The following is a 121,896-nucleotide window of genomic DNA, read 5'->3' on the forward strand; positions in this document are numbered from 1 at the left end:
TGATTTTTTTTGTCTGAAAATTTAATTATTCCCTCATTTTTGAAGGACAATTTTGCTTTATATAGAATTCTTGGTTGGCAGTTTTTCTCTTTTAGTAATTTAAATATATCATCCCACTGTCTTCTCGCCTCCATGGTTTCTACTGAGAGATCTACACACAGTCTTATTGGGCTTCCCTTGTATATGATGGATTACTTTTCTCTTGCTGCTTTCAAGATTCCCTCTTTCTCTTTGACTTATGACATTCTGATTAGTAAATGTCTTGGAGTATGTCTATTTGGATCTATTCTCTTTGGGGTGTGCTGCTCTTCTTGGATCTGCAATTTTAAGTCTTTCATAAGAGTTGGGAAATTTTCAGTGATAATTTCCTCCATTAGTTTTTCTCCACCTTTTCCCTTCTCTTCTCCTTCTGGGACACCCACAAGTATATTCGTGCGCTTCATATTGTCATTGAATTCCCTGAGTCCCTGCTCATATTTTTCTATTTTTTTCCTATATTTTCTTTTTCTTACCGGATTTCAGGTGTTCCGTTCTCCAGTTCACTAATCCTATGTTCTATCTCTCGAAACATTGTAGGTTTCCATTGTTTTTTTCATCTCTTCTACCTTGCCTTTCATTCCCATAAGTTCTATGATTTGTTTTTTCAGACTTTCCATTTCTTCTTTTTGTTCATTCCTTGCCTTCTTCATATCCTCCCTCAATTCATTGATTTGGTTTTTGATGAGGTTTTCCATGTCTGCTCATATATTCTGAATTAATTGTTTCAGCTCCTGTATGTCATTTGAATTGTTAGTTTGTTCCTTTGACTGGGCCATATCTTCAATTTTCCTAGTGTGATTTGTTATTTTTTGCTGGCATCTAGACATTTAATTACCTTAATTCATTTATTCTGGAGATTGCTTTCACTTCTTTTACCTAGGGTTTTCTTGCTGGATGAATTTGTTGTCTATCTGTTCTTTGACATTCAGTTCAGCTTTATCTGGACCTCTAGCTTAGGTTTTGTTTGACAGAGGAGAATTTTTCAGTTCTTGTTTTCTTGTTTCTTGCCCTGTTTGTATGGTGCCTTTCCCCCACACACTTAGGAGGGCCTAATTAGGTATTATAGACCCCAGCCAGATTTTCCCAGCCCAAATTGGCCTCCTATCAGGAGGAAAGAGTCACCTGCATCGGTTTTCCCTGAGGATGAGACCCAGCAGGTTGAAAGACTTTCCTGTGAAGTCTCTGGACTCGGTTTTTCTTATCCTGCCCAGTATGTGGTGCCTGTCTGCCTGCTGGTCCCACGAGCATAAGATGATGTGGTACCTTTAACTTTGGCAGACTCTCCCTGCTAGAGCTGTGGTGGAGACAGAGGAGAAATGTAGGCTGGTTTTAATGGCTTCAAATGACCAAGCCCTGGTGTCTGAATTCCTTGAGGGAGGGATTCTACCTGAGTTGGGCTTCACCCCTCCCCTGGGGAAGGCACAGGCTCCAGGCAAGCCCCCAAACGAGCTTCTTTCTGCCTATGCCTGGGGCAGTTGCAGCCTGAGAAGCCCTGCCACTGGATCCAAAGGCAGTCAGGCCTCTGTAGAAACACAGCTACAAAAACCTCTGTTTTCTTCTTTTTCCTTCAGCCCTGTCCCCTTGGCGCCGGAGCAAAAATGAGCGACCTCTGCTTTGACCAGGTTTACCTCAGCTGGGGGCCTATTTTTAGTAGTCAGAATTTGTTAATTAATTCCACAATTGGCATTTGGTTGGGCTCAGCCCCTGCTGCTGGTAAAACTCTCTTTCCTTTCCCCTCTGGGAAGCAGCCTGTGGGGGAGGGATGCCGGCCATGGTGGCTTGGGAGCTCACGGTTCTGGGGGAGACTCACAGCTGGTCCAGACTGGAGTACGCTGTGTGTCCGGTCACTGATGTGGCCCCAGGAGCTGTTCTGTACTGTTTCTGATAGTAATTGTTCTGGAGGACAAACTAAAATGCGTACATTGTTAAGCCACCATCTTTGCCCGGAAGTGGGGGTTTCCTTTTTACATGACTTTTTTCTCCTTTCACTTATCAAAATCATATGAAATCTCTTAAGTCTTCATAAAAGTTCAACCATTCTTAATCCCATTCAGAGAACATGGAAAATTTCTATTTTTGAAGTTAAAATTTCTAAATAATGATTGTTGGGTCTAATAACAATTGTGTCCTTGGTTCATCTCACACACAAAATGCAACAAATTAGGTGAAGCAGAGTGAAGAGATTCAAGCCGGGGTTTCACCAAAACCATGGGTGCTCAACCAGATTCTCTTCAGGGCTTGCTCTTTAGTTTGTTTAAAGATTCTGTGAGTGCTCTCGACCAGTGAGGGTCCAGAAACAGATTTTCAGATCCCCAACTCTTCAGAAGGCTCTTCAGGTCGGGGCTTGGTTTGCCTACTGAGGGCTGCCCGAGTGGATTGTGTGGCATCTGGCCTCCCTAGCAAGAGGCTTCCTTCCTTTTCACCAACCTGGGGAGGAGTGAACCTTTGAAATCAGTGTGGGGAGGGGAGCAAATATTATATGGGCAAACCCCCTTCTAAAACATTTGCATACACAACTAGAGAATCACAAAGATGTACAAGAATTAAAGCATTTTTATGGAACATACCATGAATCCCCTCCCTTACTCCTGACCTGTATAAGTTAACTGTCTACATGCCTAGAGTGGACAAGCAGCTAATGTTAAAAAAAAAAAAAAAAGACAGAGGTGTACTAGGGCAGGGTGGGGACTGTGGCAAAGAGAATGTGTGCTCCATCTACATGGAAAGAAGGCCCTGTGGAGTATCCAATTCTGCAAAAGTGGCAACCTGGTTTTTTATGTGAAACTTAGATTTTTAAAATATCTCTAGCTAATTCTAATTTTTAAGACATTATCCAGGCAAACTTGTTTAGAGCCATCATCTGAACAGCAGGCTGCTGGCTCCTGAATACTGAGTTAAATTGTTTTTTATGTTATTCACCCTTCTCTTTTCCCACCTCCCTCTGCAATCTGGGTTGGGCCTTTTTTTTTCCCCCCAAATTCAAGTTCAACTCCTGTATATTTCAGCTGTCTCTAGCTGAGGCATCTTGGGGGAATTGCCAGGCTGAGGGAAGCACAATTTGAAGCTTTTTATTTCCTTTTCATTTCTATTTATTTCGATGAGGTTGGATTCAGAGGAGCAATTACGTTGTTAACAGTAACAGCCAGTTGTCTCGCAGGGTAAAGAAAAGAGCAAAGGAGGAGAGTCTGACCAGAGGCAAAAGAGGAGCAGCCTGATAGCTGTAATCACAGCATCAGTGGTTTGAGCAAGGAGAACAGACTTGCTCTTAAAGACTCTCACGGTCTTAAAATTAGCCACAAGAACTTATATGTGAGCACCCGAGAATGGAATGAAACCTAGAATGTTTCCACTTACTAGCAGTGAAGAGTTTTTGAAATCATTATGCTGATAGGAGCAGGGCTGTGTGAAGGAAATGAACTTCATGCTTGTGGCCGATGCTGCTGGATGTCTGCCCCAGACCCACTCCATCCTCCTCCCCACCAAGAGAGCCTCCCTGGTGCTTAAGTACCTGCTCCCCCCAACCCCCATGACTCAGTGGTGAATCCTGATCAGGTGAGGCCAATCTTAGAGGTGTGAGTCTCTGCATTAGTGATTAGTATAAGGGCAGGTATGTGATCCAGCTAGTCACTGAGCTGTGAGAAACTTAGAGCCTCTGGGAAAGGATGTATTTTCTATTAAGAAGGAGACACCTTTTAAAAAGAGATGGTCCCTCTTCTGAATGCTGTCATAGCTGATGTGATACCTGGAGCTCCAGCAGGTATCTTGTGACCATAAGAGAAGTTAGTTTAAGGACAAATCTGACATACTGGTGGCAGAGTGGAAAGATGGAAAGACTCTCATCCCTGACAATGTATAGGAGTCGCTGAATTAAATGGACCTAAACAATCCTGGATGTCCTCTCCTTCTGGAGTTCTTGTAAATGAAACATTAAATCTCTCTCTCTCTTTTTGTGCCAATTTGAGTTGAGAGTTTTCTGTTTCTAGCAGAATGAACTGTCTATTGTTGCTCAACTGATTATGAAAATATTTCTCCTCATGTGGATGCAGGCTCTGCTTTAATAGTTTGAAAACAGATAAAAACAGCGCTTGAGCCCTCTCCTTCAGCTGATTTGCAAATCCTGATAGTGCTATAAAAATGAATCTTTGCCATTCCATTGAGCACTCTGGCCTTTGCTTCAAGAACAGAGCAAAGATGGAGACAGGTATGAAAAAGATGCGCTCTTCTGAATTTTGTACCTTGCTTGATGGTTTTAACTGAACCCATGTGACCTCAGTTTCCCCGTGTGCTCAGCCCACCCCATCCACGATGATAATTCCCATTCTGGGTTTGGTATCACCAAATATGCTGAATGGAGAATTCTCCAGAATAATTTGTAGAAAAGAACAACCATCCAAATGGCAACTTCAAATATCAGTAGGTGTGTGTGTGTGCGCATGCACAGCGTGCCCCTGCGCGCTACCTAATGGCACCATCACTTCAGCGAAAAAGCGGCACCTGCCCTCCCAGGAGCAAGGGTGCATGCAACCTGATCCAAGAGGAGAGCCTTCCCCACCCTGGAGGTCTCAGGAAATGAGCTGGGAGGGGGCCACTGAGTAGAAAAGCCAGAGCTGGGAGCTGCCTGGGAAGGGCAGGGTCTGATGGCAGTGTCACTGACAGAGAGGGAGTAGATGGAAGGACTAAAAGCTTTCTCTTTGGGTTTCCTTTTGGACTCGGATGCATCCTTAGGCATTGACCGGGTGGTTCTCTCCATCTACCCATGGTTAGATCTGTCGATTTTGTACGTGGACCTGAAAGAACAGAATGAAAAGCAAGGGCGTATAGAGAGAGGTTTCCATTTTATATGGGTCTAATTTAAGGTGACTAACTGGAAGACACAAAGCCCTGAGGGGTGAAGCTGTGCTAGGAGCACTTCCCTGGGCTTGGCCATCTCCCGCTCTGGAGTGGTGATCATTGGTGTGGGTTTCCCTCAAACTAATATGTCCTGGTTTTCTGATTGAAGCAGCCAGTGGCTGAGGAAGTGAATAATGTTATTTGCATATTTTACTTAGATTACTCCCCACACATCCAAGCTGGGCTAACATGCACTGTGAGAATGAAATCCTCCCAGAGGAACTGCAAGGTGGGCACTGGGAGGCTGGAATTGTACTGCACATCGTGAAATGCCTGTTTCGTGTGCCAGAGCAATCCACCACGTAGCACTTACAAGACGAGACTGTTTTTAAAAGAACAAATTTCAAAGGCCATTTATTGCTTTCTTCCCTTTGGATGCTTTCTCCTGATAATCCTTTGCTGCAAGCATTTCTAAATATTGTCACCTCTAAAAACCAATCTCCTTCTCTTCCTTGAATGCATGCTCCTGGCCTGTGTGCTATGGAGAACAGTCGCCAACTCCTGCTTTTTCAGAATCCCAGGCTGGGTGCTAATTGGTCTCTGGAGTGGGAATGGGCAGAAATGAGAAGAAATTCTTATGGGGTCACAGAGAGGAGGGTGTACCTGTTATATGTAGCTGATGACATCTTCTGAACACCATCTCTTCTTTTTAGATAAAGTTCCACAATTTTAGTCCCACTTTCCCAAAGTAAAAACTACATTTCCCAGCTTCCCCTGAAGCTAGATAAAGGCACGTGATCTAGGTTCCCCCAGTCAGACACACCCATCGAGACTGAATTGGAAGTCAGCTGCAGGTGATGAAAAGTCTTTGGGGGGAGTTGGCACAGGTGGTGACTGGGGCAGGGCAGACCCAGGTAGTTCTGAGTGCTCCTGGCTAGTGACGAATGCAATCACCAACTCAACTTGGGGAGGGCTGTGACTTTGGGCAGTGAAAAGTTCAGGGTGAGCCTTGAGCCTGTTTCTCTGGCCTTTCCTACCTGACACCATTGCAGAAGTTCCTCCTTTTCTGCTGCACATGGTGGAGCCTGCTATCTTCAGTTAGGAACTACCTGACTCAGTAAAGCCACACGGAGGTGGGACGTTGCCTCCACTTGCAAACCCGGATTCAAGACAGCTCCCAGTGTAGGGGAAAGTATGTCAAATAAAGACTCCACCAATGGCCTGGGCTTCGTCCAGTGGAGCCCTGCAAGGCCAGGAGAGCTGAGCAAGCTGTTCTGTCTCTCAGTCTGAACTCTTTGAGAAACAAAGATGGCTGCTCAAACACAAGGTCACGTCTGTCTCACGAGAGAACCGAGTAAGTGGCAGGCTCAGAGGGATTAGGAGCACTAATTGCCCCCTGTCCCTGGAACCTTTCTCTCCTTGCCTGAAATGCTACCGTCACGGACAGCTTCCCTGGGGTCGCCAAGATATTTTTCAGTTTTTTGAGTGTCATCTTGAAGGGCACGTCCCTCCCTTCACCATTAGCTGCATGGCAGGCTTCAGTCAGCCCAGCTCAGGGTCACATACCAGAAAGGAGACCCAGGAGGGCTTCAAGATAGGGCATTTGGCTCTGATCAGTAAGGAAGTAGGAATCTGAGAACATATTTCCCATATTTTCTCAGGGCTGGCACAGTGTAGTTATCATTTAAAAATATTTCTTGTGTCCCAATGCTGGGAAGTGTTTGAATCCCAGTTCCCTTTACTGTGTGACTTTGGACAAGTCACCTGACCTTGCTAATCCTGCAGAACAAAATGCCTGGTGCATGGTAAAGACTGAAGAATTGGGAGTTGAGTGATAACTAAGGTCAACCCCCATCTGATGGTTATAACAGAAGGAGTGTGCAGGCCTAGCAGCCTTTAGGGAGCACTGAATCACTGTAAGGAAGCAATAAGGGGCTGTCAGAAGAGAAAGCCAAAAATTCATCCTGACTTAAGGAGAATGCAAGTATAATATCAATCTGTTTATTAAGCTCGGCCATACTGTCCTTTCACTTGGAATTGGAGTAAGAGAGCTACCTGCCCTTTGGAAAAGTATTTAAGCTTTTCTTGTAAATGGTTACAGGTCAGGGGCTTGAATCTCATTCACAAATAGCCTAGATGTAGGAATGGTAAAAGGCATTAATTGGAAGACTGTTTTTGGCAATTGTTCCCAGCAAACAAATTCAACAAGAAGATGCTGCTTGAAAATCATGAATTTAGTCAAGGTTCAAAGGTACAAGAATAGTTAAGTATTCTGCGCAAAGGAAATCTTGACGATCCAACAGAATTGATGTTTGTAGAACGCAGTCTCTTTGGGGTTTTGTTCTGCTCCTTTGAGAGGGGCGATCACCATCCATTCAGCTGAGGGTGCTTTCCTTCAGGGCGAGAGCCTGGAGCAGCGAGTCCACCAACTTGAAAAAAAAAATTAGAGTTAAGCAAACATAGTTAGTAATGCTGAAATCTAACACTAGAAATAAATCCACTCCCGACCAACCATCAGCATCTTTTGGGAACTTGTTAGAAATGGAAATTCTTGGGTCAGCCCCAGACCTGGAAAATTGGAAAATCTGAGGGTAGGGCCCAGCCTTCTATACTTTAACCAGTTCTCCAGGCCATTCTGATGCATGGTATGTTTGTAAATCTACCATGGTATGTTCCTGAACCACTGCTGCCACCTGAGAGAGGAATTAACTTCTACTTGTTTTTTTTATTTTTTGAGCCACTGTGTTTTGGGGTCTTGAGCTAGATCACTCCAACTTGTACCCTGATAGGATTACTGTTTTGATCAATTTTGGAAATGAAATGCATTATCTTGAGGAGTTTATTACTAAAGTAACAGCTGGAAAGGAGGAATGTGAAGTTTTAATTCTTATTTGGCTTACTTTGGCAGTACCTCATTACACAAATCAAAGCTAGTTTCTGAATTACCCAATTACACATTGTAAACCTCTGACTGTAAATGGTAGTAGAGTGGGCAACTTGGGAAGAAGAGTTAATTTGGAATTCTACCAATTCTAAATTTATTGTGCTTTGCTTGTAGTGGCTTCTGCTCACATTAACTAGGACTGAAAAAAGAAAGAGTAGTTATAATTTAAAATATTGCTGTATTCCCATCCAGAATCCCTTTCCCCGCCGAGATGAGAAAACACTTTCCATCCAGACTGCAGCTTGTTATTCTTCCCGAGATTCTCTGACAATTCAGATTCCCCAATATCCAGACCAGACATTCCTTTCTAATAAAGGAATACTGATAATCTCAGGGAAGTTATTACTTGCTTTGTGGCTCGGCTGTTTTGACAAGGGAGCTAATGAGGACAGGGCCTGGGGTTCAATTTCCACCCAGGCCAATTAGCTGTGCTTTCCTGCATGAGCCCAGGGGCTGCCAGGTTAGCCGGAAGATGCCATCATCCGTTTTGCCATAAGAGCCACTGTCGTAAAATGGAGAGCTGAGGAAGTGAGAAAGTATCCCCGAGAGTTCCCCATGGCTCAAAATATCGAGGCTGGAAGGTTTGGCATAAGGGAATGGACGTAAATCTAAAAGGAAAAAATACATGTAATGTGGCAAGAGCAAGACCTGGAGGCTGGAAGGGTCCAGGTGTTTGGGGTGGGGGCGGCTGGTGGCTGGGGAGCATATTTGAGGAGGGGGCTGGCTTCACTCTGCTACTGCACAGAAGCTGTGAGGGTCACCAGAGGATTAGTGGTGATTCTTAATCTCGTGTTGCCTTTTCTACATTTGGATCTTTCTTTGGAGCATTTCCAAGTATTAAGAAATAAAATATTTGTATCTCTGTACTGATTTAATGGAACACTCTCTCTGTAATGTCCCATTAAATCTCTGTACGGATGTAAATTTAAGAATTTAATGATTCTTCTTAATTCCATAGAGCAGCCACTCGAAAGCGAGCCTCTCAAAACCTGCACATTTGTTTCCTTCATGTAACATCTCATTCCCTGCCCTCATTTCTTCATGTCCACCAGCTAAAGGAATAAACCTAAGGCTGTAAAGAACAGTGGGCTGGGTCTAAACGACTCAGGGAAAGCAAAAGCCAATTTAAACCCTCATTGAAACTCAGAACAATCTACAGCAAGGTCCAGGATTATGGATTAAGCACTGGAGCTGATCCAAACACTGTTTCATGTTGCACGAACCATGGGATAAAAATTCTATTAATTGCATTATGTACTTACAAGAAAGATGCAGTTAAGATAAAGATTAAGGTTTAACTTTGCAAATTATTAGTCTTCATGCCAAGAAAGTTCAGGAACTTGTTTACCATTATATAGTAATTTATATTCAGTTCACATTTACATAAATCTTTTCTTCATTAAGAAAGTATCTTTGTCATAAGACATAGGAAAATACTCAGTTGCTTACTATAGCTCTGGGAGAGTTTACAACAGGACTTCATGTTTTATTACTGAAATGGGAGAGGAGAGCATATGTGGTTAGTTTTTAATTTTGAGAAAAGTCCTTCAGCCTCTGAAAATTCCTGCTGCTAATTCTGGCAATGCCAGGCTCAGTTACTAAACTTCTTTCTAACACTGAGAGATACATGGGTTTCTGATAGCACTATTCTCTTGGTAATCCTCTTTTTTGAATAAGATGTAAGGTATTTTCAATCTTTCTAACAACACACTTTCACGAAGGCAGAAGTTCCAAGCAAGAGAAGTGCTCAAAACGTTTTATCTGTGCAAAGGCTAAACTAATTGTTGAATCTGTTTTTCCTATGACTGAAAAATATTTCCGAAAGAATGAACCAATGTGTGTCATAACTAATTACTCAACTGGAGGCGGAATGAAATGGGATGGGCTTTCCAAACGTTGTGGAAAGAACAAAGCACAAAGAGAGAGTGGAAAATCAAGGCCTGATTATAAAAAAGGTGACTTTCTTTTCAGCTCACATTGTGTCCAGACAGCGAAGAGAACTGATCAAAAAACACCTACAAACAGTGTTCTGTTGCAGTGGAATCATTCCAGACTAGTTACCTTAGCTCTCTGTATGTTGATTTAATTCAGATTTTCTTTCTGAAGAAAGGCTACTAGAGACTTTCACTCTAGATGCTTTTTGCAACTAATGAACTTCTATTTTGCATATGAAATGCATAGTAGATTCGAGTTGTGAAAGAACCAAGCCTCAATCCGACTGATGTTTGTTTGGCCAAGCCAGTCCCGAGCCTTCTGTGAAGGGGCATCAATCAAAGAGAGTTAGCCAAGAAAGTGTGAAGGAAGGAGCAAGCTCTCCAAGCACTGGGATGCAAGGATAGTTATTTTCCGAAGCAGTGAGAAGCAAGGCTGGTTACTGCATCCTGCATCCATGGTATTTCAGATCAACAAGGACCGATTCCCCAGGAGAGGACTGAGCAAGGAAGCAGACTGTCTAAGGCAGACTGAACACAGGCTCTTGTGCTGTTTTCACCAGTTACAAGCTATGTGATAGTCGCAGTTTCCTCACCTCTAAAATGGACCACATAATAATAGGCTCCTCCCCATAAGACTGCTGTGAGCATAAACAGAGAAATGGAGGTAAACTGCTCAGCCTAGTATTTGAGTTATAGTAAATACTCAATAAAACCAGCTCTTATTATTTTTATGGCAATTATTATTTTGCTTTTTATCATAAATTTCACAGAAACTTTTAGAAAGTCAATGATAATCACCTGATTTTGCAGTTCCCTTTCTTTCTACCTTTACATTTTATTTTTGCCTTTATCCTGCTTATTGTCCTTTGTTATAAGCAGTGCCCATTTGTAAATTTTTCCTACCTTCTATAAAATCATATACAGATTGAATCAGTAGACCTCAGACATTTTCACAAATTTTGCAATATTAGGATGAAATGTGAACTAGGAAATCTTGGAACAAATATGAAGAAGTAATGCTTTGCATAAAAGCTAGCAGACAAAAATTGTCTCTTATAAGAACCTCTGTGAAAAAGTTCTTTCTCTATTCATGTTCATCAAAAATAAACATATCTGTAGACCCACAGGGATTTGCACAAGTTATCTGTGGGCTTACTATCAAAATACTCTGGTAGGGCCTGGCAGTTACAAAATGTCCCATTAATGCACAATTGCCTATTTCTTACTTGGAGTTTGGAACGAACACACTTGCGATGTGCTAAGAAGGAAATATTCTATTAGGTTAGAATGAAAGGTAGTATGGGCATCGTCTGCTGATTTGCTTCACATGTATTGGTGTTAGCCTAAGGTAGTGGCTGGGAAGCTCTTCATCATAGACAATTTTTTTCTTCCCTTTGCAAACTGCCCCTTCCTCCTGCTCCCCCCAGTACAGCTTCCCCCACAATATGTTAGTTTTACCTTCTTCTTTTGAACCTACATCTTTAAATTTGCTGCCATCCTCTGAATCCCAGGTAGGCTGGCGACTACCCAGGGGCCGGCGCTGGGGTGACTGACTGCCTCTGTTCTCCTTAGCTCTTATGAGGCCGAGCAAGTTCCTTGCAGCTTCATCCCATTGAAGGTCCTTCCACGGTTGCTGGTTCAGGTTCCCTACCCCGTAAACATACGGGAACTCTCCCGTGCTCTTTTTCCCCATTAAATGCCCTGCAAAAAAACAAAGAATAGAACCAAAATGCCACAAATTCAACCAAAGGGAATGAATAAACAATAAATTTTAAAAGGATACCAATTTTGGGCGGGCCGCGGTGGCTCAGCGGGCAAAGTGCTTGCCTGCTATGCCGGAGGACCTCGGTTCGATTCCCGGCCCCAGCCCATGTAACAAAAACGGAGAAACAGAATACAATAAAACAAGAAAATGTTTAAAAATGTTTCCCTTTCTTCCTTCCTTCCTTCCTTCTATCCTTCCTTCCTTCTCTCTGTCTTTCCTTTAAAAAAAAAAAAAAAAAAAAAAAAAAAGGATACCAATTTTATAGTACTTCCTCCTAAATGAAGAATACATAGTACTTTATTATTAGGAGTTAGTTCATAGAAGACTGGCTGGCTTTTTCCCTGTTTGAAAATGTGCAGTGGCTCCTGCTAACTAGTCAGTATGACCTTTGCAAGTTGCTGAGTATCCCAAGGCATCAATTTTCTAAGCTATAAAATGAGCAGGTTGGACTAGATGAAATCTAAGGAACCTTTAAATCTAAAATTCTATCATCTATGCTGCGTGCACTGAACTCTATTCCCAACTGAATGATGGAGTTTAAACATCTTCCCCCATCAATTTCAAACTGCTCTTGCTGAAAATGAAAGTGTCAATGCTTTTTCTTTGTGTGATTAAAAAAAAATAATAAAAAGGAAAAGATGTTACTTTCCTCTTTCTGTAATAGAAATGTGCCAAAGGAATTTTTCATGTAAACTTTCTCAAACTTTCTGCTGTAGTTAAAACTAGGAAACTTCACCTAGAAATTACAGTTTAAGAAAGTAATAAAAAATAAATTGAAAGTAAGTTCTGACTCTTCTCAGCCACATCAATACAGAATTTTCTTCTTGAATATCTAAAATGGATAGTGATGCTCTCTCAGAAGCCTCTAGGGACATGTACCTGCCATATAAATCAATCTGCTCTTACGGAAGCCAAATTACTAAAAAACAGAAATTCGAGTATGAAATGAATATAACAAAGGGTCAGAAATGAGTAGTATGGAATTCAAACACTTTAGCCCATTCCTTAAACATCTTCACATTTTCTTATTTACTTTCTTTGGTTGACTTCTCCACCCTCTCTGTAAGTGAGTTTTATAGCATTTTTGAATTTCTGATATTAAGAGATCTATGGTGCTTTTTATTTAAAGCTCCTGCAGAAAGAACTCTCTGTGGTCCCAACATTGACTGGCAGTAGAAGTATTTAAGGCAAACATCATGGGAGATACTTGAAAGACCTTCAGTTTTTGAAACTGGAAAGAGATCCTTTCCCAGGAGATCTATCCAAAAGTGCCTCCTTTCAAAGAAACACTCACCATGACTTGATTGCTTTCATATTTATTATAATCTGCCATTTACAGGATACTCAACATGGGTTATTTCATTTGATCCATATCCTAAGTTTGGTGCAAATGAGATTTGCCAAAGGTCAAAAGTTTGTAAGCAAAAGTTCTAGAATTAAAATCAATTCACAGTCTGGGCTGTACCATGTTATACTGCCTTCAAGTGTCCTTTAACTTTCTAAAGAAGATAATGTGGTTAAAAATCATCTGGGGACTGGAAATAAGGATTAAGTCATCAAAAGGCTTTCTAATGCACTAAAAAAAGAATAGAGATCATATATTAGTATATCATGACTCTTTATATAACTCAAAAAAATTGATTCTGTGAGTAATGTGGAGCCTGAGAATGAGGGTTTACAGCATTGCAGTGTGAGCTCTTACCAACTTCACTTATGACATGATGCTTCATGCAATTCCAAGACCCCGGTGAGAACACTGTCCCAGTGGAAGGACCGGAAAGCTGAAGGATTGGCTACTCACTTATCTGCTTGGTCAGTTTGGTCCCTGGATAGCCGCTAGATAATCTTGCATTCAGTCATAATGGTGATTATGTCACACCACTTGCCAGGAAGTCATGGAGCATTTAGCTTTATTGCTATGTAGGGAATTAAATCATGATGATGGAAAAGCAGGGTTAAAACCCTGAGGTGTCCTCCCTAATTGCGTATCATCTAGTTAGATGCTGGAAATGAGAAAGGCATTGCCAGTCAGGTTCAGAGGCCGTGGAGGCAGGTATCTTTTTTTATTATTATTTACAAATAACTTCATTTCTGTCATGCCTAAATAGTTGCATGGACTCTTCTGAAATGGGAAGATGAAGGAATCCTCCAATCTGATTGATTGAACAGATCCTTATGACATTGACTGAATATTAATATTTGTATACATGGTGGGGTGAAGTGTTCAGCTTTTCAGCCCCAGATTCAGAGACTCTTTAAAAACTAAAGGGTGGAGGGGGGCAATGGTGGCTCAGCAGGCAGACTTCTCGCCTGCCACGCCAGAGACTTGGGTTCAATTCCTGGTGCCTGCCCATGCAAAAGAAAGGGAAAAAAAAGCTAAAGGGTGCCGTCTATTACACACCAGGGAAGCATGCTTTGTTTGGGTCTTCTGAGCTGGCAGCTGTCAATAAACAACTGTCTCCACGGCAACATTGATGACCACTTCCACTTCTTTCCTGCTGTAATTTTTCATGCATCATACATTGAAATAATTAAGATCCCAGAATAAACAAAAGACAGGCACTTGAAAAAACAAACCTTGCCAGGAGAACAAAGCTTTTGTCTTTTTAAATCATTTACACATACTACTAAAGAACAAGAGTAAAATATAAATTTTCTCAAAGTCAAAAACTTGAAAATTATCCTAAGGAAAACATATATTGAAACATATAAATAAAGGGACGGGCACTCCCAAGAGCTAGTTTACTAGAGGCACACAAACTCGTTCACAGTTCCTGGAACAGCTCTACAATGGCAAACCATTCTGCAGCTCAATCCTGGTGTTTTAGAATTCAGCCTCCTGGGGAAGGTTTCATATTAAAGTTGGAGCCAGAACTAGGAACACTGCATGGGAGGGAACACAGGGCATATTCACCAGCGTTAGACTTTGATGTATATTTTCATCTCACAAAACGTTTTCATGACCATCAAGTTAAAGTAGAATGTGTTGGGATTTTAGGCTGCTGACTTGTTTTCCATTACTTCTTCAGCTGGAGGAGGTAATTCACTTACAACCCTGGAAATGTGTGCTGACAGCTTCCTTGTGGACACACCAATGTGTGGCTATGGTTTCATATAATTAAAACTCAATGCCTTGTCTTCATGATTGGGTTCGATGGGTACTTGCTTGGGATAGTTGAAAGGGCAGTTTAAAATCTAGCGTCGCTCATTCTTGCCAATGCAAGAAGGCATGCCTACCCCAAACAAACTTTTTCTCAATCAGAATGTATTTTAGGCCCAAATGTGACGACTTTCTACTTACTTTACTTCCCTCTTTTCCTTGTGCTTCTTCAACTCTACTCAGCCAGCAAAGGGAGAAAATGGGAAATGAGGGCATTTGAGAACAAATAAGAAAAAACAATATTTGGGGCTTCCTCTGGTTGTTATATTCTAGGGTTAGGAGTACCCAAGGACCACCAAGAAGAGTGACTAAATGCCAGGCACTCTCAGTGTCCAGGGCCAGACATGTTCCAGAGTAACAGCAAACCAAGGCTGACTTGCACCAGAAAACTAGGATGCTGGCTTCCCATCTTGTCCTTGTGGCCTGCGAGGGTTAACTGGTAATAAGTCTTTTTGTACAAATATATGGCTGAGCAAAAAGAGGTTGGTTATAGGGGACTCATTCTACTCTTCAGCCTGCTCACTGCTTGGCTGAACCCCAAAACCATGGTGTGGTCTGAGTTCCCAGATGCCCTTTTTAGGAAAAGTATCAAGTCCTCTGTATGGCTTCTTTACCACCCTCTATGTCTCACTTATTCTTGAAATACAAGTTTTATCAGCTTCATCTCCCAACCTCTTTTCTGTGCACAAGCCCCTTGGGTTAACATCTTTCTCGGAGATCACTAATACTGTCATCCGTGCTGCTAAGACTTGGCAAGTGATTCTTTTAGCAACTATGAAAACCATTCTATTGCAACCCGCAGAGCCAACAGCCAAACAGATCACGGGGAGCCTAGGTCTCCACAGCCCCACCCCTACCCATAAATTTTTCCTCTTCTTGGCACTGGGAATCTGTGAATCGGCTGCTATTTGATTTTGCACATGCCTTTCCAAAGCACATCTTCCTGCTCCGAAGTAGCTAATTAGGAAAATAGTTGCGCGCATACATATACACACAAATCGCACCGGCGCACCTTAAATCTGGCTATATGGGAGAGGCTTCTGAGGAAGTCGGACGTTTTGCATTTGTGAGAGGCTATGCTTGGCGACGCTGAGAGCCCCCGGCCATGTTGGGTGCGCGCAGGGCTACAGGGCGCTCCTGCCTCCAAGATGCTCTAAAACTGTGGGTGCGTGCTCGGCGGACGTTCTACACCTCCCCTTCCCGCCGGGGGCCCTCCGTCCCCTCCAGGAGCCAGAACGAGGAAACCTCCAAGCCGGTGCCTGGAAAGCAGTATTGTTGGCCAAGGAAAAGGGAGAGGGCAAAGTCGAGGACCAGAGAGGATTAGAAAGGAACAGGTACCCAGGGTCCAGGAATTAGCTTGGAGAAGAGGCACAATTACTAGAGCTCTGAGCCAGCTCGATGCAGAGGGAGGCTTGAGCAAAAGGGCAGGGGAAAAAAAAAATCAATGCAAAGGAAGAGAAGGACTGGGAAAACTCAGAAGAACAACGAACGGGCAGGTTTCAGACCTGTTTTCTGAACAGGTTTGAAACCCAGGGCGCCGGTGCATAGCACCTGGGGTCTCCACCTGTGGATTTGCCCCGTGCGAAAGTGCAGCCTGGACTCCAGCCCACGCCTGTGGGAATCGAGGCCACGGGCTGGACCAGGGCTCCGAGATGCATTCGGGAGTGGGGATGGAAGGTGGGGGCAACTCTCTAAGTTGTTCAAGGAGAGAACCATGCCAGGCCAGGTTAAGACCGAGCAGATAGAAGGAGGTGTTAGATTAATGCGGAAGGTTTGCTTTGGAGAGTGCCGCGCAGGCTCGGACGCCCTGGGGAAAAGGATGAGACTAACCCGTGCGAAGCAAGCAGGCAAGAACTAGGGGACCGCGGGTGCTGGAGCCACGCCTGCATTAGAGAGGGATGGACTGGCTTCCCAAGCTGGGGATGGGTAGGGCGGAGTTTCAGTAGAAAGGTCCGAGCGAAACCAGCTTCCCAAACCGGGCCCTTTGCTGCTGGGAGATGGGTACTCTCTGGCTGGCGGGTTCCCCGAGAACACTTACCCACTGCCCAGTGGTTGCCACGCGGGTACATCTTGGCCAGCACGGTCCCTCCACCCTCCAGCGCCGGGGCCGCCTGCTCCCGGGGCGCTTGGCAGAGGATCAGTGCCAGCAGGACGAGCGGGAGCTCGCGGCGGCGCATGGTCCCGGCGGGCAGCTCTCGGGGCGCGGTGGCTGGGTGGTGAGCGCGCTCTCCCCGCCGAGGAGCGACGGCAGGAGCAGACTTCGGAGAAGCTCCACCGCCGCCGCTGCAGCCTCCTCGAGGGCTCCGACTTTATAGGGAAGCCCGGGAGGGGGGGCGGCGGGGGGCTCTTCCACCGCAGATGGGAGCGCTCTGACGTCTCCCTATGGCGAGCCGCGACGCTGGGGCGACTCCCCCCACCCCATCATCCATCCTTGTGCGCAGTGATGAAGAGGCTGAGTTGAGTATATGTTGCTCGTTCGCCCTTTTCTTCGTAGTCCCCTACCCTCAACCCCAAACTGGATTAATTCCCGACGCCTTTCCGCCAACACAATTAGTGAGGTGAACGCACCCCGGAGCCTCCAGCCTTAGTTGCCTTCCGTTCCCGCAAGGGGGAGCGGTGACCCCGCGGCCTGATTCGTGGGGAGGGGGTAATAGAGATAGGTGGACACCAACAACCGGATGCCTACAGCTCTGCTGAAGGCATTTGGAGCCGTAATTGCAAAGGTCTTGGCTGATTTTCAAGCCTTCTCCTCTCCACGGACTCTTGCCTTCGGCTTACAAAGGTTCTCGCTTTCCCTTCCTCTTTCGCTCACCCCGACCTCTTGCCAGCAGCAGTGCCTTACTCCGTCCTTATTTCCAAAGGTGTGCCAGCCCATTTTTCCCGTGAGATGGAGAATGCAGCAGAAGGGACGCGCTCCGTGTATAAGAGGTAAGGATAGTTTGACTACACTCATCGCCTTTCACTGGACGCTGCTTCCGTATAACGGATGGAGAGGCAGCTTTTATGCACATCTCCCTAGTCTCCCTCTACCAGGGAACTCAAACTGGCCCTAAACTGCTGCATACACATATCTCAACAGTCGTTGAACTTTCCTCTGCTTTGTTTTCAAATACAAAGAATGGTCACTGGTGGGACTCCTGAGGTTCCAAGTGCCATGGATACAAAGGGGATAGGCACCATAGCAATGCCGCAATAAATAGAAGCTGTGGGTGCCGTTGCCCACGTTTGGCTGCCAGAGCGGGAGGAGTGCTTGTGTGCTCCTGCAAGCAAATTCCTCACCAAGTGCTGATGAATTGCCTCTCTGCTGGGACTCTGGTGTTCCACGCTAATGTGGTGTGGATGCTGACGAGATTGATATCTTAATGTCGTTCTCTGTTTGCCTGGTGACTCGATACATTTGTGCCATTCTTGGGTTGTTGCATGTGCACAGCACATGGCTGAGTATGCTTGGGCTGGGAAGGATATTTCCATGCATGTGTCTGGCTGGCATCGGGGAAAAAAGTAACCAATTTCGAGATCACTATTAGTAGCCAGGAGAAGAGAGTAATACAATCCCAAGGGGATGACCCAAGTGAGAGTCAAAAGGAAGACACCAAGGATTGGCCAGGACTCTGGCCCTCCTGGGTTTGCAGTCTCTGCATTCTATCCCCGGCCTCGGTCAGCAAGCAGGTGTCCCACAGCTTGCCACCAGCCCCTGGATGGTGAGTTTGCCTGACCACGGGGACTTGGTTGTGTTCTTTGCAGGCCGTCAGCGCCCTAAGACCCTAGTGGAGTGCAACAAGTATTTGATGAATGGACAACTAATCTAAGAAATGCTCAGATCTCAGTGGCTTCTATCATTCCAGGTCTTTGGAGGAACATTAAATGCTTATCTCCCCGGATTAAATTGTAGAAAAATGTCCTCTCCCCTTAGTTTAAGACTATTTAAATAAAGTTTCCTCCTTTACGAAATTGAGGGAAAGTCACCATGAAGCCATTAAAGCATAGGGACAGTTCTATAGAAAGTACAACACTTCTGACCCCTCCACTCTTACCAGCTCTTGCTCTAAGCACCCCAACCCATAGGCTTTTTGTCCACGGACCCAGGGCCTTGCTCCAGCACCCCGAGAGAGCAGAGACCTTGTGGTTCTTGTCAGGGCTGGAGTCCCAGTGCCTGGCCCAGCCCTGGGCCCTGAGAAGTGGTTCAGTGTATATGAGCAGATGTATCATCCTGCAGGTAGAGGAGCCCGAGCCCAGTCTCCTAGCTGGGAAAGACACTGGATTGCTCGCTTTCTTGTTATATTACATCTAGGGCAGATGCTGCAGGTTGGCAGGCAACCCTGACCATGTTCCTGTCCTGGAACACTCCCATCTTGTGCTTCTCCCATTCCCTGGGGTGGTGCCCTCAAGAGGATGGTCTGCGAACAGCTAAGTAGTTTGCTGCAGTGTGAGCATCAGTGCACTTCCTCCTTCACTGAGAAAGTCTCGCTGTGGAAAAATAAAAACCAACCGAACTGAGCAGTGTGTTTAGTGATGTCGTTAGTTCTGTTCTGGGTTTTTGTCTAACTCTTCATTTTGTCATGGATGAGGAACAGACAGGTTGGGAGTGAGCAGCTGATCCACGGGCCACGCTGGTCAGTACTGTCCTAGTACACCGTCCGTGTCTGCCAGGCCTGGGTGGCAGCTGGCAGGGAGGGGAAGGTGAAGAAGGCTTGCCTTCTCTCAATGTACCAGCGCACAAGAAGCTACTTCGCAATTCTGCTCACATCCCATTGGCAGAAACTCAGCCACGGGGTCGCAAGTAACCGCAAGAGAGGCTGGGAGCTGAAGCCTTGAGGCAGCATGCGCCTCCTCTGATTGTGTTCCTGTGGCAGCAGGGGTAGAGGAAACGAAGTTTATGGATGGCTGTCAAACTCTACCCGAGCCAGCCTAGTGTGTCTCAGGTATGTAGAGGAAAGGCTGCAGGCTCCCTTAATAGGGTAAAATAAATTCTGCAGGGTGGTGAAGACGGGTCCTCATGGACCTTAAGCCCAGCTGCTCTGCCCTGGGGTTCTGCTTTCTGTAGGGAACCTCTGGGAACTTACTGCTGCACCCCCTAGGCTCCCATGGGGTGCTGGCCTTCTTATCAGTGTGGCCCACATTAGGATATTGCTTTGTCCCCGCTCAGGAACATTTAATATACTCTGTCTAAAGGGTCTGTGTTATTTAACTACCACCACAAAAATGCTATGTAATACCAAGCGCAGCGTTTCAGTGGCATGCAGCAACAAGGAGGTAGAAGTTCTGATGCATCTAATGCATGACACGGATGAGCCTTGAAGACATTGTGTTGAACGCAATAAACCAGACATGAAAGGACAGATACGGTATCATTCCCCTTATGTGAAATAACTAGAATATGCAACTTTATAGAGACAGAAAATAGACTGCAGGCTACCAGGAGCCGGGGGTGAGGGCAGGGAATCCTGGTGAGGATGATGGAAATGTTCTGATAATGGGTGGTGGTGAGGGTAGCACAACATTGTGAATGTCATTGATCCCACTGCATTGTATCATTCAAAATGGTGAAAATGAGGAATTCTGTGTTGCATATATGTCACCACAACAAAAATAAATTTTCAAAGGTGTTTACCTTTCCTGTGTCTGTAGGAGGCTGGGACAGATCTGCTGATCTTGGCTCCAGGGTGAGGCTTGCTAAGGTCTGCTCTAGGTGTTTTTCATCCTGCAGGAACTGAGGGCTAGTCACAGAGCTTAGAGACAAAGCAGACACCTGGCTCCTTGAGGCCTAGACTGGGAACTCACAAGTTGTCATTTCTCCCACTTGCCATTGGCCAAATCAAGTCACATGATCAAGCCCAAAGACAAGGGGCGGGAAGCACAGGTTAAGACTGTGACAGGAATGTGTTGCAGGGAGGGGCAAAGAATGGGACCAACACTTCAACCAACCACTGGCACAGAAAGAAGAGGGCAAATAGAGTGAAAGCCAACAAAAGGATCTGGCCCACCAGGTGGTGCCTTCAACTTTGGCTTGGCATCCCTATAGGGGATTCATGGGGCCACCTCATGTATGCCCTTCTCTGTACTCTCAAATGGCATTTTCCAGGAACTTCCAAGCCTATTTCCCCCAATGTACTGTAGTCCACAGTGCACAAAGTAGATATGCATAAGTCTTCTTACAGCTCTTCTCTTCCACAGAGCATGGTGAGTGCTGCCCCGAAGGCCTGGATGGACTGCTTGACCAGGCCCATTTGTGCACCGGAGGAGAGATGCACTCAAGCGTGCTCAGGTAAAGTGGGGTTTATTGTCAGAATACGATGGGAATTGGGGGAAATCCAGTCAGGAACTGTGGGTTCAGGTGGGTGGCGGGGGAACTAGAACTGAACCCAAGGCCCCCTATGAAGTACTTTCTCCTCCCTGCACTATTCCCCCGCCTCTCCGTGGACTGACTTTCTTGCCCACCCACGTGTTCCTGTTCCTATGTAATTTCAGCGTGCCCACTCTGTCCATCCAGCACCTTCCAGAATGGGGCAACTTCTCCCATAGCTTCCTGACTTCTGCCTCTGTTGAAGACCAACCCCTTCTCTCAGTTTCTCTTTCCAAGAGAGAAATATAATTCAACCAGTTCATTTTGAGCCACCCATGTAGGCTACAGTTACCCAACAGCTTAAGGGTGAGTGTGTCCAGTATATCCCATCAGGTGAGAGATGTGGCAGCTCCACCCCGCAGGGCTCTGGGCAGGATCCCCTGAGATGAAGGTGTGGGTGGAGTGGGCATCCAAGTGCTTCATGCTCAGTGGTCCCTCCCCACGTCCCCAGCCGCCTGGTGCTTGATGTCCCATAGTTTATGCTGTTTCCTTTGAGTTCAGTGATTCTCAAATATTTACTCTTTTATTATTTTCTTCCCTGGAGTTCATGTTTTGACAGGCTTTTTGGTTTTAAGCAGACCACATTTTTTTTTAGATTTCCTATTTTTATTCATCAGGCACATAAGGAACTATCCATCAGAGTTTCTAATCAGGTTGAAATAAACCATCATGATCACAAAGAATTGCTGTAATTCCAGCCCGTTCATCTAATCAGCTTCGCTATGGATTGAATGTTCTCAGGGTGGCTTTTTGAAATATGGAAAAGAGCTTAAGGATCTCTAGCGCCATTCTTAGGGGATCCCAGGTTGGAAATCTCTGGTTAAGTTTAATTGGTAATTTGTGCTAAATACAGATTCCTCAAACTGTGATTGATCATTTATACATTGCTGTCAGTGATTTGAGGGCAGGTCTTGCTGCCGTTAGGTGCCCTGAGATCCAAGCTACAGGCCAGAGCAAAGGAAGCAGGTGAGAGGAGAAACGGGGAACAGGGAGGGACTGGTGTTGTGTATAGATCTTAGGACTCAGGCTTTTGTGGTTCTAATTCTGCCTCTGCCATTTACAAGCTACAATGTGATCTCGAGCAAGTCACTTAACTTCTGCATCCCAGTGTCTTCATTAAGGAATTAAATTAGAAATGCTACTCTCCCTAAGGGCATAGGTGGGTTTAAGGAAAGATATGTATCTATCGATGGCAAATACTTGTATTTTGTTTTTCTTATTAAATAAAGGAAAACTGCAATTAGGATAAGCTAATTTCTGTTTTGCATTGTGAATTTCAAGATGGCATCATTTCCTTGCTTGGTGCCTAATCCAATGTCATGTGCTAATTAAATCCTCAGAGGAGATACTCCTCCAAATAATACCTGCCATTTAGTGAGCATCTAGTATGTACCAGGTGCTCTGCCTGATTGTTATATGCATCTGCTCAGTCTTCACAGCAGTCCAAGAAGACGGATATTATAAGTCGCATTTCATAAGTAATGGAACTGAGGCTCGGAACTGTTAAATGATTTGACTGATCTGCAGATTTTGGATCTGTATGATTCTGAAGCTCTGAGTATGTTAAATCTGGTGAGAGTGTCATTTCAGGACTTTTTTGAGGTTTGATAAATTTTGCCACCCAGAAGTCATAAAATGGATATTAAAAGATGATTTTAAAAGAGATACTGGGAATAATTTTTAAAGTTTTTTGGGGTGAAATCTTACCACAGACTCCTTCATTTGCTTGTTTTCAGCTATTCCTCACCCCACCCCCGGCTCTAGTTTTATGCACGTGGCCTTCCAACATGTATGTGGAAGTGGGCAGAAATGGTGGGAACACACATTTTTGTGTGAGAACAAGTTCATGGTTTTGGCTATGGCGGGGATGGCCAGAGTCCCAAAATAAAGCCCATAGTGTCTGATAATATTTTAATGAGATTCGCCTTCTTGAACATCTCACTGTGATCTGCCTTGAAATCCAGACATCTGTGGGGTTTCAGTGACAACCTTCCATGATCTTCTGAAGTTGCTAGGCAGCTTGAAGGGAGCTATTACTTTAGACTCTAAGGGCTGGGAGAACCCTTTATAGTTTATCTAATCCAGGGTTTCTCAAACTCGGCACGATGTGTATTTTGGATGGGGTTATTTATTGTTGTGGGACCATGTCCTGTGCATTGTAGGACATTTAGCAGCAACCCTGGCTCTTACCCACCAGATGCCAGTAGCATCCCTGAGTTGTGTCAGCCAAAAATATCTCCAGATATTGTCAAATGTCCCTGGTTGAGGACCACTGGGCTATTCTAGCCACCCATCCTCCTTTACCATATCCTTGCCCAGTGCTCTTCCAGCCATACTTGAGCATCTCCAGTGCTAGAGAATGCGCCAGTTCCCAAGGATGCTCGTCTCATCTTTCAGAACACTGGCATTAGAAAATGCTTGCTTATATCAAACCTACATGTGTGTCTGTAGCTTCCACCCATGATGTGGTCCTAGCCTGCCCTGACCTCTAGTCCCCAGGACACTCTCAAGTGTTTATATATGCTCTCGTGCCCAGTCTCTGTTTCTTCTCTATGCTAGATAGTCCTGACTCCTTCAACAGTTAATTTCTCAAATGGAATGATGGTTCTTCCCTTCCCAATCCCAACTGATCGAATCATCTTCCAGTGTGACCATTTGAGAGCACGAGAAACATGGGTGGTTCCGAGGGTAGGTAAGAAATCACTCCTCAGAGTACCCCAGAGGGAACGGAGCATTGGTCAAGGAATCCAATAAGCAAGAGCCACTATTTGTCATGTAACTAGGCCTCCTGAGCAAGGAATCCAGGTCTGGAAAAATAAAAACCACCATATAAGCAGCTACATGCTTATTCCAAGTCAACCCTGCCTGGAAGGGTGGGAGGCTTTGAATGTTCTACCCCTCTACCAGATGACGTGGAGGTGAACACTAAGGCAGTAGTATGTGAACCAGAGCAGAAGAGATGATGGTGCAAAGGTGGGGCTGGTACAGTTCTGGGGCTGAGCAACTCTTGTTCTTTCATGTGCTGTACTATTCATCCTACCATTTTCCTAGGATATTTGTAAGGAGAAAATGAAAAAGACTATAAATGTGAAAGAACTTTACAGACTCACTATGTAAAGATCTGGCTGCACACATGTGAGGTATGTTTATCTATGAAACAACATCCTCCCAGCTAGCTTGCTTCTCCTGACTAATTTCAACTCTAGTGGGGCAGACTACAACTGAGCTTAGTGGCAAGTTCCTAAGGAAAAAGTTATTCAGACAAACCTCTTAAATGCCATTAGTTTAATCTAATTTGACTTACCAAATCAACATCCATCTATATTCCTCTCTCTCATTTTCCAACTTGATGGCATCTAGCACTGTGGCACACGTGTCCAGACCGGTATATTACATTATGATGGAGACAAGGGAGTCTGGTATACACGAAGCCTTCTGGCATGGCCTCTTGGGAAGAGGGTGGATTCTGAGGGTAGACGGCAACACAACAGGCTGTCTTGTGGAACAAGTGGGGCTTCTCATAGCCTGCTGACCACTGTGAGGAAGAGAATAAGATCAGCTCAAATACATTTCCTGAAAGTCACTTTAAACCACCCATCTTGGTATTCAATAATGTGACAATCCTCACCAAAACCAGGATTTAACTCAGTTTTAAATTTGAGTTGGTCCTTTTAAGGTTCAAAGCAAAGTGTGGCCCACTTTGCTTGTCATGTGTGATAAAGGAGAAGAGGCCCTATGTAGGCATCCAGATGCAGTGGCAGGAGCACCAAACCAGAATTTGGGGGCTTAACGCGATGTGACTTTGGGGAAGTCACCCTTTATTATAAGTGTCGTTTATGGTAAAGTGAGTATTGCTTTGTATTGATATCTCATTTAGTCCTTGTTAAGAAGATTATTTTATTCGCCATTTCTTGAGTCTGAGTCTTAAGAATCATAAGCACTAGTCCATTGTTGAATAGTAGGCATCAGTACCCTGGCAGTGTGGCGGTAGCCCCTTACTTTCAAACTACATTGCCAACCCTTGTGCCACAGCTTGTTTGTTGAGGACCTAGAGTTTAATTTTTAAGTTTAAGTTTAATCAGTCTCTTTAATTCCACAATACTTCGTGCCCTTCCTGTTGTTGAGTTTGGACAACTGCTGCCAGTACTGCTGTAATATCTCAGATACTACGCTTTCCCTGGGTATTGGGCAAATTCCGCTTTCCCTGTAACTCTGCCTGAATGAAGTTGGAATTTTCCAAAACGAACTTTATTAAAAAGAAAAGGAGATAAATGCAGATGTAGACAGGAGTTTTAGAAATATAAATCAACTTTTTGGGGGGATGACTTACATATTAACATGCATCCATTTGGGGGAACTACGTGGTCAAGTTTTGACAAACATATACCACCACTACAATCAAGATAATGAACCTTTACCCTCACCCTAAAAAGTCCCCCAACTTTCAGAAAACCGTTGATCTGCTTTCTGTTACTAGAGATTAGTTTTGTCTTTTCTAGAATTTCATGTAAATGGTGTTTTAGAATAGCCTTTTGTATCTGGTGTTTTTAATTTAGCATAATGTTTTCGAGATTTCGACACGTCACTATGCAGATCAGAGGTTTGTTCCATTTTACTGCTAACTGGTATTCCACTGTGTGACTACCCCTCAATTTGTTTCCTAATTCACCAGTTGATGGATATTTGGGTTGTTTCCAGGGTACATTTTGTTGTTGTTGTTTTTCCAGCTGCTATGAATATTTAGGTCTTTGTATAGGCCTTTGATATAATTTCTCTTGGATAAATGTCTAGAGGTGGAATGGCTGGTTGTATGGTAATGGTGTGTCACTTTCTAAAAAGCTGCCAAACTGTTTTCCCAAGTGGTAATACAATTTTGCCCTCCCATCAGCAACCTGTGAGAATTCCAGTGGCTCCCCATCCTCAGCACTGTCAGACTTTTAAATATTAGCCAGTCTCCTACTGGTGTGGTGGCATCTCTGTGTGGGCTTCCACGGTACAGATCCCTTATGCTAGACGTGTGACGTCTCCCTTCCCTGGTAGGGAGTAACTTTTGTGGGCACGCGGGTCTTCGGTTCTCTTCTTTGTCATGACTACTTGTTCTGACTGCTAGAAGTGTAGCCTTGAGTTTTCTTTACTTCTTGTCTTTTCTTTGAGTCTAAGCTTAATAGTTCCAGGATTCTTGGGCTCTTATTGGGCAGTGGCTATTTCTGGAGCTCTCTACATTTTGCCAGGTCCTTGCCACAGCTAGCAGAACCCAGAATCTTTTCCTAATACAAATGCTGTTCCTTGCTTTTTTAAAAACTCTTTTAATTGTGAAATATAACATATATACAAAGGAGCAATAAACTTCTAAGTATATTTTAACAAGTAGTTATAGAACAGACTTTAAAGTTTGGTATGAATTACAGTTTCACGATTTTTCATTTTATCTTCTGGCTGCTCCAAAACACTGAAAACCGACAAAAATATCAGCATAATGATTCAGCACTCATAGTCACTTGTTAAACCCTACCTTCTCTGTATAACTCCGCCATCACCTTTGATCTTCCTCCCACTCTTTAGGGATATTTGGGCTATGCCTACTCTAACTTTTTCATGTTGTAAGGGGCTGTTGATAATATGGGATAAAGGAATGGAACTAGTTGACGTTCCTCTCTGTTTGAGCACTCCATTAAGCTATTCCTTCATGTGTGTGGGGATCCTCTAACTCTATTTGTTGCACAGAAAATGGCTAGTACATTCTAACCTCAGTGAACACTCAGACTTTTCCACAGGTGCTTATCAGTGCAAGGAGATGGCTTTCTAGATCCCCATTAACTACAGATTTGTGATTTAAGTTTATTTTGAAATACTCTACTGAAAACAAACAATAAGGAATAGGCTCTCACTTTTGCTAGAATAATGTCAGCTGCTCAGATCAAGGTACTATAGGAGTAAGGTTGCTTGGCTGAAGGGAGGAGAGGAAACATGGTAGATACCATTAGTTGCTTACCCAATGCCACTTCTCCTTTCTTCCTTGCTAAGAGAAACCCCAGTGCAGTCCCAAGACATGGATTGTGATTGCTTCAACTCAAGCACAACCAGCCTGTTTTTCCTACTTTCCCAGGCTCCCTCTAGGTAGGAGTGGCCATGCAACCCAGTTTTGGCCAATGAGACCTTAGTGGAAGTCAGCCTGGGATGAGTTCTGGGAAACATTTTGCCTTCCTGATAAAAGGGAAAGGTATGCTTGGTACCACCCCTCCCCTTTCTTCCTACCTTGAATGCAGACATTACACTAAACTCTAGTAGCCATCTTGCAATCATAAAATAAAGGCCAAGAAACACCTAAAAACTTTAGGTATTTCTGACATTGTTGAGTCAGGAAGTCATCACTAGTATTTTCCCTTTCTGTCTTCTTCTTATATGTGACAAACTCCTATACGATTAGGCCTATGTTAATTCATTTTTGTTACACTTAAATAATTTCCTAACTAATATAGGGAGGTTCTGAAAAGGAAGGTAGAAACATATTAAAGATAAATGGCATGAGGTGGGCCATGGTGGCTCAGCAGGCAGACTTCTTGTCTGCCATGCCAGAGACCTGGGTTCAATTCCGGTGCCTGCCCATTCAAAAGAAAAAAGATGAATAGCATATTACTTCTATTAGAGCCAATCCTGCCTACAAATAGAATTCACCATTTCTCTCAAATCTGCTAGGAATCTCCTAGGTTTTCTTTCAGATTCTTTCTGCTGCAGTTTTCCTCCAAAGAATGTGGAATGATAATCCCTTCTCTGCCATTTATTAACTGTATCACCTTGGGCAAGACGCTTAACCTCTTGGAGTCTCAGTTTTCTCATTTGGACAATGTGGATAATTATACCTGGTTATTGGGAAGATTTTAAGAAGCTAAATAAAGTTCTGTTAGCAGAGTCTGCGCGTCTGTAGGAACTCAATGAATGATGATGGTGACAATGACGATAGAACAGAGTGCCCAAAGCACTGAAACACCTTAAGATCTCTCCTTCACAGAATCCCATCTTCCTGTAGCAAATGCTATATCCCTGGACTAGGATTGTAGTGTTCCATCTGTCACTCCCCACTACCCCTGCTGCAAAGTCTCCTTAAAATACAACAGGCTAAGTTAGCAAGCCATACTTCCCAGGTGTGCTGGAGGGATGCCAAGCTTCCCTTTAGCTTACCCACCACCACCCAACTTGACCTTCCTCTTTTGCATGCTGTCTCATTGCTTAGGCCCTTATGTGTAACCAAACCTAACCCTTTTCGCATTAAGTTTCATCTTACTTAGTTCTGACTAAGATTCTCAAGAGTCCGGATCCTTTGGTAATTCTAACTTCAGTCTATCTTCTGCATTTGCCATTTCTCACTCATTGTTCATTATCTGCAAATTTAATCCAAGTCAAATTTAATGTCTCCTCCAGGTTGTCAATGAGCATTGTATATTGGATAATAAAGTTTCCTGTATTGTACCCCATGGGACTTTACTTCTTATTCACATGCAGATATAATTTAAGATGTCACTAATTATTACTTGTACTGACCATTTGTCAACAAAGCCCCAAATGATGCTACCATCAAATATTCCAGGCCTTTCTTCTTTAATTACTCTCTGAATTGCTTGGGTCAGAGGTTTCACATCAAATAAATGCATAAATGATTTCCACTGAGCTCCCCTGTGGAGTTTTCAAGTCCTTACTTTTTCGGAAATGGTTGTGTCCATATTAGGGAGAATAATTTGAGTCTTTTGAATCCTTGTGGCTTGTTGCTCATTAGAGTCTCTTTCACCATGTGCATAGAGCTCAATTTTCTCATTAAATTTCTATTAAACTTACCTGGAATGGCAGGCAGACCATGAGAACATTCATTTCCTGAGTTATCATGTTGATGAATATTCCTCTGCTTCTTGAGTTTGGAAACATAACAGATCCCAAGATTCCTGTTATCTTCATAGTTTGTGCAATATTTTTGAGTACCCCTCCCAAATGCCAAATATCTCCTGCTTGTGTTTGAACGAAGAATTTTAAAAACCCATTAATGAGTTAGTAGTCAGTGGTTCTGAGTGATCAAGCTTGAGTTTGACCAATTTTGCCCTCCCAATTCCCCTCCCCAGGAGTGGAGGTCATTTACCAGTGTCTAGAGGCATCTTTGGTTGTCACAGCTGGGGGTGCTACAGGCCATCTTGCAGGCAGAGGTCACTGCTGAATATCCCACAGTGCCCCCTACAATAAAGAATTTTGTGGCCCAAATGTCCATAGTGCCAAGGTTGAAAGATCCTGTAAAATCTAAGCTATTCTGAAATCTGCTCCCTCCCTCTCCATGTCACCACCAGACAGAGTAGTTAACCTGACTGGGAAAAATAAAGAGGTTTCTTCCCAACTGGCTGCTTCCTCATTAAGTCTAGGCTAGGGGTGGAGATGAAACTAGAGACAGTATATTTCTAAATCCTGTTTAGTTTTCCATTCCTTCTTTCCTTCCTTCAACAAATATTTATTGGGAGCCAACTGTGGGACAAGCACTTTCACAGACACTGTGGATGCAGAAGTTAACAAACAAAATCTTTACTCAAAAGAAGCTGACAGTCTATCTGGGGAATGAACAATAAGCAAGAGAAAGCATTTCAGATACCAATCAATAGCTGCTATGAAGAAAATAAGGCAGGAGCCATGAACTTTTCTATGTGCACTCATTACAGTGGCCTGAAACCCAGATTTTGGGGTAATAAGGCTGTGTGTTTCACCATAGAGATGTGTGTATTATTGTTATTTTCTCCATAATACCATTTGTGGGTGACATAAACTAAGACTTGAATACATTTTAGGAAAAGAAATAAATTCCAGTATAAATGCTGAATTTAAGCCTTATTCAGCTACCATGCTTTTCATCTAGGCTATGCAAAAGAGACACTTGAGTTTGACTTCTGAGTTTGCTACTTATGAATTGTGTGACGTTGGATGAGTTAAAATATAATTCTGAGGTTTAGATTCTAAGAAGATAAGGAAATATTAAAATTATTCTTACGGATTAAATGAGAAACTGTATACTTAGGGGTTAGCATGTTTCCTTGTACTTTGCAAAATACATACCAATAAAAGGGGCTATTATAATGTCCATATGGGGGAAGCAGCCATCTTCACATTTCAGTTGTCCTTTGTATATAGTAAGCCACCACTATCCTCTTCTTCCCCAAGTGTTTACTGGGAGATAGAAGCTTAACAAATATCTCTAGGGCAGATGTCAAGTTTTCTCTCCACCATGGTCACAGCTTTCCCATATGATCATGGTTTTCCTGTGGACCTTCTTTGAAAAGTTGGAGTACCTTGAGGGCCTGACTGAGCTGATAAATATCTTAACCTTGCATTAATCCTGAGAATACTGCAGGTGTGGTGAGAGTTATCATCTGTTCATAGATTGCTTCTGCTTCACAGGGAACATTTGTTTTATGTACCATTTAAACATTCTTGTAAAAAATATAAAATAGATAGGATACCAAAAGCATGAGCAACAAAAAACAATAAATAAATTGGACTTGATCAAAACTAAGACTTTTTTGGATCAAAAGACTATCAAGAAAGTTTAAAGAAAACCTACAGAATGGGAGAAGATATTTGGGAATCATAAATCTCTTTAGACTTAATATCCAGAATCTATAAAGAACTCTTACAGCTCAACAAAACAATCCAATTAAGAAATGGACAAAGAACTTAAATAGACATTTCTCCAAAGGAGACATATAAATAGCCAGTAAGCACATAAAAAGATGCTCAGCATCATTAACCATTAGGGAAATGCAAATGAAAATGACAATGGGATAACCCTTCCTACCCACGAGGATGGCTGTTGTTAAAAAACAGAAAATAACAGGTGTTGGTGAGGATGTAGAGAAATAAGAACCCTGGTGCTTTGCTGGTGATTCAGCCAAGCAGTGTAAATGTAAAATAGCACAGCCAATGTGGAATACAGTTCAGCGGTTCCTCAAAAAGTTAAACACTGACTACCACATGACCCAACAATTCTACTCCTTAGTGTATTTCAAAAGAATGAATAAACAGTGACTCAAATAGATACTTGTATGCCAATGTTCATAGCAACATTACTCATAATAGCCCAGAGTTGGGAAAACCCCAGGTGTCCACCAGTAGGTGAAGGGATAATGTGATACATACATGCCGTAAAATATTTATTCAGCCATAGAAATGAAATTCTGACACATTCTACAGCATGGGTGAACCTTGGAAACATTATGGGAAATGAAAGAAACCCAAAAGGACAAATATTGTATGATTTTGTTTATATCTAGAATAGGGAAAATCATAGAAACAGAAAGTTAACGAGAGATTACCAGTTGTGGGGTAGGGGAATAGGAAATTATTGCTTAATGGCTACAGAGGTTCTGTTTTGGGTGATGAAAAAGTCTTGGTAATGCATGGTGGTGATAGAAGCACAATTGTAGATGTGATTAATACCACTGAATTAATTGTATATATAGAAATGGTTAAAATGGTAAATTTTATGTTAACACTTACAATACTCTGAAAGAATATAGGGTACAAATGAAAGTTTCAGCCTTTCTTCTAAGTCCAGCTCCCCTGAGTTGATCATTAGTAGTTTTATGATACTTTATGAAAGCCTATGGATGTGCCTGTGAGGTGGGGGCTGCTATCACCCCCATTTGACAGATGAGGAAACCAAGGTCTCCTTCACATGGCTTTGGGGATGACCAGCTGGCACAGAGCTGGACTTGAACCAGGTAGCCCAACTGCACCGCCAGCTCTTAACCACAATGGCAATTTTTATGTCCCTTTTTGCTAGAATCACATTCTATTCTGAAGCTTGCTTTCTTCACTAAACAGTATAAGGATATTTTGCTGTCACTGCACGTAAATCTACCTTGTTCTTTTTAAGGAATATTGCCCTGTATGTGGATGCACCATCCTTTCCTTACCTGTTCCCCATTGGTGGTTATTTACATCATTGCCTATTTCTTGCTGCTGCAAATGTTGTTGGGATGAGTGTCCTTGTACCTGATCTTTGTAGGCATTTGTGAGCACCTCTGCATGGTATCATCGTACAGATGGAATTGCTCTATCAAAATGTGTGCACATCTGAAATGTCTCTGGTCATTTCAAAACTGGCCAGAGCGCGCTGTTAAAATGCCCTTGGGCAGGGCATGGTGGCTTAGCAGGCAGAGTTCTCGCCTGCCATGCCAGAGACCTGGGTTCGTTTCCCAGTGCCTGCCCGTGCAAATAATAATAATAATAATAATAATAACGCCCTGTGACTGGAGCCTGTGGCACCTCCCTTGTTTCACTTTTGTCTACAGGGTTTGGCCTTTTGGGTAAAATGGCTCTTAGTGCGGTGGACCCAGTGTGCCTGTGGAGAACCCTGGGGTATGTTAGTTTGCAATGGCTTTTGAATAAGGGAATTTAATAAGTTAAATGTTCACAGTTCTAAGCCTACAAAATTGTCCAAACTGAGGCATCCAGGAAAAGATACCTTAATTCAAGGAAGATCAATATATCAGGAATGCGTCTTTCAGCTGGGAAGTCCTGTTACTGGCATTAGCTGGTTCTTTGCTCCCAGGCTCCATTGCTTTCAGCCTCTGTTCCTGTGGGGGTTCCTCACTTTACTTCTCCGGTGCTGGGTTTCATCTCTTGGCTTCCCTTGGCTCCCCAGGTTCTGGCTGGCTTAACATCTCATGGCGACATCTGCTGGGCTCCAAACATCTCCAAACATGCATGTCTCTTGTTCTCCAAGTTTCAGCATCTGTGTTAGCTCTGCTCTGAAGTTTCTGTCAGCTCTGTCATTTCAGTCAGCTCTGAAGTTTCTCTCCAAAATGTTCCCTTTTTTGAAGGATTCCCATAAACTAATCGAGACTCACCTGGAATGGGTAGAGTCACATCTCCATCTAAAAAAAGGCCGTACCCACAATTGAGTGTGTCACATCTCTGTGAAGATAATCTGATCAAAAATTTCCAACCTACAGTGTTGAATAAGAATTAAAAGAAATGGCTGCCTTCATAAGATTGGGTCAGGATCAAACCCTGGCTTTTCTGGGGTACATAATAGATTCAATCTGGCATACTGGAATACTGGTTTCATTGATGTTTTTTAATAGAAGTTAATGATTAACCTCTTGGAATGGAGTTGAGGTTCAGCTTGGCCAGAGGGGTCCCCAGTTTCCTTTCACTATTTATGAATACAGGTGTAAATATAATCACAACACAGACTAATTTTGTTGTTTCTATTCTTTATCTGGGTTTAAGAATCTCAACGAAATTGGTTGAATTAAGAATTAACAGCAGATTCGGTGATAAGGAAATTTTTAAATTTGAGCCCCCTCCAAACCATCACTTCTTAATATACCTATATTTAAAAAAAAAAAACAGTAAACTCATTATAATCAATTTTTTAAATGTGAATATCAAGGAATGAATATCTTTCTAGTGCGAAGGAAGACGTCTTACTGGTTCTCTTCTTTTCTTCAACCTCAGGCAAAAAGATCCAGGAATGAGCCTGGGAGCAGGAAGACATTAATTGTTTTAACGCCAGTAATTCCATTGCTTTGCCATTAAAGTTGTGCATGTGGAAATGACAAGGAATGAAAGATTAAAATGGCCATGTATTTGTCCTCATTCAGCTTATAACATGATGTCTTCAGTGACTTTCAAAGGACAGGGCTGACAAGATCTGAATAGCTTGGAATCGGTCACTAAAGGACCTGTCATCTATGCGTGCATGATACAATCAGAGTTGAGGGAAATGGCTTAAAAAAACACCACCAGCTTTTTAAGTATTATTTCCTTTTACAAGTGTGGATCAACTGCCTGATTTGCCAAAATTTACTCATCTGTCTGGAGAGGTAGTTGGTCATATTTTGATTAGTGGTAGAATTTATTATCCCTTTAAGCAAATGAGCAACTGGAAACCTCCCACGCCACTTGGCACTTAGCCCTAACTTCCTACTCCCTCCCTCAGGCTCCAGCCCTGCTGCCAGGTCTCTCCTCCCTCCCCTGCAAGCATATCCTGCTTGTCCTTGCAGAGTTGCCTCTCCCTGGGCACCCTGCCGTGACCTTGCTGCCCTCCCATGGCAGCGGTTCTGCCCCACCTGCCAGGAAATCAGCGAGCCCTCAGGTTCCCAGGGACTTGTCAGAGCTGAGCGCTGCACCCTGCCGGAAGTTTCCCTACATGCGGCCTCATCTGGGAACTCCCTGCCCTCTGATCCCCAACACAGGCACTTCGTTCCAGGCAAGCAGACCTTCCCACCGTGCTCATCTAGAATCTGCACCCCCTCCAGCATTTGTTCTTGCTGTTCTCTCTCCAGGACCAAACTCTTAAGGCTCAGCCCGTAGCCACTCTCCCCTCCCGCTGGCAGGCTCTGCCCCGGCCCACGGGGCCTGTCTCCAACGCACAGCTAGCACTGCCTCCTCCCAGTTCTTCTAACGGCCACTCCATCTCCCCAGCTAGATGGTATATGACTTGAGCGCAGAGGCTAAGTTTCAACCTGGAATATACTGAATTAGCAATTGACCTGGGAATGCAGTTCCTTTGCCCCAGTCAGACATCCCTGGAACTGACTAGGAGCAGGGCCCCTGCATCTAGAACTGGCAGCAGGTGAGCTTCCCTGTGTGGAGTCAAAGTCTGAGCTGCTCCCTGGCCCCAAAGCAGCAGTGGGTGAACTTGGGAGGCCTTTTGCCTTGCCTTCATTTGCCAGTCTTCCTTACCTTTGCACCTTTCCTATTCTCTCTTCATCCTCTGGATCCCGTAAGCCCCTCAGTGGCAGCTGAGTTCTCTCAGGTTGCTGCCTTATATAAATGAAAATCCAGTCATCCTTTTTGTTGATTAATGAACCTTTCATATTTTAAGTAAAAAAAACATTTATATAGATGGCTAATAATAACTACCACTTGTTGACAGTTTACAAACACAACTGCATGACAAAAGCATTGGTTCATTCAGTCCCCACAAAGACCCTGTAATGAAGGTGTACATTTTGTTTACAGAGTAGGAAAACTGGGCTCAAAGAACATAAGTAAATTACCTCAGAAGCAAATGGCAGAGCTGGGATGGCTACCAAAGTCTATGCAGTAATTAGGTATTGTCTAATTCAGTCAGGCCTGATGTCAAGTTATGGTGTAAAAGTATTTACCTTTGGGCCACAGTGGCTCAGCAGGCAGAGTTCTCACCTGCCATGTCAGAGACCCAGGTTTGATTCCCAAAGCCTGCCCATGCAAAAAAAAAAAAAGAATAGTATTTCTCCTTGCTGTAGACATTTCAGGCATTACCCAGAAGAGAAATGATTTTTCACATGGGGAAGAAAAAGGGACCCAGAGAGGTCCCTGCCATTTTGTGGCTGAGGATTGGGGGTTGCCTCCAAGTCTCACCCTTGCCTGACCCTCTTAGGGATGGGCCCGTGCCCCGCCGGGGAGACTGGCTGTGGCTAGTAGGATTATTTGGGCAATGGTGCAACCTGTGTCCTATTTCATGATATCTGTCAACACCTGGGACTCCTGTGCACCCCACACCCCTGCCCACTGTTGGACCCTTCCTTTCTGTCCTTCCTAGCAGGTGTTTGGGAATCAGGCCTCTTTCTCCACTTAAACCCAAACCTCCCTTCTATCTGTCCTCGAGATCGAGATTCCTGGGTACCAAATTCTGGTTGTGTGTGTGCGTGTGCGTGCGTGTGTGTGCGTGTGCGTGTGTTTTCCACATTTAATGTTATTCCTATAGTTCCCAAGACACAAACAGCATTCTTCCCCTCAGTTCCATTCTGCCTCCTAACTTCTTTCTGTCTCCACCAAGGAACCTTGACATTTCCCTGGGGGGTCTCCTCCCCAGCCACAGATGGCGAGGAGAGTACAAGACAGGAGCAGAGCTCAATCAATACCTCCTAATGGTCTGGTTGACCACTTGCTCAGGGCAAAGCAGTTCTCTGTTTGCCGCCGGGCTGGATGAATGTAAAACTTCCACAAACACCACTCTGGAAGTCCAAAGGGAAGCAAAGAAAAGCCAGCAGAGAACATGTGTGCTTATTTCACTTGCCGCTTAGGCCCAGCTCAGGTCAGCTTGTCCGTCTCACTCCCAGCTACGGGAGCTGCCTCGTCCACGAGGACCCTAGAACTGGTGCCTTCAGAGGGTAGGTTTCTGGGCATTACCAGCCTGGCAGCTGCATAACTTTCATTTCTTTCCTGTCTATAAATGCCATCCAGAGAAAATGATAACAGGAGAAGGAGAGGGTGCTAAGCAATCAGAGAAGGGCCAGCTGTGGATGGGGGGTGGGGGTGGTCCTTCTTCAGTTTTGAGGAAGCCAGGATGGGCTTTTTCCAAGCAACATGACTTCCACCAAGGCAATGAGGCAAGGCAGATTTGGAAGAGCCGTGGCATTGAATAACCTTCATTTTACAGCATCAACAAGGTCTACACTGACTCAGGAGTGGGGTGCTAAGGCAGGAAGATGCGGGTGCGGAGGGTGGTCTTTCTCAACATGGGGCTCATTCTTTCCACGTGCATGAGCTTCTGCCCTGCTCTGTGAGGAGCCTTTCGCCCCATGGGGGCTGGTGACTTCGCTGCTGCGGTCACGGTCACAGCACGTTCTCAACATGACATTGGTTTTCCTCCTCTGCAGTTGTGCTGGGAGCCCATGTCCTGGGACTCGGGCCTCAGCAGTGGTATCGGCAGCTCCAAGGCCGCCGGGGGAAACGTGAGCTTGTTCAGGGCACAAGGGGCCAGGTTCTAACAGGTGACGCGATGGTAGTTCAAACTGCCCTCTCAGGCTGGACGGGGATTGAGTACATTGGGAGAAAAGAAGGTGGAGTTTTAAAAGGATCAGTGCAAACTCAATTGCCCAAGGAGGAGATGGGATGTCACAGTGGTTTATGTAAAAAAGAAAAAGATTTAGGGGGTTAATTATGCACAGAATGTATATAAGGCTGTGGTGTCATGTGACTGCTGAAGAAGGCTGTTTTAGGCTGTGTTCCAGGATGGTGAGGTCCGGATTAATTCGGGTAGGGACAGCCCTTAATGCTGATGGTACAATGGAAAGGGCTGATGTTGGATCTGAAGACTTGGGTTTTGCATCCCAATTCTTCCCCTTAATGGTTGTGTTTTCTTTAGGCAGTCCATCGGGCTGAGCTTCAGTTTTCTCACCTATAATATGGGCATTCTAATGCTTCTGGCATATCTCACAGGGTTAGAGTGAGATCTAATGAACTAAAATACCACAGAGGGCTATTATGAATTACATCATGCTCAGTGCTCAGCATGACATTTTAGGAGACGTGTATTAAAATGTATAGGGCATAAGAGAGGGCAAGGAGGGCTCTGGTGTTTGTCTTAGTTCTGTAGGGATCCTAAAGCAAAGCACCACAAATTGCGTGGCTTAAACAACTAGAGTTTATTGTCTCACGATTCTGAAGGCTACGAGTCTGACATCAAAGTGTCAGCAGGGCCACGCTTCCTCTGAAGTCCGTAAGAAAAAATCTGTTCTGTGCCTCTCTTCTGTCTTCTTGGTGCGTTGCCATCCACCGTGTCCTCTGCCTCAGTTGTCACATGGCCTTCTCGTCCGCATCTGTGTCCAAGTCTCCCCTTCTTATAGGGACACCAGTCATTATGGATTAGGGCCACCCTAATCCACTTTGGCCTCACCTTAACGAACAGCATCTTCAAGGACCTTATTTCCAAATAAGGCCCCATTCACAGTGGGGGTCAGGAGTTGAATATGTCGTTTGGGAAGGGCACAATTCAACCCCTAGCAGTGTCCTCCATGCACTGCCTTTCCCACAAGCAGCATGCAGCTGCAGAAAGCTTGTGGATTGACAGTCTGTCAGACTTACCAGCTTTGCCATTTTATTAGCCATGTTACCTTAGGCTAAATTACAGGTTATTCAAGTTCCCTGAGCCTCGGGTTCCCTGTCTGTAATGCAGAGCATCAGCGGATGTTTGACGATTGTGTAAACTCCTGTACATAAGGCATCTGGCATAGATGACAAGCACGCAGGGATTGCCAGTTTCTTCTCTTTTGGAAGGAACTGGAGATGTGTTACCAGGAGGAAGGGAGTCTAAAGAGGAACCAGATTGTTGTTTTCAAACATTGGAAGGGCTGTCACGTAAAAGTGAGTAAACTTTTTATGTGCTGCTTTAGAAGCAGAAAGCAGTGGGTGAGTGTCACAGGGAATTCTGTTCAGTTAAGCACATTCCACACCGTTCACAGAACATGCTGCTTCACCAGGAGAGACCTTGTCACCGTCAGGTGGTAAAATAGGGTTTGATTAACCACCTGTCAGGAAAACTGTAAATGCATCCATGTAGCGGGAGAGGGTGGATAGGCCCTTCTTTTACCACTTTAAAATGTATGCTATATGACATCATGTTTCTTTAATTCCCTCGTATATGTTGTCACTCGCAAAGATAAAATATAACAGCAGTTTCTTAGAGGATTATTAAGAGCCACTTCAGTGTACATGTGGCTTGAGGAAAAAACTCCTTCAGCTCTATTTCTAAGAAGAATACCAAAGCAATTTAGGGGCATTCTTCTGTCACATTCTCTATAACAAAAACTTGATGACTCTCACTTGAAAAGCTAAAGCCCAGACAAGTAAAGTGTCAGTGACTAAGGTCAGACCCAGAACTTTGAGTGAAGTTAAGCGTAGGCAAAATTGTGATCCAGGAAATTTTTTAAAAACTAAGAAATATTTAAAACCCTCTCTCCCCCAGCATTTTAATTTAATTTTTTAACCTAGAGAAAAGTACAGGAAAAAATACATAATACATAGTCCGTGTATATTCTGGGCAGATTTAAGAAGTCTTAATTTGTGTCATACTTACTTTAGAGCATTCTTTGAAGGAATAAAATATTACTGATACTGCTGAAACTTGCTTTGAATTCATCCCCAACCCCAGCCCCTTTTCTATGCCTAGAGGCAACAACTATCCTGAAAACGAAACACATCTATTTTTACTGCCTAAGTAGCAATGCCAATATTTAGTTATCTGTTGCTGTGTAACAAATCAACCTAAAACATAGTGACTTGAAAATAACCATTTATTATCTCTCATGGTTTCTGTGGGTCAGGAATTCAAGAGCAGGGCTTGAAGGTTTTGACTTGGATCCTCCCATAAGGTTGTGATGAGGTGTTGGCTGGGGCTGCACTCATTTGAAGACTTGCCTGGGGAGCCGCTTCCAAGGTGGCTCACTCACAAGGCTAGCAAGTTGGTGTTCAGTATTGGCAGGAAGCTTCAGATCTTCTCCATACGGACGTCTCCCCAGAGCTACTTGAGTATGCTCTTGGCAGGGACAATCACTTCCCCCAGAGGAAGCTATCTAAGAGAAAGAGAGAGAAGCTATACTCTTTTTTTGTAAATTTATTAATTAAAAAAATTAGCAACAGACTAACTAAAACATTAACACATGATCATTCTGTTCTACATATATAATCAGTAATTCACAATATCATCACATAGTTGCATATTCATCATTTCTCAGAACATTTGCATCAATTCAGAAAGAAATAAAAAGACAACAGAAAAAGAAAACGAAAACAGAAAAAAAAGATTATACATACCATACTCCTTACCCCTCGCTTTCATTGATCACTAGCATTTCAAACTAAATCTATTTTAACATTTGTTCCCCCTATTATTTGTTTTTATTCCATATGTTCTATTTGTCTGTTGACAAGGTAGATAAAGGAGCATCAGACACAAGGTTTTCACAATCTCACAGTCACATTGTGAAAGCTATATCATTATTCAATCATCATCAAGAAGAGAAGCTATACTCTTTACAAATTTAGGTAGAACACATATATTTTTATTATTTGTCCTCAGAAGTCATATAACTTCCATTGTATTCCATTGGTCAGAGTAGTTCCAACCCCCCACCCATATTCAAGAGGAGGAAACATAGACCCCAGCTATTGAGGTGATGTCTGTCACAACTGTAGTTAAATGAGAATGTTACGGTGCATTTATCATGTGCAAACTGCACCCCACCCCAAAATAGATTCCACAGGTAGGTCTAGAAGTTACTCCCCCAACTAAAATATGGAGAAGTACATAATTAAAGGGAGAGCATCTGCATCCTTGGAAAGATTTGTGGTTGTTCTGCTTTGTAGAACAGGTTTGCTTTTAGTGGATGCCACCATTGAGGTAGACTCCATGATTTCATTAGGGATAATGGGATCCCAGAGCAGCAGAAGTCAATTAACAACACTTAACTGCCAAAGACTATGTGGGCACATATACTGTAAAATGAAGCTTAGCTCTCAAAGATCTTTGGTAGTGGTTAATTGATCATGTTGTTCCACACAGTCTACTAGTAGAGTATTGCTTGATTTATGTAATAAGAAAAACTCTAGGTTTAGTAGCCTAAGACCTGTCACCACAGTAGAGAGCCAGAGCCATTCAGTCCGTTTCCAGATAGTCAATTCACAGACTGAGAGCCCTTTGATTATAGGAGCCTGGGAATTCTTGAGGAAGGGCTCTGAACCATTGTTGGACATGCATATTATAAATCTTGCTCTTAGCTTTCCCAGTGAAACCTGTGACCATTTATTAGAAAGAATATGTACTTAGAAAAAGGAAATATTCAGATTTTGGAGGGATTACTAGCCACTGGCTCTGAATTGACTCTAAATTCTTAAGGACCCAAAATACCACTGTGGTCCACTAATCAAAATGGGGGCCTTTGGGGGGTCAAGAGATACATGGACTCTGAGCTGAATTCCAGCTCACGGTGGGACCAGTTGGTCTATAGATTCACCCTGTGGTTATTTTCTGAGTTCCTGTAAGTAAAATTGAAATAGACCATACTTGGCAACTGGGAGAATCCCCACATTGGCTTTCTGACTTAGGAGGTGAGGGTTACTAGATAGGAAAGGTTAAGTGGAAACACTTTGGTAATTTTCCTCCCTATGAAGGTAGTAGAGCAGAAGCAATACCACGTACCTGGAAGAATTGCAAAGATTAATGCCACCATCAAAGACTTGAGAGATACCTGGATTGTAACACCCATCACATCCCCATTTAATTCACCTGCTTGGCATGTGCAGCAGTTGGATGGATCTTGGAGAATGATTGTGGGCTATCATAAACTTAATGAGGTGATAACTTTAATTGCAGCTTCTGTCTCAGAGTTAGTATGGTTACTTGGCAAATCGACAATCTCTGGCATTTGTTATGCAACTGTTGACCTAGATCAAATCTTTTTCTTTCTGCCAATGTGCACAGACCACCAGAAGCCATTTGCTTTTACCTAATCATGCCAATGATACACCCTCAGTGTCTTGCCCCAGGACTATGTCAATTCCCCTGCCATCTAACATAATGCAATCCATAGAGAGCCTGGGCATCTTGACAGTCCAAAACATGTCACACTGTTATACCTCAATGACATTTTTATTCTGATTGAATCTGACAAGCAGGAAGTAGAAAGTTACTTTAGATGCCATAGTGAGGCACATACAAACTACAGTAAAGGGTGGGAGACAAGCCCCACAAAATTTAGGGGTCCACCATCTTGTTGATGGTTCAACGGTCTGGAGCATGTCAAGCTATTCCCTCCAAGAGGAAAGATAAATTGCTATACCTTGTACAATGTACCATGAAAAAGAGGCACAATCCTTGATTAGCCTTTTAAAATTCTGGAAGCACCATACACCACATTTGAGTGTGCTTCTTTGGTCTATTATCTACAGAGTCTCCCACAAGGCTGCCAGTTTTGAGTAGGTAGCAGGGAAAATTAAGGTTTTGTGGCATGTTCAGACTGAAATACAAGCTGCCTAACACTTGTATCTTATGATCCTGTAGATTTAATGCTGCTATAAGTGTCCATGGCAAGTAGGAATGCTGATGAGCACCAATAGGAGAATGACAGGGCAGAATTCTTAGGATTTTGGAGCAAATCTATGCCTTCTTCACATAACTATTTTCCTTTTTAAAGGAAATAACCCTTGTTATTGGGTCTTGATAGAGACTGAATGCATGACCATGGCATATCTGTGACCATATAGCCTGAGCTTCCTCTAATGAAGTAGGCACTGTCTGACCCACCTGGGTTTAAGATCAGACATGTGCAGCCTTAATCTATCATCTAGTGAAAATGATGTATAAGAGAGTGAGCTCAGGCAGGTCCAGAAGGTAAAGTAAATTGCATAAGGAGAGAGCTCAGACCCTTCAACACTGACTCCTGGTGCATTTCCTCCTCTCCCTCAATCCATGCCTCTGTTGCCTCCTGGGGAGTTGCTTATGATGATCTGAACGAAGAAAAAAAGAAACTGAAGGCTAATTTACAGAAGGTCTGTGAAATATATTGGTATCACCCCAAAGTAGACAAATTAAGCACTATAGGCCCACACAGGGGGTAACTGTTGGACAGTGATGAAGGAAAATCCTCCCAGTGGGAAAAACTTTCTTTAGTAAATTTAGTTATCCACTAGGTCTAGAAAGAAAGATGGCCAGACCTATCCTAATTTATAGTTTATTTCTGTGATTTACCTGGATGGTTAGGGACTTTGAAAAAAAGATTGGAAGATTAGTGATAAACAAAAGTTGGGGGAAGAAGGATGTGGATGAACCTTCTAGAATGGGCATGAAGGTTGAAGCTATTTGTGGACCATGTGAATGCTGGACAAAGGGCAGCATTAATTATCAGATGAACAAAATGACAGGCTCTGAGGATAACACATCAACCTATTTCCCCAGTCAAACCAATGCTTTGCTCAATGGGCTCATGAACAAAGTGGGTATGTTGGCGTGTATGGAGGCTATGCATGAGCTCAACAACATTGTCTTTCCCTTACCAAGGCTGACCTGGTTAATACTATTAATTTTTCCACAGAAGAGACTAACACTGAGCCCTCATTATAGAACTACTGATTCCACTGAACCTTGTCTATTATTGAAAGGGTGGAGATTTGTCTAGCTTGACAAATCTACTAGTGTTCTAGTAATAGATTTGCCTCATCTGCCTGTACGGTTTCTGCCAGCACCACCATCTGCGGGTTCACAGAATGCCTTAGTCATTGTTACAGAACAGCATTGCATCTAATCAAGGACAGTAATAAAGTGCAGCAAAGGACTCATGCCCATGAAACAAACCAATCTTGCCACCTTTCCCATCACTCAGAGACCACTGGCCTGATGAAAAGTTTGAATGTCTTATTGAAGACATTATTACACTATCATTTGGAAAATAACTCCCTGAGAGTCTAGTGTTCTGTTTTACAGGATGTGGGATATACTTTAGAATCAGAGACAATTATATGGGTCTGTGTCTTCCCTAGCCAGAACACATGGTCTGGAAACCAAGTGGTGAAAGTGGAAGAGTCATCTCTCCCTCACATACATTATAACCCATTCTCTTGTTCTGTTCCCTGATACTTGCTAGTGACTTTTAAAATCTCGACTGCATCTGTTTTCATCCCTCATATTGTATATTTTTGGCTCAATGTGATAATTTCATTATTCTTATTCAGTCTTGCCAGAGATTTCTATTTTACTAAACTTTGTAAAGAACAGTTTTTGATCTTGTTAGCCACCTCTATTGTTTCTTTGCTTTTTATTTATTAATTTCTCCTCTTGATTTTATTATTAAGTTTCTCTGATGTTCTTTGGATTTCCTCTTCTGCCTTTTTTCAAGATTCTTACATTTAACACTTAATTCATCTGCTTTCATCTTCCTTATTTTCTGAATAAACATATGCTATAAATTTAGCACCAAATACCACTTAGAATAGATCACAAGTTGTGGTTCACAGTATGTTTTCTTGAATGCTTACAGGGTAAAGCGATTAAAAATGTTGGCTTTTAGGCTCCTTTCTTGTGGGAGTTTTCACTCTTTCTTTCTGGCAGTTTTGCGATTGTCTCCACCTGTTCCCACCCTTCCGCCCCTGGAGAAGAGAGTCCAGAACTCAGTTTTATAAAAATCTCAGGGATATTGCAAAGTTGATCACAGAATCAGTGAGCAACTTAGTTCAGGTCCGAAGTGGAAGGAAACGTCTTTGTCCTTCTACCTTCCTGGGCATCGGACTATGAAAAAAATTATAATCCTATTAGTTATTTCTACAGCATTTTTCCACCCCCCACCTTTTTTTTTTTATCAATAAAGTATCATTATTTATTGTGCTATATAAAATAATGGCTTACATCCCAAATATTCTTTTTTTTTTTTACAATTTTTATGTTTATATCATTGCTTACCCCGTTATGTTTTTTATTCTAATGCAATTTTATTGATATATATTCACATACCATGTAATCATCCAAAGTATACAATCAGTGGGTCACAGTATCATCATATAGCTATGCATTTTTCATCACAATCGATTTTTTTCTTTTTTGTGAAAAATAACATGTAAAAAACAACAAATTTCAAGGTATACTGCATCAAGTAGTTGTAGAACAGATTTCAGACTTTGGTATGGGTTACAATTCCACAATTTTAGGTTTTTACTACTACCAGCCTTTGAACATGGAGACTAAAAGAAATATCAGTATAATGCTTCAGCAATGATACTCATTTGTTAAATCCTGTTTTCTCTGTTGGAATTCTGCCTTCTCCTTTGATCTTTTTCCTACTCTTAAAGGGTATTTGGGAAATGCCCATTCCAACTTTTTCATGTTGAAAGGCGATGTCATTAATATGGGATAGGGAGATGGAACTAGTTGATGTTCTGGAGAGGCTGGGCTCTCTGCATTTCAGGACTTGTCTGGTCTAGGAACCCATCTGTAGGTTGTAGGTTTCTGGAAAGTAATTCTAGTGCATGGAACCTTTACAGACTCTCATCTAAAGCTCTAGGTGTTCTTTAGGGTCAGCAGGAATGGTTTTGATTGGCGTTTGGCAAACTCTGATAGGTAGCAGTGTCTAACTGAAGCTTGTGTGAGAGTAGCTCTCAACTCCATTTGAACTCTCTCAGTTGTCACACTTTATTTGTTACATTTCGTTTCCCCCTTTTGGCCAGGATGGCATTGTCGATCCCAGGTTGCAGTCATATCCCATGTTACCAGGGAGACTTTCACCCCTGGAGGTCATATCCCATGTAAGGGGGAAGGGTAATGATTTCACTTGCAGAGTTGGGCTTAGAGAAAGTAATGTCACATCTGAGCAACAAAAGAGGTCCTCTGGAAGTAGCTATTATGGATACCTATCGGTAGACTAAGCTTCTCTCCTACATAAATAAGCTTCACAAGCACATGCCTTAATATCAAGGGCTTGGCCTATTGATTTGGATGTCTAATGTTTGGCACAATTTCGGGTTTCCACGGTGATAAATTGAATAGTTTCATATTTTTTCTCCCATCCCTCAAGGGATTTTTTTTTGATTATCTGCTTAATATATTCTAGGATGTATCCAGTCATTACATTGAGCTATACAGGATTAAAGGCTCTCATTCTGCTTCTGGGCTCCCTGTGCTTCAGTTGTTAAAATGATTTATCCAGACAGGTTGAGTTAGATTATGTGCTACAGAAAATTTAGGTTCTGGACAAAATAAACCTTTCTTCTTTTGGTCTCATAGAGTAGGTGAAGTTTTAAAATACAAACAATGTCTTCCTTACCTCTGTATTCTGAATTATCTTAATCCCAACATGAATGGCTTCATTCTTATGTCTCAATGTATCTCTAAATATCAGGTTATACTTATATAAGACAGCCTCTCAAAACCCAGAAATAACAATTGCTGCTCTGGACTAAATGTGGCTGTTATAAGAGCTTACAATCTGGGCCCCAATTTTCTTATAATTATTTTCTAAATGAGATGATATAATATTCGCTCTTTTGTTTCTGGCTTATTTTGACTCACCAGCTGTCCCACTGGTTCATTCACAACATTGCATGCCTCACAACTTTGTTTCTTTCTGTAGCAGCAGAATACTCGATCCTGCGCATTCATCACCATTGTACTTCTACTTCTCAGTCAGTGCATCCGTCAACCACCTCCATCCATTGGGCCTCATGAATAATGTCTCAAGTCAACAGCCTATCAACACTCTCAATTTTAGATAATTTCATTGTTCCCAAGAGGAAAATAACCGATAAACACACCCTCACCAAATAGAAACTCTAAACCTCCCCTTAACTATTGCCCTCCCCTCCAATTATTTAACCCTGCCGTTGCTGTGGTACTGTTGATGTTTTCCTGTTAAACATAGCCCATAGCTGGCAATAGCAGTTTTCTCCCTGATATTATATATACTTTTTGTACAATATTCATACCTTTGTAGTAGTTTATGCAAGAAGTTATTTATAATTGTAGTGTTAGTCGGTGAGAAGCATGGATCTATACAACCCCTTTCAATCCTGTTCACCTTCAATATGATAATATTACTTACAGACCCACTAGAGAACTGCCTTCACTTCTGTCTATACCCTTACCTTTAATTTCAACCTCATTAGCTAACGGTTCATCCATCTCCAGCTTCCATGTATCTCTAGGTCCCCTACATTCTGTATTATAAGCCTCTGAATTTAGTTTTATCGTGGTCATTAAAGCCCACCCCCCCTCCTTTTTTTTTTTTTTAACATGGGGGAAGCCACACCCCAGCTCTGCTTTTAAACAGAGACCCAGACTCCGTTTCCCCATCACGTAGCACTCTTAAACCCTGTGGTTTCCCAGGGGCAGTGTCCTGGGCCGGCTCTGCCTCCCTATGGACAAGAGCCCAACCGGCCCACGTCTGTTGGTGTTTGATGGGGAGGTGGTGGGGATGAGGGGTTTGTCGTCAGAGTATGAACCACTGGTACCACCACATCTAATCATTCCCTAGATTTGATCTGCCCGGACCTCAGTATGGTATTGCAGCAGCTCCATGTAGCACCTCATGCCAGGTCGTCCTTCCCTCCATCAAGATGTGTGCCTCCTACATCATTCCTCAGGAGCCCTGACCTTCTCTGTGCATAGCTTAACCAGAATTCCCCAATTCTACCCATCCCAGAGGGATGCAGCTGTGGAAAACTATACTGAATGGAAGGAATAATCACAAGTGTGATTTTATGTTTGTTTTGGCTCTGAGATTCCAAGGAGGAGAAAACCAGACCATTCATAAGGACCAATTTCAGTGAGACAGAGAATCACTGATGCCCATTGCTATAGTGCTCCACAGATAGCCGAGTTTCCATATTCTTTTATTGCAGAGTTTAATGATATATTTGATCCCATGCACTTGGCCTAAAATACATGAGCCTTTGTCTAAAACTGGGAAATTACAGGATGCTATCAATTAATTAATGTCTTATTTAGACATTTTGGCAAGGTTATCTATTTGTCTCAGGCATGAGATTTGGTGTGTGTTGAACTAATTGTTCTGCCCTCCACAAGTAAAAATATTTAATTTCCCACTTAGTCGATTCACTTTCACATATTGCACACTTCGTTGCAGGAACCAATATGAGTTCTCACGAGGACTACCCCTAAATTAATTCTCAAGCTCACAGTTTAACCATCAAAAGCCCTTTGTATTTGGAGATAAAAAGAGAATGTGATAGATGGTTTTATTTTTAATTAAAAAATAATATTCATTATTATTGCATTCACGTGCTGTCTTTAGATTTAGCAAACTAGCATCAGGTATGTGTGTCACAGATTGTCCCCTGACAGTGGGTACAGGGGACATTACTGATCCAGCCCTTGGGAGCCTCAGGTTGGCTGGCAGTACAGAGTGATCTCAGCATTCTTTGCTATCTGCATTTTTTCCCACAAGAACTGTTCATCTGTAAGTAAAATTATATTGATTTGAGCTTCATCCTCCTTCATCTTCCCTCTTTTCCATCCATCAGTCAGAAGTAGAAAGTAGAAGACTTCAAATATCTGGGCCACTTACAAAACTGGGTAATCTATCCTAATTATGATTCTTACCTGCTTTTTAAACAGAATTTAAAAATGGAGATGGAGTCTGTATTTCTAAAGGAAAAAAATATAAGGAAATAAGAAATATCAATTGTTGAGCTATCATAATCAAAGGATTCTGAAACGGCCAATGGAAACCTGACACACTTATACAAATCCCAAAGGGTACAAGGCAGTTGACTTTCACCCAGATCTAAATATGTATATGTAATTTTACAGTTTACTGTTATGCTCTGGCCTAAAATACTTTTATTAATGTTCCATTCTCCTTCAGGTGCAGGAACTTCACTCTGTCAGTTTTAATTTTTCTGCTTCACTTTGGGCTGTCAGAGGTAATTTCTTAGAGGTTAGGTATGCAAGTGGCCTTAGCCTTTGTCAGTGGGTCGCTAAGGCCCTGCCCAATCCCTCTTTTGAGGGAAAAGGCTTCATGCAGAAAAGCTGGGAGCATGAGACTGGGAACTCAGAAACTAAGAAAGGTGGTATTCAAAGGAGAAATGAAATCAAAGACATCTCCTTAGTGCTAGCTGTCATGGGAATGCCTACAGCATGGGGACCCCCTTTCCCATTAACTGGTACCACAATGTTCTTTAGTAACGTTCTTTAGACATACTGATTGAAATATTCTAGTAAATATATATATATATATTTTAACATGGGCAGGCACCTGAAATCAAACCCAGGTCTCCGCATGACAGATGAGAATTCTGCCTCCTAAGCCACTGTCACACCACCCTCAAATAAATCATTTTATTCATGTACTTTGAGCTTGCGACTTTGACCTACCCCGCCTCCTAAGTTCTCTCCTGGAGCTCTAAGGAAACATTATAGGACAGGCATCAAGAGGGTGTGGGCAGATGACAGCAGGTAATAGCAGAATAATCAGAGGGCAGCCTCAATGAGGACTAGAAGTCACAAATGTGCATCACAGAAGAGTGCAGACAAAAGGACAGTCCTCCCGTGTTGCTTGGAGGTGGTGGCTGGTTTTTCTGGGGGACAAGTATTATATGTCTGTTACCTGGCCAGCCAAGAAAGCATCTTCTCACCTGTGCCCTAGTCAGTGCACAGTCAAGCCTGACAGCCTTGTCTGAGCCAAATCAATATATCATGCCCTACTCCAAGTAAGGATCCCAAGTTCCTTTCATTCCTGTTACTCTTGAGTCAATTTTTATGAAGCCACCTGTGTTGTTTGAATTTGTGGACCCCAGAAAAGCCATGTCCTTTAATCCTCATTCAATACTGCTGGGTCTGCAGATCAAGTTTTTTAAAAGTGCCTCAGGGGATTCTAATGAGCAGCCAAAGTCTGAAAACTGGTTAAATTCCGCAGCTGTTAGAAAATCCTAGTCCTATTCTAGCTGCTTCCTTCCCGCTTCGGCCTTTCCTCCCCTCTCTGCTGAAACTGGAAGTGGAACAAAATAGAGGGAAGGAGGCCTGGGTTTCTGAGGTCTCCAAGGGTCTAGGTGCTAGTGGCTGCAGGGGCTTGGGTGGGCCTGCCCACAGGCGCGAGGCCTGGTGGTAGGAAAAGCAGTTTGGTTCCGTGGCTCTGCCAGGGCTGGTCCCGGGTGGCTGCCCAGAGTCAGGAGAGAGTGAGACAGTTTCTTGCTTACCTATTGATCTTTTGCTCTTTGTTTACAAATTTCCTCGTAACCACCTCAATCTCTACTTTACATCTTGCCTATGAATATAGTCCCTACCGGAATTTCTCAATTTTGTAAATTCCTAGTAGTTGCTAAAATGATAGTAATCTGTTGTTTAGATTTTTGTGTAACCTATTTGGACCTAAATTTTAAATTAACCAATCCACAAAGTTGCATGTGGGCAAGCCATAGGGTGGTGGGATAGAGTGGAGGGTGCTCGGCAAAAGTCCATTCCCAGTGGGGGTAGGAAGCAGAAGTTTGGGGTGTGTCCTATTGTTTATGACTCTGTATAAATTCAGCTAACTAGACACATTCCTGTTTTTTACCTAAAACAAATGTGTGATTTGATAGACTGAGGGAATTCACATGCCTCTATTTGTATTACATTCCTGTGGAAGGCCTTGTTTCTGGGTCATTTTAGCATTACCTCTGGGAGACAGACCTTAAACTTCAATTAGTTACTCCCTTTTGGGATATTAGTTAAAAGCTAAACCATCAAGGCATGAGACCCAGAAGAGGCCCTGGGGAAGGTGAGAGATCTGAGAGGACCAAAAGGCATTGAGGAGTGGGACAAGCAAGGTCACAAGCAGTTCTTAATTTGTTTTACTTGGCTTTTTTCATGGCCGACAATGGACAGAAGACGAGTCTTCCACTTGAAAAGGACTCTGTCAAGCTGAGAACTCAAACGAAGGCAATAATTGTCTTGGGCTTCTTTGATTCCCCACAAACTTAGCAGTGTGCAAGAATGGAAACAGGCAGGATTATGAATGGTCGTTAGCAAATGGGTAATTATCCACAGGGCAGACATGGAGAAGGAGTGGTGTGTATCACAGCCTTTCAAGGCTCTGGTTGCACCCCAAGCCCCAGTGCCCCTAGGGGTCCCCCACTGCTGGCCCTGTGTGCGGAGAACACTATGGAAAGGCTCCCTGCCACTGACCTAGCGCTTCTCACTCTAGGCAGCAGTTGAAAACTGAAGGATATTTATCTTTCGTGCCACTTGCTACTTCCTCAAAACTGACAGAAGGAACGATAAGGAGCTTTCTTTCTTTTGGGGGAGCAGTATTATTTACACACCATACAATCCATTCAACGTGTACAATCACTGGCTCTCAGGTATAATCACAGAGTTGTGCTTTCATCACCACGTCAATTTTAGTACATTTTCATTGCTCCCCAAATAAAAACCCCATACTCCTTATAACCCCCTATTATTGACACATAACATTGTGTAGTACCTTTGTTCCTATTAATGGAAGAATATTATATAGTCTATAGTTTTCATTAGGTTTATTTTTCCGATGTATGACCTCATTTTTAACACCTTGTAGTGCTGACATGTATTTGTTCTAGTTCCCTGAAGAACATCCTTATATTTGAACTATTAACTACCTTCACCATCCATGCGTTTGTATGTTTACAGTCCCATTTTCTATCCTGTAGCTTTCCTTCTTTTGATAGACACAACTCTAAACCTTCCCCTTCAACCACATCATACACACCACTCAGTACTGTTAATTACACTCACAATAATGTGCTACCATCACCTCCATGCATTTCTCAATATTTACAGTCAACTTTATGAACAATTCTGTATACGTTAAGCATCATCTGCCCATTCTCTACACTCTTTCTATCTCCTGTTCAGGTTACCAGGATAGATACTCAGATTTTAACTCCCAGAGTTTGCTTATTACAATTAGTTCATATTAGTGAGACCTTACAATATCTGCCTTATTGTGTCTGGCTTCTTTCACTCAACAAAATGTCCCCAAGGTTCATCCATGTTGTCATATGCATCAGGGCTTCATTTCTTCATACAGGTGAATAATATTCCATCGCATGTGTATGCATACATATACAGTTTGTTTATCCATTCGTCAGTTGATGGACACTTTGGCTGTTTCCATCTTTTAATAATTGTTAATAATGCCACTCTGAGCAGTGGTGTGCAAATGTCTGTTCATGTCCTGGCTTTCAGTTCTTCTGAGTACATATATACCTAGTAGCAGGATAGCCAGATCATATAGTAGTCCTATACTTCGCTTCCTGAGGAACTGCCAAACCACCTTCCAAAGCAGCTGCACCATTCTACGTTCCCACCAAGAGTGTATGAATGTACCTATTTCTCCACATCCTCTCCAGCACCTGTAGTTTTCTGTTTTTATTCATAATAGCAGGCCATGGTGGCTCAGCAGGCAGAGTTCTTGCCTGCCATGCCAGAGACCTGGGTTCAATTCCTGGTGCCTGCCCAGGCAATAAATAAATAAATAAAAGCTATTTTAGTAGGTGAGAAATTATATCTAATTATGGTTTTGATTTCCACTTCCTAATACCTAGTGATTTTAAACAGCTTTTTATATACTTTTTAGCCTTCGGAAAAATATATTCAAGTCTTTTGCCCATTTTTAAATTGGGCTGCTTGTCTTTTCATTGTTGAGTTGTAGCATTTCTTTATATATTTGGGATATTAAACCCTTAATGGATGTCTGGTTTCCAAATATTTTCTCCCATTGAGTAGGCTTCCTTTTCACTTTGTTGACTAAGTCTTTTGAAGTGAAGAGCTATTCAATTTTGATGAGGTCCCATTTACCTGTTCTTTTATTGCTTATGCTTTGGTTGTAAGATCTAAGAAATCACCATCTACCTCCGGATCTTCTTCTCTACATTTTCTTCTGGGAGTCTTATCATCCTAACTCTAATGTTGAGGGTTTTGATCCATTTTAAGTTAATTTTTGTGTAAGGTGTGAGATATGAATCTTCTCTAATTCATTTGGATAAGGATATCCAGTTCTCCTAGCAGTAATTGTTAAAGAGACTGTTAAATCTCATTTGAGTGGACTTGTCTGCCTTGTCAAAAATCAATTGCCCATAGATGTGAGGCTCTATTTCTGAACTGTCTATTTGAGTTCACCGGCAGTTTATCTGTTTTTATGCTGTAGCTTTGTAATATGCTTTAAAGTCAGGAAATGTAAGTCCTCTAACTTCATTTTTCTTTCTCAGGATGTTTTTAGCTATTTGGGTCCCCTTGCCCTTCCAGATAAACTTGATGATTGGTTTTTCTATTTCTGCAAAGTAGGCTTGTGTTGAATCTATAAATCCATTTGGGTAGAAATGACATCTTAACTATACTTATTCTTTCAATCCATGAACGTAGAATGTCCTTCCATTTATTTTGGTATTCCTTGATCTCTTTAGCAATATTTTGTAGTTTTCTGAATACAAGTCCTTCACATCCTTGGTTAAATTTATTCAGAGATATTAATTCTTTTAGTTGCTATTAAAATGGAATTTATTTCTCAATTTTCTCAGCAGATTGTCATTACTAATATAAGAAACATTAGTGATTACTGTATGTTGATCTCTTAGCTTGCTTCATTGTTGAACTCATTTATTAGCTCTAGTAGCTTTGTGGTAGATTTTTCAGGACTTTCTAAATATAAGATCATAACATCTGCAAACAGTGAAAGTTTTACTTATCCTTTCTTATTTGGATGATGTTTATTTCTTTTTTTCTTACCTGAAGCTCCAGTTAAAACTTCCAGCACAGTGTTAAATAACAATGGTGACAGTGGGCATCCTTGTCTTGTTCCTGATCACAATAGGAAAGCTTTCAGTCTTTCACCATTGACTATGATGTTAGCTATGGGTTTTTTTCATATAGGCTTTTGACATGTAAAATGTTTCTTTCTATTCCTGTCTTTTGAAGTGTTTTCATCAAGAAAGGATTTTGGGTTTTGTTGAATGCCTTTTCTCCATATGAGTTGAAATAATCATGCAATTTTCCTCCTTCTATTTGTTAATGTGGTGTACTAAATTAATTGATTTTCTTGTGTTGAAATACCCTTGCAGACCTAGGATAAAAACCCACTTGGATATGGTGTTTAATTCGCTTAATACAATGTTGGATGTGATTTGCCAGTATTTTGTTGAGGATTTTTGCATTTATATTCATTAGAGAAATTGGTCTATAATTTTCTTTTCTTGTAGTATCTTTCCTGGCTTATGGTGTAAGAATGATGTTGGTTATAAAATGAACTAGGTAGTGTTCCCTCCTCTTCAATTTTTTGAAAGAGTTTGAGCAGGATTGGTATTAATTCTTCTTGGAATGTTCAGTAGAATTCACCTGTGAAGCCATTTGGTCCTGGGCTTTTCTTTTGGGGGAAATTTTTGATGACCATTTCAATCTCTTTACTTGTAATTGGTCTGTTAAGCTCTTCTGTTTTTTGAGAGTCAGTGTAGGTTGTTCATATGTTTCTAGAAAGTTGTCCATTTCATTTAAGTTGACCAGTTGTTGGCATACAGTTGCTTATAGTATCCTTTAAGATCTTTTTTGTTTCTTTATGGTCAGTAGTTATGTCCCCCCTCTCAGTTCTGATTTTATTTACCTGTATCTACTCTAATTTTCTTTTGTTGGTCTAGTTTTCCATTTAATTGATTTTTCTCAAAGAACCAACATCTGATTTTGTTTTGTTGTTTTTTTCATTCACAAATTCACTTACTGCTACTCTTAAGTTTTGTTATTTTTTTCCCTTCTGTTTGCATTAGGGTTTGTTTGCTGTTCTTTTTTTTTTTTTTTTTTTTTAGTTCCTCCAGGTGTGCAGTTAAGTCTTTGATTTTTAAAGCTTATTCTTTTCTCTTTTAGTATAAACATTTAGGACAATAAATTTCCCTCTCAGCACTGCTTTTGCTGCATCCCGTAAGTTTTGATATGTTGTCTTCTTGTTTCCATTCATCTTGAGCTATTTCCTGATCTCTCTTTCAATTTCTTATTTGACCCACAGGTTGTTTAAGAGTGTGATGTTTAACCTCCCTAAATTTGTGAATTTTCTAGTTCTTTGGATATTATTGATTTCCAGTTTCATTCCATTATAATCAGAGGAAGTGCTTTTTTTCAATCTTTTAAAATTAATTGAGATCTGTTTTATGGGCCAACATGTACTCTGTCCTAGAGAATGATCATGAGGACTTGAAAAGAACGTACATCCTGCTGTTGTGGTATGCAGTGTTCTGTATATGTCTGTTAGATCTAGTTCATTTATCATCTTTTAGTTTCTGTTTCTTTACTGATCCTCTGTCTAGGTATTCTGTCTGTTGATGAGAGTGGTATATGAAGTCTCCACCCATTCTTGCAGAGACATCTATTACTCCTTTCAGTTTTGCCAGTGCTTGTTTAATGTATTTTGGGGCACCCATGTTGAGTGCATTAATATTTATGATTGTTATTTCTTCTTGGTACATCGCCCCTTGTTTTTATACATAGTCCTTCTTTGTCTGTTTTAATACTTTTATTTTATGTCTATTTTATCCAATATTAGTATAGCTACCTTGCTCTTTTCTGATAACTGTTTGCATAGAATATCTTTTTCTAGCCTTTCACTTTCAACTTATTTGTATCCTTGGGTCTAAAGTGAGTCTTTTGTAGATACCAAATAGACAGTTCATATTTTTTATCCATTCCACCAGTCTATGTCTTTTCTTGGTGAGTTTAATTCATAAACATTCAATGTTACTGTAAGGCACTAGTACTTCCTTCAACCATTTTATCCTTTGGCTTTTATTTGTCATATTTTTAAAAAATCATTATATTTTCTCTCTCTTTTTATCCTTTAGTTACCCTTACTGATGTTCTTCATTTCTACACTCTCCTCCAAACATCTGTCTCCTGTTTTTTTTCCTTTGTCTGTAGCATTCCCTTTAGTTATTATTGTAAGGAAGGTCTCTTGTTAATTTACATTCTTGAAGATGATTGTATAATGATACAGCTTTTACAATGTGACTGTTTGATTGTGAAAATCTTGTGTCTGATGCCCCTTTTATCTAGGGTATGGACAGGTGAGTAAAAATTATGGATGAAAAATAAATAATGGGGACAAAAGTTAAAATGGGTTGATGGAAACACTAGTGGTCAAGAGAGGGGAAGGGTAAGGGATATACTAGGTATGAGTTTTTTCATTTTTCTTTCTTTTTCTGGAGTGATGCAAATGTTAAAAAAATGATCATGGTGATGAATACACAACTACGTGATGATATTGTGAGCCAATGACTGTACACCATGTATGAAATGTTTGTGTTAAGATTATTTGTAAAGTTTGATCAATAAAAATACATGCTCCCATTTTCTGTTTATCTTTGAATAATTTAAACTCTCCCTCATTTTTGAAGGAAAGATTTGCTGCATAAAGAATTTTGGGCTGGCAGTTTTTCTCTTTAATTTCAGTATCTGAAATATGTCATACCACTGCCTTCTCACATCTATAATTTCTGATAAGAAATCAAGACTTAGTCTTACCAACCTTCCCTTGTATGTAATGAATCATTTTTCTCTTCCTGCTTTCAGAATACTCTTTGTCTTTGGCACTTGACATTCTGATTAGTGCCTTGGAGTAGGTCTCTTTCCATTTATTCTGTTTGGAGTATTCTGTTTGTACTTCTTGGACCTGTATATTGATGTCTTTCCTGAAGAGGTGGGACATTTTCAACCCTTATTTCCTCAAATATTTTTTCTGCCCCATTTCATCTCTCATTCTTGAACACCCATAACACATATATTGGTGTGCTTCATACTGTTTATCAATTCCCATAGATCCTGCTCATATTTTTCAATTCTTTTTTCTATTATTTTTGTATGTAAGATTGTGGATATCCTGTCCTCTCATTCACTGATCCTTTCTTCTGCCTCTTCAAATCTACTGTTGTTGTTTGTCTCTTCTATTATGCTTTTCATTCTCTGAAGTTCTGTTATTTTTTGCATGATTTTGAATTCTTCTTTATGCTTACCCCGTCTTCTCTATATCTTGTATATATTTTGGCACATTTTCCTTCATCTCCTTTAATTGATTTTGAGATTTGTTTGAATATCATTAATTAGTTGTTTCAACTCCTGTATCTTGCCTAAACTTTTAGTTTGTTCCTTTGACTGGGCCACATCTTGTCTATATCTTCCTGTTTCTTAGTATGGCTTGTGTTTTTTGCTGGTGTCGAGGCATCTAGGTTTTTTGATGAGCTTATTTTGGAGGTCAGTTTCTCTCATGCCTAGTGTTTTCTCATTGATTGGCTTTGTGTTACAGTTCTTCTTTGACACTTGGTTCAACTTATACTAGACCTTTAGAATAGCTTGTGTTTAACTGATCAGAACTTTTTTGCTGTTAATCATCTGATTCTTGCCCTGAATATATAGTATGACTTTTGAGATTGTACTATTTGTGCAATTATTTCACCCCTAGGAAAAAGCTTCCCTTTTTCTACTTACTCCTCCCAGAATGTTGATTTCTTCTGTTTTTTATTTGTCTCTATGTGTTTTTAACACTCCTTTTGTTAACTCTAGTTATTTTAACCTGGAGGGATAATTCTGGAAGGAGGGGCCCCAAGAGATGACCTGCCCATGCCAGTTTGTCCCACTCAAAGCCCATCCATGACCCACAAAGGTGGAGTAAATCAGTTTCAATGTGCCCTGGGGAGACCTGAATGGATTCGGATCTTCTCTATGATGTCTCCATGAATTGGCTTTCCTGTCTGCCCAGTAAGTGGTGCTCTTCAGCTAGCTGTTCCCCATAGTTCTAGGGTGGTACTGTGCCTTTAGTACTCAGCCAACTCCACTGCTGCAGGGTGTGTGCTTGACGCAGAGGTTGCCAGTCATTTTTTACCTGGGTAGGTTGAAACTGTTGCCCAGATACCAGACCCTGGAATCTGGAATCTCTAGTCAACAGCCACTAACTGTGCTGGGCCTTACCATTCCACCTATTCTTGGGAACATGCTACCCTTTTGCATCCTATTCCCCTCCACTCTAAGAAGTTACAGTATAACTCAGTCTGCCCACTTCTGCCCTACCCCAGCCAGGTGTGTGGCTGAGACAGAGGCTGCCACCTGCTTTTGGCCTGAGCAGGTCAAAATTTGCTCAGATCCCAGACCAAGGGATCTGAATTCCTTAAGCAACAGCTGCAAACTATGCTGGGCCTTCCCTTCTCTCTTTTCTTCAGAGACAGCCACCATTCAAACACCTGTCCCCTGCCACTCTGAGAAATTACCATGTCTTTCAATCAGCCCCACTTCTGTTCCTCCCAGGGGCCTGGTCAAAATGGGTAGTGCCAGCTACTTTCTACTCTAGTCTGTTCCAAACTGTAATTGTTCTCTGAGAGCAGGAATCCAACACTTCCGAAGTTGTCGATCAAAAGCTGGAGTCGGTGCCCAGCAGTGCACCATCACCACTTTTCCCAGGGAGGAGCAGCCCCCTAAGCAAAACCTCTTCCCCACAGCTCCAAGAAGTCACCAAATCTCTCAGCCAGCCCTGCTTTCTCCCCCAGTAGGGGAAGACCTGAAATGGAGGCCACGACCTGTTTTCTGTGTTCATGTGCTTTTTTTTTTTTTTTTAGCCATTTTTACTTTCCCTTTGGAAAAGTGTCTATTGAAGTCTTTTCCTCATGTTTTAATTGAGTAGTTTGCATTTTATTGTTGAGTTATAGGATTTCTTTATGCATTCTGGGATTTAAAACTATTGAGTACCCTGCCTTTCAGCTTTTTCACAAAGTCCTTAGAAGCACCAAAGTCTTCAGTTGTAAGGAAGTCAATTTATCTAGTTTTTCTTTCATTGCTTGTGCTTTGGGATAAAGTCTAAAAAATCACTGTCTACCACAAGATCTTGAAGATGCTCCCCTACTTTTTCTTCTAGGAGTTTTATGGTCATGGCTTTTCTATTTAGTTTTCTTTGATCCATTTTGAGTTAATTTTTGTATGGGTTGTGAGGTAGAGATTCTCATTCATTCTTTTTGATACGGATATCCAATTCTCCCAGCACCATTTTGAAGAGATTGTTGTACCCTAGTTGAGCAGACTTGTCAGCCTTGTCAAAACTTAATTGATCATAGGTGTGATGGTCTATTTCCAAACTCAATTCAATTCCATTCATCAATACAGCTATCTTTATACCCATAACTGTTTTGACCTCTCTATCTTTATAATATGCTTTTTTAAAATTTTTTTTCTTGTATAGTATAGTATGTATACAAAGCAAATAAATGAAAAAAAAAACACAATAGTTTTCAAAGCATTCTTCAACAAGTAGTAGATCTCAGAGTTTGTTTGTCATGGCTTACCATACGATCCTCTCATGTTTTTCCTTCTAGCTGCTCCACAATGTAGGAGGCTAGAGGACTTAAATTTTTTTTTTGTCATCATAATAGACTTTTTTCCCTTCTTTTTTTGTGAAAAATAACATATATACAAAAAAGCTATAAATTTCAAAGCACACCACCACGGTTAGTTGTAGAACACATTTTAGAGATTGACATGGGTTGCAATTTCCCAATTTTAGATTTTTACTTCTAGCTGTTCTAAAATACTGGTGACTAAAAGTGGTATCAATTTAATGATTCAGCATTCATATTTATTTGTTAAATCCTATCTTCTCTGTATAACTCCACCATCACCTTTGATCTTTCTATCCCTCTCTTTAGGGGTATTTGGGCTATGGTGATTCTAAATTTTTCATATTGGAAGGGTCTGTCACTAATATGGGGTAGGGAGATGGAGCTATCTGATGTTCTGGAGAGACTGGGCTAGGTTTCAGGACTTATCTGGATCTGGGACTCTTTTGGAGGTTATAGGTTACTCTGGTGCATGGAACCCTTGTGGGAATGTATATATTGCCCTAAGTATTCTTGAGGATTGGAACGGTCCTGGTTGCGGTTTGGCAGGTTATGATAGGTAGCAAGGTCTAACTGAATCTTGTTTAAGAGCAACCTCCAGAGTAACCTCTCGACTCTATTTGAACTCTCTCTCTGCCACTGATACTTTATTAATTATACTTCTTTTCCCCCTATTGTTCAGGATGTAATTGTTGATCCCACAGTGCCAGGTCCCTCGATTCATCTCTGGGAGTCATATCCCACATCACCAGGTAGACTTTCACCCCTGGATGTCATGTCCCATGTAGTGGGGAGGACAATGATTTCACTTACAGATTTGAGTTTAGAGAGACTGAGGCCACAGCTGAGCAACAAAAGAAGTCCCCCAGAAGTAACTCTTAGGCATACCTTTAGGCAGTCTAAGTTTTTCTGCTGCCTACATAAGCTTCACAAAAGTAAGCCTCATGATCGAGGGCATGGCCTATTGATTTGGGTGTTCCTAAAGTTTGACACAGTATCTGGGGATTCCTTGATGGTAAGGTTTAATAGTTCCATATTTTTCTCCCTTTCCTCAGGGGACTTTGCCAATACGTTTTTATTATCTGCTTAATATACTCTAGGATGTTTCCAGGCATTACAATCTATACAGGATTAGAAGACCTCTTTCTTATTGTGTGCACCCTGTGTTTCATCTATTCAAATGAGCTATACAGATAGGTTAAATTAGATTATGCACTACAGAAAATTTCAGTTCCTGATCAAATAAATCTTTCTTCCATTGGTTACAAACAGTATGTGTGTTTCTAAAATATAGACAGTGTCTTCCTTACCCTATGTTCTGAATTATTTTAACTACAACTTGTTTGGTTTCATTCTTTTCTCTAAATATCAGGTTACATATATAAAACAGTCTCTCAAAATCCAGAAATAATAATCACCACCCCGGATTTAATGTGGTCTGCTCTAAAAGCTTACAGTCTATGCCCCTGTTTTCTTATAAGCGTTTTCTAAAGGTGACCATACCATTGTTGTTCTTTTGTTTCTGGCTTAATTTGACTCACCAGATGTTCCGGATGTTCATTCACATTGTTGCATGCCTCACAACTTTGTTCCTTTTTGTAGGAACAACCCTCATTCATAAGTACACACCATCATTTGCCAATCTACTTCTCCATCAGTGCATCCTTCAGCCACCTGCTTTCATCAGGCATCATGTATAGTACCCAAAATCCACAGTCGATCAACATTCTCAGGTTTAGATAATTTCATTGTTGCCAAGAGAAAGAAAACCAATAAACACACTCTCGCCAAACAGGAAATCTAAACTTTCTGTTAAGTCTTTTCCCTTCCCCCATTATTTACCTCTGTTGTTGCAGTGGTAGTACTGATGGTTTCCTTTTGAACATAGCTCATATATGCAATAGCAGTTTTCCCCCTGTACCATGGACTTAAACACTCTTTATACAAGAATCATATCTTTGAAGTAATTCTTGAGAGAACTAATTGATATTTCTAGTGTTAGTCACTGGGACATGTAGGTCTGTACAACCCGTTTCAATCTTGTTCGTCTTCAGTATGATACTATTACTTAGAGACCCACTAAAGAACCACCTTCACTCCTATCAATTCCCTTACATTGGTGTTCAACCTCATCACCTAATGGTTCACCCATCTCTAGTTTCTATATATCTCTAAGTTCCCTATATTCTGTATTATGAGTCTCTGATTATACCTTTATGCTGGTCATAAAAGTGGAATCATACAATAACTATCCTTTTGTATCTGACAAACTTCACTCAGCATTATGCCCTCAAGGCTCATCCATCTTGTCATATGCTTCAGGACGACATTTTGTCTTACTGCGCATAATATTCTATCATACGTGTATATCACGTTTTGTTGATCCACTTGTTTGTTAGTGGGCATTTGGTTTGTTTCCATCTTTTGGTGATTGTGAAATAATGCTGCTATGAATATCAGTGTGCAAATGTCTGTTTGTGTCATTGCTTTCAGCTCTTCTGGGTATATACCAAGTAGTGCTATTGCTGGGTCATAGGGCAACTTGATGTTTAGTTTCCTGAGGAACCGCCAAACAGTCTTCCATAGTGGCTGCACCATTATACATTTCCACCAGCAATGCATAAGTGTCCCAGTTTCTCCACATCCTCTCCAACATTTATAGTTTCCTGTTTGTTTAATAGCAGCCATTCTTATAGGTGTGAGGTGGTATCTCATTGTACTCTTGATCTACATTTCCCTTATAGTCAATGAAAATGAGCATCTCTTCATGTGCTTTTGAACCACCTGTCTTTGCTCTTCAGAAAAATGCCTATTCATATCTTTAGTCCACTTTATAATTGGATTCTTCTTTTGTTGTTTGGTTGCGTGATTTCTTTGTATATACAAGAAATCAGACGTTTGTCTGATATGTGATTTCCAAATATTTTCTCCCATTGAGTTGGCTGCCTCTTTACCTTTTTGACAAAGTCTTTTGAGGTGCAGAAATATTTGATTTTGAGGAGTTCCCATTTATCTGTTTTTCCTTTTGTTGCTTGTGCTTTAGGTATAAAGTTTAGGAAGCTTCCTCCTATTATTAAGTCTTGAAGATGTTTCCCTACATTTTCTTCTAGAAGCTTTATGGTGCTTGTTCTTATATTTAGGTGTTTCATCCACTTTGAGCTAGTTTTTGTGTAGGAGGAAGGTAGGGGTCCTCTTTCTTTCTCTTGGCTATTGATATCCAGTTCTTCCGATCCCAATGATTGAAAAGATATTTTGTCCCATTCAGAGGGACAAAAATCAGTTGACCGGGTGGGCCACAGTGGCTCAGCATGCAGAGCAAGCTGGTGATGTGGGTTCAGTTCCCAGTGCCTGCCCATGCAAAACAAGAAAAAAATCAGTTGACCATAGATTTGGTGGTGTATTTCTGCACTCTTGATTTGATTCCACTGGTCAACGCTTCTGTCTTTGTGCCAGTACCATGTTGTTTTGACCACTGTGGCTTTATAATAGTTTTTGAAGACAGGGAGGCTTAATCCTCCCATTTCAATCTTCTTTTATAGGATGCTTTTAGCTATTTGGGGACGCTTTCCTTCCAGATAAATTTGGTATTACCCTTTCCAAATCTTCAAAGTATGTTGTTGGAATTTTGATTGGTACTATGTTTAATCTGTAGATCAGTTTGGGGGAGAATTGACATCTTAACTATATTTAGCCTTCATATCCATAAGCAGGGAATGTCTTTATCTAATTAGATCTCCTTTGATTTCTTTTACCAGTGTTATGTAGTTTTCTGTGTACAAGTCCATTAAACCCCTAGTTAAGTTCATTCCTAAGTACCTGATTCTTTTAGTTGCGATTGTTTATTCTTGCATGGGCAGGCACAGGGAATTGAACCTGGGTCTCTGGCATGGCAGGCAAAACATCTGCCTGCTGAGCTACCTTGTCTTTTAGTTGCTGTTTTGAATGGAATTTTTTCCTTAACTGACTCCTCAGCTAGGTCATTGCTTGTGTATAGAAATGTCACTGATTTTTGCACATTAATTTTATATTTCACTAACTTGTTGAATTTTATTAGTTCAAGCAACTTTGCTGTAGATTTTTCAGGATCTTCCAAGTATAGTATCATATCATCTGCAAATAATGAGTTTTACTTCTTTCTTTCCAATTTGGATGCCTTTTATTTCTTTGTCCAGCCTTATTGCTCTAGCTATAACTTCTAGCACTATGTTGAATAATAGTGGTGACAGCAGAAATCCTTCTCTTGTACCTGGTCTTAGGGGGAAAGCTTTCAGTCTGTCTCCATTGAGTATAATGCTGGCTATCGGTTTTTCATATATTCCCTTTGTCATATTGAGGTAGTTTCCTTTGATTCCTATCTTTTAGAGTGTTTTTATCAGAAAAGGATGCTGAATTTTGTCAAATATTTTTTTCAGCATCAATCGAGATGATCATATGATTTTTCCCTTTCGATTTATTAATATGCTGTATGGTATTAATTGATTTTCTTGTGTTGAACCATCCTTGCATTCCTGGTATAAACCCCACTTGGTCATGGTGTATACTTCTTTTAATGTGCTGTTGGATTTGACTTGCTAATAATTTATTGTGACTTTTTGCATCTGTGTTCATTAGGGAGATTGGCCTGTAGTTTTCCTTTCTTATAACATCTTTACCTAGTTTTGGTATTAAAAGGATATTAGCTTCATAAAATGAGTAAGGTAGAGTTCCTTTTCCCACAATTTTTTGGAAAAGTTTGAGCAGGATTGGTGTTAGTTCTTTCTGGAATGTTTGTTAAAATTCCCTGTGAAGTCATCTGTCCCTAGGCTTTTCTTTGTAGGCAGATTTTTGATGACTGATTGAATCTCTTTACCTGTGATTGCGTTATTGAAATCTTCTATTTCTTCCTGAGTCAGTGTAGCTTGATTTTATGTCTCCAGGAATTTGTCCATTTTGTCTAAGTTGTCTAGTTTGTAGGCGTATAGTTGTTCATAGTATCCTCTTATGATTTCTTTTATTTCTTCAGGGTCTATGGTAATGCACCTCTTCTCATTTCTGATTTTGTTTATTTGCATCCTCTCTGTCTCTTTTTTTTGTCAGTCTTGCTAGTGGCCCATCAATTACTGATTTTCTCAAAGAACCAACTTTTGGTTTTATTGATTCTTTCTATTGTTCTTTTGTTCCCCCATTCATTTATCTTTGCTTTAATCTTTGTTATTTCTCTTCTTCTTTTGTTTTTGGGTTAGTTTGCTTGTCTTTCTCAACTCCTTCCAGGTGTGCTGTTAAGTCCTTGATTTTTGCTCTTTCTCATTTTTAAAGATACACATTTAGGGCAATAAATTTCCCTCTCAGTACAACCTTTGTCATATCCCATAAGTTCTGATAAGTTGTATTCTCATTTACATTCGTCTCCAGATAGCTACTAATTTCTCTAGCAACTTCTTCTTTGACCCATTGGTTGTTTAAGAATGTGTTATTTCATCTCTATATATTTGTGAATGTTCTCATTCTTTGGTGGTTATTGAGATCCAGCTTCATCCCATTGTGATCAGAGAAAGTGCTTTGAATAATTTCAGTGTTTTTAAATTTAATTTACTTTAAATTTGTTTTAGATTTGCCCCAGCATATGATCTATCCTGGAGAATGTTTCATGAGCACTAGAGAAGAATGTATAGCCTTATGTTTTGGGGTGCAATGACCTATATATGTCTGATAGGTCCAATTCATTTATCAAGTTATTTAACTTCTTTATTACCTTGTTGATCTTCTTTCTGGTTGTTCTATCTATAGAAGAGAGTGGTGTATTGAAGTCTTTTATTATTGTTGAAACATCTATTTTCCCTTCAGTTTTGCCAATGTCTTGGAGCTCCTTGATTGGGAGCATAAACATTTATGATGGTTAAATCTTCTTGGTGAATTCACCCTTTAGTTAGTATATAGTGATCTTCTTTGTCTCTTATGATGTCTTTACTTTTAAAGTCTATTTTGTCTGATATTACTATAATAACTCCTGCTTTCTTTTGATTACAACTTGCATGGAAAATCTCTTTACATCCTTTCACTTTCAATCTATTTGTATCCTTTTGTATAAGATGAGTCTCTTGTACGCAGCATATAGCTGGATTATGTTCCTTAATCCATTCTGCTAATCTGTATCTTTTAATTGGTAAGTTTAGTCTGTTAACGTTCAATTTTATTACTGAAAAGGAGTTGCTTCATTCCACCATCTTTTCTTTTTAATTTTGTCAGATCTATGTATTCTTTTCCCTCTTTCTCCTTGTATTCTTTTTTTTTTTTTTTTTTTTACATGGGCAGGCACCGAGAATCTAACCCGGGTCCTCTGGCATGGCAGGCAAGCATTCTTGCCTGCTGAGCCACCTTGGCCCGCCCTCTCCTTGTATTCTTTATATTGCCTTTAATGGTACTCCTCAATTCTGTGCCCTCCTCCAGACCTCCCTCTCTTGTCTGTTTTTTTCTTTCAGCCACCGGCAGAACTACTTTTAGTATTTCTTGTAGGACCGGTCTCTTGCTGACAAATTCTTTCAGGACTTCTTTGTCTGTGAAAACTTTAATCTTTCCCTCAGTTTTGAAGGACAATTTGGCAGGTACAGAATTTTTGGCTGGAAATCTTTCTCTTTCGGGATCTTGAATATATCATACCACTGCCTTCTCGCCTCCAGGCTGCTATTTGAGTAATCTGAACTCAGTCTTACTTGATTTCTCTTGTATATAGTAGATTGTTTTTCTGTTGTTGCTTTCAGAATTTTCTGATTCTCTTCAGCATTTAATAGACTGATTAGTATGTGGCTTGGGGAAAGGTGTATTTGGATTTATTCTGTTTGGAGTTTGTTGGGTTTCTTTTTGACTTGTATATTTATGTCCTTTATGAGGGTTGGGAAGTTTTCCCCCATTATATCCTCAACTACTGTTTCTAGCCCTTTATTCCTCTCTTCTCCTTCTAGGACACAAATGATTTTTATATTTGTGTGCTTTGTTTGCCTATCATTTCCCCGAGTTCCAATTCAATTTTTTCTATCTTTTTTGCCATGTGCTGAGTCTTCAAAGGCAATTACCCTGTCCTCTATATCACTTGTTCTTCTGTCTCTTCAAATCTGATGTTGTGTGCCTGTAGTAAGTTTTTTATTTGCTCAACAGAGTCTTTAATCTCTGTGATACCTGCTATTTTTCTATTTATTCTTTCAAATTCCTCTTTATGCTCTTCTACTGCCTTCTTGATTTCCTTTATGTCATTTGCTTTCCCACTTATTTTATTAAGTACAGTTGTATAAACATCTTTGATTAGTTCTAACTTCTGTGTCTCCTCTGGTGTTTTAATTTGGTCATTAGGCAGGACTACATCTGTCTGAATTGTGATATGCTTAATGATCTTCTGCTGTCCTCCTGGCATGTAAATATCTTGATTGGTTCACTTTCGGAGCTGATTTCTTTCAGTAGTCTAAGGCCTTGTGTTTGTAGGATGCTTGTCCAGCAGGGAGCAGTGTACGGGATGGGGCACTCAGTGCGATGATTTGTTTCAGGGCAGGTATAGGTGTAGGTTGGGGATATTACGATGGTGCTTGTGAACATGGCCAGGAATGAGATAGCTGTGTGGGCGTACTGGTCTGGTGGGCATATCCCTGGTGCACCAGTCTAAGCACAGGGCCCTTTGTACCATGCGTAGAGCTGTGGCAGCAGGTCAGCATTGTGCCTTCGTAGATTGGGGATGAATGTGACCTGGCTGCACAGGTCGGCACTTTCTCAGAGCTAGGAGGTATGGCTGAGGTGTGCCTGTGAGGTTCTAGGACTTCTGTAAAGTATGGTTCTAGAGCTAAATGACATGATTGGGGAGCTGTGTGCATGTGTGGGCCTGAGAGTGCTGTAAATGGATGCGCTGAGCTCAAGAGGGTCTGAGTGAGGCTGTGCAATATTATGGGCAGGGGGGCAGGGGTAGTCTAGGTTTGGAGGTTAGTGCCTGCAGCCTTTATGCACTGTCAATAGCCTGTGGGAAATAGGAAGGGGGAGTTAGTGGTTGGGAGGGGTGCAGGAGAGGTTGGTTGAGTTGCACTTGGATGTGGGTGTGGGGCAGGTAAATGCACCCGGGTGCTGGTGGGGTGGGTGTGCCTGGAATTTGGGAATGGGAGTGGTTGATGGGGTTCGGGTGTGTGGGGGTGTGGGGTGAGTTGCCAGTCATGGGGCTGCACTGGTGAGGGTGTTGCACCCCAGGAATGTGGCCTGACTTACTTCCTAGTCCTGCGTTCCCATATGTGCACTCCCGCGGGCTCCATGCCTCTGCGCCAGGCTCCAGCCTCCTGCTTCTCAGTTCCTTGGCCTCTGCCACTAAGGCTGTGACCCCATGTGGTGCAGAAGGCTCTCCCAGGTTGGCCGCACTCCTGAATTGCCACCTCAGTCACCTCCTCCCCTTTCTCTAAATTTTTCTTGGAGCAGGGCTAATCTCCAGCTACTCTATTTGGCCATCTTCCTGGAAGTCTATAATATGCTTTAAAGTAAGGAAGTATTAAGTACTCCCACTTCATTCTTTTTTTTTAAGGTGGTTTTGTCTATTCAGGGCACCTTATCCTTCCAAATAAATTTGAAAATTGGCTTTTCCATTTCTGGAAAGTGACCCATTGGAACTTTGATCGGAATTTCATTGATTCTGTAATCCAGGTTCGGTAGCACTGACATTTTAACAATATTTAGTCTTCTAATTCATGAACACAGAATGTTGTCCCCTTTATTTAGGGCTTTTAAATTTTATTTTAGATAACGTTTTATACTTTACTGCGTACAGGTCCTTTACATTCTTTTAAGTCTATTCCTGGATATTTGATTCCTTTATTTGCTGTTGTAAATGGAATTTCTTACTTGATTTCCTCCTCAGATTGCTCATTATTAGTGTTTAGAAACACTTGTGCATTTATCAAGTAACCTGTTACTTTGCTAAAAGAACTCATTACCTCTAGTAGCTTTACTGTTGATTTTTTTGGATTTTCTTAATATAGTCAAAATGGTGAAAGTTTTAATTTTCCTTTCTGATTTGGATGCCTTTTATTTCCTTTTCTTGTCTACTTGTTGCAGGTAGAACTTCTAGCACAATGTTGAATAACAGTGTTTACAATGGGCATCTTTGTCTTATTCCCACACTTGAAAGGCCTTCATCTTTCACCATTGATTATGATATTAGCTATGTTTTTTTCATATATGCCCTTTATCATGTTGAGAAAGTTTCCTACTATTACTCTGTTTAAAAGTATTTTTATCAAGAAAGGACTCTGGATTTTGTCAAATCCATTTTCTACATCAATCAAGATGATCATGTGGCTTTACCTTTTCAATTTGTTAATGTGGTGTATTTTATTAATTGATTTTCTTTGTGTTTAACCACCCTTGCATACCTGGGATAAAATCCACTTGATGGTGGTGTATGATTTAATGTGCGGTTGGATTCTATTTGCAAGTACTTTGTTGAGGATTTTTGGCATTTATATTCAACAAAGGTATTGCCCCGTGACTTATTTTCTTGTAGTGTCTTTACCTGTCTTTGGTATTGAGGTGATACTAGCTTTACAGAGTGTTAGGTAATGTTCACTCCTCTTCAATTTTTTTGTAAGAATTTGAGGATGATTGGTGTTATTTCTAAGAACGACAGGTAGAATTCACCAGTGTGACCATCTGTAGGTTTGTTTGTAGGTTTTTTCTTTTTTTTTTTTAACCATATGATCATTCCATTCTTGTTATATAATCAGTAACTCACAATATTATCACACAGTTGTATATTCATGATCATTTCTTAGAACATTTGCATCAATTCAGAAAAAGAAATACAAAGAAAACGGAAAAAAATTCATACATAGCTTATTCCCTCCCTTTCATTGATCACTAGCATTTCAATCTACTAAATTTATTTTAACATTTGTTCCCCCTATTATTTATTTAATTTTTAATCCATATGTTTTACTCATCTGTCTATAAGGTAGATAAAAGGAGCATCAGACACAAGGTTTTCACAATCGCGCAGTCACATTGTGATAGCTATATCATTACACAATCATCTTCAAGAAACATGGCTACTGGAGCACAGCTGTACATTTTCAGGCAGTTCCTTCCAGCCTCTCCATTATACCTTAACTAAACAGGTGATATCTATTTAATGCGTAAGAATAACCTCCAGGATAACCTCTTGACTCAGTTTTGAATCTCTCAGCCATCGACACTTTATTTTGTCTCATGTCGCTCTTCCCCCTTTTGGTCGAGAAGGTTTTCTAAATCCCTTGATGCTGAGTCCCAGCTCATTCTAGGATTTCTCCCACGTAGTCAGGAAGGTCCACACCCCTGGGAGTCATGTCCTACAGAGGGAGGGGGGAGGGCAGTGAGTTTGCTTGTAGTGTTGACTGAGGGAGAGAGGCCACATCTGAGCAAAGAAGAGGTTCTCTTGGGGGTGACTCTTAGGCCTATCCTTTGTGGAGTTGAATTTCATATGAACAAACCCCAAGATTGGGTGCTTAGCCTATTGCTTTGGTTGTCTCCATTGCTTGTGAGAATATCAAGAATTCACCACTTGGGTAAGTTGAATTTTCCCCCCTTCTCAATATTCCCCCAAGGGGACTTTGCAAATACTTTTTTATTCACTGTTTAAATCACTTTGGGATTTATCGGGGCATCACTGTGGACAAAACTACAAAATCTCATGCCCTACTCAAGGTTCCAAGTATTACCGTGTTCAGTTAAGCTCCACATAAGTTATATTAGGAAATACACTAGTCGAAGTATAAATTTTGTACCAAATAAACATTTTCTGCTTTAGTCTCACACATAAGTTAAAGTTTTAAAATATTAATTACCATCTATTTTCAACATCCTGCAGTATTGACATTCCTTTGTTCTTCCTCATGTAAAAACATTTTAAAATTTGTACATTTATCCACTATCATTATAAATTCTAGGGATTCCTAGATTATACCATCTCAGTCTTTATCTTCTATCTTTCCTTCTGCCTTCATTTGTTTCTCCAGGTCTCCTCCCTCTATCATTCTCACATTCAGCTTCATTCAGTGTTCTAACATTATTCTATTACAGTTAGGTAGAATTGTGCTATCCATTTCTGAATTTTTACAATGTGTCCTGTTACACAATCTGTATCCCTTCTGCTTCTATATCTACCGTATTTATATCTCCTGATGGTCTGTTACCAACTGAAATTCTCCAAGTTCATTCACTAATAAAAAGTTTTATTGTTCATAGGTTTTTTTTTTAAGTTTTATTGAGATAAATTCACAAACCATGTAAAGTGTACAATTAATGCCTTCTGATGTACTCACAGAATTGTACATTCATCAACACAATCAGTTTTAGGACATTTTCACCCTGCATAGTGTCCACATGTTATACAGTCCCACATTTCATCCTCTGGCTTTCTTTCTAGAGTCATCCAGAATCCTAAACTTTCCCTTTCAACCACCATCGTACACACATATCACTGCTGTTAATTACACTCACAATAATGACCTCCCATCACCACCATCCATTTCCAAACAACCTTCTAAAATTTTCTGCCCAAATTAAGCATGAGCTCTCCATTCTCTGTCCTCATTCTATCTTCTTGTGATCTATGGTCTAGATGGTAACATTATGAGTGTGCTAGTTATATTTAGCTTATATTAGTGGCATCATACAATATTCGCCCTTTTATGTCTGACTAAGTTCTCTCAATAAAATGTCTTTAAAATTCATCCACCTAGTTGTAGGCTTCATTTCTTTTTACAACTGCATAGTATTCTATTATATGTATATACCACATTATTTAATTCTTAGATTGATGTACAGCTGGGTTGTTTCCATCTTGGCAACTGTAAATAATGCTGCTATGAACCTTGTGGTGCACATGTCTGTTTGCATCCTTGCTTTCAGTTCTTTTGAGTATATACCGAGCAGCAAGATTTCCAGGTCATATGGTAGTTCTATATATAGCTTTCCAAGGAACCACCAAAATGTCTCCCCTAGAGTTTGTGCCATTTTACATTCCTATCAAAAAAGTGGATAAATATTATTTCTCCACATCCTCTCCAAAAGTTGCAGTTTTCTGTTTTTATAATAATGGCTGTTCTAGTAGGTGTGAAATGACATCTTATTGTACTTTTAATTCCATTTCCCTAATAACTGGTGATGTTGAACGTCTTTTCATGTGTTTTTTAGTCATTTGTATATCCTCTTTGGAAAAAATGTCTATTCCTGTCTTTTACCCACTTCTAGTTGGGTTGTATGTCTTTTCATCATTGATTTGTCACGTCTCTTTATGTATCCTGGATATTAAACCCTTATTAGATATGTGGTTACCAATGTTTTCTCCCATTGAGTAGGTTGCCTTTCCACTTTCTTGACAAAGTCCTTTGAAAGACAAAAGTATTCAGTTTTGAGGAGGTCCCATTTAGCCATTCATATTGGTTTGCTAATGCTTTCAGAATGTAATATACCAGAAATGGAAAACTTTTAAAAGGGGAATTTAATAAGTTACAACTTTACAGTTCTAAGGCCATAAATATGCCCAAACTTAGGCACCCAGAGAAAGGTATCTTGGCTTTAGGAAGGCTGATCTGGAAAGGCATGTGGCTGGCACCTGATGGTCCTTGTTCCTGTTAGTTGCTTCCAGCTGCTGATGTCAGTGGTTTCCTCTCTAAGCATCTGGGGTCCTTCATTTACTTCCTCCAGGACACAAGTCTGGGTTCTAGTTTGCTTAACGTCTCATGGGGAAGTCACATGGTGATGTCTGCTGGGCTCTGCCTGTGTCAAGGCATCTGCTCTCTCTATTGACACTCCAAGCATCTCCAAACATCTGTGTCTCTGTCAGCTCTGAAGCAACTGTTCTCTGCATCTGTGGTTTCTTCAAAATGTTTCCTCTTTTAGTTTATTCCAGTTAACTAATCAAGATTCACCTTGAGACTTCCGGAGAAGATGGCGGCTTAGTAAGACGTGCGGGTCTTAGTTCCTCCTCCAGAAAAGAAACTAAAGAAACAGAAACAATACGAAACAGCTCCCGGAGTCACGACAGAGACCAAAAAGACAGCGTACCCCATTCTGGAACAGCTGAACGGGCAGGGAGAATCTGCTGCGGTGAGCTACCCGAGGGGCGCGCGTTTTCCCGGCTGGGGCGGCTGGCGACTGGGGTCCCCTCCACGCACGTGGCTCACCGGCCTGACTGGGAACGTTGGATAGCGGGGCCCTCCCATCACACTTGGCGTTTCGGGCCAGCTGGGCAATTAGGACCGGCACTCTCCCAAGCCGCGGCGGCCAGCGACCCCCACCTCCACGCGCGGTTTCCCGGGCCGACTGCGGTGCAGACAGACGAGCGCCACGAGCGCCACCTACTGGGCAGGAAAAGAAAAACAGAGCCCAGAGATTTTACAGAAAAAGCTTTCAACCAGCTGTGTAACACACCCAGGGAAATCTGATCAAATGCCCAGACACCAGCAGAAAATAATGAATGACGCTCGGAAAATTGAAGATATAGCCCAGTCAAAGGAACAAACCAATAGTTCAAATGAGATACAGGAGCTGAGACAACTAATGCTGAATATACGAACAGAAATGGAAATATTCTTCAAAAACCAAATCAATAAATTGAGGGAGGACATGAAGAAGACATGGGCTGAACAAAAAGAAGAAATAGAAAATCTGAAAAAACAAATCACAGAACTTATGGGAGTGAAGGACAAAGAAGAAAAAATGGAAAAAACAATGGATACCTACAATGGTAGATCTAAAGAGGCAGAAGCTACAATTAGTGAACTGGAGGATGGAACATCTGAATTCCAAAAAGAAACAGAAACTATAGGGAAAAGAATGGAAAAACTTGAGCAGGGGATCAGGGAACTGAATGACAATATGAAGCGCACAAATATACGTGTTGTGGGTGTCCCAGAAGGAGAAGAGAAGGGAAAAGGAGGAGAAAAACTAATGGAAGAAATTATCACTGAAAATTTCCCAACTCTTATGAAAGACCTAAATTTACAGATCCAAGAAGTGCAGCGCACCCCAAAGAAAATAGACCCAAATAGGCGTTCTCCAAGACACTTACTAGTTAGAATGTCAGAGGTCAAAGAGAAAGAGAGGATCTTGAAAGCAGCAAGAGAAAAACAATCTGTCACATACAAGGGAAACCCAATAAGACTATGTGTAGATTTCTCAGCAGAAACCATGGAAGCTAGAAGACAGTGGGATGATATATTTAAATTACTAAAAGAGAAAAACTGCCAACCAAGACTCCTATATCCAGCAAAATTGTCCTTCAAAAATGAAGGAGAAATTAAAACATTTATAGACAAAAAGTCACTGAGAGAATTTGTGACCAAGAGACCAGCTCTGCAAGAAATACTAAAGGGAGCACTAGAGTCAGATACGAAAAGACAGAAGACAGAGGTATGGAGTAAAGTGTAGAAAGAAGGAAAATCAGATATGATATATATAATACAAAAGCCAAAATGGTAGAGGAGAATATTATCCAAACAGTAATAATACTAAAAGTTAATGAACTGAATTTCCCAATCAAAAGACATAGAATGGCAGAATGGATTACGACCCAGCAATACCACTGCTAAGTATCTACTCAAGGGACTTAAGGGCAAAGACACAGATGGACATTTGCACACCAGTGTTTATAGCAGCATTATCTACAATTGCAAAGAGATGGAAACAGCCAAAATGTTCATCAACAGACGAGTGGCTAAACAAACTGTGGCGTATACCTACGATGGAATATTATGCAGCTTTAAGACAGACTAAACTTATGAAGCATGTAATAACATGGATGGACCTAGAGAACATTGTGCTGAGTGAGTCTAGCCCAAAACTAAAGGACAAATACTGTAAGGTCCCACTGATGTGAACCGACATTTGAGAATCAGCTTGGAATATATCATTGGTAACAGAGACCAGCAGGAGTTAGAAACAGGGTAAGATAATGGGTAGTTGGAGCTGAAGGGATACAGACTGTGCAACAGGACTAGATACAAAAACTCAAAAATGGACAGCACAATAATACCTAAGTGTAATGTAACTATGTTGGAACACTGAATGAAGCTGCACCTGAAATATGGTTTTTTGTTTGTTTGTTTGTGTGTTTGTATCTTTTGTTTTTGTTTTTTTCTTTTTCCTTTATATATATATATATATATTATTAGTATTATTATTTTAATTCTCTTCTCTATATTAACATTCTATATTTTTTTCTGCTGTTTTGCTAGTTCTTTTCCTAAATCGATGCAAATGTACTAAGAAATGATGATCATACATCTATGTGATGATACTAAGAATTACTGAGTGCATTTGTAGAATGGAATGATTTCTAAATGTTGTGTTAATTTCTTTTCTTTTTTTTGATTAATAAAAAAATTAAAAAAAAAAAAAAAAAAAAAGATTCACCTTGAATGGGCAGGGTCACATCTCTGTCTAACCAAAACGCCACAGCCATGGTTGTGTGTGCCACAGTTTTGTGGAGATGTTCTAATCAAAGGTCACAACCACAACTGGGAGACATTTTAGTGGTTCCTTGGAAAGCTATATATAGAACTGCCATATGACCTGGAAATCTTGCATCTCCATGGGTATAGTCTAATCAAAAGAGTTTCCACCCTACAATATTGAATCAGGATTAAAGGACATGGCTTTTCTGGGGTACACAATGCTTTCAAACTAGCATACTATTTTTTCTTTTGTTGCTTGTGTTTTGGGTGTAAGGTCTCAGAAACCACCACCTACCACAGCATCTTAAAGATGCTTCCATATATTTTCATCTATAAGTTTTATGGTTCTGGCTTTTATATTTAAGTCTTTCATCCATTTTGAGTTTATTTTTGTATAAGGTGTGAGATAAGCATCCTCTTCCATTCTTTTGATTATAAATATCCAGTTCTCCTAGCACCATTTTTTGAAGAGACTGCCACAGTTGGGTAATCATGGCAGCCTTATCAAAAACCAATTATCCATAGATGTGCCGGTCTACTTCTGAACACAATTTAGTTCCATTGATCAATATGTCCATCAGTATGCCATTAACGTGCTGTCTTGATAGTTGTAGAATCATGATAGCTTTTTTAAGTCATGAAGTGACAGTACACCAACAAATTTTTTTTTGACTCTTTGGTGTTCCTTGCCATTCCAAATAAGTTTGTAATTGCCTTTTCCAATTCTGTAAATTAGTTTGTTGGCGTTTGAATGGGATTGTGCTGAAGATGTAAATAAATTTGGGTAGTAATGACATGTTAACAATATTTAGTCTCCGAATCTATGAACATGGCATTTTCTTCCTCTTAATTTAGCTTAGGCCTTCTCTGATTTCTTTTAGCAGTGATTTATGGTTTTCTGAGTACAGGTCATTTATATCCTTGGTTAACTTTATTCCTAGATATTTGATTCTTTTGGTTGCTACCATAAATTGAAATTTTGTCTTTATTTCCTCCTAGATTTCTCATTGTTATTGTATACAAACTAGTATTTTTGTGTGTTAATTTTCTTTGCTACCTGTGTTAGTTTGCAAGCTGCTGGAATGCCATATACCAGAACTGAAATGGCTTTTATAAAGGAGAATTTCATAAGTTACAAGTTTACAGTTCTAAGGAAGTGAAAGTGTCCAGATTAAGGTACCAACAAGAGGTTACCTTCACTCAAGAAAGGCCAGTGGGTCAGCAACATGTCTGTCAGCTGGGTAGTAATATGGTTGGCTTATGTTGGTCACTTACTCTTGGACTCTGTTGCTTTCAGCCTGTGTTCCTGGGGAGGTTTCTCACTTTACTTCTCCAAGGTTGGCTTTCATCTCTTGGCTTCCTTGGCTCTCTCCAGGTTCTGGTTTGTATAATGACATGCTGGGCTCCAAGTATCTCTAAACATCTGTGTCTCTCTTCTCCCCATATCTCCATGTGTGTCAGCTCTGCTCTGAACTTTCTGTCAGGTCTGAGGCTTCTGTCGTTTTTTCTAGGCTCTTTAATTTCTGAGGTTTCTCCAAAATGTTTCCTCTTTTAAAGATCCCAGTAAATTAATCAAGACCCACCTGAAATGGGTGGAGTCACATCTCCGTCCAATCAAAAGTTACATCCACAATTGGGTGTGTCACATCTCGGTGTATGCAATCTACTAAAAAATTTCCAATCTACATATTGAATTAGGATTAAAAGAAATAGCTGCTGCCACAAGATTGGATCAGGATTAAAATATGGCTTTTCTGGCATACATAATATTTTCAAATCAGCACATCACCACTATATATACGTTGTAGGTTTTTCAGAACTTACAAATATGGGGTCATATTATCTGTAAATATTCAAAGTTTTATTTCTTTCTTTCAGATTTGGATGCTTTTTATTTTTCTTGCCTAATTACTGTAGTTATCACTTCTAGCACAATATTGGATAAAAATGGTGATCATGGGCATCCTTGTCTTGTTCCTGATCTCAATGGGAAAGCTTTCTTTCTTTAATCATTGAGCTCTATGTTAGCTATGAGGTTTTTTTGTATATGGCCTTTATCATATTGAGGAAGTTCCTTCTATTCTTTTATTTTGGAGAGTTTTTATCAAGAAAAAATGCTGGATTTTTTTTCACATGCCTTATCCATGTCAATTGATTATCATGTGTTTTTACCCCTTTGATTTATTAATGTACAATATTACATTAACTGATTTTCTTGTACGGAATCATACTTGCCTACCTTGATCATGGTGTCTAATTCTTTTAATTTTCTGTTGGATTTTATTAGACAGTTTTTTTTTTTTTTTAAGGATTTTGCATCTGTAGTCATTAAAGAGATTGCTGTGATCTTCTTTTCTTGTAGGTTTTATCTGGCTTTGGTGTTTGGGTCATGGCTTCATAGAATGAGTTAGATAGGCTTCCCTTCTCTTCAGTTAAGTTTTTTAAGATTTTGAACAGGATTGGCATTCTTTGAATGCTTGGTAGAGTTCACCTTTAAAGCTATCTGGTCTTGGGCTTTTCTTTATTGGTAGGGTTTTTTTTTTTTTTTTTTTTTTGCATGAGTAGGCACTGGGAACTCAACTTGGGTGTCTGGCATGGCAGGCAAGAACTCTGCCTGCTGAGCCGCCATGGCCTGCCCCTATTGGTAGGTTTTTAATGAGCATTTCAATCTCTTTATTTGTGATTGGCTTGCTGAGGTCTTCTGCTTCTTCTTGAGTCAACATAGGTTGTTCATGTGTTTCTAGGAAATTGCTTATTTCACCTAAGTTGTCTAATTTGTTGATATATAGTTCATGGTATACTTTTGTGATCTTTTTTATTTCTGTGAGGTCAGTAATAATTTCCCCTCATTTCTGATTTTATTTTCATCAACTCTCTTTTTGTATTTGTCAGCCTAGCTAAGAGAATAAACAAAAGCAAGCTTGATTTTTCTCAAAGAACCAACTTTGGTTTTGTTTATTTAGTCACATTTTTGTTTATGCTCTAATCTTTGCTATTTCTTTCCTTCTGCTTTGGAATTAGTTTGATGTTTTCTAGTTCCTCAGATGTGCAGTATGGTCTTTGATTTTAGCTCTTCCCTTTAATTTAGGCAATTAGGGCAATAAATTTCCCTCTTAGCACTGCTTTTGCTTTATCCCATAAGTTTTGGTATATTGTATCTCATTTTCATTCATCTATAGATATTGATTTCTCTAGCAAATTCTTCTGTGACCCACTTATTGTTTAACTTGTTGTTTAACCTCTCTATATTTGTGAACTTTCCTGTTCTCTGACTGTTATTGATTTCCAGCTTCATTCTTTTATGATCAGTGGAAGTGCTTTATATACTTTCATTCTTTTTGTATTTATTGAGTCTTATTTTGTTACCTAACATGTGGTGTCTCCTTGAATAATCTATAAAGACTTGAGAAGAATGTATATCCTGCTCTTTTTTGGTGCAGTGTTCTGTATATCTGTTAATCCCTTCTGTGTTGCAAGTGTTTGCCTTATATATTTTGACACATCCAGGTTAGATACATAAATAATTATGATTGTTATTTATCTTTTTCCAGGCTTTTCTTGTAACCCATTTTTTCCTTGGATCTAAAGAGAGTCTCTTATAGACAATATATTGATGAATCATATTTTTTATTTATCCATTCTTCCAATCTGTGTCTTTTCATCAGGGATTTTAATCCATTAACAGTCAATGTTACTAATTTGAAGGCAGTATCTATTCTACCATTTTATCCTTTGGAGTTTATATGTCATATCTTGCATTTAATCTCTTTTTATCATCTGAGTTACCCTACTGATGATCTTTATTTCTGCTCTCTCCTCCAAGCATCTCTCCTGTGTTTTCCTTCAGTCTGCAGTATTTCTTGTAGGGTAGGTCTCTTGGTAATGCATTCTCTCAATTTCTGCTTATCTGTGAATATTTTAAACTCTCCCTTGTTTTTTAAGGACTGTTTTGCCAGGTAAAGAGTTCTTGACTGGCGGCTTTTCTCTTTCAGTATATTAAATATATCATATCACTACCTTCTCACCCCCATGGTTTCTGATAAAAAATTGGCATTTAGTCCAATTGATTGTTTCTTGTGTGTGATGGATCACTTTTCTGTTGTTAATTTCAGAATTCTCTCTATCTTTGGTAGTTGATAGTCGATTATATGTCTTGAAGTTGGTCTATTTGGATTTATGTTTGGAATACATTGCGCTTCTTGAAGATGTATATTTATGCCTTTCATAAAATCTGGGAATTTTTTGGCCATATTTCCTCATATATTCTTTCTGCCCCTTTTCCCTTCTCTCCTTCTGGGACACCCTTGACCCATGTGTTTGTCCACTTTGTTGTGTCCCTAAATCCCTGCTCAACTTTTCCATCCTTTTATGTCTCTTAATTTCGGATGTCCAGTGTTCTAACTCTGATATTTTCTTTTGCTTGTTCATATCACTGCTGTATGTCTCTAGCACATTTTAATCTCATCTATTTGTGACTGTCATCCCATAAGTTCCATTCTTTTTCTTTGCATGCTTTCAAATTCTCTTTTTTGCTCACTCAGTGTCTTTTTTCTTCAGCCACCTTTATCTGCCGAATTGATTAAGAGATTTATATGAACATCTTTGATGTAGTTAATATAAATTCTGTATCTCCTCCAACTTTATAATTTGTTCCTTTTACTGGACCATATATTCCTGTTTCTTAGTATGGCTTTTAATTTTCTGATGATATTTAAGCATCTGATTATCTTGATGAGATTATTCTGAAGGTTCATTTCTCTCATCTAGCATTCTGTTGTTGATCGGGCTTGTATTAAGGCTCTTCTTTGACACTTGGTTCATCACTCTTGACCAGATAGAATGGGGCCAGGGACCCATGCTTGGGGCACAAACCAGTTCCAAAGGGCCCTGGGGAGAGGGTCAGGAAAGATGCCAAAAAGCTTTTTCATTTGTTTCCTTTTTCTTCAGCTTCCTAAGGCTGTGATTTTCTTTCCTTCTCAACAGGTGGCCCTCTTTGCTTTCCTGGCCTGTCCAGCAAATGGCACTCTTCGGTAACCTATTCCCTGACAGTCCTAAGAAGGCAGGGTAATTTTATCCCTATGGCAGCTCCATCCCTGATGTGGGCCAAAACAATGGCATGTGGCAGTAGTCCAGGTCAGAATAAACCAGCAGGACCCAGAAGTCTAAATTTTCTGGCCAATAGCTGGATTTATACAGGCCCATGTCCCTGTATGTTCTTGGGGAGGAGGACTTCTGTGACTCTACCACTCCACAAGCATCTACTAGGTGGGGACCAGGGCTCCCCAAGCTGTTTGCCTTGAGCATTGGAGATGGTTGCCAACAAACATGGCCACATGAGGTTCTCACTACGGTTTCCAGTCACTTTCTCCCACTCTTCACTGGATGTTGTAAAAAACTCCCCTGGTTTCCAGGCCCCAGAACAGTTGTTTTGGACAGTCTCTGCCTGTCCGCTAGCTATTTCTAGAAGAAGAGTGAACCCTGGAATTCTCTATTCTGCCATTTTCCTTGAAGTGCCTTTTTCAATTAAAATCAGGGCATCATTTTCTACAGGGACCTGTCCCTCCCTGGGCTTTCTTATAACCCTTCTGTCTTGGATTCTTTCTCCCTCTCCAGCCACTTCGTCACACTCCTTCATTGACATCTCCCCCATTTACTCTTTCAATTGTGGAGTTCTCCAGAGTTCTATCTTCTTTACTTGTGGGAAACCAGGAACCTATTTGAGTAAATAATAAATACTTTCAGAGATGTTCTAGGTGGTTCTGCTGACTGAACCTAACAGCTTAGCCCATCAAAAGTTTTTGTTAAGTGAGAAGGCATAATATGGTAAGCATCAGGTATCTATAACTCCTTAATAGTTCTGACACTTCCTTGGTTCTTATAAGAACCCATTGAGGGCGGGCCGCGGTGGCTCAGCGGGCAAAGTGCTTGCCTGCCATGCCGGAGGACCTCGGTTCGATTCCCGGCCCCAGCCCATGTAAAAAAAAAAAAAAAAACAAGCAAACAAACAAAATACAATAAAACAAGAAAATGTTTAAAGATGTTTCCCTTTCTTCCTTCCTTCCATCCTTCCTTCCTTCTCTCTGTCTTTCCTTCCCTTCCTCCCTCTCAAAAAAAAAAAAAAAAAAAAAAAAAAAAAAAAAAAGAACCCATTGACTTTAATTTTCCACCTCTAGGATCTCAATCTGGGAGTAAGTCTAGAAATGTCTGAGATAACCTCCTTTTGAGAAGAATATAGTAAGAGGTCACCCATGAAGCAAGAAATTCAACAGGTTCTTTGAAAATAGAATTAAAAGCCACAAGAAGAGGATATTTCATAAGGGATCCAACTTATTTCACCTACTTTTTCAGTAGTGAAGATCCTTCCTGATGACTTCTAATTCAGCAGCCTACCTCATACCTTATGGCCATAGCTAAAATAACAAAAGTACTGTGTAAACTACAATGTTCTATATATATATGTGTAAGGAAACTCTCTTCTGGGCCTTTCCAGAACTCAGAAATGTTTCACAAGTCATTCAGTTAGGTATCCACTTGAGGCTAAAGCACAGTATTTCCAGTATGAAAGTACAAAAAAATTATCTTTTAATGGTGTTTTTCATTTTTGCTTCCCATGTTGATTTGAAAAGGTAGCTGGCCTACGTAGGTCTTATGCATGAAGTTGGACCCCAGGGACTACAATATCCCATTGTAAAGATGACTTGTTAAATTTCAGAGTGAATCGCCAGGCTCCCTTCAGGGTTTTAATCTACTATTGAGCACCAATCCACTGCTCGTAGCATCACCAGATAGGAACTTTAAATAGCAGCCTGATTCTGTTATGATCCATGTCTTCCTTAGTGAGAAGGCAAAGCCAATCTATCTGGCTTTAAATCCTCTGATCTAATCAAGAGGATGCCAAAATGATAATCAGGAGGAGGAAGAACATATGCCTAGCCACAATTAGCTGGATGCTGCCGAGAATATCAGGCATGTCACAGTGAAATGGAAAAATCAGAGGAAGCTTCCAGTAATTTTCAGGGAAGGAAGCAAATTGGATGCCTCTATACCAATGCCCAGTCCAGGGAAGGCATACAAAAATTTGAGATTTTAAAGGGGGGAATGAAAGTTGCAAAGGAGTATAAAAATGGATGCATGTAGGTTTTTTCCAAACATAAATACATAGTAAAAATTCTGAAGGAGAAGTTAAACAGTTGTAGAGAAATCATTAAATCTGTAAAAGCTACATGGTGGAGAGTGGGTGATGATGGGAGAGGAACTAAGAGTAATTCTACAACAGAAGGTCTGGCCCCAGGAGCATGTGGAGGAAACATCCCATTGCCATTCCAGCACAAAAAAAGGTGCAGAGGCAAGAGTAAGTGAAAAGGGGGCTTCTAGGTCAGGGTGATGGTGGCGCACTGGCAGCGTTCTCACCTGCCATGCGGGAGACCAGGGTTCCATTCCTGGTGCCTGCCCATGTAAGAAAAAAAGTGGGGAGGGGGGCTCTACTCTTCTGTATTATAGAGAGGCTTCACATGGCTAGAAACATAGGCCCTGGGAGAAAGTGTTTCATGTCACAGGGTATGTCTGCAATAGTATAGGGAAGCAGATCCACATTCAGAGAAAATACAGGTAGAATTCATGGACAAAGACTAGAGGGAGGAATTCAAGAGAATTGGAGGCTGAAAAATAAAATATGAATTGTAGGCATTCAGATTCAAGTGATCTTGAGGAAGAAATGGTAAAGTTGCATTTGATTATAACCAAGTATCCAATAACTTGACACTGCCTTGACCATTAAGAGATGTTAGCATCAATTTGGTGTGGGAAATGGCGCAGAAGGATGGGGAATAGATACAGTACATTTCTGATTTCTTTCCTCTCATGCAATCTGAACATGACTGCATGATGAGGAGGAACGTATGAACAATCAAGCAGCCTAACCACATTTCCTTAACTGATTGGTACAGATCAGATGTCTTGGGTCTCAGTGGTCACTTAACCTTGGCTGCATGTCATTCACCATGGGATGTTTGTAAAATGTAGATGCCCAGGCCTTCCTTGCTAATTGAAAAGCTCTCATACCTTGCTTAGGAAGGTAAGACTTCCTCTGCTTCACAATACTTCATTTGCTCAGCTTTGATTGGGAAGTGGGCGACAGTTGTAAGTTCGGAATTTCTAGTTTAAAGTTGGCCATCTGGTTGGTGGAGCATGTGTGGGATTGATGTGCAAGCTTGAGACTGTGTTTGTTGATCATTTGCATAAGATTAACACATTCATCCTTTAAAGACAAAGGGGAAGAAGTGGAGGTCTAAAGCTCATGGGTTAGGAAATCAGATTCTACCACTGACCTCTTTAAAACACTGAAACTTACTCCCATAGTAGAAACAAGTCTTGACAGAAACCTAAATTGATCTTAAATACAGCATAGCAAACGTCATTTAACTCGTGTCCTCTTGTATAATGCAACCATGCCTCTGTGGAATGAAACATGGGCTCATCATATATTTTTTAATTTGCCTTTTTGTTTTTGGTATAGTTTGGCCAGTATTCACTGTATGCTTTCTATTTTTATGCTTCTGTGCTGTCATGAAGGGGAAAAGCAGTCACCTAACCAGGTGAAAAATGTTTCACTCAGTTTAAAAAAGCTCCCAGTAAGGGGATCTCCCTGAATCACAAGCAATTTGGATGTTGTAATGCTGATTTTGTTTATCCAGACATACTCCTGGTTCTTGATCTGTTCCAGACATTGAGACTGCAATTGAAACCCCCCAGCTAAAAGAATTTAAATCCAGTATTAACTCATATCCTCTCCATTTTAAAAGTACCAATAGCATCCAAGAGGCCAAAAGAGGGTCATGCTTTCTAACTAGCCACAATTAAATGAGACTGGCTGGGCCATGTTAGGGCTCTCAGATGTCTTTGTAAAGTTTATTTCCAAATGTCAAACATGTTCAAAGAATTACCAGAAAGCTAAAGAACCCCAGGAAGACAACAAAATAATAAGATAATTAAGTTTTGACCCAACATTTTAAAATTCCATTTTTAGTTAAGGGAAGAAAAACCCATTTTTCTTAAGAAAATGGTTTATTAAAGGGCACAGGAATAATAGTGTTTTTAGAAAGTATTCTTTGAATTTTTTTCCTTTTACTTTGCTGATTTCAACAGGATGAGGTCACTTATTGTTGAAATAGCCTATTTTATTAGAGATAAAGCTTAAGGGAGGAAGGTGCCTCCCAGGGATCACTCCTGCTGGTCTTTACCAAATCACAACTCACTCCAGGTAAGTAACCATACAGATGTGTAAAGTGGCATAGGGTTTACACTGAAAAGGAAACATACATAACAGTGGGTTACGTTTGTTGAGTGCCTACTGCATACATGTCAAGCACTCTGCTACAAGTATGTGATCTATTTATTACAACAACCAAATGAGGGAAGTGCCATGCTCATCCTCCAGTTGAGACTGAGGGAAGTTAATTCAGGTCACAGAAGTGGTTAAGGACTCTTAGGGACTCTAAATTATTAGATCAGAATTGAACAAATCTAAAAGAATTAGGTGCATTTGTATGTTCTGTCTGAAAAGATGTCATAATTGTACTGTTCTGTGAGAAGAGAACATTTTTGTAAAACTGAAGAGTGTATTTTAAAACATTAGTAACTGGCCTCCTTTCTATCGCTCTAGCACTTTGCTAAGCAAAGAAAACAAAGTATGGTCCGGACACCAACAATGCCAGCTTCCCCTGGTGGCTTGCTTGAAATAGCCCACCCCACACCTCCGGAATCAGGATCTGCATTTTAATACACAGGTTGGGATCCCTACGAATCTTAAAGCTTGAGAAGATCTGCTCTAACCTGCCAAGAATATGTCCTTCCCAGGGCCTAGAATATTCTTCCCTTCGATTTACATGTGTCTCAATTCTTTCACCTCTACTTAATGGTCACCTCCTCTGTGAGGCCTTCCCTGACATCCATACAAAAGCAGTATCCTGTTACCCTTTAACTGCTGTCCTTGCTTGTTTTTATTCATAGCAATTATCACTACCAGAAACCATACTCTAGTCCTCCAATTATAGTGTGAGCTCCATCAAGTCTGGGACTTTGTACATCTAGCACCTAGGACAGTGGCTGGAATGTCAGTACTTGAAAAATATTTTGAACGATTATTTCATATGCTATGTATGTAAGGTACAGAGAGCCAATTGAACATTGGAGGTCCCTGGTAAATGAAAGGAGAAACTGAGGAAAGGGACATGTTCCTTTTACTCTTCTGTTGTTTTTACAACTTTTCAAAGGTGTATGTATTGCCTTTATAATAACTTATTAAACATTTTTCAAATAATTTAACAAATGATCTAAAGATATACCACAACAGGAAAGCAGATTAGATCCTTTCCCTATAAAAAGGTTTTAGGCTTATTGCATCAGATTAGACATTAGTAAATAAGAAAACATCTTCTTTAATCCCCAGAAATGCCTTAAGCTCAGAATTTTATTTTTGAAACTCAGACATTGTTACAACTATACTATGAGAAGTATTCATTGTCCCCACCACAAATGCCTACCTGCTTCCTGAAGTGGCGGCAGACCCTCATTCTCTGTTTAGAGTGACTAATAGAGTGAACAGATTCAAATTAGAGTCCACAAAAGAAAACACTTTTTACTGATGAATCATTTATTTGGGCAAGACAAACTTTTCCACACTCTTTCCTTTTATATGGAAAGTGGAACATTTCAAATATATTAATTTTTCTCTCTTTCAACAGAAGTCATTTCAATCTGGTCCCAGGAACTGCTTCTCATTTTAGGATTCACGTTTTAGTAACACATATGCACCCATTACAGCCAAAAGAGCATACTGTAAAGAAAACACAATAGAAAATTACTCTGAGGTCTAGAAATAAATTTGGTTTATAAATGTATATGGGCGAAGTCTGTGCAATACTTGACTGAGGACAAAATAAAAAGATGTCCTCTTCCCCAAACCTTGTCCTCCAAATTAGCTGTTCAATGTCACATTATGGTAAAAACCTAAAAATATGCTGATGGACTAAGATCAAACACCCCATAATTACAGCTAAACCACTGCTTATTCCTGTGAAGGTTTCCTATTTTTTCAAGTGATTTAAAAAAGTATATAGATACCATTTCTACTAAAGTTGGAAGATAAGCATTACTGGGTTTATTTGTACTACCCTATTTGAAAATTTCCACCATAAAAAATATTTTAGCACATGGTATAAATACAAACAATGAGGGTGGGCCACGGTAGCTCAGCAGGCAGAGTTCTTGCTTGCCATGCTGGAGACCGGGGTTCCCAGTGCCTGCTCATGCAAAAAAAAAAAAGATTGCTGAAAGTAGCTATTTTAAATAATTAAATGTCGGTAACTTAAATGATTGATTTATGGCTAACTGTAAAAACTTGGCAGAAAAATTACCAAAACATTTTAAGAAGACCTCTTCTAAAAGCTGTATTACTTGAAAGGAAATACATACACATAAATTCTTACCTTGAATTTTGGATAGTCATTCATTATTATGGTTACCATACCAACGTATGGTAAAAACCTAAATTGTGAGATGAAAAGCAAAAAATATAAAATTGTTGGTAATATGATAGCACTTGAAAACATTATAAATCAGCCTTAGAAAATAGTCCTTTGAAGACCACAGATTGGGGCTGTTAGGACAGTGTTCACCCCAGTCTTAGCAGGCTTTACTGGTAAAATGAATCAGAGCTTAAAAGCCAGGACAAATTTTTAAGCAGACACCCAATTTGAGCTAGCAACACTATTTGTCCTGGCTTCCTGAATTCACTATAACACAATTAACATAATTAGCTGAGTCATTTACAAATTTACTTCTGGTTTTTTTTTTTTTTAGATAGCTTATATAAAAATGGCAGTTAACTTTTAAAGATGATTTAAAAAAAATCATTCTTGTCATTTCACAGTGCTTTTCAGACATAGCAAGCAAGTCTACTGGGCTATGAATGCAGCATGATTTTGATTCCAGAGAGAGAAGCTTCAGAGAAGCCAATGATTATGTTGAAAATATTAATATCAATACAAAATTTTACCCACACCTCAACTGTCTTTACTAATAGGAAACAAGGTAACACACTTCCAGGACCCTCCAGTCTTATTTAAATCAGTAGCTTCTCTCCCACATATTTTCAAGCCAAAATGCAATAAAGAAATAAATGATTAAAAGATGGTAGTGGAGAATGGATCCAAGATGGCAGATTAAGGAGAGGCAGGGCTCATTTCTCTCATATAAAAAACCACAGCATTGGCTCTGTAGATTGGAGGTAGAGCGAGATCGTGAGTAACTTCCCTGAGCCCCAGCTCCTGGCTCCCATCATCTCAGGGCAGATATTATCCAGTTCTCCAGTCTCTGGGGGGTAGGCAGTAAAGGTCCACTCTTCAAAGAATAGGTTGGATCATGGTCTAATACTGTGCCAGCTTCTGGTTGGAGAATTTGCACTGCTGGGACCAGTGATTTCAACCCAACCCACCCGTTTTGTTGTAGCAGTAAAGAAATAGCTTGCCTTCTGAGGGAATGTTTTGTTGAAGAGGACGATAGTGCAGGACAAGCCAGGAAAGTGTACTTTGGTGAGCAAAATTAGTTTTTAGGCATTTTTACCTGACCTTCTCTCTTGGGCCCTTTGCAGCAGGTACACACATCCTCTTTATAAGTCCCTAGCCCAGCCCTGATTGGGTAAGTCTGATGAACCACGTATCGCAGAGAATTAACCCAAATCCAGTCAACAGCCACAGCTTTGAAAATAGAATCCAATCTTCAGAGTAAACTCACAAAAATAATCTGATGCCTAGACAGCAGCTAATATAATAAACCATATTAAGAAACAGGAAGATATGGCCCAGTCAACGGAGCATAAAAAAATTGGAGGAGATACAAAATTCAGAACTAATCCAATCTCCTAAACAAATTCAGTGAGCTGGCTAAAGAGATAAAAGATATCAAGATGACTACTGGATGAACATAAAAAAAGAATTTGAAAGTATGCAAAGAAAAACACCAGATCTTACAGGAATGAAAGACACAGTAGCTGGAATTAAAAATACACTCGAGGCACACCCAGCAGATTTGAAGAGGCAAGAAGGCTCAGCAAGCTAAAGACAGTCTAAATTTGGACAGACAAGAGAACAGCTAGATAAAAGAATGGGAAAACTTGAGCAGGATTTCTCAGAACACAACGCACATGAACATTCGCATCATGGGTGTCCCCAGAAAGAGAAAAGAAGGGACTGAAAGAATATCTGATGAAATAATTGCCAAGAATGTCCCAACTCTTATAAAAGGCACTGATATCCAGGTACAAGAAGTACAACAATTCCAGATCAAATAAATCTGTACAGACTCACTCTGAACATACACTAATAGGACTGTCAAATGCCGAAGAGAAGGGGAGAGAATTCTCTGAACAAGAGAAAAGTATTTCACCACATAATAAGGGAGTAAGGCTAAATACTGATTTCTAATCAGAAAGCATAGAGGCAAGAAGGCAGTGGTATGATATACTTAAGATACTGAATGAGAAAAATTGCCAGCCAGGAATTCTTTATACAGCAAAGCTGTCCTTCAAAAATGAGGGCGAGTTTAAAATATTCACAGACAAACTCTCTCAACTTCTGTTTAACAAGAGACTGGCCCTATGCGAGCTACTAAATGGAGTCCTGCTAGATGGAAAGAGAAAAACAGAAGAGCCAAGCTTGGAGGAAAGTGTAGAAATAAAATCTAACAGTAAGGGGAAATGAAATAACAGAAAAGGGAACTGAACAAATGTTAACAGATTAAACTCTCCAATCAAAAGACACATATTGGCGGAGGATATAAAAAATATGATCCTTTTATAAAAGACTCACCGCAGACCCAAAGATACAAACAGGCTGAAAGTGAAAGACTGGGGAAAAAGATATCCCACACAACAGGAAAAAACAAAACAAAAAACTAGGTTAGGTATACTAACATCAGACAAAGTAAACCTTAAATGCAAAAATGTTTTAAGTGACAAGAAGGACACAATATATTAATAAAAGGGGCAACTCACCAAGAAGTAACAATCATCAATATCTATGTACCAAACAAGGGGGCCAAAGTATATGAGGCAAACACTGGCAAGACTGAAGGGAATAATAGACATCTTTACAATAACAGCAGATTTCAATATACCACTCTCTCCAATAGACAAAACATCTAGACAGAGAATCAATAAGGAAACAGCTTGAATAATATGATAAATGAACTAGCCCTAACTGACCTGTACCAAACATTGCACTACAAAAGAGCAGACTATATATTCCTCTGAAGTGCTCATGGAACAGTCTCCAGGATAAACCACGTGTTGAGTCACAAAACAGGTCTCAATACATTGAAAAAGGCTGAAACTATACATAGCACTTTTTCTGATCATAATGGAATGAAGCTGGAAATCAGTTACAGCCAGAGAATAGGAAAACTCACAAATATAGAAGTTAAACAACATGCTCTCAATCAGTGGGTCAAAGAAGAAATTGCAAGAGAAATGAGTAAATAGCTTGAGATGAATGAAAAATAAGATAACAATGAAGAAACATGGAATGCAGTGAAGGAAGTGCTGAGAGGAAAATGTATGTTCCTGAACACCTAATTAAATATCAAAGATCCAATGAATACCTAGAGAAATTAGAGAAACAATAACAAAGATTAAAGCAGATATAAATGAAATTAAGGAAAAAAAATAGAACTAATAAACCCAAAAGTTGGTTCATTTAAAAGATCAGTAAAACTGACAAACCCTTACTTAGACTGACGAAAATAAAATGAGAGAGGATACATATAAATAAAATTAGAAACTGGGGTGGGGGGTGGTCATTATCAAGGACCTAAGATAGAAAAAAGATCATGAGGATAATATGATCAAATATATGTCAACAAATTGGACAACTTGATCAAATGGAGAATTTCCCAGAAACACATGGACAACCTATACTGACACTAAAAAAATAAAGAGCTCAACAAACCAAATCACAAATGAGAGATTGAAATCAGTCATCAAAAAATCTCAGAAGCAGGGTAAAGGGTATGTTATCTATGAGTTTTTTCTTTATTTTTTTTCTGGAGTGATACAAATGTTCAAAAAACTTATGAATACACAACTATATGATGATATTCTGAGCCACTGATTGTACACCATGTATGGAATGTCTGTATGATGTTTTATAAAAATAAATTTAAAAAACAAAAAACTCCCAAGAAAAGCCCAGGACCAGATGGTTTCATAGGTGAATTTTACCAATCATTCTAAGAAGAATGAATAGCAATCCTGCCCAAACATCTTCCAGAAAATTGAAAAGGAGAGAACACTACCTAACCCATTCTATGATGCCAACATCACCCTAATACAAAAATGAGATAAAGAAAAGAAAATTATAGACAGATCTCTCTAAAAAGTAACAAAAATCCTCAACAAAATACTTGAAGATCTAATTGAACAGTATATATTGGAATTATATACCCATGATCAAGCGGGTTTTATTCCAGCTATGTAGGGATGGGTAAAGACAAGAAAATCAATTAATGTAATACATCACATTAAATACAAACAGAAGGGGTAAAACTACCTGATCATTTATTTCAATTGATGCAGAAGTCATTTGACAAAATCCAGCTACTTTTCTTCATAAAAATACTTCAAAGATAGTAATAAAAGGAAATTCCCACAACTAACATTATATTCAATGGTGAAAGACTAAAAGCTTTCCTGCTGAGATGGGGATAAGACAAGGATGCCCATGAGCACCACTGTTATTCAGCATTGTAGAAGTTCTAACTCTAGAAATCAGACAAGAAAAAAAAAAAAAGACATCCATACTGGAAAAGAAGAAGTAAAACTTCATCATTTTTAGATAATATGAATCTCTAAAATCTAAAACAAAGCTACTAGGCCTAATAAAGGAGTTCAGCAAAGGGCAGGGTACAAATTTAACATGCAAAAATCAGTAGTGTTTCCATATACTAAGCAATCTGAGGAGGAAATTTAAATATTCCATTTACAATAGCAACTTAAAAGAATAAAGGAACAGAGACTCCAACAATGGAACAGACCCATATTCAGAGAATTACAAAGCACTGCTAAAAAAAATCGAAGAAAACTTAAATAATTGAAAACACATTCCATGTGCATAGCATGGAAGACTAAATATTGTTAAGATGTCAGTTCTTCCAAAATTGATTTAAAGATTAAATGCAATACCAATAAAAATTCTAAAAGCCTACTTTGCAGAAGTAGAAAAGCCAATTATCACATTTATCTAGAAGGGCAACTATGCCCTACATAGTCAAAAACATTGCAAAAAAGAAAAGCGAAGTTGGACTACTCGGGTCCTGACTTTAAAGCATATACAAAGCTACAGTAATAAAAATAGCAATGTATTGGCATGAAGATAGACATAAGACCAATGGAACCAAATTGAGGGTTCCTGTGGTCAATAAATTTTTGACAAGGCTCCCAAATCCACCCAACTGGGAGAGAGGAGTCTCTTCAAAAAAGAAATGGTGTGGGGAGAACTGATAGCTTTATGAAAAATAGTAAAAGAGGACCCTTATCACAGCTTATACAAGTATTAACACAAAATGGATTAAAGACCTAAATATAAAAGCCAGAACCATAAAACTACTAGAAGAAAACACAGGGAAGTATCTTCACCATCTCATGATAGGATATAAGGTTTCTTATCTATTTTTTCTTTCGTTGCTTGTGCTTAAGATTTAAGAGCTAATAAACCTTACCTCCTAACGACAAGGAATGAAAGAAAAAAATAGATAAATGGGACTTCCTCAAAACTGGACACATTTTTGCTTCAAGGGACTTTGCCAAGAAGTTGAAAAGACAGCCTACTTCATGGGAGGAAATATTTGAAAACCACGTATCAGATATTTTTATCCTACATAGGTACAGAGATCCTACAACTCAAAGAGACAAGCAACCCAATTTAAAAAACGCAAAAGACACAGACATATTCTCCAAGAAGATGTACAAACTACTAAAGATCATATGTAAAGATATTCAACATCACTAGCTATTAGGGCAATGCAAATTAAAACTACAAGATATCATTTCACACCTACTAGAATGGCCACTATTATAAAAACAAAACTGCAAGTGTTGGAGAAGATGTGGAGAAACAGGAACAGTTATTCACAGCTTTTGGGAATACAGAATGGTGAAGCTGTGGAAGACATTTTGGCAATTCCTCAGGAAGCTAGATCTACCATAAAATCCAACAGTCCTACTACTAATATAGACTTGAGAACTGAAAGCAGGGACGCAAACAGATTTTGCACATGATATTCACAGCACTATTAATTCCAACTGCTCAAAGATGTAAACAATGCAGGTATCCATCAACCTAAGAATGAATATAACAAAATGTTATATACATATTATACAGTTGTAAGAAGAAATGAAGTCATTACACGTGACTACATGGATGGACCTTGAGGACATTATGTTGAATAAAATAAGCTAGACACAAAAGGACAAACATATGTTCTCACTAATATGAACTAAATATAACTAGCAAACTCATGCTGTTAATATCTAGAACACTGGTCACAGAAAATAGAATGGGGAGTTGACGCTTAATTTGTGTATATGTAAGAAGGTAGTTGGAAATGGATGGGTATGAGGGGAGCACATTAAAGTACACGTCAGTAACAGCGATGAACTATGGTGCGATTGTGGTTGAAAGGCAAAGTTAAGGTTTGTGCGTGTCTAGTGACACGCACAAACCTTAAAGTGAAAGGATGAAATATGGGATGGTATAACATAGCAAACCCTCTTCAGGGTGAAATGTTTTAGAATTGATTGCGGTGATGAGTGCATAACTTTAAATATACAGAAGATACTGATTGCACAGTTTAGACAGATTGTATGTATATTAATTTATCTCAATAAAACTGTTTAAAAAAACAATTGTAGAAAATGGTAATCAATGTTCACGGCCTTCCATAGGTGGCAGGATTTAGGTAAGACAAAAGGAAGACATTTTAAACAAGGGTAAAACATAGAAGGGCTCACCAAGAGAGGAGTAGAATCTCCTTTGGCATTTTAATACAAGAGACATTAGAAACAGAACCTACTGGTGGGACAATTATACAAAGATGAATATTAACAGATTTATCACATTCCTGTTTTCAACAGTGAAAAACATGAAAAAAAAAAATCCAAATGTCCACCAAAAGGGGACTGGTTTAAAAGGTTACCATGTTCAATGGAACTGCGTGAGGCATTTACAAAGATAGAGGTACAGATTTTACACAGAAATCTGTTTCCTAGTTCCTGTTGGGTGAAAAAAATCAAATGTATCCATATAAAATTATATATTTTACATACATACAAACACATATCTATGTAGGCACAAGAGAGTACCTAGAACATGTAATGTTAACAGTAATTATCTCTGGAAGAATTTCTAATCATTACTTAAAATCCACAAATAATGTCTGGGTGATGATTTATTTCTACTATAGAATTAAACCCAAGATATAGATAAAATATTTAGAGTCAATTTTAGATTTTCAGTTACTCGGGAAGTTCTTAGTTTTAGTTGGCACCATGTAGACTAAATAAAGCAACTTAGAACTCTCCTGACATCAATATTTGTAACAAATGAATCTATTATCATATAAATTTATTCCATAAATTTAGTTTATTTCTAAATATTTTTCTTGTTTGGGAACCTTCTATATAACTTAAAAGTTAATCCTCACCCTCTTGCTCTTCCCACCACGTCCTTCTTTTCAAGCCAGTTCTGGCCTTCTTTGTATAAGCCTCTATCATCAACTTCATTATTATCTCCTTTAGTTAGAAATTTGATGTCTCCGTTATCTCTGAAAAGCAAAATAATGTACTCTCAAAAATTATTTTCAATACAGCATCATTAAAAAATACTCATTTACCCATAACATTAACCATCCATGAACAGTCAAAGATAATTTGTTACTCCTTTGGTCTAAGGTGATGGTTTAGTGATAACCATTCAACTGAAGCACAAATCTAACATCAATTTTGTACGCTTAAATTTCTAAAATACTAAAGAGCATCAGTAAGGCAGTGATTCTGCTTCCTGCACAGCACATGATAAAGAAGTACTTCTTACCTCATGCTGTCTTGGAATGAAAAAGAAGCCAGTACCTAACTTACTTTTCAAACTGAAGACAAAAGCCTTAATAGCATTCATCAATGAACAGAATCATGTGACTCAACCACTGTGTAGTTCTTTGAAGTCCAAATTATTATACACAGAAATGCTGCTGACAGCTAGTTCCAGGTTCATTTTATTCATTTCCCCTTAAATCAGAATAGTCAAAGCTGGTGTGTGAGGCTGGTTTGCAAAATGACCTACTGCACTTGAGTTGTTCTCATTCTTCTTTAGTCCTCAAGGGCCAACGTTGCACTATGGATTACATTCCTCTTCACTCTAGACATGAACTAGTGTGTGGTCCTGGATCACACAGATGTGAGCAAAAGGGAATTCTCAGCTCTCCTTGAACTTAACTTTTCCTGATCTAAGGCAGAATGTGCTGATACATTAGTTCTTTTATCACTGAGCAGACTGATAAAAAATTAAGTTTGTGACGAAACAGGAATTGCATAAAACCAGTGTTAGAGACACATGAGATTAATTTTAAACATTATCAACTGTTGCTCAGTCAGCCTTAACACTAGAAATACTACAGAGGATTTTTTCCAATACGACAAATGAAAAAATGCACTATCATAATAAGATATCAAAAGCCCACAAAGATTTGAAACCATAAAATAGAAGCAAGCTGATTTGTAGTCATAGTTATAAAGGAAATCAAGGGATAAAAATCCTTGGAGTATCTCACAGTTTGTTCAAGTAACAACCATTTCTTCAGCCATGAGGAATATTTCATCTTTAGTAATTCTTTTTAAATCAAGGATAAGTACAGTCACATCATGACTATGCATGTTTCCTCAAAAGCAAGTTCACAAGTAGACATCAAGTGTCCATTAGGTACAATATCAGCGTATTAACACAAACTGGAAGATCCTTCTGATGTTCAGAATGAAATGAAGTAAGTGCTTTAAGGATCAAATTCTCAGAGGAACCTAACCTGGAAACAGTAAATGGAATGGGAATCTAATACTGGAAATACAGACATATTCATACCACACACACACAGTGATAAATGCTCTGTTAATTTGAAAACACATATACCTAAATTTAATTTCATAACTTATGTAGGTAAAAATGCTGCACTATGCTGCATATAGGTGAATAAGTACATAAAATGACATTTTCAACAAATCATGAAAGTATTTTCACGGAAACTTAATATATTTGAGCTAGAAGTAAATATTTCTGATTTCAAGAAAAATCTTATCAGTGGCACATAAGGGTTAAGCCTGTCTGTTGGGGGTGGGGTGGGGATTAATACAGGATATGCAATGACTAAATCATGGGATAAGTTAGGAAAAGGAATTTTTATCTCCCCTCCCCTCCACCCAGGGCTAATAATACTGCTGAGAATGCCACTGTATCTAAAGTGACACAGATAAACTGCACTTCAGAAAATAATTTGCACATCAAAATAATCCTCAATTACAGTGGGGTATGACTTTTCTTTAAGTCTCTTTCAAATAATACTATTACATTCCACCTTACATTTGTGCAGCAATTTATACTTTTAAAGTATAAGTATAGATAAAGTATCAGTTCATTTGATTCTCATATTAAACCTTGAGTTATTGTGAAGAAAGTATTATCACTCCTGTTTTACACCTTGAATTAGTGGATGGCCCCAAATCACCCAATTAGTAAACGGGAAAATGCGGAGCATAATCCCACGATTTCTCTACTTTCTAAATAACAAAAATTTTGTCTATCAAAAATTTACAAAACAAAACTAAAAAGAAGTAAAAAGCCTCTTTACTTTTCATGAACTTTGATTACTCTGTGAACTATGGGAATGTCTCGTCCTTCAACTTTAAAAACAACTATTTCACCAGCTCTAATGGGATCTTCCAGGAAATTCGTTAAGAACAGAAGGTCTCCCCGATGGAAAGCTGGCTCCATACTGCCACTAGAAAGAGACACAAAATAAACATCAGGACCACCTGCATTCAAAAGATGAACATTTCAATTCATAAAAATACAGTAAGAATAGACCAGCCAGAGGCTATAGTTGAATCATTAGTTAAGTACATCATATAAGCTATAAAATGAGCCAGAGTAGTGTCCTTCTGGCCACTCAAGGTGATACATGAGGATGGGAATGATTTAAATAGAAAACAGCACTAGCTCACCCCTCTACAGTTTGTATTAGCTAGAAAAAGTACCAAGAAGAATGTGGACTCTCTGAAGTAAAAGCTGTCAATTTTTAAGGGGAAAAAAAAATCATGCATCTATAAGTAGTACATTACCATTTTCATTCAGAAGTGTGGGTTCTTTTCAAAATTTATTTAAAATATTGTTTTAAAAAATCTTCCGCCAATACTGTCTATATTTTAGAACTTCACCTACTCTTTGAGACCAAGGGCAGAAACATTTATTTTGTCCAGAACCTAAATTTTCTTTAGCATGTAATCTACCTCAACCTATCTGGTAGATCATTTGAACAAACGAAACACAGGAAGCCCAGAAATAAGAATGAAGGCCTTTAATCTTATATAGCTATATCCTAGCCTATATTAAGTAGATAATCAAAAAACTATTGGCAAAGTCCCTTCAGAAATGGGAGGGAAAATATGGAACTATTAAACTTTACCACGGGGATAATCTCTGATACTGTGTCAAACATTAGGTTACCCCCAGATCAATAGGCCAAACCCTTGATCGTGAGGCTTGCTCTTCTGAAGCCCATCCCCAGGAGACTCCCAGAACATGGTGTGAGTGCCAGTGAATTAGAGGTCCCCTTCAGCTCTATGTGGAAGCTATGCTATTTGAATTTATGAAATGTATACTTAGAAGGGTGCTCCTTGGCCAGGCACACAAGGGTAGCCTGCCTGAGTCTAGACCATGGCAGCATCACCATGACATGGCAGTGGGGCCCAGTGGAGAAAAAAAGGTGCTGGCCTGGATTCCTACAGTGGTTTACTTGTGACTGAGGAAGTGACTGCTCCAGCCTACCACTCTATCTGTAAGAGAGAGTTCTCCTATTTTTATGAACAGTAAGATTCAATGATCTGTAATAGAGGATGGTGATGATAGTACAACTCTGAGAATGTTAATTAACACCACTGAGTTGTATAACTGAAAGTGGCAAAAGTGGGAAACGTTATGTTGCATATATGTTACCAAAATAAAAATAATTTTAAAAAGGTTCAATTATGCAAAATACATTAGACAGAGAGCATCTAGAAGTACCTAATATCTCCCAAATATGGAAATGTAATTTCAAATTGACATTTTTTTCCCTGGGATGACTTTATAATTTCATGAAATCACTTAAGGTAATTACCTTGTATTAAACAAACATGCTGTACTTTTACAGTTTAACAGTCCTGAGAAGAAAGTAGCTATCTCCAACAATATTGCTAAAGAAGCTTGAAAAAATTATAGCCACCACACTAGCCATGGAGTATACATACATTCCCTGCATATTTTGTACAAGGAAAACCAAGTAATATTTTCAAATTAGTTATGTTTAAATAACAATTTGTGCACAAATGGTGCATTATTAGCAAATTATTATATAAGTAAACTGTTCTTTTCAATGGATTAAAATGTCATTTAAAAAAATTGGAGTGAACATAGTGCCCAATTCCTGGAGCACCAGTGTCAACATGGTTAATGCTCCAAAACATCTACTAAAAAAGATAAGATACTTTATGGCAAGTCAGAAAGAAATGAAAAAATTCACAAACATATCAATAAAAAATACTTGAATCTTTTACCAGTTAAAATTCTGATTCTTGGTTGTCACAGAGGCTTTTCACTCAAGGCAATACTGCCTCTCATCTCTGCAGCAGTGGCTGAGGCCATCGGAGGCCTGCCCCGGAGACTCACCTCAGCACCACCACGATTGGGCTCTCGCTGCCTGTCAGGACGATCAAGCCTTTCCATATCATGAGGGCAGAAGACACAATCATGGCAAAGTTTAAAACCTGGTAATAGAGCTAGAACAGAAAGGCCAATGAAACATGAAAACCAATGGCAGAATTTGTACAAATCCTAAATTGGAAATATGCCTATTTTTAAGAATGGTGTTTTTAAGACATTAAACTAATTCACACAAAGTACAAAATAAGGGAGTATTTAAATTTTTGCCCAAATACTGTCTATCCTTAAGTAGGAGGAAAAAACCTCAATAAGGGTCTACTCACCACTCAAAACCTACTTACCACCTTACACTCGAAAGGGTTCCATAACTCATGTTCTATCACTAGACCCTTGCACTGCAGACTACAATCACTGACTACAGTTCAGTAGCATGCACAGGTCTAACCCTAAGTCTGCCACACATGATGGGATTCACCTAAAATACCTGTTAACCCCATGGTCAAGGATAGTCTCAAATGGAAGCTGCTGGGTATTAGAGTACTTAGCAATGAGGCCACTCTGCATCTTAAAATTACATTTTATGAGTGAAAATAAACTTACATATATGGAATGTTCCATAAATGTAAAAAGATGAATAACAAATATTTGATTAGGAACACGAGCAGAAGGGTCACTCAAATCAAAATATAGTCACCACTGCTATGTTAGCTGTGACAAAGAGGTGAGCCAACTTTGCTCCACCTCAAGCCCTAAGTCAAGTCCCACATGGCTTGCCTTCACTGCCTCCCTGTACTTCACATCTGAAGCGCCAGGTCCTTCACAGCTGAAAGCTACTTGCTACACCTACTAAACCCTGGTGACTAAGGGACAAAGCATCACTTGCTCACATCACAAGCACCCAGTCAGTCTGGACCTGAATCATTAGGCCCAGAGGCCCACCATTCTACAAGAGGCTACAGGGACTGAAGCCACTACACTGAGTACCAGTGAAAATATATCCCCAGAGGGAACTTCTGGGAAAATGGTGGAGGGAGGGAGTCACAGAACTCTCTCCTCCTCCAAAAGCAGCACCTAGACAGACTGAAACTGTCCAAATAACTTTGTGACTAGGGGAGACTAGGGGAGTTCTATGCAGCATCCAGGGAAGTGCAAGACAAAAAGAGTGAGAATTGTATGAAGATATGGAATTCCAGCTGTTGTTCCTGGCATCCCATATCCCCACCCTCAAGTCAAGGAGCTCTGAGTGGTTTGATCCCTGCCTGGTGGGCTGCAGCAGTCTGGGACAACCCCAGGAATCCTCAGTCCTAAGTACAGAGGAGGACATGGCCCACTACTGATCCAGCTGTTGGCCAGGAAATTTAAACTGCCAGATCTTGCTATTCAAGCCTGTCCCACTCGGGTGCTATCGTGTCACTGTTTCAATGGCACCAGATGCTGAACTGGCAAAAGGCTAAAAAACAGACTGCCTTCCTATGGCTGATGGAAATAGTTTGCCAAAGAGTACCAGTTGCTGGGAAGACTAGGAAAGCACATCTTTGGGAAGGTGAAAAGGCTTTTCAGATTCTCTGCTAATCCTCACCCCAGGGCCCTCTGAACCGCGTACCTGGCCATGTTTTTGGATGGGAAATAATTATGAACCAAGTGTCAAAAAAGAGACAACAGGGCAGGCCATGGTGGCTCAGCAGGCAGAGCTCTCATCTGCCATGCCAGAGACCTGGGTTCATTTCCCAGTACCTGCCCATGCAAAAGAAAAAAAAAAAAAAAAAAGAGACCACAAACCCAATCAACAACAAAATCATGGACTAGAATGAGAGACTGACCTGCAGGATGTCATCAGATAATCAGAGGCCCAGGTATCAGCAAAAAGTTACAAGCCATACTAAGAAAAAGGAAGATAGAGCCAAGTCAAAGAAATCAATTAAAAAGTCAGAGTAGACAGAGAATCTGGAATAACTAATCAAAGAGGTTCAAACAAATCTAAGTCAATTCAAGGAGATGAAGGAAAATAAAGCTAAAAAGATGAAAGATATCAATAAGAAACTGGGTGAGCATAATGAACAATTTGAAGGCATGCAAAGAAAAATAAAAGAACGTATGGGAATGAGAAGCACAACAGAAGAGTTAAAAAAAAAAAATACAGCAAACTCCAAGAGAGGGCATCCAACACGTTCACAGACAAAAGAACAGATAAGGAAATAAATGGAAAAATGTGAGCAAGGTCTCAAGAAACTGAACAACAGCAGTAAACAAAGAAATACATGCATCATGGGTGCCCAGTAGGAGAAGAGAGAGGGAAAAGGGCAGAAAGAATATTTCAGGAAACAATGGATGCAACTGCCCCTTCTCTTATGAAAGAAGTCAGTATATAGGTCCAAGAAGTGCAAAATATTCCAAACGTTAACTCCAAATAGGCCAATTCCAAGACACTAAACAGACTGCCAAATGACAAAGACAAAGAATTCTGGAAGCCACAAGAAAAAAGTGATTCATCATGTACAAAGGAAGTACAATAAAACTAAATGTGGATTTCTCATTAGAAACCATAGAGGTGAGAAGGCAGTCGTATAATGTATTTATTTACTGAAAGAGAAAAATTGCCATCCAAGAACTCTTTATCCAGCAAAACTGCCCTTCAAAAGTGCATGTGGGGAGCCAGCAAGGGTGGCTCAGTGGCAGACTTCTTAGGTCTGCTGAGCTGGAGACCTGGGTGCGATTCCCAGAGCCTGCCCATGACAGGGAAAAAAAAAAAGTGTGACCCTTTTCAATTTGAAGAAGTTAGAATGGTCAGTGCCCAAATATCCCTGAAGAACGAGAGAATGATCAAATGAGTGGGAGGAACTGTAACAGAGAAGTTAGGATTTAACAAATGTTTACCAATACTAAATCATTACATGGATATTTCTTTTTTAGTTTCTAGTGTATTAGAACAGTCAGAAGTAAATTCCTGAGACTGTGGAGATGTAAGCCATACTATACTTTGACAAATGCTCTATAACAACTTGTTAATCTGAACTTTGAAATTAATCACTTTTTTCTATATGTGTTATATTCCACAATAATGTTTAAAGGAAAAATGAGAGTGCATTTAAAATATTCACAGATAAACCAAAACTGAGAGAATTCATAACGAGACATATTCTACAATAAATATTAAAGGGACTCCTGAAAGGAAAAGGTAGGTCAGTCAAGTGTGGATGAGAGTGTAGAAATGAAGACTATAAGTAAAGGAAACTAAAAGGATAAAATGTGAGAAAACAATAAGATATGACAAAAGCCATAGGATAAAATGATTGAAGTAAATATTGAATTTACGGTAATAATATTGAATTTTGACAGATAAACATTCCATCAAAGGACACATTGACAGAATGGACAAAAAAAATATGACCCATCTACATGCTATCTAGAAGAGAACCATTTTAGACCCAAATATACAAATAGGCTGAACGTGAAAGGCTCTAAAAAGATATTCTATGCAAACAGCAACCAAAAAAGAGCTGGGGTAGCTATATTAATATCCAACAAAATGGACTTAAAATGCAAAAATTTTAGAAGAGACAAAGGACATTATATATTAATAAAACGGGCAGTTCTCCAAGAATAACAATCCTTAATATTTATGCACCTAGCTAAGGAATCCTAAAATCCATGAGACAAACACTTCCAAAACTGAAGGAAGTAATAGATGTCTCTACAGTAATAGTTGAAGACTTCAATGCACCACTCTCATCAAGATAGAGCATCTAGACAGAGGATCAGTAAGGAAACAGAGAACTTGAATAATATGATAAACAGACCCAATCGACACATACAGAATACTGTACATGTTCATCATCATTCTCCAGGACAGACCAAATGTTGGGTCACAAAACAGGTCTCAATAAATTAAAAAAAATTGAAAGGATACAAAGTACTTTCTCTAATCATAATATGATAAATCTGGAAAGCAATTAACAACAGAACTGAAAATTCACAAATACAAAGAGGTTAAACTACATGCTCTGAATCAGCAGGTTAAAGAAGAAATTGCAAAATACCAGTAAATACCTTGAGACAAATGACAATGAGTACACAACATATCAAAACTTATGGAATGCAGCAAAGGCAGTGCTGAGAGGGAAATTTATACCCCCAAAACACCTATATTAAAAGCAAAGAAAGACCTAAAATCAAAGAGCTCAACTGCACACCTATGGAAACTTGGAAAAGAACATCAAACTAATCCCAAAGCAAGCAGAAGGAAAGAAATAAAGATTAGATCATATATAAATGAAATTGAGAACAAAAAGCGAACAACAGACTCAATAAAGGCAGAAGTTGGTTCTTTGAGGAGATCAATAAAATTGACAAACCCTTATAGTCTGATGAAGAAAAAAAGAGAGAGGATACAAAGAAATACAGTCATAAATGAGAGGATCATCATTACTACCAGTCCTATAGAAATAAAGATTATAAGAGGACACAAAGAACTGTATACCAACAAACAGACAATTTAGATGAAATGGACAATTTCTCAGAAACACACAAACCACTTATACTCATTTAAGAAGTAGAAGACCTCAAGATTGAATCAGTCTTCAAAAATTTCCCCAAAAGGAAAAGTCCAGGACGAGGTGGCTTCACAGGTGAATTTTACCAGTCATTCCAAGAATTAATACCAATCCTGCTCAAACTCTTACAGGAACTTGAAAAGGAGAGAGCACTACCTAACTCATTCTATGAAGCCAGTATCACTCTAATACCAAAGCCTGATCAAGATACCATAAGAAATAAAATCTACAGAATAATCTCTCTAATAAATATAGATGTAAAACCCCTCAAGGAAATACTTGGGAATTGAATCCAACAGCACATTAAAAGAATCATACACCATAATCAAGTGAGTTTTATTTCAGATATGCAAAGGTAACAACATAAAAAAATCAGTTAATATACCACATTAATAAATCAAAATAGAAAAAAATGCATGATCATTGTAATCAACAGAGAAAAGGCATTTGACAAAATCCCACATTCTTTATTGATTAAAAATACTTCAAAGGGTAGGAATCAGAGGAAACAACCTTAATAAGACAGAGTATATATGAAAAACTTATAGTTAATATCATATTCAATAGTGAGAGACTGAACTTTTCCCTGTAAGACTGGGAACAAGAGAAGGATTCCCAGTGCCACCACTGTTAATCAATACTGTGCTAGAAGTTCTACCCAGAGCAATCAGGAAAGAAAAAGAAAGAAAAGGCATCCACATTGGAAGGGAAGAAATAAAACTTTCAGTATTTGTAGACAACATGATCCTACATTTTCAAAGTCCAAAAAAAATCTACTACAAAGCTACTAAAGGTAATAAATGAGTTCAACAAAGTGGTAGATCAACATGCAAAAGTGAGAAGACCAACATGCAAAAATCAATAGTGTTTCTATACAGTAGTAATGAGCCATTTGTGGAAGAAATTTTAAAAATTCCATTCAAAAAAGCAATAAAATAAGTATCTAAGAAAGAATACACTTAGCTAAGGATGTAAAAGGTCTATATTCAGAACATTGTAAAACACTGTTAAAAGCAATTCAAAGAAAACCCAAATAAAAGGAAGAATTTTCCATGTTCACAGACTGGAAGGCTAAATGTCATTAAGATGTCAGTTCTACCCAAAATGTTTACAGAGTTGATGCAATCCCAATCAAAATTCCAACATCCCACTTTGCAGAAATGGAAAGCCAATTATCAAATTAACTGGAATAGTAAGGAACCACAAAAACTAAAAACATCTTGAAATTGAAGACTAGGGTTGGAGGACTGATACTTCCTGACTTTAATGTATATTACAAAGCTACAGTGGTCAAAACAACATGACACCAACATAAAGACATACTGATCAATGAAATTGATTAAGAGTTCAGAAATGGACCACTGCATCTATGGTCAACTGGTTTTAGACAAGGCTGCCAAGTCTGCTCAACTGAGACTTAACAATCTGTTCAAAAAATGGTGCAGCAAGCACTCAGGATATCTGTATCCAAAAAAAATGAAAGACAACACCTATCTCACACCTTATACAAGAGTTCACTCATAATGGATCAAACACCTAAATACAAGAGTCAAAACCATAAAACTTACAGTGTAAAATGTCAAAAAAGCATCTTTATGATCTTGTGGTAAGTGGTAATTTTTTTTTACCTTACACCCAAAGCATAAACAACAAGAGGAAAAAATAGATAAATGATACTTCCTCAAAACTCAATACTTTTGTGCTTCTGGGAACTTTGTCAAAAAGTTTAAAAGGTAACCTATTAACGTATGAAACCAGAAGGAAAGCTAGAGGATAAAGGCTGAGATGGTATAACTTAGGAATGCCTAGAGTAGAAAATGATGGTGATTAAACGTACAAATAGAAAATACTATTATTATTATTATTATTATTATTATTATTATTATTATTATTATTATTATTATTTTTGGCATGCGCAGGCACTGGGAATCAAACCCCCATCTCCAGCGTGGCAGGCAAGAACTCTACCTGCTAAGCCACTGTGGCCCGCCCAAAAACCACTTTTAAATGAGGGAGAATAAATAAATGTAAACATTGCAAGGTGCTGAAAAAGGATGGCATACAAGAAAAAGTACAATCAATGCAAGCTAAGGTATATAGTCAACAGTAACACTGTTAATATGTTTCCACTGAATGTGAAAAAGGTACTTTGCCAAAACTAAATGTCAACAGGTAGGTGTCCGGGGCAGGGGTATGGATCCTTTGTGGAAGAAAAGCAAATGTCTTCATATAGATTATGGTGGTGAAGGCATATCTATATACTTAGTTTGGATTATATGATGTGTGAATAAACAGAGAAACAAGTGCTAGAGAAAATGCAGAGAAAGAGATGTAGCTATTCATTGTTGGTAGGGAAACGGAGATGGAAAACTGGAGGTAGTGTGATATTCCAAGGAGGCTGGTGTGGGGGTTGCCATATGATCCCAAAACCCTGCTCAGTATATACTTGGAGGAACTGAGTGTGGGGACATGAATGGACATTATCACACTGGTGTTTGTGGCAGTAATGTCTGTGATTCACAACAGATGGAAGTGGCCTAAAGGTACAATTACTGAGGAATGGAAGGGGGAACTATGGTATATATATATATATACAATGGACTACTGAGTGGCTACAAGAAGGAATGAAGTTGTAAGGCTTGCAACTAGGTGAATGAACCTTAAGGACTATATGTTGAAAGAAATGCCAGAAACAAAAAGACAAATATGATTAAGCCTCACTCATACGGACAAACTATAATATAAAAACTTGGTGAACTAAAGTCGAGAGCATGGGTTATCAGGTTGCAGCCTACTGTAAAGGGTTCTAGATTGTAAGCTCTTACAGTAGTCACATATATTCAGGAGTTGTAACTGTTATTTCTAAATACTGAGATATTAAGCTATTTGTATATAGCATGGTCATCTGCAGAAACTGGATATTATGTGACACCTGAGACTCAGAGTTAGAGCCATGAAACCATGAAAGTCAGTTAGTACCCCATACAAGGACTGTTGAAAAAGGTATCAGACTTCGACTAGAGATATGAAGGAAGTGATCTGGATAGATCTAAGGTGGAGCAGAATACAGGGTAAAGGATGATATCATCCACAATTTAAAACTTCAACATCTGTGAGAGACCAAAATGAAAGATATTTGGTGGAAAATTTATATTATGGTTAGTGCATTACCTTATTTAACTTGTATGTTCAGTTTAGTTAACACCCTAAGTACATGGAATCTTGAGAGGGTGTGAGATTTGTTGGTTCGTCCAGATTAGTGTAATGCCCCAATATATACCAGAGTGATTTGGGCAGTGAATAAAGAAGTATTGCAAAGTTTCCTTGGGGGCTGAAGAGAAAGAAGGAAATATTCAGTTTCCCCACTTGGGGAATTCCTGATATTCTCACATGCAATGGGGACAATGAAATCAAAAGGCTGAGCCCTCGATCTTGGGGTTTGCCCCTATGATACTTATTTCTGTAACAGGAGAAGCTAAGCCTCCTTATAATTATGCCTAAGAGTCACCCCAAGAGAACCTCTTTGGTTGCTCAGATGTGGCCTCTCTCTCTAATCCAGTTCAGCAGTTGAACTCACTTCCCTTTACCCCATGTGGTGCATGACTCCCAGAGGTGTAAATCTCCCTGGAAAAATGGGAAAGAATTCTTGGGAAGAGCCGAATCATGGCATCATGGGATTGAAAAAGCCTTGTTGACTAAAAGGGGTAAGAGAGAAATGAGACAGTTTCAGTGGCTGTGAATTTCAACAAGAGTCAAGAGGTTATCCTGGAAGTTATTCTTATGCATTATATAGATATCCCTTTTTAGTTTGTGGTATATTGGAGTGTCTGAAGGGAAGAAGTACCTGAAACTGTTGTGCTGTATTCCAGTAGCCTTGATTCTTGAAGACGACTGCATAAAGATATAACTTGTATAAAAATATAACTTTTATTGTATTACTGTGTGATTGTGAAAATCTTGTGTCTGATGCTTTTATCCAGGGTATGGACAGATGAGTAAAAAAATATGGATAGAAAATAAATAATAAGGAGTAAAATAAATTGGGTAGGTGGAAATACTAGTGGTCAATGGGAGGAAAGAGTAAAAGATAGGGGATATATGAGTTTTTTTCTGTTTTCTTTTTCTGGAGTGATGCAGATGTTCTAAAAAATGGTAATGAATACACAACTATGTGATGATATTGTAAGCCATTGATTGTACACCATTATCGGAACATATGTGTGGGGATATGTCAACAAAAATATATTTTTTAAAAAGGCAGCCTGTTCAATGGGAGAAAATATTTGGAAACCACATATCACACATGGGTTTAATATCCAGAATATAAAAAGACAATCCTACTTAAAAATGGGCAAAAGATATGAATAGACACTTTTCCAGAGAAGAAATACAAATGGATACAAATCACATAAAAAGATGCTCAACTTCACTAGATATTAGGTAAATGCAAATCAAGGCCACAATGAGATATCATTTCACACCTACTAGAATGGCCACTTTTAAACAGAAAACTACAAGTGCTGGAGAGGATGTAGAGAAATAATAACACTTATTCACTGCTGGTGGGAATGTAAAATGGTACAGCCACTCCAGAAGACTGGCAGTTCCTCAGGAAGCTAAGTTTAGAACTACCATATATGATCCAGCATTCCTGCTACTAGATAGGTATGTACTCAGAAGAACTGAAGGCAAGGACCCAAAGAGACATTTGCACACTGATGCTCAGAGTAACATTATTCATGATTATCAAAAGATGGAAACAAGGTGTCCATCAATTGATGAGTGAATAAATAAACGGCGGTATATACATATGATGGAATATTATGCAATTTTTGATGCATATGACAACTTGGATGAGCCTGAAGGATATTGAATGAAATAAACCAAACACAAAAGGACAAATATGTTATGATCTCAGTTATACAAACTAAATATATAATGAGCAAACTCATGCAGTTAATATCTAGAACATAGGTTACGAGGAGATAGAATGAAGACAAAATGGGGATTTACTGCTTAATTTGTGCAGAATTTTTAAATAAGGTTGACTGTAAATATTTGGAAGTGGATAGAGGTGTTGGAAGCACATTATCGTGTGTGTAAATAACAACACCGAATGGTATGTGTGACTGGTTGAAAGGGAAAGTTTAGGGTCGTGTATATCACTAGAAAGAAGAAGATGAAACAAGGGACCATATAAAATGATGATTAATAGTACAAACAAAAGGATATTCTTCCATTAATTAGAACATGTGTGTCACAACTACAAAGTGTTAATAATAAGGGTGTTATGTGGGAAAAAATTACACCTAATGCAAACTATGGACTATAGTTAACAATAATAAAATATTCATCGAACAATTTTAACAAAGTACTACAATGGTGCTATGTGTCAATAATAGGGGGCTTTTAGGAGAATGGATTTTTTTCTTTTTGGAGGTATGAAAATGCTCTAAAATTGATTGTGGCAATGTTATTACACTAAAAGCCACTGATAGTACACTTTGGAATGGGTGTATGGTGAGTGAATAACTCTTTTGAAAAATACTATAAAAAATGATAAAAGTGTCACCCCTGGGGTACTGCCTTGCTCTCCTCCAAGAAGGGCCCTGACTTTGGTCCCCACCCCAGTTCTCCTATTCACAACACCAGCAGTTTTCCCAGGTGATTTGAAGAACTATGTGGACAGCGAATCCAATCCTCTGGCCTCTTAATTCCTTGACCCCTTCTAACCACTTCCTTTCCACTCCAGTCATCCCCTCTCCACAAACTACACTGAAGCTTACCATCACTGAAACTGCTTTACACCCCCCATTTCTAATTCAGTTAGCCCTCGATCTGACTGCATGTACCCTTTCTTTTGGCTTCTGCACTCACCTATATGTCAGAACTCTAGTTCTTTCAAGGACCTCCCTTCACTTTCTCTATTTTCATCAGGCACGCAGTATGCAAAGTAAAGAGTCTACAACCTCAGCTATGCCTGGCAGTCCTTAATCCAGAAACCTTCTGTTGCCCCCTCCAGGCAAACCTACCTGCACTTGACGTACTTCTAGACACCTGCCAGGGAGGGGAAGATCTCTGTATGGATGGGGGAGTACAGCCAGGGATCTAACTTCTCGAACAGCTTTTTCACCCTAATGTGTTTTAGCCTTACCTCCCTTTCACCTCCAAGTCTATGAGAATCCTGCAGCACAAATAGTAAGGCGTTTCTACTCAGCTGCCCCTACTACTGGCTGAGGATTTGAGCTTTCTCAGGCTATGTCACTTACCACACTTTCATCTGTTTTCCAGCTACTAATATTTGGTTTCTAGTATTATCTTGCTACCTTTCCTGGGCTTCCTATCTTGGAGTCATTGATGGCTTATTATTTTAATTTTAGTCATATTTCAGAACATCCAGAATGTTGTGGAAAACACATGGCTCTAGATTACAGTTTCCCTTAAATATCCAAATTTAAATTTAACTGAGACAGAATGTGGGGTTGTAAACTCACTTTGAGGACTGAATGAATACAGTATAAAACTGCAATAGGCCTAAAAAAATGGGGGTTGAAGACATTCAGGTAGCCCTAACAGGGGTATGCCAGGTAATTTTACAGGATTCTGAGTTCTGAGGCACAGATCTTCCTTTACCTGCAATGGGTTTCAGATTGAAAATCATCTAGCGGGGTCTGTTATGTTGGCTGCTGTTCAAAGAAGTTCCTAAGTGATGCTGAAATTGCAAACCACTGCTTTAGTCCATTGATTCTCAACTTGGTTACACATTAGAATCATCTGAGGCGCCCCATCCCAGCCAACTGAATGAACAGGAGGGCGAGGCTGGCATCAATATTTTATAAACAGCTCACCAGGTGATTCTGATGCACAATGGAGGCTGAGAACCATGGCTCTCTCCTACTTCCTCCCATCAGCTTTTGTCTCTCCCAACTCAAACCCTTCCTCCACCTTTTACCCCCTCTTTTCTTCACAGCCAAACTCCTCAAAAGAGCTTCTACCCTAGATTTCCCCACTTCTTCACCATCTATAAAATCTTTCCTCAATCTGCTCTTATTATTTATCACTCTCACTAATTCCATTGGACAGCCGTCAGTCCTCACTGAGTGCTAAGAGTCTTCACTTGGTTGACTTTCCACTGTTTTCAACACAGATGATTACTTCTACAAATTCTCTGCCCTTGGCTGCCAGGATTGCACATTAATCCACTCTCTCACCAACTCTCACCACTTTTTCAGTCTTTCCTGCCAGTCTTTCTCTTCCACCTGAACCTCCAAGTGCTGATATTGCCAACTATTCCCAATATTGAGATTTTCAACTACCCACCTGACATTTCCAATTGCATGTCTTTAAAGATACCTCAGACTCCACAAGTCAAAACTGACCTCCAAAAATCATTCAGGGTTAGTGATTCTACCTCTATAAATTGCATTATCATTCACCAGTTGTTTTTACTTGTTTTAAGTCAAAATTCAGGAGGCAGTCCCCACCCATTCAGTTGCACCACTCATCTCTACACATTCTACCTTCTAAATTTTCTTGAATCTGTTTCATTTTCTCCATTCCCACTGCCACCCATCTCATCTATGTTACCAACAGAGCCCATCTGGGCCACTGAAAAAGCCTCCTAATCAGATTCTTACTGTCCATACACATCTCTTCCAATCCATTCTCCAAGCTGTACTCAGTACTTGTTTACAAATTCACGCCTGGTCATCTGGTCATATCTGTACTCCACTTAAAGTCTTTTAGTTGCATCCCACTACTCTGAAGAAGAATATGAGGCCTCAGTATAGCCTCTAGCCCCATCTGATTTACCCTCCTCCCAACAACCCCCCAGCTCTAGCTGTTGAAGCTCACTCCACTCCAGCCACACTGGTGGATTCTGTCAGTGCGTAATATACAGCATGCTCCTTTTTACTCCAGGAACTTCACCATGCTATTTCCTCTGTCCTGGACCCCTTAACATACCTAACGCTACTCATCTGTAAACTCTACCTTAAATGTCAGTTCTTGGGCTATGTTTAACAGGAAAACATCAACAGTCCCACAGTAATACCAGGGGTAAATAATGAGGGGAGGGACAAGAGTTAAGGGGGAGTTTGGATTTTTTAATCGGTGAGGGTGTGTTTATTGGTTATTTTTCTCTTTGGGAACAATGAAATTATCTAAAATTGAGAGTGTGAATGATGGGTGACTTTGGGCATTATACATGATGCCCAGTGGATGGAGGTGACTGAAAGATACACTGAGAAGTAGAATGGCAGACAATGGTATGATCAAATATTGTGCTGCTACAGAAAGGAACAAAGTTGTGAGGCATGCAATGTTGTAAATGAACCTGTGGGACATTTTATGAGGCAAAACGAAGCAGAAACAAAACAGCAAATATTGTATGATCTTATTTAGAAAATATTTATAAGAAAACTGGGGCCTAAATTGTAAATTCTTAGAGCAGTCACATTTAGTCCAGAACAGTAATTGTTATTTCTGAATTTTGAGACTGTTATACATGTGTAACCTGGTATTTAGAGATAAAAATGAAGCTGATCAGGTCGGAATAAGGTAATTCAGAATACAGGGGTAAGCAAGACATTGTATTTTGGAACTTTACCTTACCTATGAGACCAAAGGAAGAAAGGCTTATTTTTCTGTGGCACATAATTTATAACTTAACCAGTCTAAACCATTTAAACAACCCAAACACAGGGAGCCCAGAATGGGAATGAGGGCCTGTAATCCTGTATAGATCAATTAATGCCTGGATACATACCACAGTATGTTAAAGAGATAATCAAAAAGCATTGGGAAAAAACAATGTGGAACTATTAAACTTTACCACTGAGGACAAACATAAGGGACACCCAAGTCAGTAGCCAAGCCCTTGATCTTGAGGTTTACTCTTGTGTAAGCTTATTTATGTAGTGGAGAAGCTTAGCCTACATATAGTTATGCCTAAGAGTTACTGCCAGAGGATCTCTTTTGTTGTTCATATGTGTCCTCTCTCTAAGCCCAATTCTGCAAGTAAAATCCTTACCCTCTTCCCTATTGTGGGACATGACATCCAGCGGTGAATGTCTCCCTGGCAACATGGGTTATGACTGCCAGGGATGGGGCTGGCCTTGGCACCCTGGGATCAACAATGCCATCCCGACCAAAAGGGGAGAAAAAGTGTTAACCAGGTATCAGTGGCAGAGAGAGTTCAAATATAGTTTAGAGGCTACTCTGGAGACTACTCTTATGCAAGCTTCAGTTAGACATTGTTATGTATCACAGTTTGCCAAACCCCAACCAAAACCATTCCTGCTGACCTTAAAGGACACTTAGGGCTTTATATGAGATTCTGCAAAGGTTCCATGCACTAGGATTACTTTCCAGAAACCTACAACCTACAGATGGGTTCCTACACTAGATAAGTCCTGAAACCCAGAGGGGCCAGCCTCTCCAGAACATCAACTAGTTCCAACCCCCATACCATATTATCAACCGCCCCTTCCAACATGAAAAAGCCCAAATACCCCCGAAAGAGTGGGAAAAACATCAAATGAGATGGAGTTATGCAGAGAAGGCAGTGTTCAACAAACAAGTATGACTACTGAATCAGGATATTGGTATTTCTTTTAATCTCCAGTGTCTTGGCACTAGTAGTAAAAACCTAGAATTGTAACTCATACCAAATTCTGAAATATGTTTTACAACTAATTGTTGCGGTGTGCTTTGAAATTTATTGTTTTGGATATATGTTATTTTTTACAAAAAATAGAAGTCAGTTGTGATGTTGAATACACAGCTATAGGACCACTGTGACCCACTGATTGTACCCTTTGGATGACTACAGGGTATGTGACTATAAATCAATAAAACTGCATTAAAATAAGAAAGATCCCTATAGATATGGAGAAGGATCAAAGAAGGAGGAGGTATAAAAGAGAAAATAGGATTTAACAAATGAGTATAACTGCTGAAACACTATATTAATATTCCTCCTAGCCTCCAGTGTTTTGGAACAGCTAGAAGGAAAAATCTGAAATAGTGGAATGGTAAGCAATAGCGAAGACTGAAAGCTGTTCTGTAACTACTTGCTGTAGTGTACTTTGAAAATTACTGCTTTTCTTTGTATATAAGTCATATTTCACAACAAAAAGTTTTTAAAAAAACTTTAAAAAAATTTTTTTAAAGGTCAATTCTCAAGAGAAGATGTCCCTGACCCTCCAGGCCAGGAGTTAGTAAACTTTTTGTGTAAATTTTAGATTTACAGAACATACAATCTCTGTTGCAACCATTCAACTCGGCCATTGCAGCAGGAAAGAAGCTCTAGACAATATATAAAAGAATGAACATGGCTGTGTCCCAATAAAACTTCATATACAAAAATAAGCTCTCACTGGAGTTTGCCAACCTCTCCTTCAGACCACCTAGATCCTCCTGTTATACAGTCTCATAGTATCCTGTATTTTATAGCATCCATCACCATCTCAACTATATCATTATTTAAAACTGTTTCTCACACTAGACTCTAAGTTCCACAAAGGCAGGAATCATTTTGACCTTCTTCACAGCTGTATCCCCAGTAGCACACATCTGGCCAAAATGTGGTATCCAATTTGTTGACTGCTGATAAAATATGTATCCTTAATACATGGTAGGTGCAAACAAACTACTTGTAAGAAAAGCATTAATATACCATCAAAAAAGAGTTAAAACCTTAAAGGATAGTTTTCCAAAGAGGAAATACAAGTGTCAAATAAACATTTAAAATGTTCAAACCAATACTCCTCCCACACACACCCTTTTTAATTTTGCCCAGGAAATTCAAAGAGTTCTTTTTAATTTTAATACTCAGTGCTGGCACTGGTACACTATGGTGGGTATGGAACTTGATACAACTCTGAAAACGACTTGGCAATAGTTTGAAGAAGTTACGCCCACTTTGAGGAATTCCATCTAAAATAAAGGCAGACAGAGCTGTCTAACAAGAGGGAAAAGTGAGTAAATAGAGTAAGAATACAGAAACAACTGAATAAATTACGGTATATTAGACACAGAAATCTGCCAAGATCCTAATAGAGATTATCTCAGGATGGTAGAATTATGAGTTGTTGAATTTTCTTCTTTAAACTCTTTTCTTTAAAATTCCAATAATGAGCATGGATTAAATCCAAAATCTGAAGGGAAAAAATGTAAAAAGTAAAAAAGTATAAAGAACTGCAATTCGACTAGACTATTATATGGCCATTAAAATGATCGTTTTGAAGAGGTGTGACAAAACATGAAAGCATACTGATATGTAAGGTGGGAAAAGCAGAACACAAAACTTTCTTACAAACATCTGTGAAAGTATGTAATTTGCGACAAGTATAAAGGATACAAATGAAAAGGAGGGACATAAAGAGTGATTTAAAATAATTGCTAAGATTTGTATGCAATAAATAAAAATGGGAAAAAATGTAATTCAAACTTAAAGTTACACACCATTTACTTAATTAATTGTTACTCTGTTAACAATTAACATTATTTCAGCAAATAATGAAAATATTATTATAGTCCCAGGAGAGGGAAAAAAGAAACTGGTGCTGAGCAGACATGTTAAAATGTTGGGCTTAATACATTAATTGTTGCTACTAAAATAAAACCAGCCTTGTGAGTCACATCAATCCAAAGCAGAAATCGCTCACCTGACTTACTTTCAAAAACTTCCTCACCTGCTCCACATGAACGAAAAGATTTGTTAAATAACGCTTGTTTCATTATGAATTACAGATTTGATGATGAAAGCCCCAAGCCATAGTTTCAAACCAAGACTGACATTTCCAGGCAGGTTTTGAAACATTCTGGCTCCACCCTAGGAAAAGCATATTATAAAATCCTGCCCCTTATCTAATAAAGACCTCATACTAAGAATATATTTTCCAGAAGATATTCTGTGCTTGAAAAATTCACCGACGGGAAGAAAAATCAATTCCTCAAAACAATGTTCTTTGAGCAAGATATGTACCTGCTGAAGATATAAATGGTCAATAATACAAAAACCTAACTATTAAGCTAATTGAAAAATCACATATGCTTCTAATTCCCTACCCTTACGTTAAGGGACCTACTTATCTGAGTCCTGAAATCTAGAAACAATTTCAACTGAACTACTGACAGCCTAAAATCTTAAAAATACACCACCTCTGATGTGATAATACTGTGAGCCACTGATTGTATACTTTGGATCGACTGTATGATGTCTGACTATATCTCAATAAAATTGCATTAAAAAAAATACACTACCTAATTTCATTAGTGGCTTTTGTTCTTGCTCATCTTTACATACCATCTTTGTATGCTCAGCACTTAAATTAACCGAACACTGTTGAGTAGCAAGCAACACAGTAACTGTTAACCAAAGATAAAAGAGCCAATGCCCAAGAGTTTTAAACAAGCATATCAAACCAGATATTAAAGCAGCAGAAATGCCAGTAGCTGTATTTCTTCCTCATTCTCATCAAAGAAACAAAGAGCCCTTGTTTTGCATGTGACTCTTGCCTAAATTAATAACAAGCAGGGGCAGCAGAGAAAGGAGGTCCAGCTTCCAAGACTGGTGGAGTATGCATGCCTTACAAAGCGTCATAAGGATCCTATTTTGGGGGGATGAGGGGAGAGTAAAAGAAGCAAAAAGACAAAGCTTTAAAAAAAAAAAAAAGTATCAAGAGGCAGTGGACCAGAGCATCTGAATTTTAATGAGATTACCCAAAGATAAGCAATGGTACTTTCAAAAGTCAAACTGGTTTAGAGATTGATGCATGCATCACAAGGTTTTCTTTGATAGCATCCAATCGTAAGCATCACCTAATCGGTACCAATTTTAGAGACATTTAAAAACCTAGCAGGTAAGTCTAGATTTTTAAATAAAACACTATTTCCTGGAGGATCTTATGAACAGCATCAATGCTCAAGGCATTAACTGTTGGTTTTTCAGGTTGATAATAAGATATTTCAGCTGATCTTAATCACATAAATTCACAGAAGTTATACACACCTAGAAACAATGAGATCCTAAGGCACAGTTCATGACAACCAAGTCAGCCAACTCCTCCGTACTTCTGCATTCACCTCCAGTTCTACTGACAGGGGAGGGGATTGGAACATATGCCCAAAGAATAAGTCGCATCCTTTATGACCCCATCATTCCACTCCTCAATACAGTGAAATAAATGAAACAAGATGCAGTCGAAGTAATCAGAATTAATACCATTTTCAAAGATTAAACTCCCCAGTGGGGAGGTCTCATTTCCTTTTTTTTTTTAACATGGGCAGGCACCGGGAATCGAACCTGGGTCCTCTGGCCTGGCAGGCAAGCATTCTTGCCTGTTGAGCCACCGTGGCCCGCCCAGGTCTCATTTTCTTAACATAATTATTATTCGTTTTCATGCCTGTCATGCTGGAGACCCGGGTTCGATTCCCGGTGCGTGCCCATGCAAAAGAATTATTATTGTTTTTATAGTAGTATTGGCGTCCATCATACTTGGGCCCTACAGGTATCCTTCATTGTTTATTTAGAGGCTTAAATAATCAAATCTTTCCTGGCTGAGAGGGCTTTCGGTACAGTCCCTAATTACTCTCCTTATACAGTTTTGAAAAGATAAGGATCCAACGAGTGACGGTGTCCACTGATTAGCAAGGACAGAGAACCAGGAAAAGTTTCTCTCTGAGGTCCTCTGACGGGGGTGTGAGAAATCAATCACAGCTGCCCAACGATCCTATTCTAATTGCGTCCCATACTCAAGGTGGAGCCAAAACGATGGAATCTGAGAAAGAAATTAGATAACACTTCTGGAATGCCTTTTGGAACCGTGATTCGGGCCTCAGTTATTGAGAGCACCACCTTGTGCCCAAGTGCTTTACTCCTGCCAGATGGTCAGGAAAACACTTCACAGGATGAAAAAAAAAAAAAACTCCTTTCCGCTAGGTGCTAAGTCTCTGAAGCCCCACAAAGAAGTCTACTTTCTCTTCCATGGGGTGGCTCTGTCACTCACGCCCGGGTCATCTCTCCTTGCTATCTCAACCACATGTGACGACCATACGACGGGGTGTGTCTAGTGGCTTCGCCTTCCTGGAAACCCTCCCCCAACTGCTCTCCTGTCAGTCCAAGAGAACACCGCACGTCCACACGTGGGTCTGTGCGGAATCAAACGCAGGGCCTCTGAGAGCCCAGCGCGGGAGCTTCTGGTTCCAGCCCAGACCCAACTGGGGGGCGCTGCTCTCGCCTAGGCCCTATCCGGCAGGCCCCGACTCAGCAGCGGGGTCTCGAACCCCGGTCGCGACCCCGACCCCGGCTTCCGCTACCTGGCGCTTGTTCATCTTCCTCAGGTCCCCGAATATGTCCAAGCCGGACGTGGGGAGATGCGTTCCCACGGGACCCGCACGCACCATGGTGGCCACTGGGGGGTCGAGGCTGTTCACGGGCTCCTACCGTCAACCGGTTCGGTGAAGAGGCACCTGCCGGGCCCCCGCCCACTAGCCTCGCGTCCTCACCCACCAGGGCGAGTCCTCGCTCCCGCGCGGGCTGCGGAACCAACGCCTCGCTCAGCCTTCTGGGAACTGTAGTCCTGAAAGTATTGGCCACCTTCCTCCCTGGGAGGCTCTTGAAAGCAAAAAACTACCACTCCCAAAATGCCGCAGGGCGAGTGCCTCGTCCAGTGAAGACCCAGGGCTTTTAGGGAGGGCAGCGACGGCGATCACAGAGCTTCATCCGACACGTCTGAGGGACCTTGGGTGGACCTCTGGTTCAGCTTGTCTCAGGGGCAGCTCAGGGACGTATCTCAAGAGGAACTGCATTCCCCAAGCCTCTGTCAGGCGCCAAGAAGACACCTAAGGTTCCCTCTCATTCGCCTAGCCGTGTACCTTGGCCATTGGATGACTGCTGCAGGGGAAGGCGGGGCTTCTACGCGGGAGGCGGGCTGTGCTGTGTCGGGGCGGAGCTTAAAAATGGGCTTGGAGGGTGGGCGGGGCTTGGAAGAGGGGTACTTGTGAAGTCGCGGAGGAACTGCCCTCTTAGAGAAGAGAACCGTGGGTTTCTGATTGCCGGAAAGCATCATTGTATGGGCTTCACCATAGTTGTAGCTCAACGGATATTAATTTAGTGAATAAATCATCTCCTGAGTTTACATACGAAGGAGTAGAGACGGAGGAAGGTTAAATGACTTGGCCATGACTATAAATGACTGAGTCTGGAATAGAACACACATTTAAAAATTTCCAAATCCTGGATTACCACAGTCCTGATCCTGGATACCTTTAGTTCATTCTCTCATTTATGCATTGTTTATTTCAGACATTTGTTCACAGATCTTTACGGAGCACATGGGATGTTCCAGGCATTTGAGAAACATGAGAGAACAAAATGAAGATCCTTGCCTTGTGAAGTTTACATTTTAAAAATAAGTGGAGACGTAATAAGTAAATTAAACAGTACCTAAAAGGTACGGGTGCTATGGAAATAAGAAAAGTAAAACAGAGCTGTGTGCGAAGGGAGCAGGTCACAATTTAAAATATCTTGAGAGGACAGCATTTGAGCAAAGTTTTTTAAGAAGTGAAGGGTGACGCTTATGGATCTATGAGGAAGAAGTTTCCTGGCAGACAGATCAATTAGGATCAAGTCTCTAGACGCAGACTTAACATGAAGCTAATGAAGGATAAGCTTTGGGACCCTTCACTTATAAAGGCCCCTTCCAAGACCTGGAAAAAATATGGTCATATTGTTTTCTAAAATTTTCAAAAGTCAGATCTTCTAACCGCTGTTAGTTAAGGGCCCTCTTTCCTTTCATTCCAACTTCCCCGCCATCACACATCCCTCATGTTGGATGGTATTGGAGGGACAAAGAGAATTTTGGGACTCATCTAAGGAGAAGACAAGTTGGAGATACATTTAGTTTGTGGTTAGTGGATATATTTATGTGGCTCATGGTTATTTTCTGCCATCCTAGTATAGGAATGGTTTCCAAGAGTTCTGCTACCAACTGCCAACTCACCTGACATCACGGCAGGAAGTTGTGCCAGAGGTGGTATTCTGATTCAAGAGTGTCCTACAGTGCCTGGCCCTGGAATATGTGGGTAGTGGAGGAGAGGGGAGATTTGAATCATATGGAGACAGAAGTTCGTCCATGTAAGTTTTTCCAAGCACTGGACAAATAAAATTGTAAGGGGAAGATTTGGTCCTCATTAACTTCTAGATAATACTATGAATAACTTAGTTATGGGACCTAAGGCGTTTAGAAACAGGGTGTTGGAGGCTGAATTTACAGTTTAATCTTCAAGTAACAGAATAGTAAGTGGGACTGTAACTGAATTTGAGAAGTAATTTATATAGCCAGTAAGGATTCAATAACTGTTGGGACTTTACAAGTTCTCATTTTGGAGAAAGTGAGAACTTCTTCACTTGCACAAAGGTTAACTGCATCTTGTTAGTCAGAAATATAGTGGTTTCATTGTTGCCCAGTAGTTTAAAGAAATTAAAGCAGCACAATGTTTTGGTTTAAAATGTATATATAATAAGTCAAAGAAAATTATATAATGATCAAGACCTAAGCAAAAGAATACTTGATTTCTAACAGTAGTTAAACTAGGTCTCCCCAGATAAAGCAGTAGGGCCAATAACAATTGCCAGTCACAACTGAACCCTGCTCCTTTTCACAGGTCTTTGGTGGAGATAGTCCAATAAGAGGTTCTGTATTTGATATTACAGCACTGCTGAAGATGGAGAAATGAGGAAGTAAGAGCAGAGAGTAGAGAGATGGAAAGAGGCTGCACTCCAGTTGGGAGTTGGGAGTGCTCAATGATACTTTGAGAACCCTCTTGATATTAATGACTTCTTCCTATGTAAGAACAAGGCATACAGAAAACCTTGGGGCCCAGTAACATCAATAATTGGCCCAGAGGGGTCTCCAAGATTTCATTTGTCCCAGCTGCATCCATGATGGGAATGTGCAGCTGATGGGAATGTACCCTGCCCTACGACCAGGGAAGTGAGGGTAGAAGGATCGATGGTTGGATGTCACTGCGTCTTCGTTTTCTCCTTCCTCAAATGGGCTTCTCTTCTATTTCATAAAGATTTGGTGTTCATAAAGTACAATTTGAATAATGTTGAGCAGGACTTTTGATAAGTGGTTGTCCCCTGCTCTATTTTCTCTAGAGAATTTAGGGAATGTTCAATAACATTTCAATAGAGACTTTATGATTGTCCAGACTCTTTCAGCCAGATGTGGGTAGAAATCTGACCCAGATAGATGCTGAATCCCTTTTAAATCTTAAATGTTATGATACTAAGTGGAGCAATGGACCAATAAGTAGATGGATGGTTCAGACTCCAGAAATCACTCAAGGCTGAAATGCACAGATTATTTTGTTTGAGTGGAACTCTTAAAGAGTGTTCCAGCTCTCCACTTTACTTTGGGTTGACAAGATTTAAATAGCTGGCCATTATTATAAATATAATTCATTGACATCTAGCTCAACAATTTAAGTTGTTTCCCCCCTCCAGGTTTAGTTATTTGTGTGACACTGAAAAACCATTCTTTTCTCTGAGCCTCAGGTTCAGCATCAATAAAATAAAAAAGTTTTAACCATACAGTTTCTATGGTCACTTTCAACTTTGAAATCCCATGACTGTCTAAAAGTTCTATTGTATGGAATTGGGAATTAGTTTAGCCTTCCTGGAAGGAAATGTAAAATTTAAATTGTCACTCTTTTTGGCTCAGCAACTCAATTTTTAGACATTTTGTCTTACAGAAGTCCCAACACACACACATTTGTTGTAGCATTGTTTAAAAAGCAAAAATTGGAAACAAATTAACAAGAAGGGAGGGAGCAGCTAGAGCTGAAAGGAAGCATATTAAGCTCCTAACACTGGGAAGTGACCAGGATTGTACTGAGGGTGGAGTAGAGTGAAGGAGGATTTTATTTGGTTTTAATTTGGGTTTTCAGCAAGAATATTCATGTATTACTTGTGTGTTTTAATTAAAAAAAATATTTTATTGAGTCAGGTATTATGTTTGGCGGTTAGAGTAGCTTATACAATGATTAGTTATATCAGTGACGGTCCAGTCAGGAGACAGAGTCCATACCAGGAATAGGAACAGGAAAAAATTAATATAAAGAATTATTAATTAGTGTTTTGATTTGCTAAATGCTGCCAGAATGCAATGTACCAGAAATGGAATGGCTTTTAAAAGTGGAATTTATTAAGTTACAAGTTTAAAGTTCTAAGGCCAGAAAAATATCCAAACTAAGACATCCAGATAAAGATACCTTAATTCCTGGAAGGCTGATGTCTGTCACTTGGGAAGGCATGTGGTTGCTGTCTGCTGGTCTTTGTTCCAGTTCCACTGCTTCTGATGCCAGTGGCTTTCTCTCTAAGCATCTGTGGGCCTTTGCTTAGCTCCTCTGGGACACAACTCTGGTTTCTGACTCACTTACAATCACATCAGAAGGCACAAGGCAATGTCTGCTGGGCTCTGCATCTCCAAATGTCTGTGTCTTTGTCTCTGTCGTTCTGAGGTTTCTCCAAAATGCTTCCCCTTTTAAAGGACTTCAGTGAACTAATTAAGACCCACCTTAAATGGGCAGAGTCACATCGCCATCTAATCAAAAGGCCCACCCATAATTGGATGTGTCACATTTCCACGGAAGTAATCTAATCAAAAGGTCACACCCACAATTGAGTGATTCAGTCTCCATGGAAACAATCTAAGCAAAGGTTTCCAGACTAAACAGTAGATCTAGCCCCACAAGATTGAATTAGGAAGGAATCAGTGGCTTTTCTGGGGTACATAACAACTTCTAACCAGCACAACTAGTAACAGAGGATTAACTACTAAGGGATAAAGAGAACTCTAAAGAAAACAAGAATTGCATATAGAGGGAGCCAATACCTATAGGGCTCAGGCTGTGTCCTCACCTCCTAAACACAGGATGATATCATACATCCTCTCTTTATACTTCCTAGACACCCCCCTCCACTGAAGTGAGATAATCAGAAAAAAATACAATTTTAAGATATCTCCCATACAAAAGTTGATTCAGTCCCTTATCTATTAACTTATTTACTCCATCAAACACTAAGAATCCAGAGGTGAAGAAGACACAGTTCTTGGATACACTGAAGCTATAAGTATGCAGACATTATTACCATATAATGTAACAGGTGAACTAGGTAGACCATAAGGAAAGGTGTGTACTCTTGGTTAGAAATCCCTTAGCACATCAGGGTGGTCCTTATGAGTGAAGTAAAGAATTGCTGCAGAAGCAATACCAGCTAACATTTTTTGCATGCTTATTTGCACCAGCTAAATACTTCTTTTAAAAAAACAGAATGTTTCTAGTTTCTTTATATTTATTACCCATCTTATTCTTAGAAAAAAAAGCATTTTACAGAAAATGGAAAACAAATTTCAGAGATGATAAACAACCTGCCCAAGAGGTGACAAAACCAGAACTTGAAGCCAGGCTTGCTAAATTCAAATTCACATCCTTACTTGCTGTACCATATGCTTCTCATCAGTTCTTTTCTGCCCTTTGAAACTGCAGGGATTGCATGAACAGATTCAGCCTCGGGAGTTTGAGCTTTCAGTTTGTAAGTTACTGCCTGCAGATGGATGGTAGAAATCAACAACAGTTCTAAGTCACCAACATGGCAGGTTTTAGGGGTCCTGGTCTACTGGGGCTTTATGGTGAGAGGGTAGGCTCATTCATAAATGGGGCACAAACAGGAAAACATCTGATGAATGACTTGTAATTTGGTCAGCAAGAACAACTGAGCCTGTCTTGCCAAGCTGGAATGAGTTGCATTGTCTTAACTCTGAATCAGAGGCCCCTGTTTAATAGTGCCAGACACTGGCATTCTGAGTCACTCTCTGCCTTCTCCATCTTTTGCATCAGAAGAATTGCACTGTTACCCAGGGATGTTGTAAACAGAGGGGAAAATTGGGGGCTGCGTCTCCCCTCCTCCATAGTCTATCTCCCACATGCTGCCAAAGTGCTCTTGTCAAATAAGCCATTTCTAAATAAGCATCCCTTCTTCTACTCTAGCTGGGTCTGATGATTACAATCTTTGCTTCCAGTTGCCAAATCAGCTATGAAAAATTTTATGCTAAGGAAAATATTAGGGATATAAAGAACAAAGAGAACAAAAGGGGTAGAAAAGAAGGTAATGTTTATAACAACAACAACAAAAAAGCTTACTTTTATATTCCATACTACTTGGCTGTCGTGTTGAAAACTTTGAAAATCTGCCTCCTAAATGGAACC

The 121,896-nt window shown here is 40.0% G+C and overlaps 2 protein-coding genes and 2 long non-coding RNA genes across 8 annotated transcripts; 2 read left to right on the forward strand and 2 right to left on the reverse strand.

Annotated features, from left to right (window-relative positions):
• Positions 1–7,082: 7,082 nt before the first annotated feature.
• GRP (gastrin releasing peptide) lies at positions 7,083–16,864 on the reverse strand. 2 transcript variants are annotated; one of them, XM_077135332.1, is made up of 3 exons: positions 16,711–16,864; positions 11,225–11,448; positions 7,083–7,298 (listed from the first exon to the last, which is right to left on the reverse strand). In XM_077135332.1, the coding sequence occupies exons 1-3, from the start codon at positions 16,847–16,849 to the stop codon at positions 7,245–7,247; spliced, it is 417 nt and encodes a 138-aa protein (XP_076991447.1). In that variant the 5' UTR covers positions 16,850–16,864; the 3' UTR covers positions 7,083–7,244. The 2 variants fall into 2 exon arrangements, with proteins under 2 accessions (XP_076991447.1, XP_076991446.1); XM_077135331.1 differs by lacking the exon at positions 16,711–16,864 and adding an exon at positions 13,215–13,348 and having other exon boundaries at positions 11,206–11,448.
• LOC143662012 (uncharacterized) lies at positions 13,441–86,280 on the forward strand. 2 transcript variants are annotated; one of them, XR_013165090.1, is made up of 5 exons: positions 13,441–13,565; positions 17,534–17,600; positions 20,847–20,937; positions 83,716–83,839; positions 85,984–86,280. It is a non-coding gene; the product is annotated as an uncharacterized LOC143662012 (long non-coding RNA). The 2 variants fall into 2 exon arrangements; XR_013165089.1 differs by having other exon boundaries at positions 13,441–13,561.
• SEC11C (SEC11 homolog C, signal peptidase complex subunit) lies at positions 84,685–116,178 on the reverse strand. The gene is made up of 6 exons (XM_077135330.1): positions 115,939–116,178; positions 97,073–97,182; positions 94,998–95,147; positions 92,808–92,927; positions 85,541–85,598; positions 84,685–84,888 (listed from the first exon to the last, which is right to left on the reverse strand). Exons 1-6 carry the CDS (start codon positions 116,023–116,025, stop codon positions 84,835–84,837), a joined length of 579 nt encoding a protein of 192 aa, XP_076991445.1. The 5' UTR covers positions 116,026–116,178; the 3' UTR covers positions 84,685–84,834.
• LOC143662011 (uncharacterized) lies at positions 115,803–121,658 on the forward strand. Of its 3 annotated transcripts, none has more exons than XR_013165088.1 (4): positions 115,803–116,468; positions 116,927–117,074; positions 117,584–117,757; positions 118,288–121,658. It is a non-coding gene; the product is annotated as an uncharacterized LOC143662011 (long non-coding RNA). The 3 variants fall into 3 exon arrangements; XR_013165086.1 differs by having other exon boundaries at positions 115,806–116,468; positions 117,579–117,757; XR_013165087.1 differs by lacking the exon at positions 116,927–117,074 and having other exon boundaries at positions 115,817–116,468; positions 117,579–117,757.
• Positions 121,659–121,896: the final 238 nt, after the last annotated feature.

Source organism: Tamandua tetradactyla, chromosome 18, assembly GCF_023851605.1.
Source record: "Tamandua tetradactyla isolate mTamTet1 chromosome 18, mTamTet1.pri, whole genome shotgun sequence".
Taxonomy (NCBI): domain Eukaryota; kingdom Metazoa; phylum Chordata; class Mammalia; order Pilosa; family Myrmecophagidae; genus Tamandua; species Tamandua tetradactyla.

What these genes read in the sequence shown, in the direction of transcription:
- SEC11C (XM_077135330.1), bottom strand. Translation starts at nt 116,025, where the DNA reads ATGGTGCGTGCGGGTCCCGTGGGAACGCATCTCCCCACGTCCGGCTTG. An exon ending in GGAAGATGAACAAGCGCCAG is followed by an intron (nt 97,183 to 115,938) that starts GTAGCGGAAGCC and finishes TTTCTGTTCTAG; the next exon opens with CTCTATTACCAGGTTTTAAA. An exon ending in ATGACTATCCAAAATTCAAG is followed by an intron (nt 84,889 to 85,540) that starts GTAAGAATTTAT and finishes TTTTCTTTACAG; the next exon opens with TATGCTCTTTTGGCTGTAAT.
- GRP (XM_077135332.1), bottom strand. Translation starts at nt 16,849, where the DNA reads ATGCGCCGCCGCGAGCTCCCGCTCGTCCTGCTGGCACTGATCCTCTGC. An exon ending in TGGCAACCACTGGGCAGTGG is followed by an intron (nt 11,449 to 16,710) that starts GTAAGTGTTCTC and finishes GTTTTTTTGCAG; the next exon opens with GGCATTTAATGGGGAAAAAG. An exon ending in ATGGCAGCAAATTTAAAGAT is followed by an intron (nt 7,299 to 11,224) that starts GTAGGTTCAAAA and finishes TTTTTTTTCAAG; the next exon opens with TTGGTGGACTCGCTGCTCCA.